This window comes from Adiantum capillus-veneris, chromosome 4 (assembly GCF_014529385.1).
Source record: "Adiantum capillus-veneris isolate H3 chromosome 4, ASM1452938v2, whole genome shotgun sequence".
Taxonomy (NCBI): domain Eukaryota; kingdom Viridiplantae; phylum Streptophyta; class Polypodiopsida; order Polypodiales; family Pteridaceae; genus Adiantum; species Adiantum capillus-veneris.
In genome coordinates this window covers 14,211,148-14,318,019 of record NC_140934.1, presented here as the reverse complement: position 1 = coordinate 14,318,019, position 106,872 = coordinate 14,211,148, and the positions used below count along the sequence as shown (strand labels likewise).

The following is a 106,872-nucleotide window of genomic DNA, read 5'->3' as shown; positions in this document are numbered from 1 at the left end:
TAAGCGAGGAGATTGTCAGATACATCTCCATTAAGGACTGAGGGTCCAGTAGGAGGGGAACAAAAGACAAAACTCTAAAAACCCTAAGGGTGGGTGGGTGAGAGGGGAACCATTTTGGGAGTGCGGAACTCCTGAATAATGGTTTACCTTCTCGATAAACTGCTCATTTTCCGGCCGTGCGTGTTGCTCGTACCTTTTGTAGTTCTACCTTCTTCTGCTTGAGTTGGCCGGGGGTGTTAGATCTTCTGCAAACCAGATTTTGGTGCCCTTGAGAAGCCTTGATTGCTCAAGGAATTTAATTCAATCCACTTTGGTCTTGAAAGTGAGCATCGCATGATTGGTGCGATGCTCATGTGTGATGGAGATCGATTGTTGATGGAACCCACTCTATCATGTGGGTTGTTGTTTGGATGCGGGCAATGGATTCGTGGTTGAGGTCTCCCTCTCCTTTCCAGTCACCTGGCAGCCCCCCAATGCGAACATTGAGGGCGATCTCCTCTTGCCGTTGTCGTTCGCGTAGTGGGAATGCCACACGGTCATCAACCTTGTGGGTGATGGCTTTCTGTACTTGGGTTTTTGACCGCATTTGTGAGGGTGGTCGCCGCTTCTTCCTTTTTGTTTTGTCAAGCTTGGTTTGCATCTGTTCTGTTGCTTCCTTCTGGTGGTTCTCCACTGCGATTAGTCGCGTTTCGATGGCGAGGAGCTTTTGTTCTAGCTCGTCATTTTCCTTGCAGAGCCATTCAACTTCATGTTGAAGGCGGATAATACTGTCCGTTTTAGGGGGGGGGGAGATAGATAGATAGATAGATTTTATTATCGTCCTTGGAGGTCAAATATGACCTATGGGACCAAAGTTACATGTGATGTAGTATGTGTATGGCTGATGAGTGACTCTCGATGCTCCAAAATTGTAGTGATGAGAGTCGCAATGGAGAGCCCACACTTTGGCTGGGAGAGGAAAGTGTGTAGGTCTAAGTTATGGCTGAAAATGTGAGAGAAGCAAGTTCGGATGTAATCAAAAGTTGAGCACTCTAGTAGTGTGTGGTACTCAGACTCTCGAACTTGCAGTGAGCATAATGTGCACAATCGATTTGACTCTTCTCCATTGCCCCAACGCCCTATCTCGCATCGAAGGAAATGGGAGCTAAGCCGAATTGCTGCGACAATGCGTATCCCGACAAGGGAATAGGCTCAAGCATGTAAGTGTGAGTACGGTTTCCTCTCTCAGCGAAGAATATGGTTTTGTAGTTGGGGGCAATATAGGTGGTGTAATGTATGAAACGTGACCCACCGGATTTCTCCCAAGCCGTAATACATTGGCGTTGTAGAAAAGCTTCATTCACTTGAGAGTCAATTGAAGCATCATGTAGCAAGTGTAATGCATCCCATCTCCCAAACCACTTCTTTATGTCTTGCATCCATCCCGTGCTCAAGATCTTGCTTTTATGCGTCTTTTGAACTTTTTTGCTTGCTTCCCATGCAATTGTAGGAAGTCGATGTGAGGGGTTTTGACGCATCTTTATCATGTACTCCACAACCCTTTCCATGCCCATAACCTCAATTGGAAGAGATCCTGACTCAAGAAGTAGGAGCATATATGGTGTTTGTGTCTTAACTCGGAGAAAGTTTGTAAGAAAACGCTTTTGGACATTCTCAAACTCTTTCCAAGTAGACTTTGAGATGCTCCCACCCCACACTTCAACTCCATAAAGAAGAACCGGTGTCACCAATGCATCAAAAAGATACTTCTTGAGAACCCAACACTTGATGTTTCCCGCATTACACATGTTCTCAAATGCATAATATGCTCTCTTTCCCGCTTCCAAACGACGCATAGCACATTCATGCCACTTGTGATTGGATGGAACCTCAAGGCCAAGGTACTTAAAGCTCTCAACAACTTCAAGTGTCTCGTTGTTGTACACAATGCATGGCTTCTCCTTATGGTTGGTTTTCACAAGCATAACCTTTGTTTTGGATTCATTTACAATCAGCCCACTATGCAAGCAAAAGTTCTCAAGGACAACCATAAGCTTTTGTGCATCTTCTAAAGTGTGTGCTAGAAGCACTACATCATCCGCATACAACAAAAGCATGATTACCGCATTGCAAATAGTGACCTCTTCAATGCCTTCTTCTTGCATAAAGTCAAGTACCATTTGTTCCAATTGATCGATGCATAGACCAAAGAGAGTTGGTGACAATGGACATCCTTGTTTAACCCCAATAGTGCTTACAAAAATTTCTGAAATTTCTCTTCCCATGCGCAATTGACAAATCACCTTCTCATAGATTCGAGAAACCGCAAGCATAAACTCACTTGGCACTTGGAGTTCTTCCATCCTTCTCCACAAATTGTTACGTGGAATCATATCAAAGGCTTTCTTAAAGTCCACAAAACAACAATACAATCGCTTGCCTTTCAACCGACTTTCCTCCATGAGAACACGAACAGTGACAAGATGATCAATGGTTCTATGGCATCGACGAAAACCCGCTTGTCCCTTTGCACGCTTGTCATTCTCTTCAGCCCAATCACTCAATTTCATCTCCATTATGCAGCCAAACAACTTTGCCATAAGAGACCCAATCATTATAGTCCGGTAGTTGCTTACATTCTTTACATCCCCTCCTTTATGCAAAGGCTTAACCCAATTAGTACTCCAATCATAAGGCATACCATGTTGAAGTGCAAGGTTGAACATATCACACATCCACTCATGGGTAAAATCTCACGTCCATTTGATCATCTCCGGCTTGATACCTTGAAGATCTCCCGCTTTGCGAGTGGCCAACTTTTCAAGCCCACCCCATACATCCTCAATAGTAAAAAAAGAGGGCATACATGGGAGTGAACCGTAAAATGGCATTTTTTCAGTATTTTCTTGCTCATATAATTGCCTACAATGTGTGTACATATCCACTAGACTCAAGTTACCAAAATTCTTAACCCGCTTGCCTCTCAAGTTTCTCCAAAATCTTCCACATGCATGTGCCTTTTCTTGGACTTGAAATTCTTGTTGCTTTACTTCCCATCTTCTTCTCTTCTTTTGAATCAATGCCTTGTATGTATGCAAATGACTTCGATAGTTGTCTTTGTCCATAGTTGCATCAAGCTTTATCAAGGACTTTTGAGCATCTTGACATTCTTTATCAAACCACCTTTTGCGTGATCTATCTTTGTTGATACCATGGAGATGCTTTATGGCAAAGCATTCTTCCGCACAAGAACAAATAGCTTTCTTGAAAGCTTCCCATTTAGTTTCCAATGGTGCATCACATTGAAGCTTTGTCATCCATAATTTTTGCTCAACCATTGCAATGTACATTGGTGCCTGTTTGAAATCCATACATAGTGATAACTTCTCTTTCCTTTGGCTGCGATTATCATGCTTAGTTGCTTCTCCACATGAAAGGTCAATACATAAGGTGCGATGGTCGGATTCCGGGGTCCATTGACCAAACATAAAACTCTTTATGCGATACATGATGGCTTCAGAGAGTAGCATATAGTCAATCACACTATCCCCATTATGTCTCCTACATGTAAATCCATTGGTTCCACTCCACAAAGATACACCATTGGCAATGAGCATACCCGTGCTATTACACATGTGTAAAAGTAACCTTCCATAGTGATCCGGCTCTTTCTCATCCATTGAAGTACGATCATACAAGTGAAGTTCCTCCAACTCCCTTGAAATGTATGGCATATCAAATTGTTGAGTATCATGTTGTAATGTTTTTGTGCGAGCATTCATATCCCCAAATACAATAACATCACCTTCACCTATGAAATAAGCAATGTCCTCTTCCGAATCAGAAAATGGTTGATCTCTATCCATGCAAGCATAAAAGGGAGAATCATGATGAGGAATGTAGCAACCGGCTACAAAAATGGGTGCTGGAGAGAGAGAGAGAGAGAGAGAGAGAGAGAGAGAGAGAGAGAGAGAGAGAGAGAGAGAGAGAGAGAGAGAGATGGTGGGAGAGGGACATAGATAAGAGGTATAGAGAGAGAGAGATGGAAAGAGAAAAGAGGGAAAGAAAGAGAAATAGAGGGATAAAAAGAGAGAGGGGGGGAAATGGGCGAGAGACAAAGAGTCTGAGAGAGCCAGAGGTATGAAGTTCATATTGCAAGTAGCCCAATGTGTACATGTGGAGACGTTACATAATGAGTAGCACAAAGCAAACAATATATGGCCTGCAAAGCATATTTACTTCATCTTCCTTCACTATTTTGTCTTGGATTAAAACCACGATATGTTTATCCATCGGAGCAAGCTGACAAGGGAGGATCTGCTTTGTGTGTTCAACTATCATGGTACATCATTAAATAGAATTGTAATTACATCGTTTCGATCACCCCCTAGTGCCCATATGTATTTGTATGGAACAAACTGTAACTACCAATTTAATATTGTGATTCTTTTTGTGGGAATTCATGATTTGAGAGGGTTGCTTATGTCTTCCTATTCTTATTCTATGTGCGAGGCATAAATTTTGGTTAGTATATGTTTTTTTGAGAATTTATCATCATTTAATAGGGTGGCATGTATCTGCTTGTCCTAATTTTTTTGATGTACATGTTAGATTGAAGGTTCAATTGGATTATGAAATAACAATAAAAATTCCCTCCAAAAATTTCTTTCCAACGAGGGCGTGGAAAGCTTTTTTCATTGCAAACACTACTCTAGTAAAAGGATTAGAAAAGCTCCCTTGAAATATCCTTCCAAAAGCTCTCTCCATTCCCATCCCCGTTGCAGATATGTGGGACAGTTTAGAGTCTACAGTGATGACTCGTGAGCGGTCTTGTAGTTTCCAATATATGTGTTGTTGGTATTGTGGTCACACGGGGCACATTAGATGCCGTATTTTCAGACTTATGAGGCAACAACAAAGATGTATGCGTGCTGCAGATGAGATTTTGACACATGCTAGAGTGGTGGCTTCATATGCCAGTGACGGTGATGTCACAATTTCCTTTAGCATTCCTCCTGCTTACATGTCTTTGAGAGATGACACTTCTCTATGTTGGTTGCTAGATGAGGATGCAATCTTCCATATCACACCACATCGTGACTAGTTTAGCACCTTCTTTAGTGGGAGCTTTGGTTGTGTGCACTTAGCCAATGGTTCCGCGTTTGACATTGCACGTGTAGGAGATGTTTACTTGTCATTGCCCAGTGGTGCATCATATATGCTACTACATGTGTGCTATGTTCCTCAGCTGAGACAGAGTTTGATCTCGGTGAGTTAGTTAGTAGATTTGGGGTGTCAGACATTGCCTAGAGAGGAGTATTTCCAAATGCATTGCAGCTCATTAGTGATTGCCAGAGGAGCCTGCAGTGCCTTGGTATATCCTATGCATGTGTATGACATTCGAGACGACATAGTCTCGGTTTTGTTGTTGGCATGCTTTGAGCGAGAGACAAACGTGTCTCCTTCACGGATAAGCTCCACCATGCTCACGAGACATAGCATTTAGTTTTGTAGGACGTACTAGAGATTATGTAGAGACAAAGGTAGAGTGGCAATACTCTAGTGAGACACAATAGGTGTTGTCAAGGTATGTACAGGTAGCAGTAGAGTGGGTATGCTCCCTAGAGACATAGGTAGAGATGACGGACATGGATTTCTTTGATATGCTCACGCTAGAGTCTGATGAGTTGGTGTGAGGATGCATAGTTCAGCCTATGGGTTGTGAGAGGGACGTAATCGTCCAGTGTCGGTGTTGACACATCCATACACGATGGGTAGTCTTGATGCTGTAGTACATGCATATAGCGTAGGGGAGGTGAGTACAACCAGGTTTTCTTAGATTTTGTCAACGTTCGGACGTCTCATGTACAACCTACTAGTGTTGAGGCCCGACCTAGTAGCTGCAGTGGGAGCATTTGCAACAGAAATTGTCAGCCGTACGATGACTGACATTAGCATGATGCATAATGGAATTTTGGAGACATACACAGTTGTCTACGGGATTTGCATGCACGCTCTAATGTGGATACGCATGCTTGTCTATCACTAGAGTTGTAAGGTTGCATAGATTGAGTTAGCCAGTGGGCATAAGTTGAGAGAGTCTCTCACCTTTTTTCTTGTACATACTAGTAGTTTAACTAATAGAACCCACTTATCAGCACATTCATCTTTAAGTAGGAGATTGTTGTGGTAAAGGCATGTGCCTTGCCTGGTCGCCCAAGCTATGGGCACTCCTGACCTTATTGTGTGTACATATATATAACAATAAGGAGTAGCTCATTTTGAACCCTACTCCATCCACACAACATCTACTCTCTCCCTCTCCCCTTCTTGCATGCACACACCACACCGCATCCACATCGTGCATGCACGCATCTGCACACACGTAATCTTCACTTAGGCTAGTGAGGTCTATGTAGGGAGCACCCACAAGAGGAGTAGCCATGCCATTCCAATTTGAGACTATGCCATCTTCTACCACCACCGAAAACTTTGTAGAGAGAGATTCGTCCACATAAAACTCCTCTCGTAAGTGATTGCTGGTTTTTTCTAGTGGTACTATCAACTGTTCACTCCCAACCATGACAATGACATGTAGAGCACTAAAAGTTTGCAGCACAACATGTCCTTGCAGATATGTTACCCTAAAGCTAATATTTCATTGGTAAAGGGAAAAGCTCTTTCAAAAGTACATTAAGACTATAGTGCACGACATGATAGTAGAGTCCAAGAAATAAGCACTAGATTGGAATGATGAGAGGGAAAGTGTCTAATTGTGTTCAACAACGGTAAACTCATCATCCATTCCTCCATTTAGCAATTCTAGGTTGCTCCATACATAAACAAATATAAATGGTATGCCAGTAGAAGGATACATACAATGGAAGGAATCCCTATGTGTTACCTTATATTTGATTATAACCACTTTAGACTTGCACCCAACCTTCCAGCTGCCAATCTTGGAGTCAAAAATCTCAAAGTAGGGTGAACCTTGAGAATTTTATTTGTGTGTTATGATGTAGTAGTGGACTGGGAGGAATATCTCACTGATAAAGGAAGCATCTGTGAAGGAAGAACTTTACAAAACCTCTTAGACAATGGAAGACAATAATATAGTAAGCAATTGCAACTGTTGGATCACACACAAATGTACACATAATGCCACTTGTATTGACAAAAGGCTTCTCTCGTAGACAACCATATCCATACCTTTTTTTCTTGGACTGTTGCATATGAGAACTATCAAACACTCCCACCATAAACATTGTGCATGGTTAATAGACCTACCGTGTGTATTTCTCATTCCATTGAGATGAGGCCACAGTTCACTCACTATAAAGCCAATGCAGAATCACTCAATATGTTAATTAAGTATACATTGTATGCTCGCAATTTTTCTCTTTCCAGTCAACGACGGTAAATTCATCATCCATTCCTCCATTTAGAAATTCTACGTTGCTCCATACATCATCTATTGCATGATAAACAAATAAAAATGGTCTACCAATAGAGGGATACACACAATAGAAGGAATCCCTATGTGCTACCTTATATTTGATTATAACCACTTTATAGTTGCACCCAACCTTCCAGCTGCCAATCTTGGAGTCAAAAATCTCAAAGTACGGTGAACCTTGAGAACTTTTTTGTCTGTTAAGTATGATGTAGTAGTGGGCCGGGTCCACTACATCGATAGCCATGTACAAATGGCATAATTTTGTCCAAGAATATCTCGCTGATAAAAGAAGCACCTATGAAGGAAGAACTTTACAAAACTTCTTAGGCAATCGAAGACAATAATATAGTAAACAACTGCAACTCTTGGATCACACACAAATGTACACATAATGCCACTTGTATTGACAAAAGGCTTCTCTCATAGACAACCATATCCATACCTTTTTTTCTTGGACAGTTGCATACACGTTGCATATGAGAACTATCGAACACTCCCACCATAAGCATTGTGCATGGTTCAAAGACCTACCGTGTGTATTTCTCATTCCATTGAGATGAGGCCACAATTCACTCACTATAAAGCCAATGCAGAATCACTCAATATGTTAATAAAGTTTCACATTGTATGCTCGCAATTTTTTTCTTTCCACTCAACAACGGTAAACTCATCATCCATTCCTCCATTTAGAAATTCTACGTTGCTCCATACATCGTCTATTGCATGATAAACAAATAGAAATGGTCTGCCAATAGAGGGATACACACAATAGAAGGAATCCCTATGTGCTACCTTATATTTGATTATAACCGCTATAGAGTTGCACCCAACCTTCCAGCTGCCAATCTTGGTGAAAAATCTCAAAGTATGGTGAACCTTGAGTATGATGTAGTAGTGGGCCGGGTCCACTGCATCGATAGCCGTGTACAAATGGCAGAATTTTGTCCAAGAATATCTCACTGATAAAGGAAGCACCTGTGAAGGAAGAACTTTACAAAACTTCTTAGGCAATGGAAGACAATAATATAGTAAACAACTGCAACTCTTGGATCACACACAAATGTACACATAATGCCACTTGTATTGACTAGTCAAGGCGTACAATACTCCACAAAGACCCCTTCAAAGTTGAAGCACCCTTGCTTCAAGATGGACAAGAAACTGCAATGAGGCCAGCCAAGTAACGACAACAATTTGCTATGGCTAGAAAGGTCCAATATTTACTCCTTTGCATATCACTATGATTGCTGAAAGCCATTGTTGAGGTTGGGCTGCTTTGGACATGACAAATCAGTGTTCTTTCCACTTGACATTTGCATTTATTTGGACCTCCCTTGCTTCCAACATTAGATCCTAGAGCTTGCACACACATGGGAGTTGATAAAGCTTGTGAGCAAGGAGCAGGCCCATATATGAGGTGGAAGGGAAACCATCAATTATATCGTATGCTTGAATGTACCTCTGAATCAGGATGTCATGTTCGTTGTCGTCGTTTTCTTCTTGGTGGCACCCACACCACTTATTGCTAAGAATCCGCAACTTTTATTATTGCCGACCGCCACACATTTTTTCTCTCTTACCACAATATTAGTCGATCATTGTATCTCATCCCACATGAATGTGGGATTTCTCTCACATCCCTCTAAAACAAACGTAGCATGCAACTTTATTTCAAGAACGTCCAAAAGAAACAACAACAACTATGAAAAACTCTTTTGTGGGTGCTATTAAAATATCTCGATTCTCTTTCACATTGTAGTTTTTACTCTCTCTCGTGCTCACATGACTTGATCTTTCCATGCACTTACAAAGTATAAGAAGTCTTCCATGGTTGATCCCTCGAGTACTTTCTACCATACAACTAAGTAAGAAGTGGAGGATGGAACCTTCACTTAGATGAGAACCCTCGAGTACTTTCTACCGTAAGAAGTGGAGGATGGAACCTTCGCTTAGATGAGAACCCATGGATGGTCAAAGTAGGATAATTTCTAGATAGAACTTACAATAATTAAATCAATTTTTGAATGTGCTATGTGTGTCTTATTAAATTTCAACTCCCCACCCCCCTAGAGATTGTGTGTGTGTGTGTGTGTGTGGGGGGGGGGGGGTTAATTTAAAAACAATTGCCTTCTTTTACTTTTTTGGTGTGTATAAAGAATATATTATGTCATTCCATGTCTTGCGACCGAACTACACAATAATGGACTCGTACGAATATGCACTCACTGAATGTGGAAGGAGGCACAAAAAATGGGGTAATCTTGCCACATATATATGTAAAAGAAGGCAATTGTTTACACACACGCACATTATATATATATATATATATATATATATATATATATATATATATATATATATATATATATATATATATATATATATATATATATATATATATATATATACACACACACACACACACACACACACAAAGAGAGAGAGAGAGAGAGAGAGAGAGGAAGAGCGAGAAGAGATCTAATGTACAACGTCATGAAGCAACAATCAAACAAATCATAACTTGAATATTTTTGACTTTTTGGTGGATGGAGAGAGGGAGAGAGAGAGAGAGAGAGAGAGAGAGAGAGAGAGAGAGAGAGAGAGAGAGAGAGAGAGAGAGAGAGAGAGAGAGAGAGAGAGAGAGAGAGAGAGAGAGAGAGAGCTTAAATGTGTCTCAATTTAATAAGAAAGCAAACTTTGCTACTTGGTAACTATGCACACAACATGCATGACCTTGGTCATTGAAAAATTTGTAACAAGCTCTTTTATGAAGTACATCACACTTGGCATACATGTCAACCAAGGCAGTTCCAAGGTCAACCTTCTTTTTCAACAGCCCTTGGCTAACAATACCATTGTGAATTCTTTTGCCCACTCGACCTACATACTGACTAATGTGTTGGTTAAGTATGTGTTATTTTCAAGTAACCCACTATTGCAAATATCAACATGTATCGTGTCTGCCTTGGTACAAATCCTCATTCTTAGCATAGGTTTTAAGCGAGCTCACAAAGAAAGACTCATTTTGTTCCTGTTCATGTTTGCTTGTGTAAGTGGATATTGCTTTGCCCTATGTAAACAAAACCAATGCACAAGATAGAGGTTCTTACCTTCATCAAAGCAGCGGCACATGGTCCTATCACCGCTCTCTTCCTGTTCCAAAGTATTTGAAGTCCTCACTTTCCCTCGTTGCACCCACTCCATTAGCATTCAATGAAGCCACATACATTGCAACCATCTAAGCACCTACACTATCTTGCTATGCAACCAACCAACTCAAGTGAGTTTTCGAGCAAGGCTACCACCACCGAGTGCACCATGAAAAACAATATACACTCTCTCAACAAAGAGTGCTTTATGAAGTACACCACATTTGGCATACATGTCAACCAAGGCAATGCCAAGCACAATGTATTTTTCAAATAGTCCCTAGCTAACAATATCATTATGAATTATTTTGCCCATATCAACATCATAATGCCACATGTCTTCAAGATACAAGCATATCTGATTGCATTTGGAGAGTTTCCCTCTCTTTCAATCTGCTAAAAATAATTGAGAGCTTCTTGGGCCGTGCTTCTGTTGGGCATATCTCGCAATCAATGGATTCCAATTTTCCAAGAGACTACATTCTAGACAAGAAGCTCCTCAAGCACTTTTTGTGCTTTATGAAGTAAGCATGACATTTTCTATTAACAACCCCTGACTAACAATAGCATGGTGAACTCTTTTGTACATACCAACATCCTTCAAGATGCACATGTAGGTGATTGCATTTGGAGAGATGCCCTCTCTTTACATCTACTAAAAACAGATGCCTTCAAGATGCACATGTAGGTGATTGCATGTGTAAAGATTCCCTCTCTTTGCATCTGCTCAAAACATCCTAGAGCTTCTTGGCCTTTCCCCTGTTGGGCATATCCCTCAATCAATGCACTCCAAGAGACAACGTTTTGGACAAGAAGCTTGTCAAGGACTTGTTGCGCTTGGACAAGTATACCACACTTAACATACATGCTAATATTCACAATAGTGGGTTACTTCACTAGCTTAGTGGGAGAAGGTGTGACACAGTTTCAGTGTGGGAAACAATTTGTGCCACTGGTGATGGTGATGCCATTTAATTTTTTGTCACGATTGAGGGGTTTCCATTCAACATGTAACTTCAGGAAAGATAAGGAACACATTTTCTGTATGTGCTGCATATTACCTAGGCTCCTCTTTGCCTTGCTACATGTATATCATAGTTGCCCACTCTGAAGATTTCCACCCGACCTCATGCATTCAAATGTAGTTAATTCTTGAAAATTTAATTGGTCATAAAGAAAGCCAAAACGCAACCCCCATACATCACCTTAAATTTGTTAATTAGTTGTGAATGTTGATACTGAAGGGTAATCGAGGAACATATGGAGTTCAACAATGGCTAAAAAGTAAGCCCTAAGCAAACACATAAAAAACATTTCCATAATGCAGCAACAATGTGTGCACATCAACCACATAAACATCGACTTTGTGCCAAGAAAACATTTGAACTTTGAAAACAATTGTAGACAAACTGAGGATGTATGTGCATTGTTGAATATGCATGGGCAAGTAATAGCATGTGAGGAATGCACAATGCTTTAGAGAACATGAGAAAATGTGAAGAAGAAAGGAGAAGACAATACTTGGTTGATGACGCCGAAACCCTCATAACCGATGAGATAAGGGTATGGACTATTGAGCTAAGGTAGGGGGTGGCCATAGTGAACGAGGAAGAGGTTAGTGGATTGCACAGGACGTGAAGTGACACACACAATCACAAATCCGGGGGATGCCCACTTGGGGCCTGCCTTGGCTACCCGCAGCTGCAACACTTCTTGCTCCTTGCCCACCTTCACTTGCTCTACGCGGCATGCAACACTGCTCATATTGTTTCTCTCGTCTAGTTGTGCTTTAACTCTCTCCCTCTGCTTGTCGTCGTTTGCTCTCTCACTTTCGTTCTGCTTGCGTCTCATTTAGATTTATAAATGAATAGGTGATCAACTACAAACAAAAGGACCACATAACTCAATGGCTTGAATTTGCGGCGTTCCCCTTTGCTTTTGTTACTTGCATCAAACAACTTCAAAAGTCTCTCTCTCTCTCTCTCTCTCTCTCTCTCTCTCGTGGCAGCTATCTCTACATGCTTGGTCACTCACAACCATTGCTTTTTCTTTACCATGCAGACCTTTCGCTACCTTTTGTTTTAAGGATCACATTCCAATGAATTGATGCCAAGTGGCGTACCTCTCCTTGCAGCATTCTCTATACTAGTATGGCCGGCCGCCTTCGACGACATCTCTCTCTTTCTCTGTCCCTCTATATCGCGTGCACAGGGGCTTCTTTCAGTGTTAGAGTTTAGCCTTCATGTCGCGGATTTCGACACGTGTAAAGGGCTCTCCCTTTCGCCATATTATGTTAGTTTAGATGGTCAACAATCGACTTCGATTGCATCTCTCTCTTTCTCTCTCCCTCTTTATCGCGTGCACAAGGGCTTCTTCTTAGTTTTGGAGTTTAGCCTTCATGTTACAGATTTCGACACTTCTAAAAAGCTCCCTATTCCGCCATATTATGTTAGTTTACATTAGATATTAAATAAATACACTAATTCTGCTTGGAACCATTTATTCCGTGATGGTGTAATTAATTGAACTAATCAAACATGAGTCTTCCTCCACCGCCACAGCTAGGGCCACCTCCTGATGCTTGGTTGGCGCCGCTGCTGCAGGTGTGCCTGGCCGACCCCACAGTTACCCTCCACCTGCCGCCCTACCTCCCTTCAATGCTACTCGCCCCCTTGGATGTTATATGCACTTCAGCTGTCTGTGCCTGCGTTTTTAGTACCGCTTTATTTTGACCGCCTTTCTGGTGCAGAAGCACTTGGCCTTGATGAGCCAGTTTACAAGCAATTGGCAACAGCTCTGCTCGTCTACACAAAAACTTCGGCTCCATCATGTACTATTTTTCAGCTTGTGACCACCATGAGAGAGGTGAGCCCAGAAACTTCAGTTGCCCTTTGTGCAGATGGTCAATTTTGATGATTCTGGATCGTTCGCTGGTTCTAGTTGATGAACTGTAGAACTTTCAGGCTTCATGTGCAAGAGCCATTTTTCTCACAATTGAAAGGTATGTAGTCACCAGTTCGGCTTACGAATGTCATTTTGTTGGCAACTTAAGCATCTTTCGCTTGCAGATGGCTCAAAGGTCATAGAGGGCAGATGTGCAGATGGTGTCTACAACAGGTATAAGATTTTCATCCTGAGCTCTTTCTGATTGATCATTGTTGATGCTGTAAAGGCGTTATCCATGGATGAGGCAACAAGTGATTGGTCGTTTTCAATAATTTTGAGGGCAGTAGGATGCTAATGCAATCTTTAAACAACAATAACCAGCTCAATGACCTCCCTTAATAATGTATCCCTGATAAGACCTCATCTTGATAATGCGATGTGTATATCTTTAGAATATTCTTGGTCTATAGTGCTTTGATTGACCCATTGTCTATAATTTCTCGTTAGGTTGACTGATGTTAGGTGTTAGTCTTTGACTATAGATCGCCTTGTGTTAATCTCATTTTTTCAGGAACATACTATTTTTAAATGGATTGCTCGAATGATGTTATCTACGATCCCAAGAAACACGTAAATATCATGGAAAATATTTTACAGTATCTAAAGGATACCCTTTGCATAAACCTCCTCCCGCTAGAACTAGGCATCTTTTTGATAAAAAAAGCCAAAAACAATAAGACCAGTTGTAGAGAGCTACTTATTTAGAATAAGTCTTTCACAAAGACTTGAACTAGCTAGCTTCTGAACCTCTTTTTATGGCCAGCTCTCAATTTGGATGCTTCACAACTTATATATGACTTGTCCTTATCATTGGAAAAGATATCCTCTATTTTGCACATGCTCTCTTTCAATGACTTGGTAAAGATCCTTGTTGCTCTTGACAAAGAACTGGATGTTCTATGATCTCTAATTTTTTTCCCATTTCCCCATTTTATCTTAATAATATAACCAAGAATTGTGTCACGTGACACATCCCAACTCTATGTGTCCATGGACAAGCTACACCACAGCAGGGTTCAGTCAATCCAGTCAGTTTAGATTAGCAGTGATCCGGCACTTTTGTGAGTCTATTCATAGACCGTGCATGCCTAGTCACTTAGCAATAGATGCATATCCTCTGGTTGCACACAGCATGATCATTAGTATTCCCTTCAGAATCCAACAGATTCAGTCAGGGGAATTTTTCAGTGCATTTAGCCTATTTTCCTATTTTTGGTTATTTTCACTTATTATTTTTAAGTGACTTTCCAACAAAAGTAGGTAGGGCAATTTTGCTAAGTTAATATATAAGCAAACCCAAGTTAGCACTTTCTGGCAGAAGAGGCAGCAAGAGCTTCCCGCTCAACAGGCAACTTCTCAGCAGTACCCCCCTCAGCACCCCCTAGCGTTTTTCAAGCATTAGCATCGCCATCGACTCCATCTCCTTGGTGTTTCCCCCCTACAGCAAGCCATCGCCCACAACCTCCCTTTCCCGGCGTTTGTGTCCCCTACAAGCAGCCCCAACCACTAGCGTTTTTGGTCGCTAGCAAAACAGCAAAGGCCAGCGTTTTTGGATCGCATTAACCAACAAGAACCGGCATTTTTCATCAACCTTTAGCCTTGAAAAACGCAGCCTTTGGTAGCATTCTTATCATCGACATAGACCCCATTGCATCAGTCCATTGCATACGCATTGTACACCTTTGTGCAATCAAAGTAGACCACTCTCGCCGACGAGAGTGGGGCCTTCGGAGGAGGGTTTTACAACCTCTCGGGTGTCGTATCTCTTCTCTCTCCTTCTCTCAGTCTCATTCACTTGCACACACAATTTTCACTCACTTTGTTCGTGATCATAGCACTCTGCATAAGACGGAAGGCTCTCTCCTTCCCTAAGAACTAAAAGGAACCTTGAGCAATAAGGATCACTAATCTTGAGAAAATACAACATTCATTCTGCTGCACCTTACAAATTGGCTCAGTTTTCCTCTTCTGGTGTCGACCTCGCCAATTTTATCAAAAAACTTTGTGGACTTAATCGAGCTTTCATAAGTACTCTAGCTACGCCCATTGTTCCACAATTAGGTGGCCTCTTTTGTCAGGACAATGCTACTTTGGAAGGTGTCAAAGAATTTCAAAACAATCTTTGTACGCTCAGTGACTACTCTTTTAGAAATTGTCCCAAAAGTCTCTAAATTATTCCCTTTTCTTCCAGTCAAGCAAATCAAAGTGGAATCTTTTGGCGTTGACCATCAACTCTCGATTCTTCACAACAAAGCTTTTTTAGCTCCCATACTCGGTGAAACTTGGGTTTACCTCGTCAACTTATCAACATCCACAACTGAGGATTGCCGCCTTAAAATTCTAAAGGGTGGTCAATTTTTGGACAAAGAGGAGCTTATTAAAGCTTTGCTCCCTTCAACCTCAATTCGTTGATGAAGCTAAATGTGCTTCTAATGCAGGCATCATGGAATTTGCCAAAAGTAATGCTGACTTCTACACTGAATTTATTTGGAATGGCTACCGGCCTTACTTAACGCGTGTTTGCAAATTTATTGACCCTAAGGTAGCATGTGAGTCTAGTATTATGTGGTTTGACCATTCTATTTGCTACATCCTTAATCATCTTGAGAAACCGTTTCCTGAAAAATCAGTAGACTTTCACCTCTTTGCTTATAATGCTTTTAGAAGTACGTTCAAAGAAGTGAAATCAAATGAACCTGGTACCTATCTTACACCTATGCCAATTACAAAGGGGTCAAAATTGCTACTCACTTGCTTGAACCTTGCATTGAAGATGATAGTACCCCTTCTTATCTCTTCAAGCCTTACTTGGCTGTTTGACTGACTTAGTCAAAACTCTTTGAGTGGAGACAGTCCAACAGGACTTAACCAATCTGGTTAAAGAGAGTGTTTATTACAAAAAATTGCTCGTTTGTTACATTTGTCACCTAATGGTTATCCACGCTTAACTCTTGGATTACTCCAGATATTGGCAGATATCTACAAATGCTTTCACAAAAATGGTTTACTGTAGGGCTTGATAAAGCCTCTAACAACTCTACAATCTTATGCAAATAACTGACTTGGAATGCAGCTCACATACGACTCATTGGTGATGAACTTACTCTACTAAACGTATGTTCTAATGCTGTAATGGTCCCATATTTGGTCTTAACTCGATTTTTGTTTTCAGAAATGGGTCCTGGTTGCGTATGTGGGAGCACCAGAATCAAATATGGAATGTGATAAATTAAAAAAGAAAAGACCTTCTAATAAACTAAGAAATTTTTTATAAGCTTGACCTACTGTAAAGCAGATGCTTTCATTATCTGGAATGTGGTTTAAACATGGTTTTTATACTAAGGAACACCATAAATCTATTTTGTGGAGGTTTGCCTATCAACATTACTCATATATGATATTTTTTTGTTTAAAAAACAAACCAACTGTTAATTCTTAATGGCATTCAAGGTCATTTTTTACCTCTGATATTATTGTGGCCAAGGCACTGATGGTATTTGTCTCAGTGATCTAGGGCGTGATTCTAAATACTGTTCGAATTTGAGTTTTCTTTCATAAAACTTACTAAACAAGAAGGCTTTCGATGGTGTGGAAATTGTTTAAACATTGTCTTTACCAAGGGACTCCAGAAATCATTTCTAAGGAAGGTGGTTTTTCCAAGTTTGATAATTTTCTCTAAAAAAGAATGACATTTAGGTGGTCTACGTAACATTAGATGTGTTATAATTTATTCGTCAGCTACCCACCTCGTCTCATTAGTTGGAGATAGAGACTAGAGACTAGAGACTGGCAGATCCAGAGGAGAGATTATACTAGTCTAGTACACATAAACTCCGCATGCTGCCTCTTCCCCTCCACTCTTGTACATTAGGGTTAGCAATCAAGGGTTAGAGTTTGCACATACGTAACACAACATGCAACTTCTTCATTCTTTGATGGCCTATACCTCTTTAATGTCACAGTTGTCGTTTGGGTTATGATTAGCAAGAAGCTATACAAATGCTAAACTTCTTTCATTCATACATGTTCCTTTGGTGCGCTATACAAATGCTAAAGCTAGAAGTGGAATAATTTTAATGATGATGAAATACTTTTGTGCTTGCAGCATCTTACCTGGGGATGTACTTTTATTCAATGACAACCTACTAGTAGCAGTGAAGGTAAACCCTCTCTAGTCTCTACGGACAAGAATCTCATCGAAAAAGAACACAGTTGTTATACAAATTGCTGAAAGCTCTGCATAAAGCGACACATCTTTAAGGTTAGAAGATTAACCCTCTCTTTGCATCGATTAAAATAGCCCTGAGCTTCACCATCCATTTAGCAATAGAGCATTCAAAGGGACCACATCCCACAAAGCTGCTTTACACAAGTGATTGGAATTAGAGAGAAGCCCTCGCTTTGCATTGAATGAAAGCGGCCATGAGCTTTGTCACCCTTCTCTTTTTGAACTATTTATGCATTGTAAGATATCACATCCGTTGAAAGCAGCCTGATGCTTACTGGCCTGTTGGAGACAAGCCCTCGGCCCCTCCCTCTGCGTTTTCAAAAAACAACGCCTTACGGCCTGACCTTGCTGTTGTTTGGCATATCCTGTAATTTATGCATTCCAAAAGGCTGCATTCAGGACAGAAAGCTCATGGGAACTTCCAGCGTTTTCACATGTTCAACATGTTTGGCACGCATGATGACCAGAGCCCTACAAAGCACATTATCGTTGACCGAAAGGTCATGACTAGCATTCTCATACTTCCCTTGCTGGACATATCCCGGGAATTGCATCTCAAGAGGTTGGAGCTGAGAAGCAGCCATGTGTGATTACATCTAGAGGGTAAGCTCTTGCATTGCATCCAGTCCCCAAGTGACTGCATCCCGGACAGCCGCTTAAGATCTGGTGAGAACAGCTTGAAGTTTCTACTAAAAGCTCATCACGACTGTGTTTGCCTGTGTTAATGTTTTGCATGAGGGGACACGTCTTTGTGCAAGCAGCTTAGTATTGAAAGATTAGCCCTCAATTCTATTTTATGGAAACAGATCACAACTTCCCCATTCTTCCCCTGCTAGCATCGGAAGAATAGTCCTCGGATGAAAACAAATCACAGCTTTCTCGTTCTTCCCTTGCTAGACAAATTCAGCAATCAATGCATCTGAATAGACCGCATCCCATACACCTATATGCGTTTGCATTGGGAGAAAAGCCTTTGCTTTGCATTTGATGAAAACGAACAGTGTTGTCTCTATTTGGACATAATCTCCAATCAACGCATTCTGAGAGACTGTATAGTAGACACTTAAATGACTCAAGTAATTGCTTTTGAAGGGTAGCCCTTCTCACATCCGATGAAAACGACCCACAGCTTTCTCACCATTATCTTGGTTAAAAACATTCTCGAATTGATGCAAGATTGTATCCTAGAAAGGGATCTTATTAAAAACTTTCATCACTCTACCTTCACTAAAAGCAGCCCAATGCTCTGCCTATACTGCAAGCAGTCCAAATGCTTGCTAATCCAAAGCTTTGTGGCTCTGCCCTTTGGGCACATTGTACCATCAAGCAAGTCAAAGAGGCTGCATTGTGTACAAGAACCGTGTCAAAAACCTTTTTTGCTTTTAGAAGTACAATACATTTTTCTTGCATGTCGTCTAGACTCCATGGCTTCACTAAGGAGGACGCTGTAGGGGTTCCAAAAAGCCTTGAATGTCCAAAGAGATCAATCATGGAAGTGTAGTGTTCTTTGTTTGGTGCAATGCCATGTGTTTCATTCATTCTTAAAAAAAGGTCATCCACTCAAACCCAAGTGACTGTCAAAGTTGACGATGCGGAAGTGTAGACACAAAGGGGGGGAAGAGAGAGAGAGAGAGAGAGAGAGAGAGAGAGAGAGAGAGAGAGAGAGAAAGCTTTATTTACGTCTTCTAAAGGCCGAAGTCGGCCTATGAGACAAATCAATGTACATCTATTGGTAGTCCGGGTGTCCGGGAAAGAAAATACTGAAAATAAAATGCTGAAATGAAAGCTAATCTATAACCGGGATGTGCAGTGTGGTGGTATGGGTATATATGGCTCTGGCACCGCAGATATTGACCATATGAATATATGGCTGTGGATGTAGCTCTGTCACAACAGAAAATGACTACCTCGTGCTGAGTGAAAGTAAAAGTGTGAGGGCATACCCGTATCAAAGCTGGCTAGTAGTGTGTAATGGGTCATCGATGGGTATAAAAAGTGGTACATGGGGGGGAGGGGCTGAAAAACCCGTGCTGCTCATGAAGTGTACGGATCCTCAGTATATCATGCTGGTATAGACGGGGCCGTCGGTATCCTGACTCCCGGGGTCGGCGTCATGCTCGCTGTGCCTCTGCCTGCTCGAGTGTCAGCCCAGTCGTCGTCGGCGGTGTGGGATCCCCTGAAGTCATTCTCTGGAAAAACTGAGTGATCGTCTGCTGAACACCTCCAGTGTCATGTGGTCGTGGTCGTGTAGACTCCTCACATGTGTGAAGTGCTCCTGTGATGAAATGGCCCACATGAGTCTGGTCTCTCCTCCTCATGCATGTCTGGAGAGTCCTCAATCCCAAATCTCTGTCTAAGCTTTGAGTAAGCTGGGCATCGTAGCATGAAGTGCTCCTCCGTCTCCACCTCTGTCCGACACACTGGGCAAGTCCGGTTCTCTCGTGGTATGCCTCTGGCTCTGCCCTGCTCAATCTCAAGCTGGTGTGATGAGACTCGAAGCTGGCCGATGGCTTCCCGTAGGTGATGTGGCATGTACTGCTGCATATACTGAGGGGTGTCTATGAAGCCTTGATCTGCTATCTGGAGAAAATGCTCATGGTAGTGGAGCATTTTCGTCGGTAGTGGCTGCCTGGGGCTGATCCATGTCCTCTCAATGTAAATATGCGAAATCTCTTGCGTGACGATCCTATTCCTCTCCTGATGAGTGAGTCTTGAGAGTATAAGTAGGTGCATGGATGTCATACTGGAGGGGTGGTAGTCGATCTATATCAAGCCCATATCTAGTGAACCACTCGCTGGTCTGTGCATACCAAGAAGAGGCATCTCCCGCCAGTGCCATAGACTGTGATGCCTATAGTGCTCGATAGGCAATGCGGTCCCTATCCATACTCTGTAATCTATGTAACAAGCAAACCGTCTGAAATAGTGCCTCTACTAGCATAGGTGGGACTGCTAGCTCTGCTCTGACTATATCATGTGGAACGGACGGCTTGCTGCGGATCATCGTGGAGATCATCAGTACCTGTGGGCGCTCTATCAAAGGCTAGATCGAGGCCAAGCCAGGTCCCCATATGGCTGCCCCATACATAAGAGCTGGTGTAACCAAAGTGTCAAAAAACCACCCCTTTGTACGGGGCTCCTGAAAGTGTGCTTGGTGGCACTGTCTCTCCATCTGTGCGAGTGCGGAGTACCCCCTGGTCAGTCTGTCTCTGGATGCCTGTGTCATGGAAAAGGCCCCTGATGCCGTGGTAAAAGTCACCCCCAAGTAGACATATGAGCCTACAACCTCGATACTGCCCCCTGTTGTTGTGAAAGAGCTCTCTGGTCTGATCCGTGCTGATGTATGAAAGATGAGAACCTTGGTTTTCCCAAGGCTCACTGAGAGCCCTCGCTGCGCACAAAAGTCATCAAGCCCAAGTAGATGCTGACGCAGCCCCTCTGCTGACTCTGATATGAGTACAATATCATCGGCATATAATAGTATATGGACTGTGGTGCCACCCATCTCCACCCCATCACCTCCTCTATACTGAATAAAATCCACTATCTCATCAGTGTACATTGTAGAGCCCAAAGAGTGTAGGGGAGAGTGGACATCCTTGTTTCACACCAATGGTGCTAAACAAGGTCTCTGTAGTGCCTCCTGGACATCGTACTCGCCCACGTACTTGCTCATAAAGTGTATATATGCCCCATATCATGTCCTCCTCAAGCCGAAGTGAGAGTAGTCGCCTGAAGAGTCGCTCACGTGGCACCGTATCAAATGCTTTGCGAAAGTCCACAAAGCAACAGTAAAGCCTCCTCTTCCTCACTCGTGCTTGGTCGATCAAGCAGCGTAGTGTGAAGATATGATCGATGGTAGAGTATGTGCGGCGGAACCCAGCCTGTCCTGCAGCGCGGATGCTTGCTGCCTTTGCTCTGGTGCTAAGCTCCTCCTCTAAAACCGCGCCATAGAGCTTGGCCAACATGTGGCCAATCATAATAGTCCTGTATGTGTTTGGATCCATGGTGTCTCCAGACTTGTGTATAGGTACAATGATGTGCTGTGTCCACGAGTCTGGAAATCCCTCCACAAGTGCGCGGTTAAAGAGATGAGCTATGAAAGGTGCCAAGGTCTCTCTCCCATAAATCAGATGCTCGGCCTGTAGCTCGGTCTGGTCTCGAGCTCTACCATGCTGTAGATGTCGGATGGCTCGAGCTACCATCTCTGATGTGAAGAAGGACGAAGTGGTGGGGCGTGGTCCCTGTGGCAGGGGTATCGGTGACTGTCCTAGTATCTGGCAAAGGTCCTCTGCATAGCGGTACCATGTGTCCGGGTCCTCGATCGATGTCGGTGGCCTGTGCTCGCGGATGCGGCGCCATGCCTCTGCACTATCTCGGCTCATGAGCAAGTGATATAAGTCCCAGTACTGCTGCTCCTCCCATTCCCGCTTTTTACGGCGGGTGAGAGACTGCATCTGGCGCTGAGCCTGGCGGTGTGTGAGTACCCCGCGGGCCTCATCCTCTCTGAGCTCACGTCGTAATGTTCTGCAATCATCGTCATACCAGCTGTTCTGTGGCATGGAACCTATGCGGGGTGCATGTGTGCGTGTGTGGTGAGGGAAGCTCTGAATGGCAGATGTGTGAATCATGGAGGTAAGATCTGATGTGAGTGATTCTAGGGGGGCATGTGGGTCGAGAGATAGGAGATGTGTGCGGAGATGGTGTGCATAGACATGAGAGAGCTCGTGTGTAAAATGAATAGTGGTATGTGGCTGTGTGAGTGGGGTGGGTGTGTGTGACAAATGGGAGGTGAGTGTGAAAGTGAGGAAAGTGTGGTCTGCGCCGATAGGACGTCTCCCGACACTAAAAGATTGGAGAAGCTGGCCCCCAGAAGACTCCCAAGAATGTAGTCGATAGTACTCTCTCCCCCCCTATGAGGGAAGTAAGTGAGCCCGCTCGAATCTGGCCACCTCTGCATCTCGTTATAAATAACGAGATGATGTCTGCTACCAAGCTCCAATAGGTGACTGCCGTACCCGGTGGTATCTTGCCCCGAGTCTGTTGACAGTTTGCTAATCCCCATCTCCTTTGGGTCTAAACTGCTCATAATCTTTGGGTGGTCCATATCATAGAGCTCGCATTGCATGGTCTGGGTGCGCCCGTTGAAGTCTCCCATAAGGAAGACCTCTCTGAGTGCTGAGTAGCGGAGTATGTCATCTGAGAGTGGTGTATAAGGGGAATCCCCCTCCTGTGCATGCCCATCAGTGCTCGCATATGAGGAACCTCGTGGTGGAAAGTAGCAAATGGCGATATAGACCCAATGCTTGTGGTCTATCTCCAGGCGTACCCATAGAAAACGCGCCTCCTCATCTCGGCTCACAATCTGTATATGACTACTGATTGAACGGCGAAATAATATGGCCACCCCACCGGATCCTCGTGAAGTGCCGCGGCGAGTGGTAGCTCGAAAGACTGACTCCCATCTGAAGCCTGCAATGGCTGGTAGCCGCCTTTCAGGGCTCTCATGGGTCTTAGTGATTCAAATGAAGTCGTGGTCCTCTATAAGCTCCTCCAGTCTGTCGGGGCGAGTCCACAATGACCCATTGCAGTTCCACACTGCTCCTCTGAGAAGTATCTCCGGTCGCAACAGCGTCCCATAGGCCGTGTGCCCCTATTTCATGGGGCGCCCATCCACGAAAATACGACCATCTCTGTAGAAGGCCTTTCGGCCCTCTCTCCTCGCCTGTAATATTTGAGGCATGTAGGTACGGCGGTGCTCGACTTGCATCCTCGTCAGATCCTCGTCGATGTAGATGGGGCTGCCTGGAAGCGTGCGGTTCAGGACTCGCTTTCGAAAGAAAGCGACTCTCTCCTACGGGGACCGCATCTGCAGCACCAAAGCCCGTGCTCTCGAGGAGTCCCGTCCTGCTCTCCATGCACGGGTGAAGGGCATGGTCTCTCCAAAGCCGAGCCGTTTGCACAGCTCCTCGGCATCTCTCTCTGGTGAAGGTCCCTCTGCCAGGCCGGTCACACGGATATTGAGGCGTCGAGCCTGCCTCAACCTCTCTTGTCCAGGGTGTCTTGGACTCTGATGTGCTCCTCACGTACGGCATCCTCCTTGACCTCCTGCTTGATGGTCTTGCGGACCACCTCCACCCATTTCCCTTGGGTAGCCTCCATCTCGGTGTGCAGCTCCTTCAAGTCTTCTTTAATAGTCTCCACGTGTGAGATCTCTCCATCTTCCTGGGCCACAATGATCGAGGCTCGTAGAAGCTCAATCTCCTTCTTGGTCTCCCCAAGCTCAATCCTAAGAGCTTCATTCTCCTTTCGCAAATCGGTGATGTATTGGTGCATCACTCCGGTGGCCTGCAGGATCTCTGCTTGGAGCATCCCTTCCATTTCCCGGCGGATTGAGGCAAGTAGCTCCTCTGAGACTTTGTTACGGCGGCGGTACCGGTCAAGGGGGGTCGTCATGAGCCCCCTGCCAACTTTTGTTGCGGAAGGAGGGGGGGTCGCCATGGTCGATGGGGGAGAAAGAGAGAGAGCTATGTGGCCATACAATGGTGGGGGGACTGGTTGGTTTGCTACACAGTGGGCTGTTTTACCACTATTCAGCGATTTGCAGCCATGTGTAATGGAGGAGCTGAATGGAGGTATAGCAGCGCTGGGCCATGGGCTATAGATGGCGATGGGCAGAGTTGTGGCGGGGGCTGAGAGGGAGCTCGTTGTAGATGGATAACTGAATGTGTATACAATGGAGGCAAGGGGTTGTTTATAGAGCAACCTCAGTAAATTGCCCTACCCAGACTTTGACAAATAAGTAAAATAAATACCCAAACGCCAAAATAAATAATGGGCTCTCATTGGGCAATTCACTTTAGATGCCACCCTCTCTGCAACTCATAGTGGACATAAATAGTGAGACCAAGCCGATGAAGAAGCTACCATGAACACCCCATTAGAGGTACCTTCCATTGGATACACCTCGGATTTGCCACGCTCAACTTTGTTTCTCAGAAGAATGCCATCTTGAGCATCGGTTGCCTTTTAGAAAGTTTGAATTGTAGACCACACTACGTCCAAGAATACCCATTCGTGAAATGTGAACACATCACGCCCAAAAATAGTACTCCAAGATAATGAACTGTGGAACACATCCTGTCCATGATCCAACCACCAACAATGGATTGTTGCACTCATCCATAGTGTTTTAGATACGTCTGATTGGTTCCATGCTAAATGCATGTGCCTTGAACTCCAACCTACGGGTTCAAGCATCGATAACTTGAACTCCAACCTACCCCTCTCTGCCACTCACAACCCTCTTTCTGGCTGAAGCTGGTGGCGGCACCAATCTCCATGTGATTAGAAGGCGGGAGACCTTGCCAGTGTAGACTCCACTGCATGAGCAGCCGCTTTGTTGTCCTTCCCTGAGTCACTATCACTGCTTCCCTCCTGATGCTTTCTTTTACCTTTGTCCTTCGTAAAATCCATGTCTTTGCTTTGGATCTGCAATCCTTGGCCAAACGCTTTCCACAATTTTAACAACGGTTGAAACTGGCCTGTTCAATCCAAAAAGGGCGGTAGACTTTACTTTAAACCTTGATATAGCTTTCACCCAATATTAGTCGTCTATTTTACCTGTACTTTCAAGACACAACAAAGGGGAGAGGGATACAGGCTGCTAGATTGCACCTGTATGAGTAGACGGACACCAGATTGGCCCCTAACTTAGGCGCCCCTTTCGGTATTTCTTTATTGTTCAAAAGAGGGAATAAACGCTGTGGTTCCCTACAAGCTGCCCCGCACAAACTCGGCTGAATTTCCACTGTTCCAGCCCGATTTCGGCAGCATAACTGTACTAGAACCCTTCACAGTCAGTATTCCCACGCATTGACTGACCTTCCCGACGCATACGGGCACTTTGCAAAACCTGGCGAGAATCTGCAGCACGCTGAATTCTCTGTTTTCAGCCCTGAAAATGCGCCAGATCACCTGTACAGCGGTCCCCTTTCGTCCCCGAACCTCCTGGGGGTATTAGGGTCTGTTTAGGGCCAAAACCCTAAACCTGCAAAAATACACAGCAGGCTGTAATTTACTGTTTCGGGCTCCGTTTCGCGTGCCGGTCGCATCCGTAGCAAGTCCTCGAGCTCCCGCACCTGTAGGGCTACTTGCCCTTTGAATCGGACGAGATTTCTAGCGTGAAACCTCTCCGAATTCACCTGTACCTGCGGGGGGGATTAGCCGCTAGCTAATCCAGTACCTGTGCAAGAGGCTCTTGCCTCGGCAATTGTGCATGAACCCACACAACTGTACATTGGTCAAATGAAGAGCCCACTAGAGGGGCATAACATACTGCCAAAGGGAATGAAGAGGGCAGTGCGTAGCGTGCAGGGCATCACTCCTGGCACCGCACTGTGCATAAGAGGGAAAGCAAGCACTCCATAGCTCTTAACCTATGACAGAGACTTGCAAAATGAGCCTCCCAGCTATAAATCACGTTTTTGCCTTCTCTATAAGTAGTAAACTGGCCTCAGAGTGCCAAGTGTCACTCATTTTGTGCATTTTCCCGCTTTAGACCCTCCGGTCTAAAAATATCTCACCTGCAGCCTCTGTTGACTTGGCCACAGAGTAACAAAATGATCCCCATGTCAAACTGCACGTAATGACGCGAAGACATTTTCAGGTCCCAAAATAGGAGTTCCCTAAATTTTAGGAGATGCTGCCATTGTATCTTTCTAGGCCATCCGACCCTCTTTGTACACTGCGGCCACATCCGGAATTGAAATGTAGCCTCTGTAGCAAAGGATTCCACTTTGGCTAGTCAATGACCGCACTTGGCTAACCATAGTCCTTGTCCAACCTTAGTGCTCTCTTGCCCTCAGGCCTGGACTCCCTCTGGACAGTTCCACACTAGCTATGCAATGCAGGGCAGTTAGATTTCCCGAGGGGTGTTTCCAAAAAGTGAAAGTAAATAGATAATAAGAAAGAAATCAACAAAAAGGATAGATAGTAGTCACATGCTGGTGACATACCCCCCTCTTGAAATCTCAAACGTCCTCGTTTGCATCTATGTCGTACATGCTTACTGTCAACACTGATGTATTCAACACCTGTCGACACATATACGACACATACATGCTCATTGTCAACCTTGGTGTATTCGACACCTCGTCGACTCATGTATTGCCTGCGTGTGAACCCTGTCCCAATGACATAGTGGTAGCTGCGCAGTCTGCCATTGCTTTGAGTCACTAACTTTCCAATGACAAAATGGTAGCTGCACATTTTGCCACTGTCTTATAGTACACGTTGGATCCCGTAACACTTTCGAGCATACCCAAACCGACAGTTTAAGAATGCAGTTACACATGTACTCTTCAATAGAAGCAATCACTGTATCCTTGACAAACTGACAAGAAATACTCACTTCTATAGCACTAACCAAACTTTTGGACATTCCATAAGAGCAATTGCCAAACTGACAATCTGTACAGCTCTAACATTCATGTAACAGGTATTTGATACCATGTACATCATTTGTTTCAGAAGCCATTGTCACACTGACAATCCATTTAGCTTTGAAACTCAAGGGGTCAAGGTAGGTTGCAAATTGAAGGCTTCCAGGTAAAGTGATAACACAGTTGGTGACTCTGCAAGTTCACCTTCTTCCATCCACTTAGCATCCATTGGTGGATAGTTTTTGAACTTTACCAAGTAACGCCTAGCAACCTTGCCTTTCACTTTCCTTTCTTTGTGTACCAAAATCTGTTCAGGGACCAAGATCTCGTCAAGTTCCTCGACTTCCGGTTGATCTTCAGCTGGCATATCTTCTGGCACATCACCCACATAGGGTCTGAGAAGACTCACATGAAACGCATTGTGAATCTTCCAACTGTCAGGCAATTTCAGCCTATATGCAACATCATTGATTATGTCGCATACTTGAAAAGGCCCATAGTAACGCATGCTGAGCTTTGGAAACAGTCTTTCCTTGCCCTTCATCTTCTTTAACCTTGCCTTTTCAAAGCATAAAAGCACCCAATCACCAAGTGAATATACCACTTCACGACGGTGACGATCAGCTGCTTTCTTTTGCTTTGCCTGAGTCCTTTCTAAGGCCACTTTGACCTTCTTGTACATTTCATCCATGTCCTGAACATACTTATCTGCTTCAAATATCTTGTCCTTTGTATGCAGTATGGGAGGAACTTTCTTGCCACCTTCAACTATCTCAAAGGGTGCCTTGCCAGTTGATGAATGCACTGTATTATTGTATGCATACTCCACCAATGGCAAATACTGCTCCCACTTTCCTTTATGCTCTGACACATAGCACTTCAGCAGATCTAGGACAGTAGAATTTGCCTCTTCTGACTGCCCATCTGTTTGAGGATGAAATGACGAAGAGAATTTGAGCGTGGTGCCCATATTCTCAAACAAGCCTCTCCAGAACAAACTTGTCATGCGTGGATCACGGTCGCTAACAATCGACTGTGGCATGCCATGATACTTGAAAATATTGCTCATAAACAAGCGTGCCATCTGATCTGGCTTTATCTTCTTCCTGACAGGAATAAAATGAGCCTGTTTGCTGAATCTGCAAATAATGGTCCAAATACCATCGTTTCCTGTCTGCGTTCTCGGAAGATCAAAGATAAAATCCATAGCAATACTTTCCCGTGGTTTATCTGGAATAGGTAGTGGTTGCAATAACCCTGGTGCCTTTCGCCTGTCAAACTTGACCTTTTGGCATATTAGGCATTCTCGCACAAAGGCATCCACATCTCTTCTCAATGTAGGCCAGTAGAAGAATGTCTCGACCGCTTTAACTGTAGCATCGATACCACGATGCCCTGCATACGGTGGGACATGACTCTCTTCCATAACTTTGCGTCGCAATGGCTTTGTGACACACAATCTACCATGCATCATCATGAACCCATCTTTGAGAAGATAGTGTTCATGACGTTGTCCATCCATTAGTTGCTCGAAGACCCTTGCAAAATCTTCATCATTTGCATACTGTTCTCTCATATCATCAAGTTCATGATGATAAGGAATCGACACAGCTGAAATTTGTGGCTTCCTTGACAAGGCATCAGCCACAACGTTCTTCTTGCCTTCCACATGCACAATCTGAAAATGGAACATGGACAAGATATTTGCCCATCGCATATGCTTCTCAGATAACTTTGTTTGTGTCAAGAAGTATCGCAAGGTCTGATGATCCGTTTGGACAACGAAATCTGCACCTAGCAGGTAGTGTTTCCAACTTAAGAGCGCATGAATCACAGCCAGTAACTCTTTCTCATAGACCTGCATGGTCATCTCTGGCCCTTGCAAAATTCTGCTCTCATAGGCTACTACCTTGCCATCTTGCATTAGCACTGCACCAATGCTACTACCGCAGGCGTCACATTGGACCACAAATGACTTCCTAAGATCTGGCAACACAATGACTGATCTGAAGTCATCTTTTCCTTTAAGAGATTAAAAGCTGAAATCTCTTTCTGTGTCCATCTGAAGGTGACTGCCTTCTTTTGAAGAGCATGTAAAGGTGAAGCAATCTCAGCGAAATTTCGGATAAACCTTCTGTAATAGGAGCATAGTCCCAAAAAGCTTCGGACATCATGCACTGTCTTCAAATTTGGCCATGACCTGATCGCTTCAACTTTTGCAGGATCCATTCTGACACCATCCTTTGAGACAATGTGTCCCAGAAAGTGAATCTCTTCCAGAAAAAACTCACTTTTCTTTGCATTGATGAGCAACCTATGACTGCGTAGCTCTTTGAACACAATGGCCAAGTGATGCCTATGCTCCTCTTCATTCTTTGAATAGACTATCATGTCATCAAAGAACGTACCAACAAACTGCTGGTGTGGACGGAAAATTCTGTCCATCATCCTATTGAACGTAGCAGGAGCATTTGTGAGACCAAAGGGCATCACTAAAAATTCGTAAAGGCCAAACGTCGTTCTAAAAGCAGTCTTGTGCACATCCTCTGATCTAATGCGGATCTGATGGTACCCACTCTTTAGATCTATCTTGCTAAACATAGCTACTCCTTCTAATTTGTCCATAATATCATCAATTCTAGGTATAGGGAACCTATTCTTGATGGTATTCTTGTTTAGTGCACGGTAGTCGATGCACATACGCCATGAGCCATCCTTTTTCTGCACCAACAACACTGGAGAACAGAATGGAGATGAACTGGGCTGAATCAGCCCCTTTTCTAACAGCTCCAGTACTTGGCCCATTATCTCTTTCTGCTGAGCCGCACTAACCCTGTACGGAGGCTTATTTGGTGGGCTACTGCCTGGCACCAAATCTATCGCATGGTCCTCGGGTCTCTCTGGCGGTAATTGAGACGGTAATGAATCGGAAAAACAGTCACTATACTGTTGTAAAAACATTGACCTTTCTTTATCTAGCACATATAAATTTGATTCATCACAATCTGACACTTCACGTGCAAAAACCAAGTACGCAGAAAGATGCTTTTTCATTACATAAGTAATAGCAGAAGCTGATACAGTAGGAATAGACTCCCCTTTAAGCTTTACATCCAGAATGTGAGTCTTTCCCTTCTCTGTACAGTGATCTTTTTGTTGTAGGCATCCATGATTCCCTGTACACGAAACAACCAAGGAATACCTAGCAACACATCACATCCATCCAGTGGCATGATGTAAAATTCTTCAGCATCTACATAGGACTGGATATGTAGACGCAACTTTCCAATGATGGGTGTCACAGCCTCTGTATGGCCAGGACATGCCAAACCTGCCTCTGCTGTATACCCCATCTCTTCAGGTCTGATTCTCAACTTTGAAGCCAATTCTGGGGAAATGAAGTTGGCTTTGGCACCTGGATCAAAGAAGATAAGCACTGTTTGATCCCTGACCTTTCCCCATGCTCTGCAAAGCTCACTTGCATCTGAATTTGGCTTGTCGCCCACCATATCTGGCACTAGACCAGCCATAGGATTCTTTCCTTTCTTGTCTTTCTTGTCATCAGAATTAGCTGGCCTTTTCTTTGTAGGACAATTGTAAGCAATATGGCCAGGCTCCTCACATATAAAGCATTTGTTCTCTGTCCTAAGGACCTTCTTTTGCTCTTCTGACTTGGGAGGACAACGTCTTTTCCATTTCTTCGTTGGTCCTTTTTCTGATTCAGCCGTAGCTTTATCTTTCCCTGCGTTGGCTGACTCCTGAGTCCCTTTAGGAGCCTCATTGGGAACGTGCTTCTTGGCTGAATTTTTCTTGCCTGATCCTGCCTTGACGCCAATGTTAAATTCACAATCTTCTCCCTTGAGCAAACCATTGCCAGTGTTTACTACCTCGATGAGCTGCGTCAAAGTAGTGACTTTTGTCTTCGTACAATACTTTCTCAATCCTTTAGGTAGGCCACAACAGTATTTTTCAATTTGTTCTGTCAATGGCACAAACCTATAGGAGGTTACTGGAAGTAGAGCTTTCCAAAACTTCCGATTGTAATCATCGAGATTTCTGCAAGTGGCAGCATTTAGCTGGTGCCATTCTGTCATGACATCTGCTTCAAAATCATCAGATAACCATGTTGCTGCAAAAATCTGCTTGAAGTAAATCCATGTGGACGGAGCTTGCCCTTGAAGCAATAAAGTTGTCCACCATTGTCCCGTATTCCCTGTCAAGAAAGTGGCTGCCTTGCGGACCTTTGAAGCTTCTGTAAAGTTTCCCCCTGCATAGGCCTTGTCAAACTGCTGGAGGAATGAGAGAGCCTTCTTCCTGTCATCAAACCCTGTAACGGTCGTGAATGACACACCTTTGCCACCTTCTTTGTACGGAGTTGGCCTCTCCAGCGGCGTTAAATTGTCATATGGAAGTGACTGAAACATGGGAACACTATTAGGGTTCATCTGTGTTCTTTGGCCGCTATTAACTTGACCTGGAAATGCCATATTTGGCTGCTGATTTGTAATTCCAGCCATACCAAAATTTGCCTGTGGCATCCCAAATTGGCCCCGAGTGCTCTGAAACCCTGGTTGCATACCCATGACACTGTACATGGGGTTAGGCATCATCGTTTGAGCACCCCCGAACACTGTTCCTGGCGTATAAAACTGATTTCCAGGTGCATGACCAGCCATGCTCTGGAATACGGATCCACCTCCAAAATAGCCAGGGTGTACTGAAGGTGGTGGGAAGACCTGTTGCATAGGCTGTAAGTTGCTTCCCTGCCCATTAGAACCAGCTATAGGCTGCTGAAAGGTGGCGGGCTGAACTAGTACAGCTTGAAAGACTGGCATCTCAGCCACCTGTTCTTGCACCTTAGGCATAGGTTGTGGAGACTGCATGTTCTCCGTCAAGTGTACAGGTGTTTCCATTGACTGTGCGGTATGAATCACCTGTGCTCGAGCCTTAACAGGCTTTTGAATATGATCCAGTGACCCAACTTGCTGAGACGGAACAGGAGGTTGCAGAAAGGCTAAAAACCTCGGATTCTGCATTACTTGTGTGAACATAGCCACAGCAGTAGCCAACTGGGTCCTGAATATATCGTCATCTGTCTGTGGTGGTCTTGAGGACTCACCGACTTCATGTGTCTGTTGACCCTGTGAAGAGGAAACCTCTTCAGTCACATCATCTGGTCTGTGAGCCATAATTGCAATTCCTTGTGTCTGGTCTATGATCCCCTGTGTCTTCAAGCCCAAAACTGCCCAAGGCTCACTTCTATGGGAAAAAGTGATTTAATCCCGTCGATGGAACCATGAAACCGGCCTGTTCAATCCAAAAAGGGCGGTAGACTTTACTTTAAACCTTGATATAGCTTTCACCCAATATTAGTCGTCTATTTTACCTGTACTTTCAAGACACAACAAAGGGGAGAGGGATACAGGCTGCTAGATTGCACCTGTATGAGTAGACGGACACCAGATTGGCCCCTAACTTAGGCGCCCCTTTCGGTATTTCTTTATTGTTCAAAAGAGGGAATAAACGCTGTGGTTCCCTACAAGCTGCCCCGCACAAACTCGGCTGAATTTCCACTGTTCCAGCCCGATTTCGGCAGCATAACTGTACTAGAACCCTTCACAGTAAGTATTCCCACGCATTGACTGACCTTCCCGACGCATACGGGCACTTTGCAAAACCTGGCGAGAATCTGCAGCACGCTGAATTCTCTGTTTTCAGCCCTGAAAATGCGCCAGATCACCTGTACAGCGGTCCCCTTTCGTCCCCGAACCTCCTGGGGGTATTAGGGTCCGTTTAGGGCCAAAACCCTAAACCTGCAAAAATACACAGCAGGCTGTAATTTACTGTTTCGGGCTCCGTTTCGCGTGCCGGTCGCATCCGTAGCAAGTCCTCGAGCTCCCGCACCTGTAGGGCTACTTGCCCTTTGAATCGGACGAGATTTCTAGCGTGAAACCTCTCCGAATTCACCTGTACCTGCGGGGGGGATTAGCCGCTAGCTAATCCAGTACCTGTGCAAGAGGCTCTTGCCTCGGCAATCGCGCATGAACCCACACAACTGTACATTGGTCAAATGAAGAGCCCACTAGAGGGGCATAACATACTGCCAAAGGGAAGAGAGAGGGCAGTGCGTAGCGTGCAGGGCATCACTCCTGGCACCGCACTGTGCAGAAGAGGGAAAGCAAGCACTCCATAGCTCTTAACCTATGACAGAGACTTGCAAAATGAGCCTTCCAGCTATAAATCACGTTTTTGCCTTCTCTATAAGTAGTAAACTGGCCTCAGAGTGCCAAGTGTCACTCATTTGTGCATTTTCCCGCTTTAGACCCTCCGGTCTAAAAATATCTCACCTGCAGCCCCTGTTGACTTGGCCACAGAGTAACAAAATGATCCCCATGTCAAACTGCACGTAATGACGCGAAGACATTTTCAGGTCCCAAAATAGGAGTTCCCTAAATTTTAGGAGATGCTGCCATTGTATCTTTCTAGGTCATCCGACCCTCTTTGTACACTGCGGCCACATCCGGAATTGAAATGTAGCCTCTGTAGCAAAGGATTCCACTTTGGCTAGTCAATGACCGCACTTGGCTAACCATAGTCCTTGTCCAACCTTAGTGCTCTCTTGCCCTCAGGCCTGGACTCCCTCTGGACAGTTCCACACTAGCTATGCAATGCAGGGCAGTTAGATTTCCCGAGGGGTGTTTCCAAAAAGTGAAAGTAAATAGATAATAAGAAAGAAATCAACAAAAAGGATAGATAGTAGTCACATGCTGGTGACAACGGTTCTTGGTCCTCTTTTTGGAATTCGAAGCAGCAAGTGCTTCCCCACCTATCTCAGAATTCTGAATTTTGTCTTGAGTTAGCAACGCGGCTTCCTCCTCAATGAGAAAAGAGCTGAGATCATCAAATTCCAGCTTTTCCTTCGTGCCTTGTAGCCGAAGTGTCCTAGACACCGTTTCATACTCCTTATGCAACTTCGTGAGAACCAAAGCAGCTTATTGAGTATTCGTTAGTGCACTTTTCATAGCAGATAGTTGATTATGATAACTCTAACCTTCATAAGAAATGATTGCATGGAGCTTCCTCGTGGAAACTGCATGGCAAATAACTTTCCAAGAAGGGTGATTGCATTTATCGTAGAATATTCTAACGAGCTTGAACCACATATCGTTGGTAGTCAAAGTTTGAATGGCTGGAGAAAGGTCCTTTGTAAGAGATTCTGCAATGGCCGACATTGCCTTCGCATTAGCCGCATCCCAATGGACACACGATTTGAGATATTTGTCATCTTGAAGGCGGGTGTACCGTTTGTTGGGATCCCTCGTGGGGCGGGGTTCTGAGCCGTTGATAATATCCCACAAGTCTTTCCATGAGAACCGAAGTTGCATGATCAAAATCCAATGAGCGTAGTTATTGTCGTTCAATTTGTTGCTGGCACTCGAGGCAAGGGGGGGACCATGTTGAGGTTGCAAGATCTGGTAATCTGGGAATCCTTCTCTCACTCCAAGGGTGGCCGCACTAACCAAGCCGCAAATCTAACTTCTCCAAAGTGCCACAAAGTACTTCAAAATTGGCCGCAGGTTTTCATCGAGTTGCTCTCAAAAGAGTACTTTCTCGCTCCCTTTGTTGAGCTCTAATGTCCGCTTCTTCGTCTCCTAAGCCGCACGTCAAAGCACCTTTAGGGCCCTTAGGAGTTGCTTTTCAAAGTCCCTTTTTCCAAGCCAAGACGAGAATCTCCCTCTCTCAAAGCTATCCTTCCAAAACTTAAGACGTTTGTAGTATTTTAAAAAGCTGCAACTGAGCAAGGAGGGAAGTCGCGAGGGGAGGACGGTGTGTAGGCGTTCTAACACGTAGTGGGCAAGGAAGGGAAATCGCTGTGTTTTGGAACGCTAACTGCACAAGGGAGGGTTAGGTGTCGTCTCCGATGGGCTGTCGTAGCTGACAACGTTCTAAAACGCAGGGCGCGAGGAAGCTTCAACTGGCACCGTTCTCCACGAGCGACCAACTTGGTGCAGCGTTTTAAAATGTTGGAACGGGGGGGAGACCATGGCGCCGCCGAAGATGCTCACGATGGGGGAGGCTTTAGGGGCTGTTGGCGGAGCGTTTTAAAACGCTAGAAGCAGAGGGGGGGGGGAGTGTGCTCCGGACGACCAGGGGAGGGTAGACTCCTCACGAGCTCTCTACATCGGTATAGCTCCTCCTCCGCTAAGGCTTTGATACCATGTAAAAATCGACGATGCGGAAGCGTAGAGAAAGAAAGAAAGAAAGAAAGATTTTTAACGTCTATGTCAGGCCGAAATCGGCCTATGAGACAAATCAAATGTACATTGTGTGTATGTCATCCGTCTATCGGAAAGACAAATGAAACAAAATTGATACAAAACTGAGCTGAAAGTAGGTAGTGGAGTATCTGAGGAGGGATGGAGCTCTATCTCTAGGGGTATATGCATGTCTGTATGCTCAAGGTAGTACAATCATGAGAATGCATCAAGCTATCTAGCTCCATCCTGTACTAATGGGGGGGTGTAAGATGTGGTACATGGGTGGGTCTGGTGCCAAGGCTACCCGGATGAAAGCTGTCGGGTCAGCCCTCATCTGAGCCACTCGCTCCTCAGTGGCACGGCGCTCCCGGGCTCGGATCTCCTCGATCTGTCGGTGGTGGGAGCTCGCGCCCCTGTAGCCTGTGACTCGTGGTCGTCGTCTAGCTCGGTTCACCTCCGCCTGTGGGAGTGTCACTCCCCTCTGAGTGTCTGGTGAGGGGGGGGCGGAAATCCTCTGAAAGAAGTCTGTGAGCTGCGACTGTCTCCCCTCTGTCTGTGTAGCTGTGTGTGGCTGTAGTAGTGTGTCCCGATGGCTCTGTATCTCTAGTAAGAAACGTCCGAGCTGTCTCTGATCTCGGGATTCCATGATCTCTCGGAGAGTGGGCTGCCCTCTAAATAGGGCCTCATACCTGCCTCTGATCTCAGTGTATGCTCTGCATCTACATACAAAGTGCTCCTCACTCTCCACCTCCTCTGTGCAGGCTCTGCAGATTCGCTCCCCCCTCGGAACACTAGTATGTCTCCCGATCTCAATCTCTAACCTGTGTGAAGCCACTCTCAGCTGACCAATCGCCACCCGTGAGCTATGTGGCATATATGTGTCCATGTAGCGTGGTCTCTGTATGAACCCCCCAGACAATATGGTGAGAAACTGGTCTCTGTAATCTGACATCCTCGTCCCCAAGCTAGGTGCCTCCCAGACTCTCCTAGTGTATAGCTGCCACAGATCCTGTCTCAATACCAAGTTCCTCTCACTGCGAGAGAGGTGAACATATGGTGAGTGGGGGTCGTACTGGAATGGTGGTAGGCTCTCCATGTCAAGACCGTGTCCCTCAAACCATGCTCTGACCTGTGAGTACCATGCTCTCTCATGCCCACTCTCTGATAGCTGTATAGCTGCCTCAAATGCTCTACGGGTAAGTCTGAAGGGCTCTGCTTTGCTGTGCTGGGTCAGTGATCCCAAGCCCTCCTTGTGAACAAGGAAGAGTGATGACTTGCCAAGCCACTTTGACTCGGGCTATGTGAGTGTCACGTCCTGACCAAAGGAAGTTCCCGATCAGCCTCTCTACCTGGCTGATACAAGAACTCGAGAAGATCTAGCAAGAAGTGATGTACCACATAGTCGCCAACAACACCTGGTTGGCCACTACTACTCTGCCAGCCAAAGAAAGTCGTGCTGAGCTCCAGTGTAACGAGTTCCTCCTGATAGATAGGAGGAGAGGAGCAATTTGCTGCTCGGGAGACTAGTCCAAACTAACCTGACAGCCCAAGTACCGAATTGCAGTCCTTGGGGGAATCCACCTAAAACCCTCTCCTGGCATCCAATTGGGCACAGGAGCACTACTAACTGAGAAAGCCACTGTCTTTCTCCAGTTGATCAGTGCGCCCGATGCACAACAAAAGGTCTCCAGAGCCTACTCACACCTGTGAAGATTGGCCTCTTGGCCATCTAAGTACAGGGCAGAGTCGTCGACAAACTCAGCGTCCAGTAGCTCATCTCCCCGAATAGGGAGTGCTAAGCCCCGTAGACCAACCTACTGTGACACCAAAAACCTGCTCATTGCCTCTGCATAAAACAGAAAGAGGAAGGGGGCAAGAGGACAGCCCTGTTTGACTGAACGTGTGAGCATGAAGCAATCACCTCTACCTCCTGCCAAAAGTACCTGACTGTGAGCCTGTCATTACAAAGTTGAACCCCCCCTCTAATCCAAGCATCTGAGAAGGCCATCTTGCATAGAGTGCCCTCTCGAAAGTCCCAATCAACTCTGTCGTATGCCTTCTCAAAATGGAGAAGAAGAATCACTAGGTCCTCACCACGGAGCCGTGCTAAAGCAGAAGCCTCCCAAAAAGTAAAGATGTTGTCAAGGATACTGCGTTCCTTGACAAAACCTGTCTGAGTCCCATGTATAAGGCTCTCTAGAAGTGGCTAAATCTTCAAACTCAGCCTTGGCAAGAATTTTGTAGGCTGAGTTGAGGATGGTGATGGGGCGCCACTGTCGAATCTCATCCAAGGAGCCACCCTCCTTGGGAATGAGGTAGATCAAGCCCTCACTCATGCTGTCAGGCATCAGTCCTGTGTGCAAAATGTACTGAAAAGCACTACAGAGATCTGGGCCAAGCAAGTCCTAGTACTCCAAGAAAAAACTGGGAGTCAGCCCATCCTCACCTGGACAGCTACCACGGGGGAGGGCCCCAAGAGGCGTGTGCAGCTCCTCATGCTGAAGTGGCAACGCAAGCCTTTGACGCATCTCCTCAATCACAAGACAAGGCATCTGTGCCCAAACCTGCTCCTTGCATGCATCCTGACGCTCTGACTGAGGCTCTGCAGACAATAACTCATGGTAAAAGTTAGTAGCAACTGCACGCACATCCTCGAGCTCAGAAGCAACTGACCCGTCGGGCCTACACAACTGACTGACCTTGACATGTGAGTGTCGAGGTCCCACTGCCTCAAAGAAAGCACTAGCCACTCTGTCGCCCACCTGTGTCCACTGAGATGCCTGTTGGTGAAAAGCAAACTCGTGTCGTCTCTCGTCTATGCTAACAAGCTCTTGTCGAGCTTGCTGTAGCTGCTCCTCCAACCAAGGACTGTCTGGATGCTACTACTGCATCCTCTATAACGAAGCAATGCTCCGTCTGAGGCGCTGCTCCTCCTCTCTCGCTGCAGCCCGGCGAGCCAAAGATTCTTGGAGAAAGAAACGGCTAATCTGAGCTAGTCTTGAGGCCACTCTGTCAGCAGGAGAATCCTGCCTGTCCAAGCTCTCTGTCTAGAGAGCCTCTAGTCGCTCTCTGAGTGCAGAGTCCAACAAGACCCTCTCTGGGATGCGAAGCATCGTGCTCCCTCTACTCTGCCTGTCTGCCAATATGAGGATCACTGGTGCATGGTCCGGGAAGGAAGTCCCTGCCAGAATGCCAACTGTCCCTCCCAAGTCACTGAAGTGGTCACTAGTGTAGAAGCGATCTATCCGCGATAGATTCACTCCTCTCACTCTGCGGTCCGAACGAGAGAAGGCAAGGCTGTCTAGGGGCCTCACAAAACTAGAGTGCTGCCAAACATCCAAGACCCTCAATCATACAAAACCTCTCCCAAGCTGCCAGCTCAACCCCATGCATAGTAGCATGGCTACCACCAATCCTGTCAGAAGGGTCCTCCAACATGTTGAAGTCCCCCCCCCTATGCACCAGTGTTTTGCCTGCGGCAGAGACTCAACTATTTGTGACCAAAACTGTGCTCGAGCACTCGCCACATTGGGCGCATAGATGTTCAGCAAGCCCACAAGGCAACCTTGAACCTGCATAGTAATCCACTGAGGTCTGCCTGGCACAATAATCCCTTTGCCCACAATGGCCTGTTGCAAAGAGTCCGCAATAGTGATACATACCCCACCCTGGATGCCTCCAGGTCCAAAAGCAGCTGACCGAAAAGTATTATATCGTCCACGCAATAGCTGACCACAACGTCTAATGCGGCTCTCACACAGATGGTGCTCCTGAAGCATAAGGAGATCAATCTCTCCTCCCACAAGGCAGCGCTGAAGCTCCTGACGTAGTCGGCCTCGCTGTCGCTGAAACTGGGGCCCACCAAGTCCCTGCACGGTCCATGAGACGATCCTCATGGGGAGCGAGAGAGAACAGATGCTGCCGCAGCAGCTAAACGGGCTATCTTCGAGGCTGGCTTGGATGGGGAGTAATCCGCATCCGAGCGTCCTCTAGATAGACGTGACTGCAGCGAGTGCCTAGCCCAAGCCCAAGCAGAGCGAGCCGTACGCAAAGCAACCTCCTCTGTCCAGGAGTCCTCATGAATGTGTACATAGCATGGCAAGCACTGTGTATCGGCAAAGAAGTAAACCACAATGTGTCTACATCTTGCTCTATCTGGAGGTGTCACCGCAAACTTGGCCAATGGCCACAAAGTCTGAAGCATGTCTGTGACTCCTAGTTCTCCCATGTGGTGAGAGAACTCTAAAACTTGTGTGTGCAACCATCCCAACACTGAGTCGAGAGTCCACTCAGTCTGGTCCCTGCTGCAAAGGGGAAATGAGAAGCCAACTGCCGAGTCCAAGGCCTCTGTCTCCCTAGCTGCAAGGAACATAACATAAACCCTAAAGCACGCTGCCTCATGGTCTGCTGAGCGGTCGCCGAGAAAACAAGTAAAGTCGTAGTCGAGCGCCGGATGTCGATGCTCGCCAGACCACGAGGGCTAGCTGCAAGGGGAGACGTCTGTATTTGTAGAGGGGGTCGCCAGAAAGGTTGTCCCTCTCTCGCCAGGTGACTCGTGGCAAAGGCGCTGCCAAGAGATCTCCTAGCAGCCAGAGAGGGCCCTGCCCCCTGAGTCAACTGTGGAACTGGAGCGGGAGGGGGGGGGGGGGAGAAGGAGCAGGGGGGAGCGGTGGAGAAGAGGGGCGGGAGCAGGACGCGGGGGGGGGGGGGGGGGGATGATGAGGAGGGGGAGAACTTTGGGGGTGGAGGGGCTGTCGAGGGTGAGGTTGGGGTGGGGGCTGGAGCAGGGACCTTATCCTTCTCAAGAGAACCGAACCGGTTTCCCGTGGGAACCCACTGCTGCTGGGTAGGCGCCTGAGGACCACTGTGAGTGCCAGGCTGTTGCTGAGGCCCCTGTTGTCGTCGACCACGGGCCTGCTGCCATCCCTCCTCCGCTGGAGCCCCAGGCTCAGAGAGTGGCTCTGCGTGTGTGTGCTGTGTCTCTATCTGTGGCTGCTGGCCAGCCCTTGCAGGCTGGGGCTGAGTCTGTGGTGTAGGTCGAGGTCTCCTCCGTGGACATGCCTTCGCAAGATGGCCCATCTATCGACAAATGAAGCACTGTTTGGGAGGCCCGAATACTCCACACTCTGTCTAAACCAACCGCCACTCATTCGAGGCAGAAGAATGACCTTCGGGAGGGTGTGAATGTCTCTGACCAAAAGCGAATTGAGGGAGCCAGCCGCCTTGGCAGCTACTGAGGTTGCCGTGTGAGGTGTCTTCAGGGCAGTCCCAATGGTTGAGCCTATCGTGGACATAAGTGGTAAGTACTCCCTCCGCAAACCCGGAAAGCGGACGGAGATTGGGATGTCTGCCTCCTCTACTAGAACATCCGAGGTAGGGTCTAAACCATGTCTCCACTGTCGAAAGTGGGCTCGTGCTGCTCGGATGGTCAGTGGACTCATGGCGATGACCTTGGACGCCATCTCGGAGGTCTCAAACTCGATCTGATAGTAACCTTGTCCGAGTATCTGTATGTCCAAGATCTTGCCCACCTCTGTGAGAAGGCGGGCCTGGAGAAGGTCACGCAGCTCTCCTCTGCTAGGTCGGGTGCCGAGAATCTTGCAGATGACAGACGTCGCCTGCAAGCGCTCTACCTTTGCGGCAAGGCTCGCTTGCTCTGTCGGTGAAAGAGCAAGTCGAATGGTGGGCTCAACGGGGTCGGGCGAGGGAGCTTCGGACGAGTCCCTCTGTGGCGGAGCTGGAGCCTCCATCTGTGTTTACTGTTGTGGCAAAGAAGCGAACGGAGAAAAAACCTTTGCAACCGAGCGCGTTGAGCATTGTCCAAAGAAATAATGCCGCTAGAGCCCAGTGCGGAGAGATTTCGGGAAAGAGGAAGGGGGGGGGGCGGCGTGAGGGGGCAGCGGGGGTGCCGGCGCTAGAAGGACAGGCGGGAGGGGCCGGCAGCACGAGGGTAGCGAGAGCGGGGGGGCGACAGCACGAGGGCAGCGCGGGGGGGGGGGGGGGGGGGGCGGTTTAGCAGTAGCGAGCAGCGCGCGAAGTCGTGGAATCAACCCTTTCTCTAACAGCTCCTCCATTCGAAATCATATATGGGAAGCCACTCTTACTCCCTATTCTGGTTACAAAAGAGAACATCCCGTCGCAGACAAATTTGTGCGAGATATTGATACTGCCTATCAACAAGTAAAACAAGCGATTCTTCGTACTCAAGAGCAACAAAAGAGAAAAGCAGACAAGCAGACAAGCATAGAAGGAATCTCAATCTTGAGAAAGGATATTATATGCTACTTAAGTTTGAGAAAGCTAGATTGAAAAAGCAAGTCGTAAAAGGGAAGCTTGTTAAATTTTCCCACAGATTTTGAGGCCCTTTCAAGATTATAGATAAAGTCAATGAAGTAACATTTAGATTGGATTTGCCTTTTCATTGGCGCATCTATAATGCTTTTCATGTAAGTCTCCTCCGACCGTACGTTGGTGCTCCTCCAGTGGCTCCAGTACAAGAAGATTTTCCAAAAGTCGAAGAGACTGAGAAAATCCTTCTACGAGAATAGAAAATATACCACTCCGAGAGACAACTAAAGTTCGGGAGACTACATCAAAAGTATTTAGTCAAGTTCAAGAATTACACCCCTATAGATGGAAAGTGGATGACTGAGACATCTTGCATAGTTATGTTGACGCTCTACAGTTTAGGTCAACTGTTTAGAACCAAGATGGATGTAACAATGTCAGAATTTGTAAATACTTAATTTATTTACGAGAAAATAGTTATCTAATTAGTTGTTTGTACATCAGAATAGAACTAGTAGTTTTAGGGCCTTAGGTGCACCCAAACTTGGGCCAGATCACCTTAGGGAGACCCTAGCAGAAAATACCTTGAAGCCCTAGAGATTGGGGAATCGGTTTTTCAATAAGGGGTAGACAGTAGCCTCCGGTTTCAGGCTCAGAAAATTACGGGTGTGAGTGCGAGCACAGGAATGAGATGGGGTCCTTAGAACAATAATCCTAAGGCTTGGATTATTTAAAAGGCCTTAAGATAAGTCAGTTAAAACTAATTTTAATTGTTTGTGTCGGACCAAATGGCCGGACAAGTGCGAACAGGTAATGTGGGAGCAGTGCCGATACGGCATTGTGCCGGGGAACCGCTAATGTTTTCATAAGTAGCATTCATGTGTGCAGTTGTGAGTTAAATTGCACATTTCATTAATAGCCTAGGAACTTTTAAAGTCAAAAGTTGAAAGGTTTTTAAGTTATAAAGTAAGTGTGCCAAGTGGCACACTTACCTATGCAAAGTGACTCTCTCTTTCTCACTCACGCTCCCTCATCTCCTAGCGCCTCCCTCTCTAGTTGGTTTTATAAGAGCACCCTCTCCCCCTCTTCACAGGTTGGCAGTGCATCTACCCTTCCTAAAGTGAGCGTGCTCTACGCACTAGAGCTCTCCATTGGAGCTTGAGAATCAGCCCTTGTGGTGCATGTGGAGTCCTGGAGCTCTCATCACCTAGAACAAGGTTTCTCTTGATCATAGGCTGCTGTGGGGAAGATTCATTGCGAAAATTAGTAGAAAACACTCTTCCTCTCGCGCTTGGCTGCTGCAAATTCTTTGTTTTCAGCTCCTAATCACCTCGATTAGGGCTGTTTTCAGCGGAGCACTCATAGAATTTCACTCCACTCTGCTTATCCTACGCCTACGCGAGTTTTGGTGCGATTCCATCACGAAGGCGGCCTCCGTTTCGGCGTAGGAGTGCGCATAGGTAAGAATTTCAGATTATGTGCAGAAAATTACAGCAAGCATGTTTGTGTGCATTTTGATTGTTTCTCTCTTGAGTTTGATGCATGAATGATTGTGCATGAAGGGCCAAACATAGGGGAAGATAGACTCTCCATTGTGAGAGCTTCCGACAAGCTGTTTGGAAGATAAGACTCTCCTGGTGAGAGCTTCCAAGAAAGCTTGCAGAAGAGGGGAAGTTCTCTTAGCAGAAAGAGTGGAAACGCTCTCTCAGTCAGTACTCAGAACAAAAAAAAGAAAGAAATAGAGGACGGGTGTTTGCCCCTTTCCTGTGCTTGTAAAGATTCTCCCTTGGTAATAAAGATAATCTCTTTATGGGGGGTGGGACCAGCCCATCTTCTGGTCCCGAATGAAGTGTCAAGATCTCTCTCTCTCTCTCTCCCCCCCCCCCCCCAATTCTCTTAAGTATTTGAAGTGAAATTAAAAGTCACTTTACGCTTCCGTATTTTTGTGACATTTAGGCTTTTGCAAGTAGCTGCAGAGAGTTGATGTCAATCCGTCATAACTTCGACTTCAAATTTTTTTGACAGCCACGCAAATGCAAACATTCCGAAGTATACCCATGTGGCAGGTGCCTGTCCTTGCATCAAGAGGGTCGTCCACCATGTATGCGCATTTCCTTTCAAGAAGGTGGTAGCTTTTTTGACCTTAGAAGCCTCTGTAAAATTCCCCCCTGTATAAGTTGTATGAAACTGCTGGAGGTAGGTAAGAGCCTTCATCTTGTCTCGAAACCAACGAAGGTATCAAACTATACGGTTGCACCACCTTCTTTGTATGGATTTGGCTTTTCCAATACTCCCAAATTCGTAGGGAAGTGTTTGCAACATGGGCACTATAATCGGGATCATTGGCGTTCCTTGGCCATTGACATTTTGTGTCATTGGTGCCATATGTGGCTGTTGGTCAGAAAAACTAGCCATGCCAAAATTGTCTTGTGACACATCAAACTGGCCCTGGTTGCACTGAAAGCCTTGTTGCATGCCGATATTACCATACATGGGGTCCGGCATCATGCCTTGCATACCCCCAAACACTGTTCCTGGCATATATTGCTGGTTTCCAGGCGCATAACCAGCCATACTTTGGAACACAAATCCACCTCTGAAATACCCAAGATGTATCGTGGGTGGTGGAAAAACATGATGCATTGCCTGGAAATTGGTTCCCTGTCCATTTAATGCAACATGTGGACTCTGAAAGGTGGTGGGCTTAATTGGAAAAACCTGTGGAATTGGCGTCCTAACCACCTGTTCATGGACGGAAGGAACTTGTCTTGGAGCCCCAACAGCCTCCGCAATGTGGGAGTGCTTCCTATCCTGCTGGGACGCATGAAGGACTGGGCTCAAGCCTCAACGAGCTCTACTGGTTGTGTGAGTTGCCTTGTTTGCTGTGGCACTTGTGGCACTTGCAAAAACTCCATAAACCTTGGGTTCTGCACCAGTCGAGTGAAAACATTCGCAGCGGCAACCAACTAAGTCCTGTGTGCATCATCTTCAAGTTGCCCATTCATAAAGCCCTGCACTGGTGGAGCATTCACATCAACAAAAGGTACAGACAGGGGTGGTCGTGAACTCTCGCCAACCTGTAGGTATTGTCTGCTTGTCCTGCCCTCTGAATTGGACGAGATTTCCTTCAAATTCACCTGTACCTGCGGGGGATCAACAATTAGCTAATCCAGGACCTGGACAAGAGGCTCTTGCCTCGGCATATGCGCATGAACCCACATAATTGTACATACAGATGAATAGCCCTCGAGCGGGAGCAGTCGCCACGTTCTCGTGACATTCTCGCCTGATCTTTTCTGTTGATACGTTGTGCCCCCTCCTCTTTCCTTCACCAGCCCTTGCTAGCCGCTCCTGTAAGTGCATTCCTAGAGATTGTATTTGTGGAGATGCCCTCATTCCACATATGTTGAAGAACAGCCCAGAGCTTCTTGCTTTTCCTTGTTGGGTTGCGCGCATATCCTCCAATTAATGCAATCCATGACACCACATTGCAAACAAGAACTATGTCAAAAACCTTTTGTGCTTCTAGAAAAATCAACCATGTAGAGAGAGAGCAGGATGTGTACGTGGGAACCGAGAGCGTGACGTGCAAATCTTATTACGAACCCTAGCCTGCCGTCCCTACAATGCTCATCCCCTTGCGCTGCCTACGCCCAACTGCTGTAGCTGCCTGTTTCCCACACCATCGCGCTACCCACATCTCACCTTACCCCTTCGTATCTCATGATTACTATGTGTTGTGACGGCTGAAGATAACCATTCGGTTGTTATCTAGGGTTACCACTTCACCCATTCATTAGGTTTGCAGGGCAGGCGTTCGCAAAGTGAAAGCTTTGGAGAGGGCATACAGACACATCCAGGTTACTTTTGCCAATAAGTAGCCAGGACGAGGAATTGCTGCGGGTCACACCGCCCCCTCTCCAAACTGCGGCAACAGATTATTAGCTTGGTTGTGATTTACCGTTAGTCATCTCCCCGCCAAATTTTCTTAGTCTTAGACATGTATTGAATATTTGTTGTTGCTTCTCAAGGAGCTGCTTCATTAGTCATTATCTTCGTCAGAGGCAGCCGAGTATTGAAGATGAGCCTTCAGGTTCCAAACTCTAGTAAACTGTTACGTAGTGGTGGTGAATTCCACTGAGTCACTTGATCGAGTCATTGGGTTGCTTTTGGTTTTGTTCACCGGAGCGAGTAATGGTTTTCAATGGATTGTCCAATGGGATCAGACTTCAACAGATACATTCAATTCCATTCATAGTTCAGTGGCTTTGATTGAGGCATACTCTTTGGTATACAGAGTGGTTGGAGAGAGGCTATCAACGACATAGCTTCTACACTTCCTCAAGGCTGTCCTACTCACACCACCTATTCCCAGGATTGTGATGGTCTCTCCATTGGGGAGAGGATGCTACAGGGTTCAATTTGAGACCTTGGATAAGGCTAGCCTAACAGTGACCTAGAGTCCCCTTAGCTTCAACAAAGCTTATTGTTATTGATACAGGTGGGAACAGGGGATGGATCTAGCTAGCCTCGCGGAGAGTCTTGCAGTTATAAGGAGATTCTTAGGTCTTAATAGAGTTTCATCTGCACACATCACAGATTGGCAATAGCCTTGGTGTTGTGTTGCACTATTGCGCGGGGGGGGGGGGGGGGAGATAGAGTAGAGAGTGTTTTTTTATTGGTTTACTAGACACTTTTTTGTATGTGGTGAGCAAGTGGATGCTCAAGGAGGATAGAGCGTCCAAAGTAGAGATAATAGAGAGTGTTATAGGAGGGTCAGGAGAGGATTGGGAGGACAAAGGGTGAGAGAGCCAAGAGGAGAGAACCAGAGGCAGATAGATTCCGATAGAAACATAGTTAGGGGATCGATGTGGCTATAGGGGCCAGACCTTGTTTGAAGTTGGTGATAGACCGTACAGAATAAGTGGAAAATTTTTCTGTAGATGATGAGATCCTTTGAGATAGTAGCAATTCTTGTCCTCGTGGCGGCTTTTAACACGAAAATGGAAGTAGGCTTAATAAAGAAATTCTTGAGGTGGTGACCGAGGTTCTATACTGATTTGTGCCGATTCATGTTAAACTGCAAGTTCCTCTGGCTCTCGGCTCAATTGCTCCACAAACTTTTCTTGAGGGACTTGTCTCACTTCATAGCTTTAAGTGAAGAATTTTCTTCTTGCAAGGCGCATTGTGGCTTGAGTGCTTCTAGCTCGTGCGCAAAGAAATCAAAGGATCAGAGGGGCATCTTCCAAGCAAATCGTGGGTGGCTTAGCTTCAAAGGTGTCTGTAAAGAGTCTTCCAACCCCTTTTATTCCTCTGGCTCTAGCAATAAATTTATTAAGACTAGAGTTTGACTTGAGGGAGTCCCTAGGCTGCTGAGGCACTGTCACAGGAACGGAAGTGTGCACTTAATTCTTTAAAACTAATTTACTATTTCACCTGGAATCCTGCACGACATAAAATTTGGTAAAACAATGCAGAGATTTGACACATCACTAGGGACCAGAATATGGGCTGTTCCCCCCCCTAGAAGGAGATTTTCATTAATTTCTAAATTGTTACAAGTACGTGAACCCAAAATAGAATTCATTGTTCATGCCCCAAATATTTTTTTTGATGCATAAAGATGCATGGGCTCATAAGCCTGTTGGCTGAAAGTCATCATACGTGTAGCTGAGAACGGCTATGTCTGCTTTGTACTGGGATTTTCAGCACGGGAGACTTCTACTGATATCTGCTCACGTACGGGATGCTTACACGAGTTCTTCTTGGCTGAAATCTACTTCTGGACTGGTCAGAGTGCTGAAATTTTTGTGGGCAGCCGGTTTTGTGCTTGTTTAAGTGGGACTATTCCTTGCAGGGACGCACACCATGTGCCTTGCAATGATTTAGTCTGTTGCATTAACTTGATCTTCTCATGTAGGTTGTAGTAGCAAACCTTTAGCGGCTTCCCTTTAACTTCAATGCGAGTTGTGTCACCAAGATCCACGAAGGGCACCACTTTACTTAATCTTTCCTTAAGTATGTCTACATCTAGGATGTAGCCTTCTAAATGTTCATTTGGTAAAGTGCCCACCGACCAATCTTCTGGTAGGCCACCAATTCTGACATATCTTTCCAAGCTTTTTTCCCTCTCATTTTCCTTCAAAACTGATAGCACTTCTTTAACAAAAGTCTCAGATTGTACCTTTGAAGTATTATGGTCTTGCTGTGATGCTTCCGATATCTCTTCTTGGGTTTTCTCTTGAATTTGCTGTTTGGTCACAACATCCTGTAACTGCTCTTCTAGGTTGGATATCCGGGCTTTGGTGATCAACTCCGACTTCAAGCTGGTTACCTCCTGCCGTAGCCTCTTCAACTCGTTCATGATGAAGGTTTCCCATGGCAACTGTGGTTTGAGAGGGGGTGGAATGGGTGGGATACTCCAGGCCAAGGTTGCCGCAAAAGTCTTCTTGGGTGGAGCCATGTTAGTGTGAGTTGGGGGGTGTTGATATGTCCACTCCACAGGGCCCCCCACTGAGGGAGGCAAAAGAAAAAGGACCCCCCCCCCCCCCCCTTTGCTTCTTCCTCTTCTGTAGCTGTTGACGGGGCTGGTGGGACGAAAAGCTTGTTGGCGGGAGTAGCGGGCTGAAGTCTGAGTAGGCTGCGAGAGTGGCGGGGCTGAAGCCTGAGTAGGCTGCGCGCTGGCCCTGAGTAGGAGAGAGAGAGAGAGAGAGAGAGAGAGAGAGAGAGAGAGAGAGAGAGAGAGAGAGAGAGAGAGAGAGAGAGAGATGTACAACTCTTTGGCTTCAGACTTAACTATTCTATTCTCATCCCCACACACACACACACACACACACACACACACACACAGGTATTGCTATTAGCTATAATTAACTAAATCCATGCCCTCACACTCTCTCCCTCAAAAAACACTATCTTTTGATAGCTTAGGATTTCTCTCTACCTGGTTCATGCTATAACTACTAGGATGAACACACTCACACTCTTAATAGCTTTGATTTGAATCAGGCTTCTATACACATCTATAACTTTAACAGTGGATACCTTGTGCATTTTTTTTTCTAAATAAACCCTATATTCTAAACCCTTCTGACCAAAAGGAATATTTTATTAAACCCTCCTGGGGTGACTTGTTTATTTCTCTCTGGCATAGGACTCCACACCGGGTGGCTATCATATACTACTATGGCCTACCTCCCTTAAGGCTTGGAGCATAACCATCTGGTTACAGGAACCCCTCGCGGAATGGTGCCCTTCATAGGGTGCCTGGCTATTAGTCCACTTGTGGATGCCCTCGTGGGAATATACTCCTTCATAGGGCGCCTGGCTAATTATTCACTCCCTCTCGATTTTGTAAGCTACGTTTAAGAGCATTATGACCCCTTAGCTGTACCCGCGCATATTGTAAACCCCTCACACCCTGTTTGCTTCCGTCTCTTCCCCACTACTACTTAATACTCTCTGTCCCGCCTGTGGTTCCTTGCTTGAATTTTTTCCGCCTCTCTTCCACCTTAGCCTCTACATGGTTAACTATGGCGGCTACCTCTGGCTATCATACGCCTTGAGAATCGGACTTGCTGAGTGTGATCGTGGATTCTCCATACTGGACGTCTCTACCTACTGTGTTTTGCTATAAAATGAGGTGAGGGTTGCTTTGGCCCCACACTGAGACTTGATTCCGTATTTTGTGTGTATGCTTGCTTACTGTGGAGTGTAGTTGAGCATCAAAGTGTTTCTCAGGTCCGTGCCTTGTCTGACTGACTCTGTTTTTCAAACTTACATTGCTATTCTCTATTTTCTGTACTTTGCACTTGCGTGAAAAAGGTTTTTTAATTTGTCATCCTACTAAGAGCTCTGTGATGAGCTGTACCAAGCCCGACGGGTTGGGTTTTTTTACAACTGAGAGTGTTCTATGCGCATGCATTGAAGGGTTTTTTTTCTAAATCGATGCCTTCTGTACCACACCCGGCTTGGTAATTTCTTGCAATAATCTCTGCATAGTACCCATACTCTGGTTGGGGTATTTCCTATTTGCCATTTGGGTAATATTACACCTAGCGGGGTGTTTTTTAACAACTCTTGCTAGAAGTAATATGACGCATTCAACACGAACTCTGAAATGGTTCTTTCTGCTTGATACATTGTTGGGACTGTACGCAAGTGCGTATTTTTTTTAGTATGACGCTATACATATGCCGAGTGAGCTTTAAAATGATTTTTTTCACGCAGATGATGCATACCGTCTTGGTTTTTTTGGGGTTTTTTCAGACATGGAAGGTTGGGTTGCTGCATTGGTTTTGTTTGATTAAAAAAAAGAGAGAGGGGGGTGGGGATGATACCTCGTGCACTTGTTTGGTCTCAATGATTTCTAAGAATGATTATGAGCAAAATATTGGCTCCATCTTTGAACTGGCTTTTTCCATGCACAATTTAATATGGTAATAGCATGGTTGGTCTTCAAAGTTGAAATATCGAATTCGGATTACAAAACTGGCATTGTTTTTTATCCCTCTACTCTAGCTATCTAAGAATATCTACATTAAGCCGTGGTGTCTTTCAATTAGTTCGACAAGTTTATTTTAGTTGCTTGTGTGGCATAGAATGTGCTTTCTCTAAGGATAGATTGTACAAAAACATTTCTTTGAAGTTCATGGCACCATTAGACTCATTCAAGAATCAAGACATTCAAAAGTGCAATATACCTAGTGGAAGGATTGGTGGTAAAGATACAAAATCATTTGGGACAAAATTGGTTATAAAACACTATGATCAGAACGGGTAGTGGCCTTCTGATCAAAATTTTATGTATATAAATAGCTATTTAAAGTCTTAAAGGATTGGGGTATATAATAGCCTTATTTATAACCTACAAAAATTCAGCTGTATCTTAAAGGAGTCAAAGATTGAGTTGTTTTTGTGCAACCCCTCGTCACTTGTCTAAAGCCAGTTGTCTTTTGAACTATTATGTTCTTTTGTGTATATGCATTAATTCAAAAAAACAACAACACACACACGTGCGTATGCACACACGCACACACAAAACACTCATCCCCTCGTACACATACAGTAGCACACTCACACACACACACTCTTCCTTGCGAACTCACACTTTATCGAGAGGTGAGTTATAGGTTCCGGTTTCAGCATTGTAGGTGTAATCTTGGTGAGCTTCTTTCAAGAATGCAGCATAATGCAGCTATAAGGTATAATTTTGAACCCAAAGACTTGTCGAGGGCCTAATATTGAAACTCTCTCAGACTACACTCATTCCAAGATAAGCAGGAATCTCTTGCATTGATGGCTCAAGCAAGGTTTGATTTATACAATCATAAGTTTTGAAGCAGAACCATTGAAGACAAGGCAAGCCATTGTGATTATTGTCTAAATTCCTGCAAAATTCACCTCTTCACTTTTAGTTTGGTCTCTCTTGATTCTGGTGAGAGGACTTGCAAGTTGCCTTGCTTCAAAATGAGAACATCTTTTCCTGGGTCACCACCTTAGGTATGGTATCCATTATGCTTCAACAGCTGGTCTCTATTTTCTGAATTCATCTGGCTAGCTTTGTAAATATGAAGGACGCTTTCCCATCTATTAGTGACTCTCTCCATCATTTCTAGAGATTATACCGTTCGATAAAGAAGAGGCCCATTCACTTTAGGAAAATCGTGGTTATTGGTAGGCCAAATCAATGTTTGACATGCATTATGATGGGGCATCTTGTTAGAGATTTCCACAAGGCGCCACTGAGAAGGGGTAGCTATATCTTGCAGAGCCAAATACAGAGGCACACAGAATATTTAACTAGAGGGTATTGCTGAGAGCCAGCATCAAAGACACAGCCATAGAGATTGAGTGTCAGTAGAGAACAAGGAGGCAGAGACAAAGATAGACGGTTAGACAGCTGTCTTTGGTTATTGCAGGAGAAAGAGATCTGTATCAGGTACTGGAGTGCAGCCTTTTGATAGACGCCTTGATAGCTTTTTGAGACTAAAGCCTCGTCACAGGTGTCTGAGCCTCCAGCCTCAGATATTTAACAGTTCGGAAAATTACACCTAGAGGCATTCAGCTGGTAGACAGGAGGAGGAGAGAGAGTTTTGTCCTCGTGCTTGGCTTTCTCATGCAGATGCTGCCTTATCCATGTGATTGGTTGCACATTGTTTATTTGCTTCAGATTCGCAGAGGTGCAGCCTAGCAATGTCCTTTTACGATTCTCTCTCTTTATGCATTATTGTTGAGAGACATGGCCAATTCTTTCAGAGGATGAGTGGAGGATGGATGTAGAGTTTTATGCTGGACACTGCATGGATATCTTTGGGAGGCTTCTATGATCGGGCTGCTTCAGACAGCCTTCTACAAATTAATCTTTCTTTTCTTTCTTTATGGGTTTGAGTATTTCTGAACCATCATGTATCAATCTGATGATACAATGAAGAAGATCGGATGGTTAGATTCTTAGCGCTCTTGGACCTCCGTATGGTTTCTCCTTCCTTTAAATTCTCATTGTGCAATTCTAGAGGAGCTGCATCACAGATGCTTCTGAAAATAAGTTCTGTTTCTGTTTCTCTGCCTCTATCTGGTTTGGTTTATAACTCACCAATCCCCCATCCTACACCACTGATCTGCTTCTATAGTCATGCCGTAGGACCTGGCTCTGTTAGCCAGATGATGAAAATAGATGTTGAATTTGTACCGCAGAGCTCTCATAATGGAACAATTTCACAATTAGGATTTAGATTTTTCTGCTCTGTATCTATTGAAATGATTTTTAATGCGGAGGGTGAGAATATGTTTTTGATGCAGAGGGTGAATCATTACTGCTCTTTCTCTGAAATGCTTGAAGTTGAAGGCATGGATCATGTTTTACCATGTGTCACCTCTATGAAAGAAGGTAGACCCATGTAATTTAGTTGGTTTCTAGCGCTTCATAGTTGTGCACTTATACATGAGGCATGGTATCCACTGAAAACAGGTGTAGCAGTATATAGAAGTTTTTACCCAAGGGAAAAGGAGCTTTCAAAAGGCGTTCTAGCCATCCATGTTGAGCATATTTGTGAAGCGAGACAACCATTAACAATTGTTCAAAATATTCTCAAGGTAATAGTGGTTTCTTTCTTTTCAGTTCTTTGTTTGTTTCCTTCTCAATCTGGAAGGAGTAGGAGTTGTACATGTGTAAGAGGGAGAAGGCCGAGACGATGTCCAATTGTTTGCGGCACTGGGTACCACAGATAAGAGGACTCCAGTTTGCCCCTTCCGGACGGGGGAGAGAGCTTGTTTACTCGATCAGGAGTATGCAGATGATACTATGTGTTTTGCTGAGAAGTAGAGGTAGTATAGTCAGGAGAGTATGACGGGGAAGAGAGAGAAAAATCTTTACTTTTGTTGAACAGAGAGAGTTCTTTTTCCTGGCCTTTGCTCTTTGTAGGCCGTTTGGTCCGATCGGGAGATCCCTTGTGCACTGCGACACCTCGTTTCGCGTTTTCCTCCTGCGTGTTGTTACCATTGGCAGTGTTTTCTTGACACCCATTTCCTTGCGGTTTCTTGAGTCCGTCCAAAACCTTCTGGGCAGCAGGGAGCGTGAGAAGCTGTTGCAGTTTTGCGAGTTGAACTCGTACTCGCTGAAGTTCTTCTTTAGCAATTCTCCCTTAATGGTTCTTCCCGTTCCTTCTCAGAATCGACCTCCTTTGCAGAAAAAGAGACGTGACCAAGCTTTGATACCACCGTCGCAAACGGGAGCGCATACGAGTAATTTATTAATAGAAAATAAATAGAATTTGACCAAAAGAGAGAAAGGGGAAGACACACATTATTGGGGACCAGAAGATGGGCTGGCCTTCCCCCCCCCCCCCCTTAAAGAGAATATTTTTTCAGGGATAATTTTTTTAGGAGCACAAGAACTGGAGTAACCCCTCCGTTCTAGCTCTTAGACTTGATGGTCGTTTCTTTCCCGTAAGGGAAACGTGAGAGACTAGCTCTCAACTTAGATACCTTTCAGTCCGTACTAAGATCGTTGAAGCTCTGCAGATCTCGGATTATGGGAAGTCGGATTCCGTTTGCGGAATCCCCGAGCATAGGCTGACGCCTGCTTGCTCTTGAGTTGGACTAGAATTGTGGGCAGTGGCACTTCTCTTCGTTGAGTGATGATGGAGCCCCTCTATCCTTTTTTTAGTACACGGCCTCCCTTGTTGCATGGCTTTTGCAATTTTCGGGTCGCACACCTTGTTTCTGGGCTTGCCGACAGAGTCCGTCTTCTTGCTTACTCCATTAGGCTATAGACCAGGTACTCTACAATTGATCCCAGATTCAAGCCACGGGTTGGATTTCTGTCAGCGTTATAGTTTTCACCACAATATGTAGCATCACGCTTTGGAGCATGTGGAAGGCTCGATGTGCCCACATTATGGGCTCTCAGTCCTCCCCTACGTCTACCATTTTGACAACCATTTGGATAGAGCTACTGCATACTCTTCGTAGTCAGCAAGATTCTTCAGCCGACTCCTCTAGGGTAGCGGAGTAGCGTATTTTCGTCTTTCTTCACACATGGGCGAGATCGTAAGTTCTTTTCGTCGGAATCATGCCCACATAACATGGCATTATGCACCCCCACAGTGGTTCCTTCTACATTCATTGTACAAACCACCTTGATGTTTACATAGCCTACACATTGTTAGACCACTTTTGTACTTTCTCAGGGTGGTAGGCCACTGAGTATCTCCATAGGCGCCTTTTCTTGCCATGGAGAGAGAGAGAGATCCATGGTGAAACCCTAAGTCTGCCCCCAATCCTAACCCTATAGGTGGAAGCACGAGTGACAGGGTAGCACCTGCACGTCGGTCGCCGTAGGGTTGACGACAACAATTTAGGGTTTTCGCCTTTGTCGCCGTCGCATCTGCTTCCACCTCCTGCCGTCGTCAATCACGCTTTCACTTGCTACTGTGGTCGCTCGCTTTCGCTGCCTTTGCCGCCTCGTTTCGCCTCTGCAGTTGCCTGTAGCGTGACGACTTGCCACCTGTGTTGAGCCTTTTGTAGCCGACCACAGCTCCCGCCGCCCTTGTCGACACTTGCTCGCGCCGCCAACAGCTCGCACCGCCCGTGGTGTCATCTGCTCGCGCCACCCCTGCCGCCCACAGGTCATAGAACTGCCTATTTTTCTCGCCGCCCCTGTTGCCCATAGCTTGCCTGGCAGTGCAATCCACATCCGCCTCTGCTGCCTTATCTCTCGTGTTTCAGCCCGCAATCCTTTCCCTACCTGTTCACAGTTGTATAGCCATCTGCGTATGCTGACCCTCTATACTGGCATCATACAACGTTGGATACACTCACACCCCCATTGCAAACATCATACTCATTCAGACTCCCACTCTTCCTGGTTTAAGGGGTAGGGAGGGATCGATCACATATATTATCTTCATCATCTCTCTCTCAAGTATTATGGTACCTTCTATGGTCATTTCTGAAGATTACAACGCAAGATTTGTGATTGTATGGAAGTTCTCTCTCTAAGAGGGGTTGTCAGCCACTTGATGGGGTGTTCCTATGCTCGTGTCATCGAGCGTGGCTTTCGTGCATGTAGCTGGTTTGGATGAAGGCAAAGTAGAGGAAATCATCTTGCTCGGTAGAGGTACTTTCATTGCTATTTTTCCATCAAAGGGACTTGCCTCAAGGGTCATCAACGACACTCCTTTCGGCTTCGAGGTCAAATTGGTCTTTTTGCATCCCTGGTATGAGGATTTTTCATTGGCTGCTCTTGAGGATAGATGTCAGGTTCCTAACTCAGTAAAAATAGTTTCTTTAGAGCTGGTACAAAGTTTTGCTTGCCAGAAATGTTGAGGCAGATGGGTTCTATCTTTGGCATTCCATTCATGCGCTCAAGAGATCCGTGCCATCTATAAAGGTGGCCACTATCCCTGACATAAATTTTCTAGATTCCATCACTTTGGAGTGGAAAGGGGTGTTGCACTTGGAGGCGATTGTGGTTACGGGTAGATTGAACCGGTGCCTTGGATGCCATGGGATGGGGCACTTGGTGAGGAATTTCCCCTAGAGGGCGACATCAGAGACAGATTGGTCGGAGGAGAGAACCCTCACAGCCACAGCCCACAATAGAGTTCTGCAATGTAATATTTAATGGTCTAGTAACTTGCGTGTAGCGGAAAATAACATAGACATAGTGAGCATTTCATTAAGAAGAATTCCTAATGAGCATAGCAAGAGTGCTTGGATGGAGAGAGCAACAAAAGCGTAACACCTAGTTAGATAGGCATGAACAATACTTCAAAAAGAGAGAGAAATTACGCTATCGACAACAATTGAGGACCGGATTTACATGGAGCCGGTTCCCCCTCCAAAAGGCTTTGTATTATAGGTTTCCCCCGTCAAGGGAGACATTTTACAATACAATACTTTGTGTCCCTTCAATAACTTGTTGGTGCAATGAAGATGGAAGCTTCAAGCACCAAGCTTACACTTGAAAACACAACATCAATTCCCTCACGGTCTTAGACCCAAGATCTCACACACCTTCGAAGATGGTGAGAGCTAGCGGGGTATGAGAGTAGATCGAGAGGAAGGAGTATTCTTACGAGAAAGAAGTATGTCTCCTCACATAATCACTGTTAATAGCTTAGCATAGCTTAGTAATTAGCATGGTAGAGAGATGAGCATGCATTGAAGCTTGGCTCTTGGTTGGATTTGCATCACAAAGCCAAGAGTTGTTGGTGTAGGCCTCCCTTCTCAAAAGCTTGGAGAAGATGATGAGCTTTCCATTAAAGCTTGGAGAAGGAGATAGTCTTCTTTACTTCACACATGAGCTTGTGTGAGTGTGTGTGTGTGATATTGCCTTGCAAAAATCAGCCCTCTCTCTCTTGGTCGACCCCTCTTGCTATTTGCTCATGTTGGCATCCTATTGGCCCTTGCAAAGCTTAGCCAATGACAATTCAGAAGCATAAGTGATAGCCTTGTGACATGTGTCCCCCTTTCCCCTTTTGTGAGAGCTTTAGGTATTTAAATAATGTAATTAAACTCTCATTGGACCTCTTAGTCTTTTGGCCAATAGGAATCAGGCAAGCCATTGGGCTGCTGAATGCTCATTGGTCCCCCTTGGGAGACTGCCCAATAGTCTTTTAGAGAGCTTAACTTCTATTGGTTCCTTTATCAAGCCTAATCCTCATTGGTCCACCTTTATGGCATCCAATAGGATTTGAATGCACCTTGGGGGCAACTGGGGTAGGAAGCTGACATGTGTCCACTATGCCCTTTGTGTAAAGGGAGCTTGGAAGAGAGAGTGTGTGTTTCTCTCTCATCCCCTACAAATTGGACTCGCCCCCTCCTTGATAGGAATGTGGGAAGACTTTTGAGTCTTCCCACAAGCATCCAAATTTACCTAGAGTTTGACCATTGAACATTTCATTTAATTTTGGAACCTAAGATTTTTGGAAGTCTTAATGGGCTGAACCTTAGGGTCTTTGAAGCCCATTGTTGCACATTGCTCTTTTGCAGATGCCCCCCCTTTGGATCCCTATTTTTCCTCCTTTGGATCCCTACTGTGACCGGTTTGCGAGCCTAACCAATAATTTAGCTTTTTCTCCCCAGGTACTTCCCCATATTAAATGATAAGTTTAACCATTTAGGAGAATTAGATATTAGTTATTATGACACTACCTCTCTTGAAATCATAGTCGTCCTCGCCTATGAGGTAGAGAAGATAAAGCCTAGTCATTAGTCCGTTTGCTAGCGGGTAGAGGATCCCTATTTTACCCTACGACATCGTCCCAGAATGGATGACTAGTCCATTTGGTGCTTGAGAGCATTAGCTGCTGCAAGCATGTCTGCACATTTGTCCTATCAATCTTTTATAGTAGAGTGATAAGCTCTAGTTGGTGTTCGGGAGACGTCGTCTCCACAGACATGATCCTAAGCATGCATACTCGTTAATATGTGCGCATTATAAAGAAAAAGAGAGTCTTATAAGACAAAAACTTTGTTCATTTAAACATTTTTACATTTGCTTACTCTAGGGAAGCATTGTAAGCATTGACAAGGTTTAGGTTATTCCTTAATTGTATGCCTTGCATCCATCTAGCATCTTCAAAAGGATAGTTCTTAAACTTAATAAGATACCGTCAGATCATCTTACCGCCTCTCAATACCTTGTCTTCATGTGGGAGAATGGACTCGGGCTGTAGTACCTCTTCTTGGTCCTCGATCTCCGGTGGATCTTCAATAGTTGGTTCTTGAGGTGGCTCTCCTTTATAAGGCTTTAGTTTGCTCACATGGAAAGCATTGTGTATGAGCCAATGACTGGGCAATTTGAGTTGATAGGCAATCTCATTGATTGGTCTAAGAATCTGGAAATAGTACTTTTTTGCTAATTTAGCATAGTACTTTTGGTGTCCTGTAGGATTCTTGCCCGTTCTGTGCCTTAATCGAGCCTTGGGAAATTTAAGTAAGACCCAATGATTTTGTTTAAAGGCTTGAGCTCTTCTGTGCTTATCAGCAGCAGCCTTTTGCCTTTGCTGTGAGATAGAGATAGAATCCTTAATCTTTTGGAAAGATTCTTGTAGGTCTCCGCTATACTCATCTGCAGCAAAGATCTTCCCGTGTACCTTAAGTAGCAGGGGACTTTTAGATCTTCCCTCAATTACCTCAAAAGGTTTTCCTGTGGAGGTATGTATAGTGTTATTATAGGCATACTCCACTAACGGTAAGTACTTCTCCCATTGGGACCTTTGATCTACTTCCGTTACATAGGCTTTTAGTAGATCAAGAATTGTTAGGTTAGCTATTTCACTTTGGCCATCCGTTTGCGGTGATAGGCCGAAGAGAAGTTTAGCCTTGTCCCTTAATTCTCAAAGAGACCCTTCCAGAAATTGCTGGTCATTCTAGGATCTCTATAGGATCTCTATCCGACACTATGGACATTGGCAAGCCATGGTACTTGAAAATTTGTGATATGAAGAGGGTTGCCATTTGATGGGCTTTGATAGTCTTTTTGACAGGTATAAAATGAACTTGTTTGCTGAACCTGTCTACTATAGTCCATATTCCAATATTCCCATGGATAGACTTAGGCAATCCAAAGATAAAATCCATGGATATGCTCTCCCATGGTGAATTAGGGATTGGCAAAGGTTGAAGCAATCCAGGTTGCTTTCCTCTATCAAACTTCGTCTTTTGGCATACTACACATTTAGAAACATACTTTTGTATGTTTTCTTTCATGGCAGGCCAATAGAAATATTTTTCTATTCCCTTTAGGGTAGACTGAATCCCTCTATGCCCCGCATAAGGAAGAGCATGAGATTCATACATTACTTTCTCACGTAGTGAGTTAGTAATGCATTGTCTATTGCCATAGAGAAGATAACCATCTTGTAAGGTAAATGGTTCTTCTTTCTTCCCTAGTGCAAGGGCCAACTGAAATCACATCTCTAAAATCAGGATCAATAGCGTACTCATCTATCATAGCAGATAGATCATTGTGAGTTACTATGGAAACCGCATTTAATCTTGGCCGTCTTGCGAGTGCATCGGCTACTTGATTATGGTTGCCAGCAATGTGAGCAATATGAAAATGAAATGCGAAAGGAAATTTGTCCACCTCATTTGTTTGTCGGAGAGCTTGGTTTGCGTCATGAAGTACTTAAGGCTTTGGTGATCCTTCCGCAGAATGAAAGGAGTCCCCAATAAATAGTGCTTCCATGAGTCTAAGGCATGTAGAACTGCGAGGAGTTCCTTTTCATATATGCCTAGAGCTTGCTCAACAGGATCGAGCCTTCGACTTTCGCAGGCTATGGTGTGCCCTTCTTGGAGTAAAACAGCTCCAAGGCAATCACCACAAGCGTCGCATTGGACCTCAAATGGTTTTGAGAGATCCGGCAGTGTAAGCATAGGATGAGAGATGAGCTTTTCTTGAAGCTTTTTGAAAGCATTGTTCTCCTTGGTAGACCATGTATACCTAACGTTTTTCTTTGTTAGGTTATGTAATGGGCTCGCGATTTGTGAGGACTTTTCTATGAAGCGTCTATAGTATGCACACATACCTATAAAGCTTCTTAGTTCATGTAGATTCCTTGGATTAGGCCATCCTTCTATTACCTCTAGCTTTGATGGATCCATTTGGTTACCATCTTGAGAGATAATGTGACCTAAATACTGAATCTCTTGTAAGAAAAATTCACTTTTCTTTTGATTAATATAAAGTTTATTCTCTCGTAAAACTTGAAATATTACTTGGAGGTGTTGCTCTTGTTCGTCTAGTGAATTAGAGTTGATGATTATATCATCAAAGAACACTCCAGTAAAGGTTCGGTTAGGCCTAAATAGCTTCTCCATCAAGTGGTTAAATGTAGCTGGTGCATTGTTCAAGCCAAAAGGCATGACAATGTATTCGTAAAGACCAAACGTAGTGCGGCGGTGTTTACAATGTCTTGATCTACTAGCCTTATTTGATGGTAGCCACTTGTTAGGTCAATCCTACTGAAGTAGGTCGACCCTTGTAGCTTATCAAATAGGTCTTCTACCCGTGGAATGGAAAACCTATTCTTGCTAGTGATCCTATTTAGTGCTCTATAGTCGACACACATACTATATGTGCCGTCTTTCTTTTGCACTAATAACACAGGTGAACAAAATGGAGATAAGCTAGGCCTAACCATGCCCTTCTCAACTAACTCATGCACTTGCCGCATAATCTCCTCTTGTTGAGCTTAGGAAACTTTATAAGGAGGTTTATTAGGCGGTGAACTTCCCGGAAGAGGCAAGTGCACCAAAAGGTGCCACTTGCCACATTTATAAGCATTTTCCCGTTTCGGGGTTGCCGTCTAAAAATATCCCAACTGGTTGCCCAGTTGACTTCACGGCAGAGTAAGAAAATGTTCCCCTTGTCATTCCGGAGATAATGACGTCAACACATTTTCAGGTCCCAAAATAGCAGTTACCTAAATTTTAGGAGATGTTGCCATTGTATCTTTCTAGGTCATCCGACCCTCTTTGTACACTGTGGCCACATCCAGAACTGAAATGTAGCCTCTGTAGCAAAGGATTCCACTTTGGCTAGTCAATGACCCCACTTGGCTAACCATAGTCCTTGTCCAACCTTAGTGCTCTCTTGCCCTCAGGCCTGGACTCCCTCTGGACAGTTCCACACTAGCTGTGCAATGCAGGGCAGTTAGATTTCCCGAGGGGTGTTTCCAAAAAGTGAAAGTAAATAGATAATAAGAAAGAAATCAACAAAAAGGATAGATAGTAGTCACACGCTGGTGACACACCCCCTCCTTGATAGGGATGTGGGAAGACTTTTGAGTTTTCCCACAAGCATCCAAATTTACGTTGAGTTTTCCCACAAGCATCCAAATTTACGTAGAGTTTGACTGTTAAACATTTCATTTAATTTTTTGGAACCTAAGCTTTTTGGAAGTCTTAAGGAGCCGTGAAATGTGTTCGCGTCATTACTTCCGGTATGACAAGGGGAACATTTTATTACTTTGCTGTAAAGTCAACTGATGCACCAGTTGAGAGATTTGTAAGCAGGAAGCCCAATACGGCAAAATTGCATGCATGAGTGCCAAGTCGCACTTTTTAGTCAATTTGCCAAGTCTGGGAGAACAGAACTCGTAACTGACTTTTTGGAGCACTTTTGGAGGGTGATAATTGTGATTTTTAGCCATTTCTCTCCATTTTTGAGCTTCCCATGACTTTACCTAGGACCAAGGAGCTCATTTTCATTATTGGAAAGCATTAGATGCGTGTTTACAGGGCTGTGTTGCTGCGTTTTTAGCAATACGCAGGTTTTGGCAGCCATGAAACTCTACCTCTTTTGCATTTATTTGTTCACATATGCATTACAAGTCAAGAGCAGAAGAGGGGGCGCTCGATTTATGCTGGGGGGATGCTTCATTGAGAACCTGTCACAGGTTGAGAGCTATGGAGTGCTTCCTTTTCTCTATGTACAGTTTGGTGTGTCACCAGCGTGTGACTACTATTTATCCTTTTTGTTGATTTCTTTCTTATTATCTATTTACTTTAACTTTTTGGAAACACCCCTCGGGAAATCTAACTGCCCTGCATTGCATAGCTAGTGTGGAACTATCCAGAGGGAGTCCAGGCTTGAGGGCAAGAGAGCACTAAGGTTGGACAAAGACTATGGTTAGCCAAAGTGGAATCCTTTGCTACAGAGGCTACATTTCAGTTCTAGATGTGGCCGCAGTGTACAAAGAGGGTCGGATGACCTAGAAAGATACAATGGCAGCATCTCCTAAAATTTAGGGAACTGCTATTTTGGGACCTGAAAATGTGTTTGCGTCATTACCTCCGGAATGACAAGGGAAACATTTTCTTACTCTGCCGTGAAGTCAACTGGGCAACCGGTTGGGAGATTTTTAGGTGGCAACCGCGAAACGGGAAAATGCTTGTAAATGTGCCAAGTGGCACCTTTTGGTGCACTTTCCTCATGCAACAAGAAGTGGCGCTGAATTTTAAGCTGGGAGAGGCTCATTTTCAGTTTTTGTCACAGGTTAAGAGCTATGGAGTGCTTGCTTTCCCTCCTATGTACAGTGCGGTGCCAAGAGTGATGCCCTGCACGCTACGCACTGCCCTCTCTCTCCCCTATGGTAGTATGTTATGCCCCTCTAGTGGGCTTTTCATTTGACCAATGTATAGTTGTGTGGGTTCATGCGCGATTGCCGAGGCAAGAGCCTCTTGCACAGGTACTGGATTAGCTAGCGGCTAATCCCCCGCAGGCACAGGTGAATTCGGAGAGGTTTCACACCAGAAATCTCGTCCGATTCAAAGGGCAAGTAGCCCTAGAGGTGCGGGAGCTCAAGGACTTGCTACGGATGCGACCGGCACGTGAAACGGAGCGCAAAACAGTAAATTACAGCCTGCTGTGTATTTTTGCAGGTTTAGGGTTTTGGCCCTAAACGAACCCTAATACCCCCAGGAGGTTCGGGGACGCGAGGGGACCGTTGTACAGGTGATCTGGCGCATTTTCAGTGCTGAAAACAGAGAATTCAGCGTGCTGCAGATTCTCGCCAGGTTTTGCAAAGTGCCCGTACGCGTCGGGAAAGTCGGTCAATGCGTGGGAATACTGACTGTGAAGTGTCCTAGTACAGTTATGCTGCCGCAATCGGGCCGGATTAGTTGAAATTCAGCCAAGTATGTGCGGGGCAGCTTGTAGGGATCCACAGCGTTCATTCCTTTTTTTGAACAATAAAGAAATACTGAAAGGGGCGCCTAAGTTAGGGGCCAATCTGGTGTCGGTCTACTCATACAGGTTCAATCTAGCAGCCTGTATCCCTCTCCCCTTTGTTGTGTCTTGAAAGTACAGGTAAAGTGGACAACAAATTAAATGGGTGAAAGCTAAATCAAGGTTTAAAGTAAAGTCTACCGCCCTTTTTGGATTGAACAAGCCGGTTACATGGTTCCATCGACGGGATTAAATCACTTTTTCCCATAGAAGTGACCCTTGGTCAGTTTGGGCTTGAAGACACAGGGGATCATAGACCAGACACAGGGAATTGTAATTATGGCTGACAGACCAGATGATGTGACTGAAGAGATTTCCTCTTCACAGGGTCAACAGACACATGAAGTGGGTGAGTCCTCAAGACCACCACAGATGGATGATGATATATTCAGGACCCAATTGGCTACTGCTGTGGCTATGTTCACACAAGTTATGTAGAATCCGAGGTTTTTAGCCTTTCTGCAACCTCCTGTTCCGTCTCAGCAAGTTGGGTCACTGAATCATATTCAAAAGCCTGTTAAGGCTCAAGCACAGGTGATTCATACTGCAGAGTCAATGGAAACAACTGTACACTTGACGGAGAACATGCAATCTCTACAACCTGTGCCTAAGGTGCAAGAACAGGTGGCTGAGATGCCAGTCTTTCAAGCTGTACCAGTTCAGCCCGCCACCTTTCAGCAGCCTATAGTTGGCTCATCGGGTGACCGAACAAAATGAGTTCCTTCCCTTCCATTTATTACCTACAAGAAATTCTCCAAAAATCGAAAAGCCTCTCACCGTGCGTGCATGTGAAGGACAGCTATGCCCTCAGAGTGGACAATTCCTAAGGGCAATTTCATGCACCTACGACTACGAAGAGGTGAAAACCAAAGACACACCTTGCATCCATGTGACAACTGCTAGCATAAACCTTGACACACGATGAGTCCACGCATGAAATGAAAAAAAAAATAATTTGAAAAAACCATGCTGTAGACTCCCACCACCAGCTAGCAGGTGGCCTCCTTGTTCTCGAATCTCCTCTCTTGCTAGTAGCGTCCCATGCTGCCTTATGCAAGAGTGTAGAGAATCTGTCAAGCCGGACCATCATGGTCCCATGAGCTCTAATGGTTTTGTGCACGCCGCCATGTGAAATGCACGAGCTAGAAGAGGCTCTAATACCAACGTTCATCCCTCGCCGGACCCATCCTGCACACATGACAAGACACAAGCCATACTGACACATAATTGAGCGTAGAGAACGGACATCATGCTCACCCTCGAGCCATACACCTAATACAGGCCCACTTGCGAGCTTGGGAGCCTGCAGCCAACGGGCTAGCCTCTACCACAAGGGTTGTTGTCCCATACTACCAAGCTCACACCAGATGGGTGTGCGGGTAGAGCTACTAAGAGCCTAGAATCCAAGGGTGGTGATTGCACCCGGTAGCTCACAAACGAGCCAAGGGTCCTATTTATAGGATTCCTTAACCGCCCTAACCATAGAGCTGTGCTCACACTTGGCAAACATAGCTCAAGTGCCCATCCTGATGTTTGGGGACGTAACAACCTTCTTACTTGACTGTTACTAATCCTCTGGTATTCCACCATTATGCAGGAAATCATACACATCCAGCCACTCTAGATCTGGCTTCTCCATAGTCATTGTTTGAAACGATTCAACATCTACTGACTCATCTCTAGATGACTCTGATGAGATACTTTTCGTACTTTTATACAAAAAGTCTGTACCACAGTGTATTTGCCAGGCTTATGAAAAATCTTAAAGTCTAACTCTAAAAGAATCATCATGCTTCTGATTAATCTTCCTTGGAAAATGACCTTATTAATCAGATAAAGTAAATCTTGTTTGTCAACATAGAAATGAAAGAGCTTTCCTAGTAAATAATGTTTGAACTTTGTAGCATTGAATACCATTCCGAGTACATCCCTTTCAATGGTTGGATACCCATGCTTTGCTTTACTTATCCCTAACTGAGAAAATATACTGGATAATTAGTTTTGCATTTGGTTGAGCTAAAATAGCACCCATCGCCATGCTAGAAACATCAACATGTACATGAAAGATAATATTCCAGCTCGGCTGGTGAAGCACTTGTTTTGTGTCAATATCTATCTTTAGATTTAGAGCACTTTACAAAACCTGGCGAGAAATTATAGCACGTTGAAATCTCTGTTTTTGGCCTCCAATTTGCACCAAAACACTTGTTCGGTAATTCCCTAGCTTCCCGGAAGCTCCTAGGACCTGTAGTGCATCAAAATTGGCCAAAACCCTTAACCTGCAAAAATTACAGCAAGCTGTAATTCTCTATTTTGTGCTCTGGTTGGCGCGCCAATAACTCTTGTGGGTAGCCCTTGAGCTCCCGCACCTGTAGGGAAACTTGCCTATTGAATTAGACAAGATTCCTTGCGGAAAATCTCTCTAAATTGTCTTGTTTAAGCATGCAAGGCTTTCTCGAGGCTCCCCTGGCATTAACCTTGTAGTTTAGGTGCGAAATCTTAAACTTGCAAAAAAAACACAGCAGGCTGTAATTCCCTGTTTTGCATCATTTTGAGGAGAGCAAACATGCCTACGCGTGTCTCAAAAGCTCCTGCACACAATAGGATAGTTCCTCTGTAAATTGGACGAGTTTTCATGCGAGAAAACTCTCCGTTTTCGCATTCCTTTAAATGGAACTGTGCATACTTGAAGGGGATTAGCAATTAGCTAATCCAGTTCCTGTACAGAAGGCTTTTGCCTTGGCAAACACGCATAAAATCCTCAGAATTGTACATGATCATCTGAGAAGCCCAACTAGAGGGGCATTTACCATATGTGCAAAGGGGGGAGAGAGATGCACGAGAGCAAATGAAAACGGCCCGTAAGGCGGTAGACTTTGGCTTTCACCTGAAATTCTTTACTTTAGACACACACAGAGAGAATGTGCAAAGGAAACCTGCGACGGGAATTAACACTTAAGCACACACACGGCTCGGAAGCTAGAATGCTCCGAGTAGACGCCGACAACCTGTAGGCCCCAAAATTGGTGCCCCTTTCGGTATTTCTTTATACTTTGAGAGGGTAAATTTACAAAGTAGAGTCCTGGGAATTCTTTACCTGTATCCAGCTAGATACCACCTGATTTGGTCAAATTTCAGCAGCATAACAACCCCAAAACTTCCGCGAAATCTGGCATAAACCCTCTGATTCCTATCCAAAAACAGTAAATTCAGCACACTGTATTTACTGGTTTTTGTCCTGTTTTTAGCCCCAAACAGTCCCCTAACTGTCCTCTGCCAGTGGGACACTATTCCCAATGGTTCTGGCGTCCGTATGGCTGAAAAACAGTCAATTTACAGCGCTGAAACGCACTTGTACGGTGAGGTTATGACCCTCACCCTGCTTTGGAGTAGCAGTTAGCTACCCCTGTTCCTGCTCAAGGAGGCTCTTTCCTCAACACAAAAGCATGAGCCCACACAGAGCTGTACATCAGTCAAATGAAGAGCCCTCTTGTGGGGCATCACATAATTGCACGTAGGGGGGAGAGAGAGCAGTGTGTAGTGTGCAGGTCATCACTCCTAGCACCACACTGTACATAGAGAGGAAAGCAAGCACTCCATAGCTCTTAACCTTAGGTTCTCAATGAAGCATCCTCCCAGCATAAATCGAGCGTCCCCTCTTCTGCGCTTGATCTGTAATGCATCTTTGAACAGATAGATGCAAAAAGTCCATGGTTGCCAAAACCTGCGTATCGCTGAAAACGCAGCAAAACAGTATCTGATGCTTTCCAATGCTGAAAATGAGCTCTTTGGTCCTAGGTTAAGTCATGGGAAGCTAAAAAATGGAGAGAAATGACTGAAAATCAGTGTTAACAGCCTCCAAAATTGCTCCAAAACGTCAACTACGGGTTCTGTTTACCCAAACTTGGTAAAATTGGCCCAAAAGTGCCACTTGGCACTCGTGCATGCAATTTCCCCGCATTGGGCTTCCTGCTTAAAAATCTCTCAACTTGTGCATCAGTTGACTTTGCAGCAGAGTAATAAAATGTTCCCCTTGTCATTCTGAAGCTAATGACACGAACATATTTCATGGCCCAAAATAGCAGTTCCCTAAATTAGGAGATGCTTCCGTTGGGCTCTCACTGGTCATCTAACCATCTATCCTCATTGGGACCGCATGAAAAAGTGCAATGTGGCCCAACTGTCGGATACTTTCTGTTGGTGATCCCACCTTGACTTCATGCCTTCATTGAGTTCACTTCCTAGTATCCACCAACTTGCTAAGTGCGACGGGGGGACCTACATGATCTTGAACTGAGCCTAGACATCCTTTTACTTTACAAGTTCCAGTGCCGACCAACTTCCCTTTTGCGGGTGAAACTACCGTTCACTTTGGCCATACAATGTCCGACCATTTGCAACTTCAAAGAGAGGGTCTCAAAAATTAAATAAAAATCAAAGAAACCAACAACTAAGGTTAGCAGTTGCCACGTCCTCGTGACAACAAATCATCGTGCTGCATGAGATAAGGGAGAAGGCAAGCATATTAATAAAGTTGTGATCACCTGCACCCACTACTGACACACACACACACTGTGTTCACTTATCCTCCAAAAATCAGCCCCAGCCTCAATTTTGGGCACCCCCTCTTGGATGAGACCTTCTGGAGTGAGTTTTGACCTGCAGGTTGCTCTCCTACTGCCATGTGTCCAGTTTGCTCCTTTTAGAAGGCAAGCATATTAATAAAGTTGTGATCACCTGCACCCACTACTGACACACACACATTGTGTTCACTTATCCTCGAAAAATCAGCCCCAGCCTCAATTTTGGGCACCCCCTCTTGGATGAGACCTTCTGGAGTGAGTTTTGACCTGCAGGTTGCTCTGCTACTGCCATGTGTCCAATTTGCTCCTTTTGGATTAATTGCTAGTATCCACCAACTTATAAAGTCCTGCCGATGGGCCTAAATGACTTTATCTGAGCCTAGCCAGTTCTTTACTAGTCGGATTCTAGTGCCGATCGGCCCAACCATCTCGTAGCTGCCTAGCCTTGACTCCTACAGGTGAAACTTTTGGCCAATGGCTGTTGCACACTGGCCATGCAATGTCCGGGCATTTGTGATTTCAACAAGAGGGTCCCAAAAGTTAAATAAAAATCAAGGGAAAGAACCAGAAAATATATATATTGGTTGTCACAATCTCGTGACATACCCCTCTCTTAAAATCGCAAACATTCTCAATTGCATGCCACATATACATGCTATGGATGATTTAGTATGGTAAGCATCCTTTTATCATCATATGTATCCGGAGGAAAGACTATTAAACATGTGTACAAATGACTTAATCTGACCTTCATACTTTTGTCAAACAAAATACACTTTGCACTGAATCCTTATGCACGTGTGAAGTGCTAGCTCTATCATCACCCCTCTTTTGAGTATGTGTCAGACCTTTGCTCTATTGAAGTGGCCTGAGTTGGGGAATACGTGGGTTGTAAACCAAAAGCTTTAAGGTAAAACTGCAATACATTTGGTGACTCGATCAGTTCAATTTTTTCCATCCACTTTGCATCCATAGGTGGATAGCTTTTGAACTTCACCAAATAACGTCTTGCAACTTTTCCCTTAGCTTTTCTTTCTTTTGGCCCGTCCTTTAGAAGACTTGGCAGTGTCTTTAGCCTTCTCTGCATTTCTTGACCCTTGGGAAGCTTCATTAGTCGCTTTTGCAAAGGAGCTCTTTGCTAATTTTTCTTTTGCTGATCCCCTTTCACGTTGCCTTGAAACCCAGTGTCCTTTCCCTTCAACAAGGTGTGACCAGTGTTGGCAACTTCCATAAGTTGAGTAAGGGTGACCACTTTATTCTTTATGCAGTATTTTGTGAGCCCTTTATGTAGTCCACAACAATACTTCTCAATCTACTCTATCAGTGGCACAAACCTTTAGGAAGTTATTGAGAGCAATGCTTTACAAAACTTCCGATTGTACTCATCTAAGCTTTTGCAAGAAGCCGCATTGTGTTGGTGCCAATCGTCATGATATCGGCTTCAAATTCATTTGATAGCCATGCAGATGCAAACATTTGCTTGAAGTAAACCCATGTGGTGGGTGTCTGTCCTAGCATCAACAGTGTCTTCCACCATGTTAGCGCATTGCCTTTCAAGAAAGTGGGAGCTTTCTTGACCTTAGAGGCCTCTATAAAATCCCCCCCCCCCCCTTCATAAGCTGTATTAAAGTGCTGGAGGAAAGTAAGAGCCTTTGTCTTATCCTCAAAACCGTTGAAAGTTTCAAACTTGACAACTACACCACCTTCTTTGTAGGCTTTTGGCTTTTCCAATGCTCCCGAATTATCATAGGGAAGCGTCTGCAACATGGGCACTGCAATAGGGATCATCGACACCCCTTGGCCATTGACATTTTGCGTCACTAGTGCAATATCTGCCTAATGGTCGAAGAAACCAGCCATGCCAAAATTTCCCTGTGGCACCCCAAACGGGCACTGAAACCCTTGCTGCATACCAATAATACCATACATGGGGTCTGGCATCATGTCTTGCATACCCCCAAAGACTGTTCTTGGCATATATCCTTGGTTTTTAGGTGCATAACTAGCCATGCTTTGAAACACTGATCCACCCCTGAAGTACCCAGGATGTACAGTGGGTGGTGGAAAAACATGAGGCATAGCCCGGAAATTAGTTCCCTATCCATTGAAACCAACATTTGGACTCCGAAAGGTGGTTGGCTGAACTGGTAAAGCCTGTGGAATTAGCGTCCTAGCCACCTGTTCGTGGACAGAATAAGGTTGCCTTGGAGCCCTAACTGACTCCGCAACATGCGAGTGCCCCTTGCCCTGCTGAGACGCATAAGGGACCTGGGCTTGAGCCTCAACGGGCTCTATTGCATTAGAAAGTTGCCTTTCGCTGTGACACTGGTGGCGCTTGTAGAAATTTCATAAATCTAGGATTCTACACCAACCGAGAAAGCACATTCATAGCAACCTTCAGTTGTGTCACCTGCACCCACTACTCACATACACACCATGTTCACTTATCCTCCAAAAATCATCCCCAGCCTCAATTTTGGGCATCCCCTCTTTGGATGAGACCTTCTGGAGTGAGTTTTGACCTGTAGGTTTCTCTCCTATTGCCATGTGTCCAATTTGCTTCTTTTGGTATAATTCCTAGTACCCACCAACTTATAAAGTCCTGTCGAGGGGCCTAAATGACTTTAACTGAGCCTAGCCACTTCTTTACTGGTCGGATTCTAGTGCCGATCTGCCCAACCATCTCGTGGCTGCATGGCCTTGAGTCCTACGGGTGAAACTCTCGGCCAATGGCCGTTTCACACTGGCCATGCAATGTTCGGGCATTTGTGATTTCAACATGAGGGTCCCAAAAAATCAAATAAAAATCATGCGAAAGAAACCGACAAATATATATATTGGTTGTCACAATCTTGTGACGGTGGCTGCTCCTTCCAGACCATAAACATTGATGTATAGGGATTCAAACAATTTCTCTTTTCCCTACATCGCTCAAATACCATCCGCAAGAATAGTAGATGTGTTTCTTCAAATGAATAAATATTGAAATCATTGATGAAGATTGCAAGAAATTTGTGCAAGAACTCATTGACAATCTCCATCACATAATAATCCAAATGGCATGACGAGATACATGAATGCGCCCCATTTAGTGATAAAAGGTTTTTTGGCCCTATCTTCTTGTGCAATTTTAGTTGGTTATATCCACTTTTTCATTCAGAAAGCTATACATCTTTTGTCTAGCTATCTCATCAAGCATCATGTTCGTGAATGGTAGTGGAAATGGGTCTTTGATAGTTTGAGCATTCGAGTTTCTATAATCCACACACACTCTAAGTTTACCGTTTTCCTTTGGAACTATCACTACAGGAATAAGAAGTCATTGCTTGCCACCTCTGTGATGAATTATGCCTTCAAAAGGTTGTCTATCTCTTCTTTTACCTTCTTAGCATAGTTCGGATGCATTCTGTATCTTTGCAATCTGATTGAAGGGCAAGAAGAAACTATATGATCTAGATACAAAGACCTCGCATGCCGCCTTGACACCTTATGAGATAGAGATCTTAACGGAAAGGGGAGAGCAACTGGAGCAAGAAGCAATTTATAGAATTATCCAAAAAGAAAATGCGACCTTCAACACTGCTCAACAGTAAATGGTGGCCAGACATGCACCACCACCAACTCAATTTTTTGAGGGACCTGAAGTAAAGAAGGCTCCGAACAAACCCAAGCGTAAGCGGAAAAGGTGATATTTGAAGAAATTTTGTGCAATTTGACAAAAGCAAAGGAGGATGTAGAGGGTGGAAACCAGTCCTTAGAGATGCCTTGGACGACAGGTCATCTTTGAAGTATTACCTTGAAGGCGTTCGAGTAACCTAACGGAGTTACCATCAGTTACTGACATGTATGACTGCTCCGATTAGTCAAAGCCCAATTGCAACACCTATAAATAGGTCCCATTAATCCTATTTTGGGATCGCTACTCATGTGTCCTTGATCCTTGTATCTTGCAGACCCTTAGTGAGTTTAAGAGCATTCGGTGCTGGGTTTTGTGTCAGTTGTACTTTTAGCTTAATCATTTCAGAGCCTTGTTCCGTGAAATCCTGTACTTTGAATCACTATCTGAATACAATTCCAGTTGTCACCTCAAGTCCCTATCATCTGAGTTTGTTATTTGAAATCAGTCATCTGAGTGAAGCTTGAAGTCCTCATCTGATCATTTGAACTTGACCAGTTACTCTTTAGAATAGCTGTCAAACGATCCAGCTCATTCTAGGCACCTTCCATGGCAGCGGTTTTGGTCATCCTCTTCAGCCTCTTCTCTCCCATCCTTCACCCTCCTATCCAGTGGTTGCCTCTTAGTGCGTCTTTTGATGCTATCTAGGGCTTCTTTGTTACTTCTTGGTTGGTTTTTTTCCTTTGTAACTGTTTGGCGTTGCCTATCTTTCAGAGGCTTTGGTGGATACCCTCTTCCTCCCCTTTCCTCCTACAAGAATTGCCAGGGCATTTTTCACTCTCACTAGGAGGGCTCTTAAGATGAAATCGTTTATTATTTTTAGACACAGATGGCTCTATCTGTGAGCTCATTCATGAATAGTTTTGTCTGAGACTTAAAGATAAATCTTCATTGCCATAAAGAGTAGATTGTGCAAAAAGTGGGGCAAATCCATCCCCAAATGATACAAGGGTGTATTGAGAATTTTTGAAATTTGAGTGGTATTTTGGTAATTTTCCCTTCATTTTTTTATGTTTTGGCCATTGCCTTTGTAATTGGGCCATCTATGTAATGGTTTTACTTCCCTTGCGATAGGCACCATTTCCAAGGGGGGGGTCATGTAATAGAATGGCAGCTATGCTTTTCTGAGAGAGAGAGAGAGAGAGAGAGAGAGAGAGAGAGAGAGAGAGAGAGAGAGAGAGAGAGAGAGAGAGAGAGAGAGAAGAAAAGGATTTTAACGTCGTAGAAAACTATCCCAAGAGACCTCAAAGATCTATCCGATGAGAGAGAATGAAATGGAAGTTATATTAACGAGTCAAAAAGACCTATGAGACCAAAAAGTTACAACCATATCAGCTGTGATACAATCATCTGAGATAAAGCATAAAAGGAAACATGAGAGAGAGAGAGAGAGAGAGAGAGAGAGAGAGAGAGAGAGAGAGAGAGAAGGAGAGAGAGGAGAGATCAAATGTTATATTAACGTCTTCAAAAGGCCGAAAGGACCTATGAGACCAAACTGTTACAAAATTGTGAATTTCATACCATGTCTGGGTACAAAAGACTAGAACAAAAATACTTCTACTACTAGAATCCATCCTCATCTGCACTCTGGATGTTGAGAGAGTATGGCTCGAATCCTCTACTGTAGTCTCGGTCGATGCTGTGTAGCCCCTCTCCTCAATCGTGGCCGTCTGGATCTCTGTAGCTCCAGTGCTCGGTCGATGACAGTGCCGGTAGTGGTCGAATGAGTGTGGGCCGAGCTATGTAGTGATGGCTGCTCCTTTGGCTGTCCCATATCTAGTGAAAAGAAATCTATAATCCATCTCTGGGACTGTCTTTCTCTAGCTCTCCCCAGTAAAGTGTCTCTATATCTGTGTAACTCAAGTAGATATATAGTTCAAGACATCTCTGATCCTCATAACTCATGACCCTAGAGAAAGGACCGAAACCCTCTTTGAATAAGCAGTGGAAACGGCCCCGAATCTCATAGTACACTGTGCAATGACATATGTAGTGTAGCCCTGTCTTTAACTCTAGTTGGCATAAGCGGCATATCCTGTTGTCTGTTGGTATCCCTCTGGATCTACCAGTCTCAATCTCCAGCTGATGTGAGGATGTGCGTATCTGATCAATGGCACACCGCAAACCATGAGACATACGTGTGTCCATGTAGCTGGGTCGAATCACAAACCCATCTCCTCTGAGGTGGAGAAGATGCTCTCTATAGAAAGCCATCTTCGTGCCCGACTCCTGTGGCGGCTCTATCCATGTCCTCCTGGTATCCAGCTGGATTAGGTCCTGATGAATGAGTCTAGTAATCTCCACCCGTGTAAGAGACATCGAGGGTGTTTGAAGAGAGTACTGGAAAGGGAGCAGCCTGTCATGGTGAAGCCATGCATCCGAAACCATGATGTCATTTGTGCATATCAGCCTGAAGTGTCCCCCTGAAGAGCTAACTGTGTGGAAGACTCAAGGGCCCGTCTAGCATATGTGTCTCTAGTAGTATCCCACAAGCTGTGCACAAAGGAGACTGATCTAATAAGTGCCTCAATCTCCATAGGAGGGGCAGCTAGCTCTCCTCGAATGATAGCGTGGGGTACGGAGGCCTTGGCTCTGATCACTCGAGAGATCATAGACGCCAAGGGCCTCTCCATACGTCTCCAACCATCTTGGCCTACAAAAGGTCCCCATATCTGCACCGCATACAACATATCTGAGGCTACTAAAGTATCAAAGAGCCATAACTTTGTCCGAGGTTCCTGGAGCTGAACCTGCGAACACATCCTCTCCAAGCCTCCCAAAGCCGCATAAGCTCTAGTCAGTCTAGTCTCTGTTGCTCTCCTCAAAGAAAACCTCGGCCCAATGAAGACAACCCCAAGGTAAGTGTATGCATCTGTATACTCCACAATCTCCTGACCATATGTGAAAGTCGGTGCTGATGTCCTGATCCATTGTGGTGTGGTGTTAAACACCATAACCTTGGTTTTACCAAGGTTTACAGACAATCCACTATCCTCTGCAAAACTGTGTAATGCATCCAACTGTCGTTGCATACCGTCTGGTGAGTGAGGGAGTCGAGATCAACACAATATCATCAGCATATAACAACAATGGGATCCACGTCCTTGCCAGTTGGGCACCTCTATCACCCTCTCTGTCAATGTAATCAGACACCTCATCAACATACATACCAAATAGAGTAGGAGACAATGGGCAACCTTGTTTCACACCAATGGTGGAGTGAACTAAATCAGATATCCCCTCCAGGGTGCGTACATGTCAAATGATTTGCGGAAATCCACAAAGCTACAATAAATCCGAATCCCATGTGACCTTCCCTCCTCAATAATGGCTCCAAGTGTCAGAATATGATCAAGAGTGGAGAAACTCCTCCTAAAACTGGCCTGGCCCGTTGCTCGTACACCCTCACCCTCTGCCCAATTACTCAATTGCTGCTCAAGAATGGATGCATACAACCGTGCCAATGTGTGCCCAACCATAATAGTGCGGTAATTCCCAGGCTTTGTAGGATTACCTCCCTTGAAGATAGGCACAATAGTAGACAACCTCCAAGTCTCAGGTAACCCCTCACACATGGCACGATTGAACAACACTGCAAGAACCTCTACCATCATATCTCTAGCATGTATAAAGTGCTCTGCTACTAGACCATCATGATCATATGCCCTACTGATCCTCATCCTGTCAATGGCTCTCTTTACCATCTCAGTGGTAAAGAAGGTGCTGGTAGGTGGGCATGGCTCTGTAGGATCTGGAAGGGGGTCTTGTCGAGGAACTGTATATAACGAAGTCGCATACTGGCCCCACACATCAAGAGAAGTAATCACTGGGGGAGGGGAGTGCTCATGAAAGAATCGCCATGCCTCTCTTGCGTCTCTACTCAAGAACAGCTGATACAAGTTTCGCTCCATCTGGGCCAAATAAGCTCGTTTCTTCCGTCGCACAAGGTGCCGGTAGGCAATCCGAGACTGTCTGTAAGTGATGACTCCTAAAAGAAGATCTATCTGGAGTTGGGCTCTCACCTCTCTGCACTCCTCATCATACCAACTATTCTGGGGCATGCTCCCAGAATGTCGCCTCCGACCCGGCTGAGTGTGTGGGTATGCGTATGATGCTGCACCATGCAGTGTCTCAGTCAGTAAAGTGGTGCACTCCTCCACTGAGAGACCAGGACTAGCTGTGCATAGACGGCTATAGATCTCCTCTGTATAAACCGAGTCAGTCTTTGGTGTAAATGTATGACGGGTTTAGGGTTGAGAGAGAGAGAGAGAGAGAGAGAGAGAGATGCTCTTAGCATTACAGTTTTTTATGTTCTTTGGAGAAATTGATTGCTAGTTTATCTGCATCTTATCTTATGGAGCAAGGGAGATTCACATCTGATGGGGGATTGTTACACTTCTGATCAGGAAGACAATTAACTCATGGATTGTTGCTCACAGGATGTTGCCACATGGGATGTCGAAACTTTACGTCAATTTGTGGTGAAAGTCTGAATTGTTGTTAGAGCCTAGTATCCAAATCTCAGTGAGGACTAGTAAGACTTCAAAATTCGGACATTGTAAATGGATAGTGGTACTAGAAAGGGTGTGTTTTTGGCTATGATGTTACTCTATTGAGTGTTGTCTCGCCAACGCCTTGTAAACTTAGTGCATTTTAGTAAATCTTACAAAGTGATCTCATTTTCTCTCTCTGTATGTGTGTGCGCACGCGCGCAAGTAAAGGATGGCTTGCACTCTTTTGTATTACATAATCAATTACAAAGCCCCAAGGCATCACAGAAAAAGCCGAAACTGGCAAGGAAAAAAACCTAACAATAACAACAAACCTTAGGGGGAAAACTACCAGTGATACAGAGTTACAAAAGAGGTCTAGGGGTGAAGGAGTGAAGGACAACTGTAGAAGCAAGCCTAAGCAGTAACAAGCCACTCGGACTTGCGATGAGGATGTGGAAAACTCCACCAAAGTGTCTCCAATGTCTGACTCTGGATCTCCAAGACCAAAAGGCACACACTAGTTGAAGAGGCATCACCGATTCACCATGCCACATCCACTTTGCATCAAAATCGGATTGGAAGGTACCTATATATATATATATATATATATATATATATCCAGCCCTTGTATGAGATTTATCATGATGTAACTCTCTGGTCTCATAGGTCATTATGGCCTTTAGAAGGCGTTAATATAACATTTCATTTCGCTCTCTCTCTACTTGCTTATGCGGCAACCTCTGTCAACCTGGCCCTTGGCAGGTGAGTGAGGCAGGTTGTGGTCACAGCAGCAAGCGAAGGATAGGGGCAAGTCAGACAGGAGTACGAGCAACCATACGCTCTACCATTCCTCCGGTATAGGTGGCAGCAAAGGTGTTGTTGCAGAATGTTAGTGGGAGGACGCATGACGTGACAAACGCTTGTGGGTGACGCTGTAGCCAGCACAAGTAGTGGTGCAGCAAAAAGAAAAGGCAGAAGGAATTAGTGTTGATGGCGGTGCTGGCTGGCAATGAACAGTCCAAGAACAACAGCGACAGCTAAGGCTGGCTAGAGTCGGCAGGCAGCCAAGAGGAGGTGGTGGCACGCTAGCTGTACGCAGAGAGGGATGGTTGACAAATAGTATTGTGCCTGTTGGCAAAGTTCTTGGGAGCCAACACGCAAGCCAGGGCCGACATAAGCGATAGACTAAGTATGGTGAGGATTGCAGAATCAGCGTTGTAATTGGCATGTATGCTACAGTACTACTTCATATCCACCTATCTCTCCTCTCTGCATATGTTGCAACAGTGGTGAAGGGCTTTACTCCGATTCCTGCATGATATAGGAATTTTTATTGCTTCCACAATCAAGGAGAGCACTGCACAAATCTTTTGAACGTTGAGCTCGTGACAGAGGACCTTTTCGTGACTGCATCAAGAATCAGACGTGCCGACCTTGGATGCCTGATAAAAGCTCTACTTGTAATGACCCAATCAATGGAACTGGCCTCCGATCCACCAAGATATTTTCTTGAGTACTTGCTAAAAAATGGCTCAAAAATGTGTCTCTAAAGTGTAGTACGGGGAGCAACTATTGCGGGGCGAAGAAAGAAGGTTGACCATTGCATTTATGTCCATTTCCTACATGACCAAGTTTCTTTTTATCTTTCAAGAATGCTGGTACTAGAGTAGTTGTCGGACCTGCTGCATCTAGACGTCCAAGCGAAGTCACGCATGGCTTCCGTGACTACAATACATACACTAAGGGTCTCAATATGAAAATCCACTCTCCAATGGCCAGCAACATTTTAAAGAGTTTCCTACTTCTTTTAGGTGTCAAACTCTAAACGTAAGAGATATCAGCTGGGTCATTACAAAGCATATCTGATGGTCTTCTGGTTTTGAAGTTACACCAGCCCTTTTGTCAAACATTACTGAAGCCATTGAAGCTTTCGCTTCTAGATTTCCAGAAAGGTGGCCCCTTTTTACGCCGGGGGACAACGAGGCCTTGATCGTCTTCACCTGGAGCTCTATCTGCAATAGATTGGAAATTAAAGCCCTCTGTACGAACTGCCTCACCCCCGAAAGGAAGCATTCAATATCCATCTTCGTGAAGGATAAAAAATGTACGGATGCCTTGATAGCTTCCATTGCAGACAATCTGTCCCACTTTTTGTCTCAATCCTTTTAATGATATGCAGGTACTTCCACATACATGTCAATTGGCTTTACAGTCGAGAGGAGGGATGCCATGAACATACAGCGTTGCTGTTGGACTGTCGCGGATGCCTGACCAAAAGTCTGTGGTGCAATGTCTTACATGTGCATTGCTGTGAGACCTAAAATTGTCACAACAATTTCTGTTCCAACTTCAAAACTTGTGAATCGTCCTGGTTAAACCCCATGTTCTTGTATCGGCAATGCTTTGCATAGAGGGGACTAGTTGGTGGTTGTTTGGAGCTAGAGCTTGTTAGTGCTAGTTAGCGATTGCACAATGCTCATGGCTTGCTTTGAGCTGAGAGTATCACATACAGAGGGGGCACTTTACCATGGAGTGATGATCCGAAATAGAGTGTGGTTACACATTGCATAGTTCTCACTCACATAACAAAGGCAAGTCAGCCTAGTTGTGAAGTGGAGCCTGCTGCATCTCCTTTCGTTAGGGTAGGATAGCCAGTAAGTGGCCACACCCCAAAATTTAAAAGCCAAGGACAAATTTAAACATGTTTTTCTCTAATCTGTTTAGCTTGTTGTGACACGAATGCGATTACCAAGGCACTCTAGTTATAGTGCGAGGACGAATGTAGAAACATTGGGTTATATCGGACAAATGGTTAATATTTTTATTTTACTTGCTTAAGGAAGAGTGAAGGAGAGAGAGAGAATAAGATTTTGGGATTTGGATGAACCGCGCGCGTGAGAGAGAGAGAGAGAGCTTGCACGTGCAATCTTCCAACGTAAGCTGCGTACGTGATTGCATTTGGAGAAAGGCCTTTCCTTTGCATCTGATGGAAACATCTCGTTGCTGACCTTAGGGTTCACATTCATACCCGTTATGGTCCTTTGGCTTGGTTGGTTGGTTGCAGGTAATAAGAGCTATCGATTATACTTTCTCTGGTTAGAGTTCGTATTTAATATTGAAGTTTTTTCGAAAGACATCTACACTATTTTCTAATTGCTGACAAAGCGGTAAAACTCTTACTAGAGTATAATCTTCTCTAAAGACATTATCGAATACTGTTTTAATGAGAATGGCTTCATTTTCTTCATGGTTTTTTGATGTGCTCTTTTGGCTTCAAACTTGGACTTTTTTACGCTCATCGGCTTGCTAAGTAGTATGTCCATACGCAATGGGCCTACTAACTTAACATTGAGTATGGTGCCTTGGTAAGGGCAGGCGTGCGCGCACACTTGGTCATTTACTCTCATCGACTTGATGAGGTAGTAGGACCATACTCGATGGGCCTACTACCTTAACCTTGAGTATGATGCCTGGGTAAGAGCAGGCGCGCGCACACTTGGTCATTTACTTGGATTTGATTGCATCAGCCTACTACTATTAACTGGCAAAGACACATGCGTGCACACACACATACACATGTTACTGTCCTTCCATGGAACTCTAGTTCATATATTCTTCACTTGCCCTGGTCATACCTAAATTATCTCATATTTTTGAGACTTTACTCACTAATTGCTTCAAAACATGGAACCTCATAACTAATGTATGTTGCTTGTGAATACCACCCATGGTGGGACTCCTCCCTTATTGTTTACCTATCAACATTAATTAACTTGCAACTCCTAAAAGCAATCCTTATTCCTTTACTCGAATGTGTCCTGTAATAGATTCTTTCTTCGTCCACACACACACACACACACACACACACACACACACACACTACTGACACTCCATGAAATATTCTTGGGTTTCCATAGTGCATTCATTTAGTCTACACCTGCCTTGGTCAAATCGAAATATATCCATATATTTATTTTTTAAGATACACACAAACTGTTTCCTAATTACTGTCCCTGTATATTGTTTCCTAATTATTGTCCCTGTATATTTTTTGTACTTCTTTTTTTCATCTCTCCTTTTTTCACTTTTTCTCTCCCCCCCCTTGCCTGCCAAGTAATAACCTTAAAAAAACCCTTCTCTGAAAGTGTCTACCTTGTGGGAACTCCCTCTTGGATTACCTATCAAATTTAATAAGCATGGACCATCCACTATGTAAATGGCACCCTCTTAAAAACATTTTTCTACAGCTACACGTTCCTCCCCTGTGCCAAAACGATGGACGACTCATTCTTATCCTCTATTTTTGTTGCTTAACATTCATTATCGTATCATAGTCTATGTACCCTATGTGGTGCATAATGAGAGTATCTACCCCTATTTGTGGATCCCATAGCTACCTGACCTTATCTTGTGCTAATATCGATGATGCTTGAAAGTTGGCACCTAGCTAGAATCCTCTCACAATTGGTTGCCATCATCTGTCTCTCGCTCTTTTTCCCTCTCTTAGCCTTGCAATACTTTCTGAGAGTGTGAATGTGAGGGAGGCTGTGCTTCCTTGTTGTGGCATAACATTGTCAGCTGTAACATGGAACCAATTGAAACTATTGTAACTTCACATGTTTTTTTCTCACTAATTTTATTTTATTACAATTAATGTTGGACTTTTGTTTGGTTTTAAATTATATCACCTGTTTGGTTATTAAGGCTTACTTGTTGAGTGATAATACGGTGCATCTGGAATTAATGGTTGGCTTTGTTGATTGTTGGCTAATTTAAATGGAGATCGGAACCTTTTTTTCAGTAATAAAACTAGTTTACTTTTTGTGGATGATAGTGATGTTTAATAGATTGAGATGATGTCTATCTAAAGTTGAGTACAACAGAAATTAGCCGGGTGGCTCTGATTTGGCTCACATAATGTTTTGCTCATGAGTTGATTGTGATGTGCAATATTTATCATGAAAGTACATTTTTACTCTTAAAAGGATATTGTCTTGTAGACTTATGAAGCGTGATGAATCCGTAGTGGAATTTTTTTGCCAAGATTAGCGGCAATTTTAAGCTACGAACCTTGTTTTAGAAGTTGCTACCTAGATACTCTTCAAACTTGGCCGTAGTCTAAATCCTTGTTCTTTTTGGACTAAGGGTGCCACTACTCCACTACTCTGTTTACATATGTATAATATGATTTATTGCTAATATTAAATTTTTAAAGTGGCTATACTTGTGCTTGGTAAAAGGTGGGTGCTTTGACTGATACACGAATGATAGACTAAGGATAAATGCACATTAACTTAGGGTTGGAAAATATCATGGACTTTCAGAATAAGGAATATATTGTGTTCACTAAAATTCTGACTAGAAGTGGATTACTTTGCTAGCTAGGTGCCTTCACTAGTTGATACACTTTTTATACTTAAATAGAATCATTGGAATGATATTTCATTCTGACCATATTGTATAAAAATGACTCTGATCTTGAGTCATTTTGTACAAACCATTGTCCAGTTGTCTAAAGCCAACTATCTTTTGAGCTTTATGTTCTTTTGAACTTTTGAACTTATATTAAGTTTAATATAGCAACACATACACACACATAGTTACATTACCTCACATGGTGAGGCATCAAACCATCAACACTACTCTATCCAAAAGTTTATCCTTCTTACTAACTCTCATTTTGTGATAGGTAGCATCATCACTGGTGGGCGAAGATTAACATCAACAATATTAGTGAGGGATATGTCATTAAGCTATACCCACGCTATCAACTAGATTACCATGTATATTTTCCTTGCATTGTCCTCAATAGGTGAATCTGGATTATGCTATGGATAAAGGAGCTCATGGTTATATTGTCATGAGGGTGATTAGAATGAAGTTTTACCTTGCACATTTCTCAATGGTGAATCTACTTTTTTTTAGATTCATCTAAGCATATCTTATTGTCTTCCTCCACTTGGGGGCATGGTGGTGTGGGAAGTTCCCATCCTTCAACGAGGAAATTACTGATTTGGAAAATTGTTTATGGTAACTTACTTGGGTTGCCCCAAGCAACTGCCACCTTGTGTAAAATGGGGCCCTCCTAACTATCAAATATGTTGTTTTCAGTCAATTTGAGCACTCCTTTGGCTTTGAAAGCTCCTCATAACAATATAATCAAGAGTTAAGTTGATGTAAGGACTTTTTAAAAGACATACATATGATAGGACACGTTTATGTCCTGTTAGGTTACCAAGCTAGTGTTAATGAGAAATATTTTGTAGTCGTCTATTGCCCACCTTTTCTTAGATTTATGACTTTGTGAATGTCGTACATTTGATGTAGGTACTCCATTCATCATGGCTTGAAAAGTCACAAAATTAGAGCGGGCATTTTAGAGGAGTTCATATGCATGCAGCTTCATTCTGCTCAAGATGATAATCTCAGCAAGAGCATGCCATAACAAATTCTAGGGTATGTTACTATCTTGACACCCATTTATCATAGGCTAGTTCATCGATCTCATCTTGGTCCGAATTCGATGATGCCATGTCCCAATTCATTTCATCATCACTCCTCATTGTGAAGCAAGGCTATCATGGGTTTATGGTGGGTGGAAGTGGTCATGCACTACCATTGTTGCAATTAATGATGGGGCATGAATTAAATGCATGTTCTAAAAAACATACACTATATTTGGCACACTCATGATTAAGTCAATTCTTATGGTTGGAATAAATGAAATCGTAGGTAGACCAGTTGCATTGGCAATTACCATGAGAGGTAGCAATTCATAACACTCAAGTGAGACCGCATGCTAGAGTTCCACTTTATCTCCCCCATATACTTTCCACCACATTGAAGCTGAGTACTTCTTGATTGCTTCAATGTACCATGGTATTAAAGTTATAGCATCTCAAGTGAATAGCCCAATGTGATCTCAATATTTATTTTGGCTTTACGTATTTATTGTACTTATGTCAAAGTCTTGGGTAGGGAAATTTTCTAAAGGGGGTACTTAAGGACCCCCAAGCTAGTATATAAGGAACACCCAATCCCCATTGTGTATCATTGATTAATTGCCCAGTTGGTTGGTTCAATGGTCTCTCTCTCTCTCTCTCTCTCTCTCTCTCTCTCTCTCTCTCTCTCTCTCGTATTCTCTCCATTCCTTAACGCCTCTACATTGTCAACTTTGACATGGTATCAGAGCTTTGTGTTCCATGATCTCAGCAGGACTAGCACTAGGAGGTGCAGTAGAAGAGATGTGGAAGTTTTAGAGAAGAAGCTCAATAGTGGTGTTTTGAAACACAAGCGACAAAGGAAGAATTTCGCGTATAAGGCTTTTTGGTAGTATTTCAAGATGCTTGCAACATTTTGGTTGCACAAGGCTTGGATTGTCACTACATTTTGAAATGCTCACAATGCTAGGTGGTGAGCTTTTAACAATTTGAAATGCAAGGGCAACGGGCTCCTTACAAAGCAGTTGAAGTATGGTCACTTGTTCACTGCAAGGCTACAAAGGACAAATTCATGTAGTGTTTTGCAATTTTATTGAGATGGTTCTAAAATGTTGTGCAGCGAAGCCTTCGTCAATGATCACCCGCCTAGTTGTAGAGTGAACTTTTAAAATGCAAGTATAAAAGATGTGAGGCTTTGGAATTTCCCTCCCCCTTGCACCAACGTTATGAGACACGAAGGATTTGGTGAAAATGTGCAAGTGCCATCCTTGTGCCAAAGTGGTACCCACATATTCTTGGGTTCTTCAGTGGTGAAGAAGTAGTTCTCAACAAAGCCAACAATTGATAGAGATATCAAGGATAAAGATTTGATAGAGGAGATCAGCATGGCACATGTGGTGGTGACCATAGTGGCCACAATGCTATATTTGTAGTCACGTGGCTATTACTGCAACTTGATTCATCTAGAGAGAGGCTTGTGAGAGGCAAAGAGGGGCAAGCAGTGCTACCTACATATATTTTGGACCCATGTGTTCAAGTTATCGGAGTTTGAATCTGTGGATGGAGCTCAAGGCACATGCATCTCGCAAGGAACCAATGCGATGTGTACAAAAATACTATGGATATGTGCACCAATCCATTGTTGTTGGTTAGATTATTTCAAATGCAATGCATTTTTTAGGCTAATTAAGAAAACTATCGAACCTTATGCACTTGCTTAAGTACAACCAAATACTAATAAAAAAAAATCTATTGAAGACCAAACTCAACATTTACATCTTGATCTACTTGAGCCCATGATTTCAAATCTACAAAAAGTTTCTCATGTTCAAAATTGTAAGAGAAATAGAGTTAACAATTGCTTAATAGCACATTGATTGTGACCAAAAACATAGTGGTAATGAAAAAAGAGGCCTTGCATCACTAGTCTTTTTTATTATATTCAAGATTAGGATATCCATAGCTACACTCTCCTTGCTGTAACATCTCAGTTCTCTCTCAGGTTCAAACCTTCCAAATGCCAGTAAAACCCTTATCCAATTTTTAAAACTAGTATTTATACCTAGAACTTGACAAGAAAAATTGATCTAGCTTGAAAAATCAGTATTTGGGTACATATTAAACAACATTGACTGATTACTACAATACAATAATCCAATCACACTGTAAAGATGTGTGTGTGTGTGTGTGTGTGTGTGTGTGTGTGTGTGTGTGTGTGTGTGTGTGTGTGTGTGCAGGCGCTAATACTCCAACTTTTCTTTTCATGATACATGCTTTTTTGCATGGAAATGTCCAAAATTCAACTTTTGGTCTACTTAAATGATTTTCTCTCATAGAATTGTCATTCTAATAAGAGAAAATAAGCTAAAGTGAAAGGGCTAGGGTTAAGATTACACCAAAGAGGTGAGATATATGATCTTAAGGTTTCAAAACAATGATGCTACCTCCACAATTGCTTAGGGAATTGTGAAGGGTTTGTATACATTTCTACAAGACCAAAATGACTACACTAGAGAGACAAAGCATATGCAAGGATGTGCACTCATGGATAAGAAAGTGCTAAAAATGAAAGGCTAGAGTTAGGGTGGCATTATTAGTGTAGCATTCATAATGGGTATTAGAGACAGAGATTGCACAATGCACAAAGTAGAAAACGAACCACAATAGTTGATAATGTAAATGATCAACAACAAGAATTGTGTATCAATGAGTGGCTACTTAAATAGTAGCAATATATGGCTATGTAGGTGCACATAAGCATCTTTACTAAGGGTCAAGGTACAACTTCCATAGTTCAAGAGTGGCTCCACATAATGGGGGTGTTAGACCCCTCAAAAAACATTTTCTTTGAAGCCCTTTTTTAAATAATCGACTGCCTATGTGTACCACCTCTTTATAGAGGGTAGACTTTGATGTTTGTGTATGTGACAAGGCCCTAGGGAAGAGGATTTGTTCTCTGCTTTTTGTCTCTCTGCAGGTGGGAAACAAATCTATAGAGGGTGGCCTTTTGGAGGGTTTGACGAGTACGGGCCTGTGGGAAATTTCCTCAAAAGTGCTTGAACCCTTGGATGGAGGATGCACCCGTGTGTGGGACAACGTCGTCCTAGCGGACCCAAAATGTGCCCAAAGGTGAAGTTTGTTGCCGCTTCATTCTCCTCTTATGCGTGAGAAATTGTTGCACGTGATTTCCTGGTAGCAGACTTGTCTGAGGTCTAGAGCCATATTTGAAACGAGTTTTTAAATTCACTCGGCCTGCCCATAAATAGGTTAGCTACTTAAGCTAACCAAGACCATGCCCCCCCAAATATGGGCCAAGTGACTAAACACCAAGCCCTCATGGCTTTGCTTGTCCAAGGCCCCCCAAAAAGGATAATAAACACCAACTTTGGCAATGTTGTACACACAAAAATTGCACACACCTATATTTGGAATTATATTGAATGAGATAGGAGTGTTGGATTAAGGAGATTGAGAACTTCATAGATTGCCCTTATTGAGCACTATCTCCACATTTTGGAAGAATTTGTAATATTGAGCAAGGAGATGGATTCATTGAAGGAGAAAAGACACACAAATTGACACTAAATGCAATCTGAATGAGGGGTAGATTGATTCAATTGATCGTGGATGAAGCTAGCAGAAACATTTGATCAATCTCGCTTGAGGGAAGTGATTAATGTAAACACTAATGTGCTAATAACACCTAACTTCCTTAAAAAACTCCAATCAAACTATGAAGGGAGAGGAAATATTTGATCAACCTTGCTTGAGAGAAGTGCTTAATGTAAACATTTATGTGCTAATAACACCTAAAATTCCTCAAACAACTCCAATCAAACTATGGAGATAGTGGCTCATTAGATTTCACCAAGAATGTATCCACACATAGTAGATTAGGGTGTTTATTAAGGAGTAATTAAGCTAATGGATCAAATTAGTTATTAAAAAATAACAAACATAATGTGGCTTTGATTCCAATTGAAAGGTTCGGGTGGTTAGGGTTAGGGTGGCATAGTCAACGTAGCATTCATAATGGTGGGTAATTAGAGAGACAAAATTTCACAATGCACAAAGTAAAAAGTTAATACTAGTACTTGATAATGAAAATGATCAACAACACTAGAAGTGTCTACAATGGGTGGCTACTTGAATAGTAGAAACATATGGGTAGGTGCACCTCTTAGGGTCACATAAGCATCTTTCCCAAATGTCAAGGGGAAACTTCCAAAGGTCAAGAGTGTCTCCATAGAATGGGGGTGACAAGGGTGAGTGGAATAGCTTTTGACTCTTGTGTAGCTCACCATGCCATGTGTGTTAGGCCATGTGCTCTCACATGCTCACAAGAAGACTAGACTGTTAAAGTCCATAATCCCAACAAAAACATGGCTTCCACTTTATAAGTGCATCAAAAAGTTTCCTAAGATCTCACAAGGATTTTATGGGACTCAAAATGGAAAAATATGGCTTTTTATGTGTGGGAATGGTAGAAGGTCATGTGATGGGAAAGGTGCTTAAAACATTCATTTGATTGTTCAAAAGTCCCAAAAGAGGCCAAATCCCCAAATCATACTCTCATGCTTGGACTCTTCCACCTTGTCCTAAAAATTCAAAGTTACTACTTTTGAAAAGAGATGAAAAAGTAGTCTTCAATAAATTGGGCATAACTTGCTCATCCAAGGTCAAATTGCAAAAGTTTTTCAATTAAAAAATTTAGCTCTTTTTAAGCTCTCCAACTTTATAGGGGAATTCAAAAGCTAATTATGAGTTTATCAAGGTCATCTAAAGAGATTTTTAGAGACTGTCTGAGATTTTAGGAACCTTGATCAATGTTCCATATATTACTATACTATGGAGCTTCTTCTTATGAAGCCCAAAATCAAAAGCTTCCACCTCCTAAAAATGCAAAGTCACTATTTTTGAAAAGAAAGGAAAACAAAATCTTCAATAAATTGGACTCTTCCACCTCCTCCTAAAAGCTCAAAGTTACTATTTTTGAAAAGAGAGGGAAAAGTAGTCCTCAAAAAATTGGGTATAACTTGCTCATCCAAGGTCAAATTTCAAATTGTAGAAGTTTCTTTAAATCAAAATCTAGCTCTTTTTAAGATCCTTAAATTTATAGAAGAATTCAAAAAGCTAATTATGAGATTATAGAGAGATCATCTGACGAGAAGTTTAGAGGCCGTCTAAAAATTTAGAAATCTCGACTAGTATTCCATATAGTACTATGCTATGGAGCTTCTTTTTATGAAGCCCATAACCAAAAGCCCTATGGATTCCACTCCTTTTCTTTGCAATACACTTGTATTGATCATCCAAGGATTCTTGGAAGAAGAGGAGAATGATGTATGATGATCAAAGAAGCCACGAAGTGGCTTGGGTCATGAAGATCTTAGCCTCCATGGTCCTATGCATACATAAGATTCTCTTTGTTACAAAGAACTCCAACAGTATGAGTAATTAAAAGCCTTTTAAGGGGGGGGGGGGTTAGTCTTACTAAATCTAGCTCCAATCTTGTGTTGTCTCATGTCAATAACCTTCTCCTTAAATTTGGTCATAAGCAAGCTAGCTTAAATGTGTACCTGCAAGTGATGCTTGGTTATAATGTAACCTATGCTAAGGTGAGCTTATGCCTAAAGCAAGCTAAATTCAATTAAGGTTTGATTGGTATCAAACCACAAGGATAGTCTCTTCTTCTATAAGGGTGACCCGATCTAAGGAACTCCACCATCGCAAGGCAAAATTCAAAAATTTCAAAGGTTTCTCTCTTTCTCAATCATACAATTATTTTTTTGTTATTACTCAAAATTTTAATCTCTAGTGTTTTGAATTAGAGAAGAAGAGCTCTTACTTTTGATTTTTTCAAATTATCTAAATAGCATGAGTAACTCAAAGAACACTATGAGTTCTCTCAAGGAGAGGAAAGAAGTCCTTTGGAGGTTCCCATAAGTTGTTTCGAAGCTAGAAAAGAAATTCAAACCATGCAAGTTGTCATGAATCTCTTCCCAAAAAGAGTGGTCGTTTTCCTCTTTGAATGTTGTTTTTAAGCATCATCATAAACACCAAGAGAGTGCAATGCAAAGTATCCATAATCACAAGATGGAATCCAAAGAAGAGAACTCTAATAAAAAACTTGAGCATCTCGTCAAGAATTGATCACAAAGAGTTGGAATATTTCTATGCATAAAGATTAAAATCAAGCAGACATTCCATCCAATCATACTTGCTCTTCTTTTAAATAAGTAATAATTGTTGGGAAAATATTTTCTTCCAAGAAAAAAAACATACTCGTTTTTATAATCATGTATTTGGTTTTTCATGTTTCTTAAATTTTGGGCAAGCAAAGCTATTTAAATTATGCTTTCTCATAGGGCACAAGGATTCAAATTATTTTAGTAGCATATCTCAATGCCTACCTAGATGCTACTACTATAGTTGACACACAAGGTTTTTTGTCACATGAATGATGAGAGAAGATTGTGCTTAACGCCCATGTCTCTTTTGTTAAAGGAAACTATGGAATTTATTCTACATTTAGACAAGGTTTCAACTTATAATATGTGAGAGCAAGACATATCATTGAATATGCTTCTCAATATTTCAAGTTTCACAAAGGAAAACATGTTCTTGAGAGTGGTTATCGATGGTATCTCTCTTATCCTTATTTCAGCAAGAATAAGCTATAATGGTAAAAGGTATATTAATCATAAATTTGACGGAGCAAGTTTTCATTTTGTGGTCCATGAAAGGAGTTATTACATTTAGCAGACCATGAATGTCTCTCTACTATATGGCATTTTTTTAACTCTATAATGGACGATTAAAAAAATTCCCATGTTAAGGATACATAGTAAAAGGTTTGTTGTAAACAACTATGGGTGTGATCATTAATTCGATGTAATAAACATAAAAGACACCATTTCAAATAGGCAGTAAAAGAGTAACAAACTTACACATTGGAAAAATCATAATTCTTTGCAAAAGAGTATGTGTGTGAATTTCTAGATATTATTATAAAGGTAAAAGCACACCATACTACATGGTATCAAGGACAAAATCTTGGCTAATGCATGAAATAAATTTGAAGATTCATTCAATCAATGGTTTTTATGCCATGTTCAATAAGGTTTGTAAATATTTAAACACAAGCAAGGATTGCAAGGGAGAGAAATAATTACATCATCAACCTCATGCAAAAATACCAAAATGGTCACAAAGAAAGCTAAAGCTTATTAATGTTACAAAAAATAATTCGTTGTACCTCATGGATTTTTATTGCACGATTCATGACTATCCATAACAAAGAATTTTCATGAGAAGGTTATGTACAAATCACATGGACCTCCTTATGTAGGAATACAAGACACATCCCAAGCAATAAAACCTGCACATGTTGAAAGAAAATGAGGCGTGCAAGGAAGTGCATTCACGACTTGTTGGGGGTACCATCATAGTATAGCTCCAATGACCAACAATAATTGTCAATCCGGAGGGATGAGCTACCTAGCTAGGCCATGGAAACACTCACCATTTAGTGAGCTAATCATGGAAACATGACTGGCAACTCTATGAAGTGGGCTTCTTGGCCTATGGAGGAGCTAAGCCACAATGTCTAGAAATCTCCACATCCACTTCTCTTGACCTCAAATCAACCCAATCACACACATCAATGATTGCAAATAAGCACACATTACTAATCCTATCATGCAACACACTAATCACAAGCGCTCACACATAGATCTATTGAGCATTTGCACGCCAATTAAACCTACATGCACACACAAAGAATAGAGGGCAATCATACAGAATTAGAGAGGGATTAACCACTAATTAGTTACAATATAGCTAATCAAAGCATCATTAACAATCATAAGAAGTATGAGAGAGGCATAGTGAAAGAGAATTAAGCCTTGATTAGTGTTAACCAAGTCACGTGAGCAAGGATAATCTCAAGGAATCCATAGCCACACACCTCATGAGCTCTCACTAAAGAGTGGTCTCAACAAAGGAGGTTGAGAGTCTTGATTCCATTTACACACTGCCTTATATACATAGGGTAAAAATATACAATGTCCAAGTGCCCAAGGCCTTTTGGACCCCACAACTTACTGAATCTGCAACCTAGGCACGCTGACTAACCCATTCTTCATAGCTTGAACTCCCATTGAGCCCGTAAAGCATTTCAAATATTACAATGGCTTGAAATAAAGTGAGAAATTATAATACATGACCATTTTGGAAAATGTAAAAGTGTGTAACTCCAATCTTTACTGCTTCTTTGTATTCATCTTTGATGTGCTTTGTAAGGCTTGGGAATTTAACAGCTTCTATTAACTGACATCGGCTCCATTAACATTCCCCCCTTTTGAATTTAGTATCCCTTCTCAAGCATTGGTAAAAAGTGTTCATGGAGGCTGTGGAAGGTTTTTGATTGGTTGTCGATGGGCTGTCTTCATTTATCATTGAATTGTTGACGAGGTTCATTCCGTTGTAGCATCTTCTTTGGTCCGAATTTGCTTTGATGTGAGAGATGATTTCACATTTGTTCGTTGTAGGAGCATAATGGTGAGGCTTTGGTTATTTATTAAGAGTATGCACAAAGGAAGTAGAATGATGATATCTAAATTAGAGTCTAATATCTAGCTGACCAAAGGGAAAAAATCCAGTGGAAAAAAAAGTGCATTTGGGATATGCGCATTATTGGAGTACTTATTAGCATGGGAAATATTAATAAAATACTGAAGGGATTATTTGTTGAGGGATATAGAATTAAAAGGTTACCAAATGGAAGGGTAGCATGATGGAACATTGGTTTTCCTGTTGTATTCTTCTCAAGATGCATAGGTGGAAGCAAAAAAGAGTGTAATGCATATGTCCAATGATGGGACATCCTATATATGCATACACAAAAATGCATTGAAAACAATATGCTGTACAAGAAAGATTTTTTATGGGTTCTTCAGAAAGAAGGTGTAGCTATAAAAGCATATACCGTGGCTTTACCAGTTGGCACTCTTTTAGGAAGGGTTTTTGTTATCAAGGATATGTGCTCTCATCTCACTGTGCACTATGCGTGAGTGTTGGACTCTACGTCACTCCACCATGATTAAGTTAATAGACTTCGTCTCTGATGCTCATCTCATCCAGCATGAGTGACACAACTTAAATATGTTCAACTCTTCCAGCTTGAGCGTAAGCATAATAACTACGACTCTTACCACAGAGTTTATCACAACTTGAAGCTTTGGGACTAACAATTTGCTCATTTTTCGGCTCGGTGGCCCGACTCTAACTATGCTGAAGAGTGTTTTTTGCACCGTGGCAACTTGACTTTTTGGATTTTAAAGCTTACTACAAATATTTCTTCAGGCAAAAGTAAGCTTGAATCCTCAAAAAGAGAATTATTGAAGGACCACAAGTTGGCATTGAAGGTTTATTTTGCCATACATGTTTTCTTGGGATTTGCATCTTTGTCGATTGAATTGTCCTTCTTTGACTATGAAGACTCCATTGGTTGTTTGGTTGCCCAATTAGGCTTGTTGTAAGGAGTCTTTGATGTTGTTGTATTTAGGAGTACGAGCAGAAGTGCGACGCGAGAGAGAGTGCGAGAGGAAGAGCACGACGATATGGTGAACTCGCTCTACTGTAATGTGTAGAGCATAGTGAGTTCTTATTAGGTTTTCACAAAAGAATATGTGTACATACCTGGCGCCCCCCGCCCACTTACCTGGGCGACCACATTGGGCTTTATACCCCAACAACCTCCCACTTAAAGTCCAATGTGGTACTTTAAGTGTGAGAGAAGCTACTATACAAGAGATGTAGAGAAGTGATGTACTACCCTACACCTAACTGCTTGCGAAAATGCGCAAAGCTCTCTGAGGGAAGTCCTTTTGTAAGTAGATCAGTAGGATTTTCTGTGGTGTGAACTTTGACAAGCTGAAGTTGCTTATCCTCGAGCATTTCCCTGATGAAATGATACTTCACATCCACATGCTTTGTCTTTGAGTGATAAACTGGATTGCGAGCCAATTGTATAGCACTTTGACTATCACAATATAACACAGGCATCTCTTCTTTGATTCCCAAATCTGTTACTAGTCGATTAAGCCAAATTGATTCTTTGCATGCCTCTGATGCTGCAACATATTCAGCCTCTGTAGTAGACTGAGTAACACAATCTTGTAATCTAGAATGCCATGATACTGCTCCACCAGCCAATGTAAAGACATACCCTGACGTAGACCTTCGGTTGTCTAAGTCACCTGCATAATCTGAGTCTGTAAAACCCTTTACACTTAGCTCCTGACTCCCATAGCATATGCGCATACTCTTTGTAGCTTTCAGGTATCTCAATATTCCTTTCACTGCCTCCCAATGTTTCTTGCGTGGGTTTGACATGTATCGACTTACTACTCCCACTGCAAATGCAATGTCTAGGCGAGTAGCAATCATTGCATACATTAAACTACCCACTGCAGACGCATATGGAATCTTATCCATTTCAACCTGTTCTTCCTCAGACACAGGACAATCTTGTTTGCTAAGTTTCACATATGGTGGCAATGGAACACTCAATGCCTTTCCCTTCTCCATATTGAAACGTTGCAAAACCTTGTCAATATACTCTGTTTGAGATAACCAAATCAACTTCTTTGATCTGTCTCTCTCAATGCGCATACCAAGTATATGACTTGCCTCACCCATGTCTTTCATGTCAAACGATTTTGCCATCTTTGACTTCAAAGCTGAAATTTCTTCCAAGTGCTTGCCAGCAATCAACATTTCATCCACATACAAAATAAGGATTAGCCAACTGCCATCCTTAGCCTTCTTTGTATATAGACAGTGATTGAACTCACTACGTTTGTAGCCTTGAGAAAGCGTAAACTTGTGGAACTTATGGTACCATGCCCTCGGTGATTGTTTTAAGCCATAAAGACTCTTTAACAACTGGCATACCAAATCTTCCTTGCCTTTCTCAACAAACCCTTCTGGCTGCTGCATGTAAATTTCCACATCTAAATCACCATGCAAGAACGCTCTCTTGACATCCATTTGGGGCAACACCAAATCTAATATGGCAACCAATGCAAGAAAGCATCGCAATGTAGTCATCTTGACCACCGGAGAGAAGAATTCATCAAAGTCAATGCCTTGTTCTTGCTTAAAGCCCTTGCCAACAAGCCTTGCTTTGTACTTTGGCTGACTATCATGAGCGGTGGTCTTATACCTGTAAACCCATTTACAAGGTAGAGCCTTTTTGCCCTGTGGTAATTTAACTAGCTTCCATGTCTGGTTTTTATGCAGAGCTGTCATCTCTGACTGCATGGCCAATTGCCAATTCCCGGAGTCCTTCATTTGCATTGCTTCCTTGTAACATGAAGGCTCATTGCAATCAGTCAACATGACATAGTTCATAGATGGAAAAAACCTATCAAGAGGTTGCGTGATACGTCCAGTTCTACGCACAATAGGTGGCTCAGGCTCAGCCACAACCTGTGGTTCCAATCTATCCTGTCCTTGCTCCTCTTGAGCCATGACATTTTGTCTTGCACGTGCAGGTCCATCTTCTTGGAAGACAACTCTTCTAATCTCCTCAACCCTCTCTGGTTTAGAATGATATTTGGATTCATTAAAGTGAACATCATTGCTGCGGACAACCTTTCTGGATTCGGGATCCCAAAGTCTGTACCCCATCTCACCAGAATTACCATAGCCTAGAAAGATGCACTTTCTACTCTTTGGCTCAAGTTTGTTCCTAAATTCCTTTGGAACGTGAGTATATGCCTCACAACCAAAGACTCTGAGATGCTTGTATGAGGGCATTTTGCCTGACCATACCATCTTTGGCACTGAATCTTTCTGCAAAACCTTGCTAGGAGATCGATTTACAAGATGAACAGCTGTTGATAAAGCTTCAACCCAAAACCCATTTGGCAGCTGTGCATTAGACAACATACTTCTGACCTTCTCTTGTATGGTCCTATTCATCCTCTCAGCAACACCATTTTGAGGAGGATTGCAAGGAGCAGTAAGTTCACGTTTTATACATTTTGACTTACAAAAGTCCTGAAAGGCCTTTGAAACATACTCTCCACCATTGTCAGTGCGTAAGCATTTAAGCTTCTTGCCACTCTGATTCTCCACAAGTGTCACAAACATTTTGAAAACACTAAACGCTTCATCCTTGTGCTTGAGAAAGTAAACCCATACTTTCCTCGAGTAATCATCTATAAATGTCATAAAGTAAGAAGCTCCCCCTAGAGATAGGTTAGGCATAGGTCCACACAAATCACTATGAACAAGTGCCAACTGTGTATCTCTTCTACTGCTTCTATGCTTATGTGGCTACTGTGTTTGCTTACCATACAGACAATGTTCACAGAATTCAAAATCATTAAATGAAAAGCCAGGCAAATAACCAGAACGAGACAAGATTTCCATTCCCTTCTGGGACATATGTCCTAACCGGCTATGCCACAAAGAAACGTTCGGCTGCTCGGTTACATTGATTACATTTTTAGAGACATTTGATACATAAATCATGTAAAGTCCTCCAGACTTTACTCCATGTGCTACTGTCATAGAACCCTTGGATATCTTCCACATGTTCTGTCCAAAAGTGGTGACGTAGCCAGCATCATCAAGTAAACTTGTGCTGATCAAGCTCTTTGTAATTGCGGGAACATGTCTCACATTATTCAGTGTGAAAGAAGAGCCATTCTGAAACTTTAATTGAACATCTCCAACACCTAAGATCTCACATGTCTGCCCATTGCCTAGCCGAACATGATCTTTAGTGGTAACATAAGAGGTAAACCACTCCTTGTTTCGAGACACATGAAGTGATGCCCCTAAGTCTATAATCCAGTCACTCAGTGCATTTCCATCAGATGTTGTAAGAAGAGCTGAGTCCATTGTATTCTTCAAGAAGTAGATGTCTCCTTACACTAGACTGTCATCCTCTGCAACAGTGTTTGTCACATTTATTTCTTGAATCTTCACTGAGGACTTGTTCTTCTCACCATGGTCTTCAGCTTTCTCTTTGCCTTTTTCTACTTTCCATTCTTTGCAGTCTCTTTTCATGTGACCCTTCTTGCCACAATGGTAGAATTCTATGTCACTCTTGCCTTTAGCACTACAGGACTTGCTACGAGACTGATTCCTCTTTCCACCTTTGTACTTTTCTTTGGTCCTTCCCCTGACAACTAAGACTGTTCCTTTGCCTTTGTCCATTGTCTTTCTATTGGTTTCTTCAGTAAGCAAACTTCCTTCTACACCTGCTATGTTCAAACCATCTGGAGGTGCAGAATTACTCAAAGTTGTGCGAAAAGTGTCCCAACTTTTCGGCAATGTGATCAACAGGAACATAGCTCTAACAGCTTCATCAAACTTGACACCTTGAGGTGACAACTGACTGTAGATGGTGTTGAATTCATTCAGATAATTGGACATAGGTGTCCCTTCTTTCATCTTCAAGTCAACAAGCTTCTTAAGCCAGTATACCTGTGAAGCTGCACTCTGCTTCTCATAAAGATCACTCAGCTTTGTCCATGCTTCATAAGCCGACATCTCGTCTGCTACATTGAAGTAAACGCTTTCTGCCAAAGTCAGCATAATGGTAGAAAGTGCCAATTCATCCATTTCGCTCCATTCATCTTCGTCCATATCTTGTGGTTTTATCCCCTTGAGCTTTATGGGTTTTATCTGCTTCTTTTGAACCAACACGTGCCAAATCTTCTTCTTCCACAATGGGAAATTGGTTCCATCCAGCTTTTTGATATTGTAAAGAGCAGTGTCTTATGATCCAGCCATAGCTACGCTTCGCAGTAGTTTACTTTCCTGGGAAAAATTCGGCAGAGTTTCCCCTGTAAACTGACCTCTGAACCAATATCAACCTGTCAAATGAACCAAGAAAGCTTCAGATTCTGCAGAAATTTCGACAGAGTCTCCTTTGTAAAATGGCTCTGGTGTACTAAAAAATAGACCAAAAACCAGGTCAAAAAACCACTATCTCTCTAACACTGTAAGCTGTGGGTAAACCTGTCATGCACCTGTACTGCCTTTCACTATCCTGTCACTGTCCTGTAAGCATAGACTGCGACAATGCCTCAACGGCAGTAAAGCAAAGATGCAATCCCAACTGTCTAACTCACAGTCAATACATCCTAGCTTCCTATCTAAGGGTGCTCGAGGGATTGCTCCAAGACCTGTATCACCAAAAGGATCTCAACATTCGAGAATCCCCCAGCTCAATAAAATCTCACTCGACCCTCAACAAAGGGTGAGTAAATCTGACAGTACATAGACTTCCCACAAAGTCATACATCCGCAAATTTCCCACTGTATGTTGTAACCACTGCGGCGGTTGTTTGATGCGTGACTCACAGCCAGCAAACCCTCAACAGACATACATCATCTCTGACAATACATCCCATGTGTAAGTACCTGCAATGTCAGGATGAAATCTGGAATATCAAGCAACAAACACAAACTACCTGATGAACGGGTGGATGTCGCCTACAGTCTGTGTGTAGGTGCGCCCGTGTCGTATGTGACACGCCTCCAAGAACTGTAAGCCGTTCTTCGTTGTGTAGATAGCCACAAATCAGCACTCTGAAAGTGCAGATATCCTCAGCACTTGCAGTCGTAGGCCAAAACCCCAAAATTGCAGAGTCAGATCTGCACCCGCTGAGACCACGTAGTCGAAAAAGGCCTGTGTAGATCTTTGTCGAAGCCGAACGGTGGCCGAGATGACCTCAGAATGAAATTCTGAGAACACCAAGTCCTTCGGGCTCACCCACAAGAATTGGGGCCATGTCTTCGCCTGTCGAATCTCACTCCAATCTGAGCAAGTGACTCTGGCTACCTGCAAATGCTGCCCCAAGCCTCGATCTGAGCTCTTATACCGGTTGAAGGAGTACAAGCGGAAGTGTGACGCGAGAGAGAGTGCGAGAGGAAGAGCACGACAATATGGTGAACTCGCTCTACTGTAATGTGTAGAGCATAGTGAGTTCTTATTAGGTTTTCACAAAAGAATATGTGTACATACCTGGCGGCCCGCCCACTTACCTGGGCGACCACATTGGGCTTTATACCCCAACATTGTAGGCCTTTGTTGATTGTTAGCATTTGGCTTTTTACTCGGAGCATTGGAAGACTTAGGAATTCAAATCTCTTTATTACCTTCATAGATTTTTGTTGACTTTGCCTGCCACTAGGTCTTGTTGAACTCTTGAGATCTTCATGTAGTTATGTTTCATCTGCAGTTGGTCTTTGGTTGACTAATAGCCAAATCTCTGTATAGCCTTTCTAGAATCTTTGTGCAAGAGGAAGATTCTTTGAAATCTATCTTTGTTCTGTATCCTCTTGAGAATTGTGGTTGATGTGAGTAGGATTTGATGTTGTCCTTTTGTACATCTCTTCTTAAATATCTTGGGTTGATTTCAAGATTTATACCTAGTAGGCCTCCTTTCTTGTAAGGGTCCTGATTTTACTTCATATGATCTGACCTTTTATTTTGGTATCCATATAGTACTCCTATTCTTTTAAGCTCCATTGTGATGCTATCCATCCCATGTGTTTGTCTTGCTATGTTGATCTGTTCTCTTCAATCCACACTGGATCACTGACTTTTACTAAATTGCTCTGAACAAACACTTGCTTTACTTTCTTTTGCTTTCTTGAGTACTTGGGCTGATATATCTTTGCTTTTTTGGGTGGCTCTCTAGAGATTTTGTTTGGGTCAGCAATTGACTTGAAGTTTTGAAAGCCTGACTTGCTTGAAGAAGTTGATCCATGAGGGTTCTTTGATGTAGAGGCATATGATGTCACACCTTTCTTTCTAATTGGTGGAAGGTCCACTTTAGCTTTACCTTTGTCTGCTAGATTTATCGATGCCTTGTGACTTTTGTAACTTTGAATCCAACATTAACGATACCGGTAATTGTTGCTTGCTACCACTTGGGAAAGAGAGTATCAACATTGTCTCTTCTTTGTAGACCTTGTATTGGTCTAAACATTGATGTCCATCAACATGTATTTCTCTTGAAGGATTTACTTGAAACTTTACCTGCTCTTCATGCTTTTGGATGCTAAGAATAGCAACCAATTCTTCTTGACTCACAACCTTACCTCGCATTGCTTGGCTATCCTATTTGCATGGAGTGATCTCGAGTATTCTTTGGATACTATAAGCAACCAAATTGCGCTTTGCTTCTTTATCCAATAGAGCATTGCATCTAACACTATCTCCATTTGTATTGTTGAGAACTATAGCTATTCTCATTGGAGATTCTATTGAAGATCCTTGTCCTACCTTTGCCATGGTCCCATCTTGATCTAGCCTAATCTGTATGGAAGGTGATCTGAGACTTTCTACTCCACTAGGACTTGCACTAGTTGATTCAATTAGCAATGTCTGGAGCTTTGGACTTTCTATCGCTTCCTGGTTGTCTGCAACCTCAATCTTGTTGACTTCTTGTCTTGATGTTGCTTCCATCTCATTGACTCTTGTGGTTGCTATCTGCTCTTTTTGATCTGCACTTGTTGTTTCCTTATCTGCTTTAAGCTCTTCAGAAGTTTTGTTGGGGTGGAGATGATTCATCTTCAACAAACTTTGCTTTATCATCGGTCTCCATTTGAATTGTACTTGTGAACTTTGTGATGTCGTCTACGGGTGACCAGTCTTGGTCTCCATTCTTTGTTGTCTGTGATGACTGCATCTTGTTTGAACTCTGTATCCTCAAAAACTTCTAGGCCATTAGCATTCCCAATATGATGTTATCTATTATATCTTTTGTTGTGATCACATGGAACTGGGCTATGATAGTCTGTGAACCTACTTGAATGGCGATGGAGATGATTCCCCAGCATTCTGCTCGTTTATGTACATAGATGCTAATGAATTCAAGAGCATCTTCCAGCTGCGGCTGGCCACATTTTTTTCAAGTGCAAAAAGACATGAGGTTCTTGTCTAGCTAAAAATCTAGTTTTACTTCACTTGAGAGCTATTCATAATGTTTACCAGTAATATTCTTAGTATCTTTTTTAACCTTAGTATCATTTTACTTAGAAATCTCACAAAACTATCAATTACAAGAAGAATTTGATGATTTTGACCACACCATTGCCTTCAGCACACCTAAAACCCCTAAAAACGACCGTCTATATGAGTCATTCGGACATTCGGAGAGGGAGAAAAATGCAGTTTTCATCTCCAAAAACTGCCTAAAAGAGTGCACAACGTAGACTGAAAATTATCCGAAAACACTAAAAATCACTCGAAAATTCAAAAAATTCCTATAAATTTAAAAAAAATCATCGACAATCACATTCAAACAATTTCGACATGCATAAACACACCAAAAATAACAATTTTTTTTTAAAACACCAATTATGACAAAATCAACAACGCGACCCTTGGAAATAGCGAAGCGCACAAAACTAAAAAATGAGGACACAAAAGTGCTTAAAATGATACCATAAATATGACTAAACAACTCGTCAAGATCACAAATGATCAAATTTTTATAGAATTAATCAGATATTAACGTAAAAATTAGCAAAAAATTTATCAAAAATTATAAAAAATATCCAAGAAATACTTGAAAATTCTCCACGTATAGGGGATCAGTGCAGCCAAATGAAATCATAATAATCACATTGATTCAATTGCCAATGACTTTCACCAATAAAATCCAAACTAAGCAGTTAAGTCGGTAAAATAAGGTCAAAAATTGAGGCATTTGGAAAATGTAAAACCGTATTTTGAACTCGAAAATGCAAAAACTAACCTTTTCACACATCAATTTTACAATCAAACATTGGATTAATCATGCACGTTAAGCACTTTTTAGGCACACACACACACACACATACACTAATAATTGATAGTTTTTACCAATTTTGGCAGTTTTTACCAATTTTTAGGTGCACAGGGTTAACCTTGTCGAATTTGCAAATTGAATTCAAAAATCAATCATCAAATTAGCAAAATCTTTATGCACACATTGATTTTTAGGTGCACATGCAAAGGCAAAATAGTGCACACACACCTAAATTAGGCATATACACACTCAATTGGAATGCACACACACTTGATTTTTGTGCACACAATTTCAATTGACCATTCGAGCGAGCAATTAGACAAATTCACATTGCACATTAGCCATGAAACCATCAATTTGCACATTCAATTCCAAGAAATTTTTGGCATTACAACGGCATGCAAACGCACAAAATCAAAAGTTCCAAACCGCAAATTTGACAATGGCAAAGCATACTGCACAAATCTTGAATCCAATAGCATCATCCAACCGCCGATTACACAATGTGCAGGCCGCTTCCGTCGATGCTCCAAAGCCCTAATCTTGCATTACAAAATCAACAAATTGTCAAGGGATTATCACAAACCGGCAATGTTAGAATGCAATCCAAGCCTCTGATAAGGCAATTAGCACAAAATTTTTGTCCAATTAGTAGAAAATTAGTGTGTAAGTTAGCACAAAGCAATGAAATTAGCAAGGAATTAGTGTGAAATTAGAGTGTGTAGGCACACAATTAGCAAGATACGGTATCAAATTGAGGAAAATTGAACACATTGCGACATGCCAACACATCCAAAATCCATAAAACCATACATGCACAAGTGAAACTAGTGAGAAAATTAGTGAGGAAACCATTCGATTATGCCATAATTACACTAGCGTAGGCCATCTTTCCGCGACAACCGTGCCAAATGTTGGGGATACCATCATAGCATAGCTCCGATGACCAATAATAATTGTCAATCCAGAGGGATGACCTACCCGGCTAGGACATGGAAACGCTCATCGATCAGTGATCGAACCATGGCAACACGAATGGCAACTCTATGAAATGGGATTCTCGGCCTATGGAGGAGCTAAGCCACGATGTCTCACAATCTCCATATCCACTTCTCTTCACCTCAAATCAAACCAATCACACACACTAACGATTGCACAGATGCACACATCACTAATCATATCATGCAACACACTAATCACAAGCACACACACATAGATCTATTGGACATCCGTAGTCCAATCAAACCTACATGCACACACAAGAATAGAGGGCAATCACACAAGATTAGAGAGAGATTAACCACTAATTAATTACAATCTAGCTAATCAAAGCATCATTAACAATCATAAGAAGTATATGAGAGACATAGTGAAAGAGAATTAAGCCTTGATTAGTGTTAACCAAGTCACATGAGCAAGGAGAAGCTCAACGACTCCATAGCCACACACCTATGAGCTCTCACCAAAGAGTGGTCTCAACAAATGAGGCTGAGAATCCTAATTCCATTTACACACTGCCTTATATACCTAGGGTAAAAATATACAATGTCCATGCCCAAGGCCTTTAGGGCCCCACAACTTACTGAATCTGCAACCTAGGCACACTAACTGACCCATTCTTTACAGCTTGGAACTCCCATTGAGCCCGTAACACATTACATATATTACAATGGCTTGAAATAAATCGAGAAATTACAATACATGGCCATTTTGGGAAATGTAAAAAATGTGAAACTCTAATCTTTATTGGTTCTTCGTATTCATCTTCGATGTGCTTCGTAAGGCTTGGGCCTTTAGCAACTTTGGTAAACTGACGTCGGCTCAATTAACATGACTAAGAGGGTTATAAAAGATGAATGCCAATTTATAAGTGCATAAAAGTTTCCCAAGATTTCACAAGAATTTTACAAGAATTTCATAAAAGTTTCCCAAGATTTCACAAGAATTTTACGAAACTCAAAACGAAAAAAAACAAAAGTCTCAAAAGAGTCCAAATCCCCACGTGCATGTTTGGACTCTTCCACCTCCTCCTACAAACTAAAAGTTAATATTTCTGAAAAAAGAGGAAAAAGTAGTCTTTATTGAATCAGGCATAACTCACACATCCAAGTCAAGTTGCAAAAGGCCTTTTTGTCGTAATTTATATCTTTTTAATCTCTACAACTTTATAGAAGAAGTCAAAAGCTAATTTTGAGATAACAAAGGTCATCCGACGAGATTTTCAGAGGCCCGTCTAAAATTTTCAGAACTTCCACTAGCATTCTATACTACTATGCGATGGAGCTTCTTTTTATGAAGATTGTAACCAAAATCCCTGTGGGATCCACTCTTCTTCTCTACAATATACTTGCATTGATTATTCATTGATGCTTGGAAGAAGAGGAGAATGATATATGATTATTAAATAAGCTACTGTGTTGCTTGGGTCATCGAGATCTTAGCCTTCATGCTCCTACGTATACTCAATCTTCACTTTGTTACAAAGAGCTACAAGAGAATGAGTAATGAAAATCCTTTAAGGGAGGTTGGCCTTACAAATTTGAATCTTGATCTTGTGTCATTTCATGTTGATAATCTTGCCCTTGATTTTGGTTATAAGCATGCTAGTTTGAATATGTATGTAGGAATGATGCTTAGTTATGCACCAAAAATTGTAACCTATGCTAAGGTGAGTTTATGCATGAAGCAAACTAAAGTTAATTAAGGTTCAAAAATATATTAGAATTGAGTGTAATTGGTGGGAAGCATTAATAGTGCAAAAGATTATTTGACCAAGTAAGAGAAGTAGGGAAATTTATTCATATAAGGGCTTGAAGGTGGGAATAAACCTTTAACATAATATTTCTTCGATGATCTAGAAATTGACCTGTGTGTGTATGTATGTGTGTGTGTGCACTCGCATGCACCTACACACACACAATGCATGCTTATGGTATGAGACATATTAGATGGAGGAGCCATAGATTCAATTAGAGTCTTGCAAAGTTAAGCACTACTATGAAAATCTGCTAGCAATTTAGAGGAAAAAATTCCATTGTGGCTTGGAAGAAATAGTGCAAGAAAGACTCTCTTGCTCACATCACAAAACCCAATTATGACTTTAAAGACCTTTGGGGTGAGTCTATATATATACATACATATGTACGTACACACATGCACATGCACACAAACAAAATACTCTCTACATACATACAGAAAACTTAAATAGATAGATAAATAGAGAGACAGAGAGAGAGAGAGAGAGAGAGAGAGAGAGAGAGAGAGAGAGAGATTTTATCTACATTTGAAAAATTCCATGTTGGTCTATAAGAAAAAATTTATACAAAGATTACCATGTTCACCTAGTATCATGCATGAACTAAAAAGAAAGGAAAACCAATAGGTGGATGCATTCAACAAAATTGGATGATAGGGCGGGTACAACATTCGTGTGCTAAGGTCAGATTGTGTATATAGGGACTCTAACAATCCATTTCAACCCTAGCATGCTATAGGTGTACATATGCTCCCTATTAAAGAAAACTACTTCCACCCCGGGGAGATGCTAGGGTTAAGGATAAAATTCATGAGAGAGGGTGACATGGCCACTGTAAATAGAGCTAAGAAAGGACTCTAGAAAAGGGTCTCCTCTCTCTATGCTATGTGTATGATAAAAATATCTATTGCTCTTGTAGGAGTGTCAAACTTTGATAATGTGTGCTAGTATCCTCCCTTCAATAGCTAAATCCTAGAAGCCTCCCATGCCATCATATTAATCCTATCTTGGTCTCTACTTGTTCCTCTAGCTTAATACGTGAACCCCACTAGTTGACAAAATAGGTAAAAACCTCTCAACCAAGGCCTTATTGAATAGGTGCACAAGGAAAGGAGTAAGTTGTAGATATGCATGTATGAAATGCTTCCCGGATATACTTGTGTGGCCATTTAGCCTTCCCTTTTTGAGCTTTCAGATATCTTTTTCTACCATGGATGGTGTGAAACTTTGTCTTGTGGACTTTGTTGACCTCCCTTAACCATGCAGACTCCGACACCCCTCTCTACGTCTAAGACTCCTCTCCCACTTATAGTCAAGATGGAGATTGTAGAGTACCATAAATGTTGAGAGAGAGAGAGAGAGAGAGAGAGAGAGAGAGAGAGAGAGAGAGAGAGATCATAGTTGATGAAAATAAAAATAGGTTTGCATTGGAAAAAGCTCATGCTACAATGTACAATAGAAGGGCCTCATGTATATAGGCTTTGTGGATTCCATACATATTAGCTTAGGGATGTTGCACACATGCAATACCTTACCAACAATCTTCCCCTTACGGTTTTGCATGTGGGGGTTGATACAAAGAGACAGATGTTACAAGAGTAGATTGAGTTATGCTGCCAATTATAGAGAAAACCTAAAAATAGGGCTCCATGTGAAAGATCTTGATAATACTAGAAACAATAAGCTAGTGATACAAGGTAGAAGATCTTGGTGATGGGTAGAAAAGCTTGATGTGTCACAAGTGTCCTACGATGAGCCTTCTCTTGAATGGTGTAGATATGAATAATATCTCCAATAAGGTAGAGGTAAAGAGATCTACTGCTACGATGGTTAAAAATGCTTTGAAGTAAAAGATTTTTTGACTCATATTCTCTTCTTGTACAATGTGAGATTTCTCTTTGCAAGGTAACTATAGGACATAGGTGGTTGGCCACTTGCTGGTCAAGAGTCATGGATCGGTGTCAAAGGCATAGTTGAGTTCTTGAACAAAGACAAAACAACTTATAGCACAAGGAAATGCAGGGTTTTGGTGAGAATATTGTACTATAATTTGTATGTTTACCTTGTGGACCCTCATAGAGATGGCACAGGCTTAAGGCTAATGCTCTAATCTTGCTTTGCGTCTTTTCACAAAGCACTTGATAAACTTACGCAATATAAGTATTTTCAAAGATTACAAGATATTGGAGTACCATTCAACTTAAATGGGACATCATTGCATTGCGTAAGAGTGTGGTTAGACAAGTACGTAGTCCAAAAGGTTGGTCAGCATAGATGGATAGTACTGTATTGGTGAAGCAAGATTGCTTACTCTCTCCCACATTACTTGTACTATACATTGATGAGATGTCTTCATGGATAGGGAACGTGGTAGAGGCATATTTCTTGTAAGGATGCTGGTATCTATCTTGTTGTGTGCTCATGACATTGTTTCGGTGTCATATTTGGAGGAGGGGCTACAAGACATATGGAAGCACTTGAGGATTTTTGTCGAGGGAGACGACTTATATTAACCTTGGTAAAACCTAGTTATGGTTTTCCATACATTGGTAGCAAGGAGACAAGCCACACACATTATGTAGTGACTTTCATATGTGTATCTAAGGGTTAACACCTAGTGGCCAATTTTCCAAATGACAGGCAAATAAGGCCAAATTTGCATGGGGGGTATGCAACATAAGCCACATTACAAAAGTGGTGCTATCAATCCCATTTAAGAGAGCTTGTCACCAATAGGTGGTTGTTGATACTTTGGCCACTCCATCTCTTATCTATCCAACTCCTGTTTGGGCCCCACGATTTTCACAGAAGGACTAGAGATAGATTGACATAGCACAAGTTATATTTGACATTCTTACCATGGTGATAGAGACACTTTTTCAAATAATGGGCTTTACTCATTGAGCTAGACAAACAAGTAGAGATAAAGACATGATCTCTAGAGGGCTTGAGAGGCTTCTCAGGCTTTAAATGTCGAGGAGAGAGACACAAAAGGTGTGCTACAATAGAGAGATGGCTTGCTTGTCATAGCTTGACTACCACCTATTCAAAATGTTTTATCTGTTGTATACACAACTATCTACTTTTTAAAAAAATTGGTTTATCATATGTGATCTGATGTAGGATTATGTGCGACAGACATGGGGTAGACCTACCAACTCCATTGACCACAAATGTGGGGTTCCTATAGAGGGCATTTCTTACATATTATAGAGCAAGGGTTTCTATGTGATCAGGTTATATGGAGATATGATTTCACATGCAATGAGGAGCACCATAGGCAAACTTAAGAGTGCCCTGACATATACTCAAGGTAGAGGTTGGGCACATAGCCGACACATCAATAGAGGTTGGTCATATAGCCCCAACATTGTCGTAACGGGTGTTAGATGACAATGGCAAAGGGCACTGACCTGCATCCTTTAATGAAAAACCTCTAAAGGGCCAATGGGAGGGATCTTTAGAACTAAAAAAGAAAAACAATAATTAGAGGCCACAAACATAGTGTGCAAGTAAAAAAGAAGAACCTCTTACATCGAGTTTAAAAACAACAATTGGTAACTCAAGTGTAGAAGTTGCTCATCAATTTATGCTTGTAATTAGCATAGCTTAGCATAAGAACAATATTACAAGTTCTCAATTGACATAATTAATAGTATGAAAAACATAGCCTCTTATATCAAGGTTAAAACAATAACTTGTAACTTGCATGTAGCATTTTCTCTTTGATTTATGCATGCAATTAGCATAAGTTAGCATAAAACAATATTATAAAGTTCTCAGATGACATAGTTAATTGATATAAATTAATTAATTGATTAATTAATGATTAATGTAATTAATGGTTAACATATGGCTTCAAAAACAAGGTGAGGAATCAAGCTGGCTTGTTAAGGAAATGCAATGCAAAAGTAGAAGAGCGAACGGCATTTGTAGAATTACTTTTTTTACAACAAATATTTTGAAAGGTTGCAGAGGGTATATTATAATAGGAATAATAGATATATGACAAAAGATGACTAACAAGTCAAGTTATTTCAGTGATAAACATGGAGACGTTGCTTGTTGACCAAATTTGGCAAAACTTGGAAGTTTAGTTTGTCGCTTTT

At 43.2% G+C, this 106,872-nt stretch overlaps 1 protein-coding gene and 1 pseudogene across 7 annotated transcripts; one reads left to right on the top strand and one right to left on the bottom strand.

Annotated features, from left to right (window-relative positions):
- Window positions 1-13,091: 13,091 nt before the first annotated feature.
- LOC147458746 (uncharacterized) lies at window positions 13,092-82,571 on the top strand. 7 transcript variants are annotated; one of them, XM_086510182.1, is made up of 7 exons: window positions 13,092-13,449; window positions 13,525-13,585; window positions 13,653-13,701; window positions 17,636-17,690; window positions 52,548-52,635; window positions 52,717-52,841; window positions 76,503-77,118. In XM_086510182.1, the coding sequence occupies exons 1-7, from the start codon at window positions 13,162-13,164 to the stop codon at window positions 76,599-76,601; spliced, it is 765 nt and encodes a 254-aa protein (XP_086366308.1). In that variant the 5' UTR covers window positions 13,092-13,161; the 3' UTR covers window positions 76,602-77,118. The 7 variants fall into 7 exon arrangements, with proteins under 7 accessions (XP_086366308.1, XP_086366311.1, XP_086366313.1 ...); XM_086510185.1 differs by lacking the exon at window positions 76,503-77,118 and adding an exon at window positions 82,068-82,571 and having other exon boundaries at window positions 13,093-13,449; XM_086510187.1 differs by lacking the exon at window positions 76,503-77,118 and adding an exon at window positions 75,654-75,926 and having other exon boundaries at window positions 13,093-13,449.
- LOC147458747 (peroxisome biogenesis protein 16-like) lies at window positions 77,160-80,474 on the bottom strand (annotated as a pseudogene).
- Window positions 82,572-106,872: the final 24,301 nt, after the last annotated feature.

What these genes read in the sequence shown, in the direction of transcription:
- LOC147458746 (XM_086510182.1), top strand. Translation starts at nt 13,162, where the DNA reads ATGCTTGGTTGGCGCCGCTGCTGCAGGTGTGCCTGGCCGACCCCACAG. An exon ending in TTGTGACCACCATGAGAGAG is followed by an intron (nt 13,450 to 13,524) that starts GTGAGCCCAGAA and finishes CGCTGGTTCTAG; the next exon opens with TTGATGAACTGTAGAACTTT. An exon ending in GCAGATGGTGTCTACAACAG is followed by an intron (nt 13,702 to 17,635) that starts GTATAAGATTTT and finishes TTGTGCTTGCAG; the next exon opens with CATCTTACCTGGGGATGTAC.